Source organism: Chelon labrosus (genome assembly GCF_963514085.1).
Source record: "Chelon labrosus genome assembly, chromosome: 1".
NCBI classification, from domain to species: Eukaryota; Metazoa; Chordata; class Actinopteri; order Mugiliformes; family Mugilidae; genus Chelon; species Chelon labrosus.
The window spans coordinates 19,277,138-19,394,519 of NC_140337.1; the positions used below are offsets into that span (position 1 = coordinate 19,277,138).

Consider the following 117,382-nt stretch of genomic DNA (forward strand, 5'->3'; position numbering starts at 1 on the left):
ATAGACCATAGACATATATACAATATATATGGATATATATCTATTTCTATGCAGCTAACGGCTACCAAAATGGAATTTGCATACCACCGAAGCACTTCAACCCTACGGTACCGTCTAAGAGCTGTTTACGCTAGCAGTCCCGTTCCGAGTACGGACAAGACGTGTCGGCAGCCAAAACTTCTTCTTTTTTTTTACCATTTAAAGTCAATACTGTTCTGAAAAAAGTACTTAAAGTTAATGAAACTTTAATGAAAATTAAATGCTACTGAATGCGTCTTTATTATTATCGTTTTAAAAAATTAAAGTGACAGGTAAAATTAGATTATGACGGGATTTTTATGACCTTGTCAGTCAAAATGACCGACAACGAAAAAGTGTAGCGCAAATTCTGGGACGAACATGCATCTTTGGGGCCCCCTGGTGGCTTGGGGGCCTTAAGCATTCGCCTAGTTCGCCTATAGCAAGAAACAGCTCTGGTAGCGACACACTGCTGGAGCCCATCTGATGAGGCTGTTTACTCATCTCCTTCCAGTAAGTGCCACTCTGGTTGTAACCTTGGTGAAAGTTCACCTTTGTTTGCATATTTGTGTGTGAGTGAGCGCTGTCTCTACATTTTCCGGATGAATCCATGCACAGCTGAGAGATTACCCCCCCCCCCCCCCCCCGAAAAAAAACGTCCCCCCCCCCAGACATGTGGAGACTGATCTTGAAGATCAGCCCCTTCAGACCAACGGCAATGCGGCTGCTATATAAATGTCAGAGTTTCTCTTCTCCGGTAGAATCATTTGAACTCCTTGGAGTGAACGGACGAAAAAAATCTGCAACCATGTCCAGGATCATAGGTGCAACTCTCCTGCTCATCGTTCTGTTCAACATCTTCTGCGACTGCACAGGTACAAACAAAGACAAATTGTTTCTAACCTTTATTTTTTTTGCATGGATCCTATTCTGTCTTACTCACTAGTAAATATCCGAGTAAATAACTGACTTTGTAAAATATACACTGTTTGTATTTGACAGGAAATGTTACTGGTTCACATGACTGATTTGTTGCTTGTTGTCTTCTTTGATTGTGTACAGCTTATTCTGATGAAGTTTTCGTGAGTAAAATGGATCTCATCAAATGCAGATGCAGACGTGCGTGACAGATTTTCCATACTGTGCAATAATTTTTAATTTTTTTAACCAGAGTTTTACTGAGAAAATATCAATCACCACCTCTGTTTTCATTGCAGGTTTGGCAAATGGCAAAAAAAAGTGTCCCTCTCCACTGATGCCCACAGATGACAAGCCCAAAAAGGATCTGATCAAATGCCTCTGCGACACAAAACTAGCCAGTAAGTGAAAGGAAATTGTGCGCTGGTGTGAGCTCTTGTTTTGTGTTAATAGTCCATAAAGACGTTTAACGTTGTCATTCTTTTTTGTAGAGTATGCGAAATTTTGCAGACGCCGAGTGGGGCCACGCCCAGTGATGTGACATAAAACGAAGAAATAATACGGAGAGGCCAGGAGTGAAGGGCTTTGTGATGAATGTACAGTAGTTCCTGATGTGAAATCACCAAAGAGCACACCAAATCACTTGGTCACCAGTGTTTAAACGAGATGCCACATAAAATCAAATGTTCTATCATATTATTGTAATATGCTGTAAATATTGTTTTTGTTTGACATGATAAATAAAGTCATATTTTTTATTTAAAAAAGTTTTTGTCAGTGTTTTTAAGATTTCCTTAAAAAATAAATATTTTTAGAGCGACTAAATCATTCTGTTTAAAAGAAAACAATATGTGTTTAAGTATAGTTTTCTATCTTAAAACATAAAGGGACCATTTACCTTTACAATTTATTTTTTAGAAGATGTTCATAGCATTCACAGGGGAGTAACATAAATATATACTTTCAAACATGTTCTACTCTTCACTGACTTGATGAGAATTCAATGAGTGGATTCTAAAAGCCCAGACCAGAAGTTAGCTTAGCTTAGCTTAGCCAAAGACTGGGAACACAGAAGAGTAGCGAGCTTTGCTAAAATAATATCCATCCATCCAAGTTTTTGATTAATGTGTAAAGTGTATTTTAAACAGGGCCGTTAATAGCTTTGTGGGGGCGCTAAGCAAGATGCTGTTTGGGGGCGCCTAGGTTGCCCATCGGATGAGGCTGTTTAGCCATCTCCTTCCAGTAGGTGCCACTCTGGTTGTAACTTTAGTGAAAGTTCATCTTTGTTTGCACATTTGTGTGTGAGTGAGCGCTATCTCCACATTTTCGGGATGAATCCATGCACAGCTGAGACAGATTAACTCCCCCCTCACACACACAAAAAAAAAGCTTTCCCCCTTAGACATGTCAAGACTGATCTTGAAGATCAGCCCCTGCAGACCAACGGGGATGTGGCTGCTATATAAATGTCAGAGTTTCTCCACTCCGGTAGAATCATTTGAACTCCTTGGAGTGAACGGACGAAAAAAATCTGCAACCATGTCCAGGATCATAGGTGCCACTCTCCTGCTCACCGTTCTATTCAACATCTTCTGCGACTGCACAGGTGCAAACAAAGACAAATTGTTTCTAACTGTTTTTTTTTTTTGTTGCATGGATCCTATTCTGTCTTACTCACTAGCAAATATCCGAGTTAATAACTGACTTTGCAAGATATACACTGTGGCTCACCGTTTGTATTTGACAGGAAATGTGACTGGTTCACATGACTGATTTGTTGCTTGTTGTCTTCTTTGATTGTGTACAGCTTATTCTGATGACGTTTTCGTGAGTAAAATGGATCTCATCAAATGCAGATGCACACGTGAGTGACAGATTTTCTATACTGTGCAATAAATGTTTATTTATTTTTTTAACCAGAGTTTTACTGAGAAAATATCAATCACCACCTCTGTTTTCATTGCAGATTTGGCAAATGGCAAAAAAAAGTGTGCCTCTCCACTGATGCCCACGGACGACAACCTCAGAAAGGATCTGATCAATTGCCTTTGCAAAAGAAAACAACGCAGTAAGTGAAAGGAAATCATACGCTGGTGTGAGCTCTTGTTTTGTGTTAATAGCCAATAAAGACGATTAACGTTGTCATTCTTTTTTGTAGAGTATCCAAAGCTTGGGAAATTGTGCAGCCAACCACGCCCATGGATGCAACCAATCTCCTTGATGTGAAATAACACGGAGAGGCCAGGAGTGAAGGGCTTTGTGATAAATGTACAGTAGTTCCTGATGCCAAATCACCAAAGAGCACACCGAATCACTTGTTCACCAGTGTTTAAACGAGATGCCGCATAAAATCAAATGTTCTATCACAATATTGTAATATGCTGTAAATATTGTTTTTGTTTGACATTATAAATAAAGTCATATTTTTTATTTTAAAAAGTTTTTGTCAGTGTTATTTAAGATTTCCTTCGAGATTAAATATTTTTCAGAATGACTGAATGATTCTGTTTTCTGTCTTAAAACATAAAGGGACCATTTACCTTTACAATTTATTTGTCCTCCCTTTTTAGAAGATGTTCGTAGCATTCAGGTGGAGTAACATAAATATATACTTTCAAACATGTTCTACTCTTCACTGTCTTGATGAAAATTCAATGAGCGGATTCTAAAAGCCCAGACCAGTTAGCTTAGCTTAGCTTAGCCAAAGACTGGGAACACAGAAGGGTCGCGAGCTTTGCTAAACATCCACCCATCCAAGTTTTTGATTAATATATAAAGTGTATTTTAAATAAAAGCTATTTTTCCTTCAACATTTCCCTAAGTAAACAGCTGCTAGCTAGCTAATTCCAGCAACATACTTATAGCGCAGAAGAGAGAGATGTAACAGTTCCGTCATCTAGAGTCAGACAAGAGGTTAGATGTATCCAAAAAAGCGTTTCAAAGAAAAAAGTCAAGTGGACTTGAAGAGTTTTTAGAGAGGATGTTTCCAACTTGAGTAGCCTCTTCAGTTCTGAGAGGTTAGATGAAGAAAGCAAGTACTTCCAAAAATGTAAACTTCCACATTGAGCCATGTTGTGCAAGAAACCACAGCATTAGCTCTGTAGGCCATTGCGAAACAGTCTTAAAACATAAAACTCAATGCCTTTCTTTGTATTGACAATCCGTCCCTTTTCCAGGACATAAAGTACTTTCCCTCCCCCCATCTTTCCGCTATCTCCCCATCTTTGTCAGTATTACTTTCATTTGAGTGAATATAATACCGTACCTTTTCCTCCACCTTCCATGAATATCACGTTTGTTAATCTGCGCCATCATTTGTGTCAGCAGCTGCCCTGATGGAAGAGGAGACAGGGTTTGTTTGATATGGGCAGGATTCGGTGAACTGGGCTTTTCCTGATACCTGTTTCGCTCGCTTGTGCAAGGACAAAGAGAAATCAGATACCGCAGTAGAGGCATTGTTTGTGTTTGGAAATGCTTCGTTGGGAGTGATCTATGGAAGCCTTTGCATATGACGCAACTGGAGATAGTGAAATTCGAAATTACCAGTCTAGCTCTTGTGCATGTGAGACTTTCTGAATCAATATGGTGTTTTTTCTAGCAAGAATCTAGACTTCATGTTGTACTGGAGGCAATACTACAATGACATTGACTAGCTAATTTGAGCTCTCTATCCACCCTGTTAGACAATGACTCTCCCTGGATTCAAAATACTGCAAGTCAGCAGCAGCAAACATAAAAAGTCTACACATTCTTGTTAAAACAGCAGGTTATCGTGAAAATTGTAAAAATATCAAATAAAGCTAAATGTTTGTATTAAAAAGTCAATGCTGTGTAGATTTTTCATGTCAAGTCATGGGAACGTAACGACACGTCTGCCCATCTTGTTTAAGGGTTGCATATTTACACCAAAACACAGCAGTCAGACAAAGTGAGCAGAAGAGGGCAGAGAGAAAGAGAGTAAAAGTCAAACACGGTGGACAACAACACCCAGGGTCCCAGTCCTTGGCCTTCCAACGTTTTGGATAAGTAAACTTTTAGACGGGTAAGTCATCTTTTCCATCACGATAACGGGCAGTTAGAAATTATCTCTTTGAGTCATTGTTTTACAGTACAGCAGGTTGACTCATAACCGTGTCAAAAGTAAAAGGGAGCTCTCTGGTGGTTTGCTATGGAGCAGAGTTAAAGATCAACCACAGTCGGGACACAGCCGTGTTTAATATTCTCGAGGGAGGAGCAAGTAAACCGTGATTCCTGGAATTATGGGTCACAGATGTGTTTCCTAACTTCCACTAATGTTTAGAGATGTTAATCTCAATCTGATGTACAGGCTGGGGCAAGCAACAAACCGTGTATGCTGCTAATTTGAATTTCTAATTAAATTCTGGGAGATGCTTAATGGTCACTGCTTTCCCAAGTCATCTCTGACATTTTACTAAGACCATGATCTTTGTAACCTTGTCCAGCCACTTTGAGCGGTCTTCTGTAGATGATGTATTTGTTGCTGTAGTGATTTATTGGACCTTTAATTATTTCCTTTAAGGTTAGCTGATACCTTAAATGGGTCCATCAGCATCACCGTAAAAATATATGTATACATATTTTTAAGTACGTAAGCAACCTAAATTGAACACTTTCCAATTCGTTTTTACCAGAATGACACTTTTACAACACAACAGGATCTTTTTTTTATGTAAAGACACTCATTGGGAACACTCATAACGTCATACTAGATGGTTACATGTCAGGCATAAACTTATGACCACCTTCCTAATATTGTGTAGGTCTCCCTTGACCACCAAAACAGTTGTGACTCATCAGAGAATGGACATGGGCCTTGTGAGGGTGTCCTGTGGTGTCTGGCAACAGGATGTTTTTAGTGGGGGAGCTTTGAGGGGAGGGGCCTCTGTGGATCATCCCATAGATACTTGATCAGTTTGGGATCTAGTGAATTTGGAGGCCAGGTCAACACCTTGTGCTGTTCTTGATGTTTTTGTGTGTGTGTCTGCGTCAGGCTGCATCCTGCTGGGGATGGCTGCTGCCATCAAGGAGTGTCATTGCTATGGGGTGGAGGTGCCTGGTCTGGTTTAGGTGGGTGGTACAAGGGTAGGGTGGGTAAGTAACATCCAGGTCCAAAGGCTTCTCAGCAGAACATTGAATTGCCACAAGATGGTCAATGTTATTCACTTCTCCTCTCAGTGGTTTTAATGTTGTGGCTGATCAGACAGTTGCATGTACAGCTCACCAGCCTGTAATCAGAGGTGGCAAGTAACGAAGTACAAATACTTCGTTACTGTACTTAAGTAGATTTTTCAGGTATCTGTACTTTACTTGAGTATTTCTTTTTCTGACGACTTTTTACTTTTACTCCCTACATTTGTACACAAATATCTGTACTTTCTACTCCTTACATTTGAAAAACAGGCTCGTTACTTTTTTAACCTCCACGGATGACAAGACGTAAAAGACGTGACATGATCGGACATGACTAGAGCATCGGACTAGAGAAGGAAAGTCGAAGATGCGCTTCCTGTGTTCTTCTTCTACTGTTTTGAACAGGCAGCCTGTTGATTGGTTTGAGCTCTGCTGCCACCTAGTGACTGGAGGCTTGTTTATCGTTTAAGCATCAATAGAGACACTAATACTGAAAGTCCACCTGACCCCACTATTTGAGAGCTATTGGTATAATGTGAAAAAACAAATTCATGTATGGTGCGGTTTCTGTTGCTATCATTAGCTTTTTGGATTATGATTTTTTTGGAAGCTAGTTTACAACGTTAGCAATGCTATCGAAACACATCGTTTTGATAGTTTATAGCTAACACTAGCTAGCAGTTTAAAAACAACAACCCAATAACCCTCAGTTTATTATTAAAAATGATCCAGATGCTCATGCAGGACATCTGGTCAATTCAGTCTAGATTATTCTGCTAGAACGTTTTCATTTTGCAAAATTATCAACAGATGAATTGTTTCATTAATAGCAAAATAATTTTTACTTTTTACTTAAGTACATTTCAGAGCCTGTACTTTCTTACTTTTACTTGAGTAAAGGAGTTGAATCAGTACTTTTACTTTTACCAGAGTATTTTTTTACACAAGTATCCATACTTTTACTTAAGTACAGAATGTGAATACTTTTGACACCTCTGCCTGTAATGCTGTTAGGACACGAACCGATAATTTCAGTCGATGAGGTCATTCATCAAATTCAGAACAAAGGCAGTAGAGATAAATTCCACACTTCATCTGTCATCCCTTTCCCGAGGAGATGAAGGTCTGTTGCTCAAGACATGTGAACATGTACAATTTAAGATGTTTATTGTTTTTTGCACTAGTGCTAACCAATATAAAAATGATCCACATTCAAATGTTATGCTATGGAAAGTAGTTGAGAGCTGCAGAGTCAGACAGTCCCTTTCAGATGACCCATAGAGATTAGATCAACTGTTTCCAAAACAAACTGCATTAGTGCAGCTTTAACACGTTTCCCATTACAAAAAAAGAGAGTTTCCTGAAGAAGTATGTACAATCCCATGCATACAGTATAAAAAGAAATACACATGCTACTACAGAAGGTTTTTTTTTTAATTGTGAATCTTTGCAGAAATGATCCATTTTTAATGTGATGATAATTTTAATCTCACCATCTTTTGTGATGATGGATGTACGGCTCAGCTATGTCCCGACAGGTGTTCCAGCTTCAGCCGCAGAGCAGCAGCGTTCAGGAGGCAGGTCAGTGGAGCACAGGCCTGTGTGAGTGCTACAAAGACATAGGAGACTGTAAGTACATACTGTAATCAAAAAAATAATAATAATAATAATTGCTTTATATCTGATCCACTGTGACTGACTGAGAGCTTTACTATAAGCTGTGTTGCTGTGTGTGCTCGTGTGCAGGCTGCTTTGCCCTGTGCTGCCTCCCAGTGTTTACCTGTAAGGTGACCAGGGCCGTGGGCGCGTGTCCCTGCCTGCCTCTGCTGGACTGTATTGGCTGCGTACCGCCAGCCTCTTTGGCCATGAGGGCTTCGGTCAGGGAGCGATACGGCATACAGGTACTGAAAGACAGCACACAAAAACACATTCAATTCAAGATTCAATTTCAGCTGGATCTTAGTGAAGTCTTCAACTGACAGATATTGCAAAACTTAGTACTACTTGATAGACTTCTCCATAACACACTGGATTAAAATAAGCCCACTAAAGAGTCTTCATGTGTGTGGTACCCCACCGGATGGATGAACACCATAATTGTTCCAAAAGACCTGTCATTTAGTGTATTAATGTTTTTAATACATCAATTTTTAACCTAAAGTTGGTCACCCTGACTACTTTTAGAGACTCATTGTGAAGAGATTAAAAGGGAGATGTGATGTCCGATTAAATGCCAGTCAGGCACAATATCTGGCTGTTGGACAAAAGAACAGATTTGCTGGATTTTGTGGGATTTCAGCCAACTGTCTTGTTGCAATTTCCACAATCAGATTAAGCCACAACATTAAAACCATTGAGAGGAGAAGTGAATAACATTGACCATCTTGTAACAATTCAATGTTCTGCTGGGAAACTTTTGGACCTGACATTCATTCATGTGGCTGTTACTTAGACATGTAGCACCCACCTAGACCAGACCAGGCACCCTCACCCCATAGCAATGACACTCCTTGATGGCAGCAACCATCCCCAGAAGGATGCAGCCTGACACAGACACACACACAAAAACGCTTTCGGAACAACTCACAAAAGGTGTTGACCTGGCCTCCAAATTCACTAGATCCCAAACTGATCACGTATCTGTGGGGTGATCCACAGAGGCCCCTCCCCTCAAAGGCCCCCACTAACAACATTCTGTTGCCAGACACCACAGGACACCCTCAGAAGGCCCATGTCCATTTTCTGATGAGTCACAACTGCTTTGGAGGCACAAGGGAGACCTACACAATATTAGGAAGGTGGTCATAATGCTGTGGCTGATCGGTATAGTTTGTCTACTGTGCTGCGATATAAAAAACTGAACTTTTCTGTCCAATAGTTTTGATTGGTGCCCACAGAAGAAGTAAAGTGACTTTGAGTAAACGGTTTTCCTGAATGGATTTCTGTCTTGGGTTTGGAAGGGAAGAGTTAAATTACTCTAAGCCGCCAAGCAGAGTGGCCCCTGTCGTCGTGATGTCGAACAGTTCAGCTGATTGTCTCCGGCTCAATTACGCTGAGGCACACAGCTTTGAATAATTATGATTACTGCTGAGGAGATGGAGACATCTCAGTGATGAGACACAATAACAGCAGCCAGGGGAAATAGCTGCAAGCTCAGCAGGTGACACCTGTTATTACCTTAGCAAAGCGAACACTGGTTTGAGTCCGACATGTGATATTAGCTGAAGATGAAGTGAAAGCAGGACAGAAGAAGGGAATAAGTCCGAGCTGCAGCTATAAATAATCAAATGAATAAACAACTAACACTTAAACTGCTCAGGCTGCCCACCCACTGCCTCACTGCTGTGCTGTTTGTCCACACTGAGCACTCATCCACCTGCGTGCGTGACCACAGGTCCGATAGACATCAGCTCTCAGTCACGACCAGCGCTGGGGCTAATAAAAAAACAAAACAAAACAGATGTTTCACATGCGAACGGCGCATACCAGGGCCACGGTGTGAGTCTGATGTTGGATAAGTCCAACCGCTTGTTTCTGGGACAGTGAAGAGAAGGAGAGATAAGGCAGGAGGTGGGAGTGGTTGGAGGCCAGGCGGGCAGAGGCTGGAGCGCTGCCATCGGAGAGAAGGAGGTGGTTGGTAACGTTGCCTTCTCCGGAGGTGGAGTGGGCCGCGGATCGCTGTCAATACTGCGGAGCATGAGCAAGGAGGATGCCAGGAGATCTTATAATAATGATAAAAAAAAAAAAAAAAGCCTACATGTTCCAGCATGTAGGTTGTTTGTAAGACGAGGCAACGATTTCCTCAAAATTGAAAGCAGAAGCTGTAGCTTATTTATCATGAGAATAAAGCTGCAGAACAATTGAGGCAGTGTCATGTTAGTGGGGGCCTTTGGGTCCTATGGGTTGAGAGGGAGGGGCCTCATCATGTGGATCATAACACAGATACTTGATCAGTTTGGGATCCAGTGAATTTGGAGGCCAGGTCAACACCTTGTGCTGTTCTTCATGTTTTTTTGAGTTGCTCCTAAGGCTGCATCCTGCTGGGGATGGCTGCTGCCATCAAGGAGCGTCATTGCTATGGGGTGGGGGTGCCTGGTCTGGTCTAGGTGGGTGCTACATGTCTGAGTAACATCCACACCAATGAATGCCAGGTACAAAAGTTTCCCAGCAGAACAATGAATCACCACAAGATGGTCAATGTTATTCACTTCCCGTGGTGAATAATGTGGTTTTAATCCTGTGGCTGATCAGACAGCTGCATGTCAGGTACGGCTCACCAGCCTGTAACGCTGTTAGGACACGGCCCGATAATTTTAGTCAATGACGTCGTCAAATTCGGAAGAAAGGCAGTAGAGATAAATCGTCTTCGTCTGTAATCCGTTTCCAGAGAAAATGAAGGTCTGTTGATCAAGACAGGTGAATACTGTATGTACAGTTTAAAATGTTAGTGCAGTGTTTAAAAGACCAGAGAACTGGAGGGCTGCATTTAAATCACTCGGGCCTGTAAAGATGTTTGTGGGCGGAAAGGTTATTCTAGTTGTTTGTGTCACCTCCCACGTTCAATTCACAGCATGAGCTTACGTTACTGAATATATCTCTGTCGTATTCTATGACTGTGCAAGTTGGTAAAGTTCAACGCGGCACTACGGTGAAGGCAAAGTTGAGGTAACAGAGAGCCTTGACTGGGCTCTAAGCTGCCGTGAAGACTCAGTGTCATGGAGGAGAACTCTCAAGCTGCACTCATATCTGGTTTCTCTCAGACTCACCCGGTAACATTTCCATCTTCACATTACTGACAAGTCCTTCTTCTGTTGCTATGAGCCTGCACTTGGCTGCAAGAAACTCACTGTCCTACTTAGTTTCTTACAGTAAGAAAATGAAGCAATGATCTTCTGCTTTCTTACAGGGGAGTGTGTGCAGCGACTGCCTGTACGGATGCTGCTGCTACCCGCTATCTTGGCTCCAGATCTCCAGAGAGCTGAAAAGAAGAGCAGCATCCCACGCCGCCTCCTCCTCCTCCTCCTCCTCATCCTCATCCTCCTACACCGCCAGATACACCGCTCTGACCTCCCTGCAGGGGGCGCACTTGGTCTAGACGCATCCAGGACTTGCTTCTTTTTCTTTTGCATCCTCCAGAGCGCAGGAGTTGATTTAATCACACTTCCTCTGCTCTGCAGCCGCTCCCTGTGTTACCTCGGAGAATTCAGCAGGGACACAATGCGTCCCGCGGAGAGGAAAGTCCATTTTGTTCCGAGATGAAGAGAAAGAACCCAAAGATAAAATTCATTTCAATATTAGATATGGGTCTTTTTTTTTTTTTTTTTTGCATGCCGAGACACTAATTATTTTATCAGATGATGTCCATCCAGGGGTGACGTGTGACACAGCTCCGGCTCATTGAGTATCAGTCAATCTAATTTGACAAAAACAAACAGATGAAATCAAGCGTCGGAGCCATAATGACAGATTGTGTCACTCTCCCAGTCGTCAACATTTCAAACAGGTGAGCTGGGTTCTGCTCAAGGTTTCAAGAGTTTTCCTTGAGGTGTCAAGTTCTGTTTCTCCTAGTCCCAGTGTGCTACATCTATAAGCCCACGAGTCACAGACAATACCTGCAGCTACTATTACTGCAACTACTACCACACTACTTCCACTACAACATGCTACGATGCAGAAACACCCAAGGAATACATAAACAGAATATATACAGGGAGAACTTTATAGTAAATGTATAGTAAATACTATTTTATTGTTGTTGTTTTTTTAAATTTGTGGATAATGATCATTGTTATTGATATATACAACTATACAGGCTAAATGGAGGTACAAGACTTCATGTATACAGAGTATATATGCATGTACATTGACCATCTTGTGACAATACAATGCTCTGCTGGGAAACTTTTGGTTACTTAGACATGTAGCACCCACCTAGACCAGACCAGGCCACCCCTACCCCATAGCAATGACACTCCTTGATGGCAGCAGCCATTCCCAGCAGGGGTGTAGCACACACACAAAACCGCTTTACAAACAACTCAAAAAAACATGAAGAACAGTACAAGATGTTGACCTGGCCTCCAAAGAATTCACTAGATCCCCAAACTGATCAAGTATCTGTGGGATGCACCGGATGCAAACTGAGAAAAGTCAACCAGATTTATCTCGCGAATCCTCGGAGGAGACTAAACCATTGGATCAAACCTGCCAGCATGTGAAGCAGAAGAGCACAATTAGCTGACAATTTAAAAAGTTAAGTAGGACTTTGAACACAGGACTGTTTTATATTTTTTACATTGTTCACATTTTTAGTGAAGTGAACAATCTGAACTATTCCAGTATTGTGTTTGTTACAAGAGTGAAGATCCACCAGATAACATTTTTGCATTCCTGTGATCTTTATGCCCAAAAAAATAACATTAACCAAACAGAAGTAACCTTAACTTGCAATTTTACACTTTGCATCATATCAGGATTGTACGGGGGAAATCATGCATTCACAATAACTTCTAAGGTCTTTACTCATGCTACTGTTCGTGGTGTTTTTGTTCCTTGAAGTGATTAAATCATTTAATGAATGTGCGTTATGCATTAGGATTGAAAGACATCATCTAGAAGTCAATAAACTAGTTCTGTTCACACTTTGCATTTCATCTGCAGATCTTTTAATCTGACTCTTGTAAACTTCATGATTACTCACATTAAATATTTTCCATTTGCTATTGTTCCGTTTCCTTCCCCTGTCTGTTAAGCTGCTCCGGGATTTCGAGCGACACCCTGGTCCAAATATTTAATGCTGAACTGTTGGAATGAGTCCTTGTAACATATCAAATATTGCAATGCTAATGTGAAAACAAAAGGCAGACGTGAATGCAAGGATGCGGCGGAATGAACATTTTCTCGGTGGGTGTGATGAAGAGCCATGTTGGATGAAAACAAAGCCTCAGCGCCACGTGTCAGTGAAGAACAGGACATTCTTTTTTGTTCTTATCACATACCTTTCGAAGAAATGACTCGCACATTTTAAATATGAGGTCATTTTTGAGGCGCGATGACGCCCGAGATTCAGAAAGATGCCTGATTGTCAGATAGTCTGATGCCTGATGAGTGTCGGAGGTGTTAGTCAGACTGGACAGACCAGTCGGGGACATCCGTCCCCTGTGTGACACTGTCTCGTCTGCTGCCTTGGCGGCTCTATAAGACGCCACGCTGCCTCAGAAGTCCACCAGTCAGGCTTCACCAAACTCTGCTTCTTCGCAACAGAAAGGTAAGAGAGATAGACTTACAGCGTAGAGATATTGAGAGCATTCAGATCAGCTGTAGGCCAGAGAATTCAGATTCACTTATATATATATTTTTGTCAAATGAGCAACTGGGTATATTTCATGTTTTATGCAGAAGAACTGAACTCTTGAACTCTTCAACAAACAGGAGTACCTTTCCACTTGCTACCACATATTTGTTGGGGACTATGAGCACTTTACATAATAAGAGCGATAAACCAGTTTAGTAAATTCTTCTAAGTGAGCCTTGGATTTGTGGCGTCAACAGGATTTAAAATTCTGAATCTAACCATGGACTCGGTGGACTGAGGGTTAAAAAAAATATGGACCATTCCACTAGCATCTAATCTAATGCTTTCATCCCACTGAAATAAGAACACAGGCTCAAACAATCCTGGATTGATTCTTGTTTAACCCTCATAATAGCAACGGTAGTAGCTACATGCTAACCCTAACCCTAACCCTAACCCTAACATCTTCTGGAAGGTCACTTGAGCCCATCCCAGCCCTGTCATTGGGCGAGTGGCGGGGTACACCCTGGACAGGTCTCCAGTCTATCACAGGGCTAACACAGAGAGACAGACAACCATTCACACTTGCACCTACGACCAATTTAGAATCACCAGTTACCGTAAGAGCACGGTCTTTGCACGGTAGGAGAAACCAAAGAAAACCCACACAGACACATGTGGGAGAACATGCAAAGTCGGCCACGGTCAACTGCACACATCTTGTCACTTCAGTTTTCATCTACCCCTAAGCCTAACATCCAGTATTTCTATGTTTCCCTCCACGTGCAGCAACAGTTTCCAGCCGAAAACATGTCGGTTAAAGCGGTGGTCAACCAGCCCCGTCCCTTCGTCATGACCACTGCCTCCACTGAGTGGACCTCCGGCATCTGTGACTGCTTCCAGGACCTGCCGCAGTGTGAGTGCATCTCGTTGTTGTTAGAGCGGGTGAACACGTTCTTACAAAGCGCAGGATGAGGAGGGACTATACATGTAGGCACGCTTGTTGAGACAAGGCCTCTGCATTTAAATCCCCCTGAGAACACACTCATCGTTCAGACTGATCTGGGTTTGCCAACAGGTGGCATATATCAAATCTCAAACCTGAAACATTCAGACTCATTTCCACAGTACTCATATATTATAATACGATATGCTCCTTTAAGAGGATTAAAAGTTCAACAAGGGATGTGCAGACATGATCTGGATGACGGATGTTATGTAATGTCCCTTATTATGTGTCTTCTCTCAGGTTGCTTCGCTTTTTGGTGCTTTCCCTGCTTCGCCTGTAAGACGGCACACGACGCCGGGGAGTGTTTGTGCTTACCTCTGCTGGACTCCTTTGGAATCATCCCACCAATGACCGTAGCGCTCAGGGTGTCGATACGGCAGAGATACGGCATCGAGGTACAAACACCGAGCCAATGTGTCATTACTGAGGGCCTTCTGCGTAAATAAAATGCACCTCAACTGCGTCAGCAACTAGTTCACCAGCATGAAAGTCACTCTTGCCTTCAGTGTTTATCTGATCTCTGATCAGTCCCAAACCTGTTTGGCCTTTTGTCACAGTCTGTATTTACGTTCCCAGACGACATCCAGCAATTCATGCGGCATGGTCATTAAAGAGGGTTACGGTGCACTGTATTCCTTTGTTCCAGCTGATTTGTTTAGGCACATTCTGACAGTGATTAATGGCTGGAGCTGAACAATGTGGCTGTGCTAAAGGACCGCTAAGGCTGCAGTAGTTACAAATTGTTATTCTCCTTCTTTTAAATTTGGGTTTTTGGACACAATGTGAAGAGGAGAACAAGAGATATACAAGAAACAAGTGCAAAATTTAAGGGTTTATTCCAGTAATTAAATTGAACAAGGCTGCAGAATAGGCCCAAAGTGACTCCTTGCAATCATCTCCAAGCAAGACAGTCAAGCCCAAGAACCACCCGAAAACACTTGTGGTGCCATTTCACTTCAGGGCCCGTTGGGGTGCAGAGGGGCGTAACCATGACCATGACCATGACCTATTTGCAGGCACTAGATTTTCTATGCATTTTGCATGTTTTGCTCACTCCATCATTATGACAGCAGAGTGGTGCAGTGGAAGCGTGCTGGGCCCATAACCCAGAGGTCGATGCATCGCAACCATCCACTGCTAAATGTTTCGGGGGAGTAGTGGTTAGAGGTGCCCAGGTTCAGGTTGCGTGTCCATGGCTGGAGCAAGCATGAGCAACCATATAACCCCCAAAAATGCTCCCCGGGCGCGGCCCTTAGAGGCTGCAGCCTACTGCTACAACTGTACGCACTACTGTGTGACCAAATGGATGGGTCAAACAGCAGGGACTGCAATTTCCCCACTGCGGGACAATCAAGGGTTACATCATTTTTATTATTATCATGGAGGTTGCTGCACCGGGACCAAACTGCATGTATAGCATGTGCTTAATTTCTGTTGCAACAGCTTTGTCAAAGTTGCAGTTTAGAAAAATATTATTATTTACTCTATAATTTAGAGTTTTGATTAGTTGGTGGTTAAAAAGCCAAGCTTCACTCTGGCCTGTTAAAAGGCATCAGGAGACTCACTGTATATCTTATCGGTGGAGCCCTCTGTTGTTCATCTAGGCCTTACAGCCTTGCAGCTGTCACCCACAGATGTGATTAATTTGCGTACGTTCTTTTTGTTTGTTTTATTCGCGCCAACCGCCCCTCTAACTCCCTGCCTCCACAGGGAACACTCTGCAGGGACTGCGTGTACGGCTGCTGCTGCGGGCCCTGCAGCTGGTGTCAGATAGCGAGAGAGATGAAGACGAGGACGAATCCCATCACCTTCGTGGCGGCCTGAAGGGGAACAACAAGGGCCCAAACTCACCGACTGCACCGTCCCAATTAATACGCGCGTCATCGCCATCATCGGAGCTGCCACGCCACTTGGAACAGAACAGGGCCGTTGGGACTGATTTCTGATCTCTTTCAGGCACGTCTGCCTTTGAGGAATGTGACTGAGCGTCAGATAAGCTCATGAGGGTCTTTAATGTTGCATCACGTAATGACAGACGCCGCAGATAAACAAGCTCCTGGCCTCCTGTGAACTATTAGCAGATATTAATGAGAACTTATCAGTGAGGCATAGTGATTATTCCTCTGTTTGTTTATATCCACTTCTGCATTTTAACTGAATACGCTTTCCTTTTCCACGTACCTCTTAAATTTTCCTGTGGATTGCTTGGTCCGTAAGATTCGTTGCTATCCTTCAGACACGTGTATACATATGAGCATGATTTCACTTGTTTGTTTAGTTTATGTTTTTTTTATATAAAACACTTAAGATCCATACATACGGGGTTCTAGTGGTGTCAAAATAATGTGAACACGTGCATGTGCATTTTGATTAAAAACGTGACAAAACATACGTCTCTCCAACTTAGAACTGTGCTTCAGGTGTGATGCTTTGTGTGTTATGTGAACTTCTCACCCCGACTGATCTCCTCCCTGTTGACTGGTGAAGGCCACTCCCCGTGAAGCACTCGAGGAGGCCAGGAACGCTCCAGTGACAGGATTAAAAACACAATGACATAATCGTAATGAAGATCTAGCCCGCCACGTTCTTCCTCCTCCTTTCTTCTGCTGTGCATGCGAGGGCTCTTCCCGCCGCTCTGTTTCCTCACCTCTTCAGCTTTCCCACGCTGTCAAGATCTCCTCATTCTTTTGATTACTCCCGGTCCAATCATCTGTTCTCTGCGCACATCAATCCCTATGTCATCCTGCTTTCACGGCTTGCACATCTGCCGCGTAAACCCTCCTTCTCCCCGTCTCCACCTCTTTCTGGTCGTCTCCAGCCGCCTGCTGACTGCATCTGCTGCTCCACCACCACCACCACCACCACCTACACGTAGACTCCAGGAGGTCTTGTGCTTTACCTATTGTCTTTCATCGTCTGGGATTCAGAGAGACCAACACAGAGGGCAAGAAGATACACAGACAGAGGTGTCAAAAGTATTCACATTCTGTACTTAAGTAAAAGTATGGATACTTGTGTAAAAAAATACTCTGGTAAAAGTAAAAGTACTGATTCAACTCCTTTACTCAAGTAAAAGTAAGAAAGTACAGGCTCTGAAATGTACTTAAGTAAAAAGTAAAAATTATTTTGCTATTAATGAAACAATTCATCTGTTGATAATTTTGCAAAATGAAAACGTTCTAGCAGAATAATCTAGACTGAATTGACCAGATGTCCTGCATGAGCATCTGGATCATTTTTAATAATAAACTGAGGGTTATTGGGTTGTTGTTTTTAAACTGCTAGCTAGTGTTAGCTATAAACTATCAAAACGATGTGTTTCGATAGCATTGCTAACGTTGTAAACTAGCTTCCAAAAAAATCATAATCCAAAAAGCTAATGATAGCAACAGAAACCGCACCATACATGAATTTGTTTTTTCACATTATACCAATAGTTCTCAAATAGTGGGGTCAGGTGGACTTTCAGTATTAGTGTCTCTATTGATGCTTAAACGATAAACAAGCCTCCAATCACTAGGTGGCAGCAGAGCTCAAACCAATCAACAGGCTGCCTGTTCAAAACAGTAGAAGAAGAACACAGGAAGCGCATCTTCGACTTTCCTTCTCTAGTCCGATGCTCTAGTCATGTCCGATCATGTCACGTCTTTTACGTCTTGTCATCCGTGGAGGTTAAAAAAGTAACGAGCCTGTTTTTCAAATGTAAGGAGTAGAAAGTACAGATATTTGTGTACAAATGTAGGGAGTAAAGTAAAAAGTCGTCAGAAAAAGAAATACTCAAGTAAAGTACAGATACCTGAAAAATCTACTTAAGTACAGTAACGAAGTATTTGTACTTCGTTACTTGCCACCTCTGTACACAGATGCACAGTATGAAGTTTAATCGATGCACAAGTAAATTTTCAAGTGAAGCTGTCAAAATGGACAGTTTAAGTGAAGCCAGACAAATGTTTTGTCACGTGGTCAGCTGGCACTGAACATGCACATGTGGACATACATTTTTGGCACAAATGGAACCTCATATACACGGTAAATCCAAGTGTAGTCTCACACGTGCAGATCTGCCAAAGTTTAATCATAGCTTGATGTATTAAGAGCCAAGTTTTGCTATGTAGTGCATGGCAAGAGGTGGGGTACACCCTGTACAACCATTGCACACCTACGGCCAATTTAGAATCACCAATGAACCTAACCAGCATGTCTTTGGACGGTGGGAGGAAGCTGGAGTACCCGGAGCGAACCCATGCAGACACAGGGAGAACATGCAAACCCCTGCTGGTCCATGGATTCAAACCCGGAACCTTCTTGCTGTGAGACATCAGTCCTAACCACCACTCCACTGTGCCGCCCCGCTTCATTTTATTAATATATAAAATGTTTTAAAATGTATAAAACTAAATTGTCTGAGGTACTTTTGATGGAATTCCTGTTTACTACTTGTAAAGTGACATTACATGCTAGGACTTTGAATAAATGTTGTGAACACTGGCGTGTGGATTTAAATGAGGGAATCAGAACAATTGGAGGAAGGAGCCCTTTTCACGTGCTGGGGCTTGAGGTCGACTTTAAAAAAGGTGCAATGAATGCCGAAAAACTCTCTGGAGAGAAATAGTAATGGTTGTTTTCATTTGCAGGCCTTCCTTATTTGAGTGGGTCGCTGTGGCAACGAAAGGGTCCGGCCTCAGTCTTTTGCAGGCTTCTGTAGCTGCAGCGATGATTGTGTGAGTCTCCGCAGCACAGCGTGGGTCGTTTTTTATTAAGCCTCCAGTCTGTTTGCCCTTCACTGGTGCATGCGGCTGATAGCAAGTAGCATCTGAGTTTGGACTAACGCATCAGTTATATTAAACTAGGGCTGCAGCCAGGAGTGTCATGCAGTGAAATGCAGCTTTTGAAATGTAAACATACTCTGTAAAGATTACGTTTCAGTATGATTTATATTTTAGTTTCATGGACTTATTAGCAAGACTGAGGCAAGACAGAGTGGAAACAACTACACCTATGACTTTAGAAAGAATCTGTAGAAAGCAGAGTGAAAGAAAACTGAAAGTTGTTGGCATTTTCTTCTTTTGCATACAGACTAAACTCAACATTCCTTTTAGTAAATCTGAAATCTTTTACAAACTGCCTGGGCTATTTCAGGCGTTTTTCAAGGTAAGGTTCACTTAAGATAAGACCTGTTATCAGCCCTGAACCATTTGAACTCTGTTACAGGAAAAAAAAAACACACTGTAAAAGCCTGCAAAACACTTCTAAAGTTCAGGGAGTGTTTCTGTCGCCCCCTGCTGGACTAGCTGCGGTCTCCGGACTAGTGTTTGTCCTGTCCTTGTCGGTTTTCTACGTCCATGAGATTAGTTGTGTGTCACTGCTGTAGCAGCTTGGTGGACTTTAGAAGAGAGGAAGAACTAAGAAACATATCTCACTCCATGTCTTTGTCACGGCTGTTAATTCTTTCCGTTTTGTGTGGATCCACTCAGGGAGATATCGTCTGCATCTACCTCGCATTCTGTAACATCTGCTGCAAGGTGGCCAGATCAAAAGATGCAACCAATAACAACAAATACTGCATATTTTTACTTAAATATATAGCACCTAACTATGAAAATCAGTCCAGATGGTGATGCCTTAAGGGTCTCCTTTTAGACGTGGAAAAAAACAATTTTATCATCTAATCCAGGAATGTTATCCTCTCTCCTCCAGGATCTGAGGCACCTGACGGTTTGTCCAAACTTGTCATGAGTTAGAGCGTGACAACCCAAACACGAAAACATATTCCATCGTGTACTGAAACGTGACTGAAAGCTAAACTTTTGATGTGTAAGTTATACTTTATCAGTAATTACAAAGAATAGCAGCGCTATGGGCCTTTATATCTTTTGTATCCGGCTGTAAAGTGTTCATAACTCCATAACGGTGTCAAGCATTTCTGGCTGACATATCTTTTAGGTCTTTACACGTCTGAGTTCATATGCACGATGCCGTATCTGTCATTCATTTCAAACGATGCCTGGACGTGATTATTATGGGCCCTGCAGTTTGTTTTTGTCAGTCCTTAACGTGGCTGCATATGCTGTTTAATAACCTCATCACTTTGTGCTATTTGGGATCCCATTGAGAGAAAAATATACCCATTTAGCACATTTTAGCAAACTAAGCTGTAAAAGTTACTTCTTACATTTTTTATATACACTGCCTGGACAAAAAAAAAAAAAAAATTATTTGTCACCTGGATTTAACTAAGCAAACAGGTAGGGGCCTCGTATTGGATAATTACTGCACGGGTGATTATCTTTCAGCTGGCAACAAGTTATTTTACCCCAACTGATGCAATGAGTAGCTTCTCTTTTCTTAAACAACCATGTCTAAAGACCCATCCTGCGTTCGTGGAAAAGATGTTAGTGTGTTCTGAGAAGGGTCAAATCATTGGCATGCATCAAGCAGAGAAAACATCTAAGGAGATTGTAGAAACTACTAAAACTGGGTTAAGAACTGTCCAACGCATTATTAAAAACTGGAAGGATAGTGGGGAACCATCGTCTTTGAGGAAGAAATGAGGTCGGAAAAAAATCCTGATTGATCGTGATTGGCGAAACTTAAACGTTTGGTGAAATCAAATCGAAGAAAAACAACAGTAGAACTCAGGGCTATGTTTAATAGTGAAAGTAAGAACATTTCCACACGTACAATGTGAAGGGAACTCAAGGGAATGGGACTGAACAGCTGTGTAGCCTTAAGAAAACTACTAATCAGTGAGGCTAACTGGAAAAAAAAGGCTTCAATTTGCTTGGGAGTTTAAAGATTAGGTTCAAAATATCTTGCTGAGGCCTGATTTTTTTTAAATTTTTTATTTAATGTGTTTAATTCTTTTCTGGTAGATTATCATATTTTATGTGCCAACTGTTATCTCTTTCTCAGGATAATGATTTAATAATCCTTGAAAGTCTCTGAGCCTCATGTCTACATTTCTCTGGGCTGCCGTTACCTCGAGACAAACAAGCACAGGTTTATATGAGTCTACAGAGGCAGAGGAGAGGAGGGGAAGGCTGCAGGTCACTGATAGGGCTGTTGCGCAGTGACCCGTGCAGCTATTGTGCTCACCAGTGCTCACGTTATTTTCCCTCCACTGTGTGACCTTGCTGCTCCCTCCTCCCTTAGTTCCCCTGCCACTCCTGTCTCGCTCCCTCTGAAGTTTCCCCCATCAAAAGCACGGACGGACTGCATTTTTTATACCTCTGCTCTAAAATTCAGAAGCTCGTACATGAAACGGACCCAGCAGAAATCTATACAACGTGAATGCAGCGAAGACAGGGAAAATGATCGGCCATGTGGAGCTGAGCAGAAGATAGGTTGATGAGTAACTTGGAATTGAAACACACAGATGTTCCACTAAATCTGCAAAATTACACCAATCAGCCACAACATTAAAACCACTGACAGGAGAAGTAAATGACATTGATCATCTTGGGACAATTCAATGTTCTGCTGGGAAACTTTTGGACCTGACATTTGTGTTAATGTTACTTAGACATGTAGCACCCACCTAGACCAGACCAGGCACCCCCATCCCATAGCAATGACACATGAACAAAAACACACATGAAGAACAGCGCAAGGTGTTGACCTGGCCTCCTATGGGATGATTCACAGAGGCCCCTCCCCTCAACCCATAGGACCCAAAGGCCCCCACTAACAACATTCTGTTGCCAGACACCACAGGACACCCTCAGAAGACCCATGTCCATTCTCTGATGAATCACAACTGTTTTGGAGGAAACAAGGGAGACCTACACAATATTAGGAAGGTGGTCATAATGTTATGCCTGATCGGTGTATATGCTAGGAGAGAGGACACAGTCGGCGGGCCAACTGGCTTTGCATGTGGAAGCACAATGAGACAACACAGAAAATACAACACAGTTATGCCAAATACATGTAGTATACCTAAAAAGCAGGACAATTTAAAGCCTTTACTAATACCATGTCTGTTTTACTTCCTCTCTTTATTTCCCACCCTTTCAATTCTCCGCTCCACCCTCATTAAACTACCCCCATGTCATCCACCCTTTTGTTGAATTCATATAGTTTGGTGTCTCCTCTTCTTTGTCAGTCCGTTTGTGAAGGTTTCCCTTGTGTTCATCGCCAGCGTCAGCTCTCCACAGCTTGTACTTTATATAGATACTAATCACTGTTGTTTTATCTGCGTTCAGAGGCACGTTTTTGGGTTTTTCCACTTCACGTATATCTAGATACAACATCTGCTGCATGGTGGCCCACAGAGATCAAAAGATGCGACCATTACCAACGATACACCATATCTTTACCCACAGCCAACCATGAAAGTCAACCCTAACCTACGAGGTTATATCGAGGTTATATCAAAATGCAAGAAATGCATTGATATAAAAAGATTTCCATCAGCTTTCCTAATCTGGGAATGTCATCATCCCTTGTGCACGACATGGGGCTTCAGCAGGACTGTCTGCATCTTTCAGTGGTGAGGAGGTGATAAGTTAGAAGGAGGCTTTGTTTACGGCCTTTATTTGGAGGGAAGATGTCTTATTTTGGAAGACGTTGTCATCTGCAGGTTACTCGTTTTAGTCATTTTACCTCCCCAATCTCTTAGATGATCGGGAAGTCTAACAGACTGTGTGGAAAGTATTTTAAGTCACGTGGACCATGTTATTTGAAGATAAAACACTGTTCAAGTAACTGAATATGATTATGATGATCTTACTGTACCCACTGCCTTTTTTTTGTATTCACAGCATACGTACGTTAAACGCTGACAGAGGGATCTATGCGGCAAACCTACTCTAGATTAAATCTTTGAGTCATTACCTGCTGATATATGACTAAACATGTGATCACTTTGAAAGCGGCTCTTAAAGATTACTGCTGCCCTTTGCTGTTAGTAGGATTCACGCTCTTATCAGTGCGGTTAATTCTTAACTTTTGGCAAAGAGCAACCTTTGAGGTGGGCTGCCATTACCTCGAGATGAAGCGGCTCTAGTTTATGCAAGTCCACGGAGGCAGAGGAGAGGAGGGGAAGGCTGCAGGTCACTGATAGGACTGTTGAACAGCTACTCGTGCGGCTATTGTGCTCACCAGGGCTCACTTTATTTTCCCTCCACTGCGTGACCTTGCCGCTTCCTCCTTCCCTCGTTCCCCGCCACTCCCGTCTCACGTTCTCTGAAGTTTCCCCCATCAAAAGCATGGGACTGCATTTCAATAAAACATTCATCAAGTGCAACACCCGCTAAGCACCTTTTTGCCACGGTAACAATCAAGATACAATCTTTAATGTTTTTCTCTTCACAGGTTTTCTTTTAGTGTTGCTGGTGAAGAGCCAACAGTGTTATAGACACAGTACATAGCAGATATCTTCAGAGGAGGCCAACTTAAACACCTAAACACTATAAAATGCTCCATGTTTGTTCCAAAAATAGCTAAAGAACGGATCAACTCATGCACACACATGAATCTTGCATACCTTGCATCGTTGCCGAGATAACAGAACTGAATAATTCAGTCAGGACCGCTTCACTAAATAAAACGTATTTTTTGGCCTCATGGCTCCGTTCTGGGACCACCATGTTCTCACGCTGAAGCAGCGGCAAACGCCTCAGATACAGAACAGAGCAGGCATCAGAGACATTGATTAAGACAGGCACAGCATACAAGTAGGAGCTGGGCTGGAGGTGAGTGGCAAAGCTTTAAATAAAGCTGTCAGCTGATGAGGGGTAATCTTATGGATTAACTAATGTAGTCATCTAATGTTGCAGGGCTTGTGAGGTGAGCTTAACTGTGTGGCCTGCCTGAACCAACACAATGCTCAATATCTCTGAATAAGTTCAACGTAAGTAAACTGTTCCATGATTGATGATGCACAAAGCAAGATCAGATGCAACACATTTTAAATAAATCATGTCGATCAGGTGTAACATTTAAACCCTTGAGAGGAGAGGTAAATAACATTGACCGTCTTGTTACTTAGACATGTAGCACCCACCTAGACCAGACCAGGCACCCCCACCCTATAGCAATGACACTGATCACAGAGGCCCCTCCCCTCAACCCATAAGACCCAAAGGCCCCCACTAACAACATTCTTTAGCCAGACACCACAGGACACCCTCAGAAGGCCCATGTCCATTCTCTCATGAGTCACAACTATTTTGGAGGCACAAGGGAGACCTGCACAATATTAGGAAGGTGGTCATAATGTTATGCCTGATCAGTGTACATCAGAGCAAGACAGAGAGTGAATAAGTAGTCAGATTTAAACCTCCAATGTTGTGTGAGCCCAAGCTATCTCCAGCACTGCCTCACAAGATTCCTTTGCATACCTGTTCATCAGTTAACAAAGTATCATTGCCTTCAAACACTTGAACGTTGAAAAAGAGCCTCAGTCTCGTCTGTTTTACTGGGACAGCTTCGTTCTGTCCTGGTGAAATGAGCCTAAGTTCAGCGTAATTTAAACCGTCCTTGAGGTCTGTTTTCCTGTGCTGGTCTGTTTTTTAGTGTGTCAATAATCATTATTAGGCGATAGACTATGGGATTATTGGGATTAAGGTAAAATCTGACAGACTTCTCTACGTTCCATTTGAATGGATGGACTGGAAAGGGAGGGGTTATGAATGAGTGAGGATAAAGAAAGTCTTCCTGATTGAACTCTTCATTGAGCTTGTTGATTGCGGTGCTGGGAACTGCAAATAAATGCGAGGTTAAGCCACTTTAATCAAAAAGTGCTTCAGTAAAAGGAACCACTTCACACAGCTGAAGATGTTTCCGCATATTCTGGAAAAATATTTTGTGGTACCTTCACAGATCTGGGAAAAAAATAAATAAAAAAGCAGACGTGGTGATTCAGAAGACAGATAAGAACAAGAGTTCAGGAGGTTTGCACAATACCTATACAGTATGTTACATATTATTGTCAGTCTATAGACCCCTCTTTGAGAGCTTTGTCTTTTTCTGTGCCTCCACCTTTCTTACTCCAAAAGTGTTGACATAAACGCTCATGCTCTTTGGATTTTGACCTCGCAAGGCCTGTGTGTGCAAATGTTAAGCCGTGTGGAGACAGCTCTCACACGGTGCTGTGGCTCACACAATAACTGGCACTCGAGCTAAACTCCTGGATCTGGATCCAACAAAAACTAGGTGAGGTATTTGATTTAACTTTTAACAACACAACACACGTCTCAACTACATTAGTTACTAATTACATATTATACCAATGCCACTAGAATATGAAATATCCACTGTTTTCAGGATAACATACACAGGTATTTCACATTTTCTAATTTTTCTCTTCACTGGGTTTGTTTTTTTGCATTGTCAGTTACACATGAAGCTAGCCATCAGAGGAGGCCAGCTTAAAGAGTAAAGCAGTAGTAGGAAAGTATATAGAAATAAATATATGAAGATAACATTGGTTATATTTAAAAGTTTGGTGTCTGCTTTTCGCTTATTCGGGCACAAACAGACACAATTTACTTATAAGTTGAACATCTGTTTTTCTTCTGTTTTGTTTTTTTTTCAGGAAATGGCCACCATGCCCAGCCCTTTATTCCTGACCGTGCTCTACTTTCTGTCGCTCAGCTCCACTTACTGCAGTGGCAGCAGGATTCTAGTCGTGCCCGTTGACGGCAGCCACTGGATCAACATGAAGGTGATCCTCCAAGAGTTGCATGCCAGGGGCCACGAGATCACAGTGCTGCGCTCTGCAAAGAGCTGGTACATCCCTGCCAACTCTTCCATTTATACCTCTATTGATGTGCCCATGCTGGAGGATGAGTCAGACAAGGACTACTACAATAAAATGCTGCAAGATGTCATGGAATGTCGCAGGTGGCCTACTTTTATACGCACGTTCTGCCAACAATACTTGATAACAGCCATGCTGGCAGAGGGCCATGAGATCCTGGCCAGAGCAACTGTTACTATGTTAGATAACCCGGCGTTTATGAAAACCTTACAGGATACCAAGTTTGACATAATGCTAACGGACCCTGCATTGACCATAGGAGTTCTTCTGGGTGGTTACCTCAAGCTGCCAATGGTTTTCAATGTGCGTTGGATTAATAATGGCGAGGGCCATTTCACCATAGCTCCTTCTCCCATCTCCTATGTTCCTATTCCAGGAAGTGAACTTGGGGATGAGATGGATTTTCTGGAAAGGACCAAGAACATGTTACATTATCTCTATAGTGTTGTTGAACAGCACTATTTAATTAACCCTGCTTACTCAGATCTGTTAAAGCGGCACTTCCCTCCTGGAACTGACTTGATGTCTTTGCAGCTTGCAGGTGAAATCTGGCTGCTGAGGACGGACTTTGTCTTTGAGTTCCCTCGGCCCACCATGCCTAATGTGGTTTACATAGGGGGGTTCCAGTGCAAAGAGGCCCAGCCTCTTCCTGCTGAGCTTGAGGCATTCATGCAGAGTTCGGGGGAACACGGAGCGGTGTTCATGTCTCTGGGAACAATTGTTTCAGCCCTGCCTCGTGAAGTCACAGAGGCCATCGCCGGGGCTTTCGCTGAGCTCCCTCAGAAGGTGGTTTGGCGGTTCATGGGTGAAAAGCCTTCAAATCTGGGAAACAACACCCTGCTGGTGAACTGGCTACCTCAGACCGATCTCCTGGGACACCCCAAGACCCGTGCATTTGTAGCCCACGGAGGCACCAACGGCATGTATGAGGCCATCTACCATGGCGTTCCTGTTCTGGGCCTGCCCCTCCTCTTTGATCAGTTTGACAACCTACTCCGGCTGAAAGTGCGTGGCGCAGCTCGTGTTGTGGAGGCCACATCACTGACCAAAGAAGTATTTCTGGAAGCTCTAAAGGACATCCTTGAGAATCCCTCTTACCGCAATAACATACAGCATCTCTCCCAGCTACACCGCGACCAACCAATGTCCCCTATGGACACCGCCATCTTCTGGATTGAGTATGTTATCAGGAACAAAGCAGCAGCCCACATGCAGTCAGCAGGTTTTAGTCTCCCTTGGTACTCCTACTTCTGCCTGGACGTGGCTGCTTTTATTACGGCCCTAATTGGAACATTCATCTGGGCCGCAGTCCTTGTTTGTAGGGTTCTCTGCTGCCGGAGGTCCAGGAGAAAGACAAAAGCAGAGTAACTGATCCAAACATAACTCATTCTTAGCAACTACCCAATGTCCAATGGAAAAACTATTCTAATTACCACTTACAATAATTTCTACCTCATACCATAACCGTTTACTTCTGATATAAATTGCTGTGAAATCTTTATTTTAGACAATCGATTAGGTGATAGCAATGATTTTGCAAGAGATGGAGCAAAAATAGCGTAAAGTGAAGAAAACCCCAAAGAAAATATGTCAGTTTTGGGGAACATCTACTCTCGTAATTTAGTCCTACATTCTTCATACTTTGATATATCATTAAGGAAACAGCTTGTGAGTTGTAGAGCTATATTTATGTTGCAGAGATGCCACAGAGAGACTTCCACTGTGGAATGAGTTGCTAATTGTCATTAAAAACCACACTTCCAGTATACTGCATGCCTAAGCAGATGATAGTTGCCTTATCATGAGATTGTTGATTTCAGTTCTAGAAACTGCAAATAAATGAGAGATCAGTCCAATCAGTTGTCAGTTTCAAGAAGCTGTTGTTGTGAAATACTTATTTCTGACAGTCAGATAGTAGCAATGCGTCGGTCACAGATGCAAGAAAAATTGTTTACACCTTAGTCCAGCAAGCCCCCACAGAGGCCTTCAGCTGTAGTGTTGTAGTTTTCAGTATTTCCTCATGACTTCACGCCTGTTTCTCATGAAGCTTCCTGAAGCACAAGTACAACATGTACAAAAGCAGAACATACTTTATACTGAAATTAGTTCTGAAGTCTATGAATAGTACTGTTAGCTTTTAAAATTGTGATATAATGTTATGTAGTATCGTTGCATTTAAGGAATTAGGTACAATTCCAGTCGCTTTCCTGTGGTGAATCAGCCCAACTTTAAATGTGATCAAAATAGTCTGTCGTATGTTTGGTGTATTTTTTGATTGCTCGGAAGATGTGATAATAACGTGTCATGTATAATTTGCAGAACTCTTGCAACCTAGTAACTTCGACTGTAGCAGCCAACAGACAGCAGTGGCTCCATGCCAATCTTTCTATGTGCATACAATATGTACAACTCTCTGACCTGACAAGAATATATATATATATATATATATATATATATATATATATATATACACTATATTACCAAAAGTATTCGCTCACCCATTCAAATGATCAGAATCAGGTGTTCTAATCACTTGGCCTGGCCCCAGGTGTATAAATTCAAGCACTCAGGCATGCAGACTGTGAAACAAGACATTTGTGAAAGAATGGGCCGCTCTCAGGAGCTCAGTGAATTCCAGCGTGGAACTGTCATAGGATGCCACTTGTGCAACAAATCCAGTCGTGAAATTTCCTCGCTCCTAAATATTCCACAGTCAACTGTCAGCTCTATTATAACAAAATGGAAGCGTTTGGGAAAAACAGCAACTCAGCCACGAAGTGGTAGGCCACGTAAAGTGACGGAGAGGGGTCAGCGGATGCTGAAGCGCATAGTGCAAAGAGGTCGCCGACTTTCTGCACAGTCAATTGCTACAGAGCTACAAACTTCATGTGACCTTCAGATTAGCCCAAGTACAGTACGCAGAGAGCTTCATGGAATGGGTTTCCATGGCCGAGCAGCTGCAGCCAAGCCACACATCACCAAGTGCAATGCAAGGCGTCGGATGCAATGGTGTAAAGCACGCCGCCACTGGCCTCTAGAGCAGTGGAGACGCGTTCTCTGGAGTGATGAATCACGCTTTACCATCTGGCAATCTGATGGACGAGTCTGGGTTTGGAGGTTGCCAGGAGAACGGTACATTTCAGATTGCATTGTGCCAACTGTGAAATTTGGTGGAGGAGGAATTATGGTATGGGGTTGTTTTTCAGGAGCTGGGCTTGGCCCCTTAGTTCCAGTGAAAGGAACATTGAATGCTTCAGGATACCAAAACATTTTGGACAATTCCATGCTCCCAACCTTGTGGGAACAGTTTGGAGCGGGCCCCTTCCTCTTCCAACATGACTGTGCACCAGTGCACAAAGCAAGGTCCATAAAGACGTGGATGACAGAGTCTGGTGTGGATGAACTTGACTGGCCTGCACAGAGTCCTGACCTGAACCCGATAGAACACCTTTGGGATGAATTAGAGCGGAGACTGAGAGCCAGGCCTTCTCGACCAACATCAGTGTGTGACCTCACCAATGCGCTTTTGGAAGAATGGTCAAAAATTCCTATAAACACTCTCCTCAACCTTGTGGACAGTCTTCCCAGAAGAGTTGAAGCTGTAATAGCTGCAAAAGGTGGACCGACATCATATTGAATTCTATGAGTTAGGAATGGGATGGCACTTCAGTTCATAGAATGAGTAAAGGCAGGTGAGCGAATACTTTTGGTAATATAGTGTATATATATAATAGCAGAGAGATTCCTGTGGTATGTAGCAAGCCTTCTGCAGGAACAACCTATCATGAGGCCCCTGTGCCAAGAACTTTTCTTCTTGGAGCCAGCCTGCTGTCTAGGCACCATACAGCTGATCCCTGTCTCCTGAAGACCTCTATGCAGAGTTCTCGGGGTGCGTATGGTGGTAGTAAAGTCTCAGGGGACTTTCCGATTTATTAACCGTTAATCTTGGATACTTTAATAATTCAAAGATTTGTGACATTTTAAAGGAAACAAAGTGAATGATTAGACCCTCCTCCCTTTGAAACCCTGTCGTAAAAATACTGACTAACACCTATTGTTTCAATAAACCCATTCTTCACTCAAACAATTTCAATTGTGTATGATTTTTTATTTTTTTTCCCTCCCTGTGGTGCCTGAGAAAAGTTCCCCGCTGTTAAATTTAACTCATTCACCGTCTACAAAACTGTATTAAATGAATCAGTTTTTGGGTAGGAATGGTTTGGATTACATTTTAGTCTGCAGTACTGCAGTTTTAATCATCTGTCAACCAACTCTCAGTCGTTACACACACACACACATGCACACACACTCTGAACTCTGAACTGTATTCATTCATTCATCTTCCATACCCGTTTAGTCCTGTTAAGGGTCACGGGGGTCTGCTGGAGCCTATCCCAGCTGTCATCGGGCGAGAGGCAGGGGTACACCCTGGACAGGTCTCCAGTCTATCACAGGGCCAACACAGAGACAGACAACTATTCACACTCACATGCACACCTACGGCCAATTTAGAATCACCAATGAACCTAATGAGCATGTCTTTGGATGGTGGGAGGAAGCTGGAGTACCTGGAGAGAACCCACGCAGACACAGGGAGAACATGCAAACTCCACACAGAAAGGCCAGCCGGCCTATGGATTTGAACCGGTGACCCTCTTGCTGTGAGGCATCAGTGCTAACCACCACTCCACTGTGCCGCCCTGAACTGTATTTTGTTATGGAAAAATAAATGAATGCTACTAAATACAGCTCTAGCTCACTTACTTAAGAATAATGTGTTCAATATTACCATATCTTAGACATTAGCCAACTATCTAAAGGACCTGAGTGACACTCCACATCAGTTCCTCCCCTCCCAGACCCCCCCGTCCATCGTAATCATTGTGACTACTACTGGGATATGAAAGGGGGAGGCACAGAAAAAGAGCGAGTGTGTGTTTTTGTTCTGGGGCAGAAAGGCGTTCTCCTGCCTCAGGATGTTGCCTTTAAAGCTGAAGAAGTGGGTTTCCTGTGGAGGAAACGATCACAGAATAGACAAGGCTCGGTCGAGACACCGTGTTCCCAGCATTTCTCGAGCACAGGTCGCCTGGCTGCAGATCGGGCAGCACGCTTGCGTGGGAGTCGGTCGGCAAGCACTGAGAGGTGAGTGAAAAAGCGGCTTCGTTTGAATTATACGGATTCATTCTTCATGCACCTGCTGATGATAAACCTATGAGAGTGACCACGTCATCTGCTTTCCAGGTGTTTATTTCTGTTGATGGATCCCGGTTGCTTTGAACACTGGTTGACTGGCATAAGCATCAAACTGAGACTTTTCCTATGTCTTGAATGGATGGATGGGTGTTTCAAAAGCATCATTCTGTGAGCGTCAATCAGCGTCTCACTGAGGCCTCCTCTAGTTTCCCATGTCAGGTGCTTTACAAACAGAGACATGTCCAATGACACCTGCAACCTCCCCCTGAACACGGACACATTTGGCCTGACCTGTATCTATGGCCTCATCTTCTCTTTGGGTCTCCCAAGCAACCTGCTGTCTCTCTGGGGATTGTACCAACTGGGGCGCTCAGGTGGAGGAGGCTGCCAGCTGGTCTACATCCTCAACCTGCTACTGTCAGACCTCCTCCAGCTGCTCACCCTGCCGCTGTGGATACTTTACCTCCAAGGCTCGCACCGGTGGCCCTATGGCCAGCTGACCTGCGAGCTGGTCGGCTACGTGTTTTACGTTAACGTCTACGCCAGCGTCATGTTCCTGTGCCTGATAGCGATGGACCGCTGCCTGGCCATCGTGTACCCGCTGAGCAGCCGCGGGGTGCGGACCGTCAAGGTGGCGGCGGTGTCAGGCGTGGCGGTGTGGTCCCTGACGTTCCTGTTCTGCCTGAGTGGGCTGCTGCCGTCTGTGTTTGACTCTGACAGAATGCTGTGTCTGGAGCAGTACCCTGTCAGCCCCAGATATGCTCACTTTAAGATCACCACTGTGGTCCTGGGATTTCTGCTGCCGTGCACCATACTAGGGTGAGTTAACCCCAGGATCTCTGCATGTTTGTCTAATGTGTGTTTTTGTTCATGTACAGGGTTGGTGCATTATACCATTCTGTGTATTTGAGCAAACAGGCTCATTTCTAATCTTCAACTCTGTTTCCTCCCTCAGCTACACTTCGGCCCACATCGGTGTGACACTCCGACGGTCTCCTTCCCTCTCCGACCACGAGCGGCACAAAATCGTAGGAATCCTGGTCGTGATCACTGTCAATTTCATCGCCGTTTTCGGACCCTACCACCTCGTCGGCGGCTACAGGTTCGTGTCCCTGCTACTCACGGATGAGCCGTGCGGACTAGAGCGGTCCATTTTCCTCGTCTATCGCCTGTGCTACGGTCTGACCAGCCTCAACACCTTGCTGGATCCCCTCTTCTACATCTTCCTGTGCCCTGATGCTCGGCTAGAGCTGCAAAGGTCCCTGCCCTGTTTGGGAAGAGGGCAAAGCACGAGGAAGAGCATGACTCTCAGCATCAGAGCTTACAAAGACACCAAGAGGGATAGAGAAACTGGACATAACAATCTTCTGGCAGTATAATTTGAATCACTCACTTCTGACTGCTGGTGTTTAGGCGAAGCAATTGCGCCACCCAGTGGAGATGCATGTGTTCTGTCTGTGTCTTGTATGAGTGTCAGCTCTCACTGATAACATGAATATGACTCAGAATGTTTTCACCTATTCATCTAAAGAATTCTCACAGTGCAGGTTTGAGTTTCTCATAATGATCTAAATACTGATTAATCAGTTCACATGGGAATATTTTAATGCACGAATCCGAATGTGCACAGAGCTTGAACCGCTTACGTGAAAGCCATACCATATAGCCAGTCCTCTGATTCGCATTTCTCAAAATGACACATCCACGCCCACTGTGGCTTGATGAAAGAGATATACAGACAAATAGAGGAAATCCAGGAAATGATCTTATCATTAAAAGTCTGAACAGTGGCATTGATTCACTGCGGAGAATTCACACTCAAACTCTTTTACCGTTTACAGTTTTAAGTTGTACAATCAAATTGTGTGTTTTAATCACTTGTTTGCTGACGGCTACTTTAACAATAAAATTGGTGTGAATCGCTATGGACACTCATGCATGGCTGTGGGTTAAGGGCTGTAAGGTGTGAAATGAGTTGTGCTTCTTGTATCTCTTTATTAATGATTAGAAATGTCATTTGACACTGAAAAAAAAAAAAAAAAAACGATATGCAGAGCATCAAAATACATTTAAAAACATCAGTTGTGAGCCCTGAGCTAATTCATAACTATAGCCAAAAATATGCATGTCTCTGTGTGTGTCTATGCGTCTCTAAAATTAGCATGTGCCAGCACTGTGCAACTTCTGATAACAGCTTGCGGAAGACACCTCGCGCAACTGCAACATCCCTCTTACAAAGTGAAAAAAATGAAACAAAACTTATCAGACATAAGTCAAGAAGTCAAGTCAAGAACATTGCATGAAACACTGTACATTCTTTGCTGGCATAAGTGACGAGTACATAATGTACCACCGAGGGGTGCACTCAGCTTGCAGCTGTCATTGTAAATTTGAATAATGAGCATTTCCATTCTGCCAGTCAGACAAGCTCCTCTGAAAATGAGGAAGTCCAGTGAAATGTAAAACAACTTGCAAATGTTTCAAATTAAAAGCCTTGCAGGAACAGAACGGCTTGCTTCAAAGCTTTTAATTCGAAAAATTTCTGCAGAAGTTGTTCAATCTGTCATTAGTTTCACATTATCAGACTCAAAAAAAATTATAAAAAATGAAGAAAATTACGTCAGGAATAAACAGCATCAAGCTTAAATGAGAAAATAAAAGAGCTTCTTGCTAAAATATTGCATGCCTGATAGGAGGCAGAAAGGAGACATTTGGAAAAACGTGAAGTAAATACTCAAAATGCAGAATGCTGCAGAATTTACGCATCAGTTCTCATATGGGTTGGCGAGATCTTCATCCAGGTCCTGCTCCTCTGTTTTCGAGTTCAACGCTGGGGTAGAATTCCTGTTCTTCAACACGACGTCAGAGTGGCTGAGAGAGCTGCGAGCAGTGCTGCGGCGCCGGGCCAGCTCGGCCAGGTCCTCAGCCAGAACGGTCTCCATCACCGCACCCAGAGAATGTCTGATCTTTTTGCACAGGTCAGGGCAGCTGAAGACATACAGGATGGGGTTGAGGACACTGTTAAGGAAGCCGATCGTTGCTGACACTGGGAGGGCCTTAGTAGAAAATAATTGTGCAGCACTCCCATTGGGGGCCATGACCTCTATGATGATGAACAGGTGATAGGGAGCCCAGCAGAGTATGAAACTCACCACCACGGCCATCACAAGACGGACAAAACGGAAAGGCCTCCGGTAGCCTCTGCGGGCCAAGGAATAATTCACGGCAACATAACTGAGGATGATGAGTGCCAGAGGGATGAGGAAGGCAAAGAAGAGCTTCATGAATGCCAAGCCCTCCTTGCGCTGCTTACATAAAGAGTCCAGCCATGCCTTGTCATATTGCTCTTTATAAGGGAATCGAGCGTAATTGTAGTAACAGAGGATCTTACCGTTGGGTAGTTGAAGGGTGTCACGGAATATGTAAAAGGGGATGGTGAAAATCACAGCCACGGTCCAAATCACCCCACATATCCTCCCCACTAGTCTGTTGTTCCTGTAGTTCTGGGCCCAGACGGGTTTCATCACCACCAGGCAGCGGTCCATAGAAATGGCCGCCAGCAGGAAGCCGCTGACAAACATGTTGAGGAAGAAGATGGAGGAATGTATGCGGCAGAAGGTCGTACCCAGCGTCCAGGTGCTCCCGCGGGCCATGTAGAGGGTGAAGATGGGCAGAGAGGCGGTGGCCAGGAGGTCAGAGGCTGCTAGGTTGAGGATCCAGATGCTGATGACGGAGCGGCGGACTTGGAAGCCCACTACCCCGACGATGAGGAGGTTTTCCACAATGCCAATTGAGGAGAACAGGCCATGGAGGGTGATGGTAAAAATATTCAAAGAAGACAACTTTTCTGTTTGGTTCATTGGCCTGATGGCACTTGAGCTGTGGTTAAAAGGACAGACCAACATCTTGGAAGGCAAAGCTCTTGATGTCTTCCTGAGTGGTGGCAGTAGGGACGTTTGCTTCACACTGCAGAGATCTACAACAGAGATTATAACATGAAACAATCACAACGTACTGAACAGTATCATTTTGCAAAGCTATTTTAAAGCTAGAATACGTGCCTCAATAACTGTAGCTTTAATTAGCATAACTTCATATAGAGCAGAGGTGTAAGGAAGATGGGTGTTGTTTTCGCACCTTGGTCAGGCTTCAGCCATGCAAATTTTCCTGCGAATGTTTGTCCGATATATTTATTTAAAAATCCATTTTATCAATCAAATCACCAGAACATTTGAAAATCTACTTCACAGTATTGGACACAAGGGTTGATGCACAGTTAAAACTCATTGCGTAGACTTTGTAGGAAAAGCGCAGGTACTGCAGCATTCAGGCTGGAGGACGCCCTGCATTTCCCGGATAATGTCTAATAATGTCCAACAGTGCTTTCCCTACTGTGACGAAATTAAATTGACTTCTAAAAAGAATAATAAATAAAAGTAAAATCGCAACTGCGGTGCATTCACGGTATAATTTATCTGCGGGTTCTGCCAATTGCCGATGGGTGCTCTGGACACCCGCAGTTACACAACGCTTCCTTTCATTCTATGCACTTTCATAACACAATATTGTATAACAACTATATGAAAATGAAAGTGTTTTTTTTTTAATCTTTTTGTATGCTATCTTTTAGTTGAAGAACGCCTCAATTTAATCTTGGCATGTCTATTTCTGACACATGTCCCACATCCTCTAACGCTTGTCAAGTCGTCTTTTCACAAACCCATTTCATCTGGTAGTGTATCACAACTGTGTTAAAAATATTTCTACATGTTAAAGCAACACAGAAACTGTGAATTCGGATAAAAAACAAACAAACAATGCAATGCTGAAGACCTGTTGCAAAGTCACCGACAGTAAAAGACAAACACGATCCATGATTTACCTCATAGTACAAGATACTGAATGTGATACTGAAACTGGTTTATGTGCTAGCGTTAAAAACCCCTTTAACCCCTGATGCAACAACGCAGCCCACCTCTGGGCAAAACTATCGCTTACCGCTTTGTCCGTGGCAGGTCTGATGATCTGTGTGTCATGTTATGTTACTGCATGACAAGCTACACAGCATCGCCCTCATGGGTGTAAAATTATAGGAAGTCCAAACCTCAAAAGGAACCTAGAGTCGTGTCTGATGATGAAGTGCAGCTAGGCGTCAAACAAGACAAACTTAAGTCGTAAAGTCTGCTACTGGTTCCTGAAAAAAATGTCAAATTCATGCAGAAATGAGAAAAACTTCTAGTGCTGCAGGCTCTGTGGTGGCATCGGCCATCCTGTGTGGAGTGGTCTGCTGGAGCAGTGGCATCGCAGAGAGGGAAAGGAAGAAGCTGGATAAGATCATCAGGACGTCCCGCTCTGTCCTGGGCTGCCCCTTGGACTCGGTGGGGGAGGTGGCTGACGGGAGAGTTCTGGCTGAACTGTCCTCCATGCTGGACGATGGGTCCCGCCCCCCTCCACGGTGACCTGATGGAACTGAGGAGCAGCTTCAGTGACAGACTGCTTCCTTCCATGTGTGAAGGAAAGGATGCAGAGGGTCTTTCCTTCCTGCTGCTGTTAGGCTCCATGGCGAGCACTCCTAATATGTGCAATATTATTTCACCTTATGGTGTAATAACGCCAGTCTGTGCTATATGTCTATTATCTGTTCTATCTCTGTCATTTCTGCATGCTCAATGTTCAATGTATCTTACTGCTACTGGATGCTTGAATTTCTTTCGGGATCAATAAAGTATCTATCTATCTATCTATCTATCTGTCTATCTGTCTGTCTATCTGTCTATCTTTCTATCTATCTATCTATCTATCTATCTGTCTATCTATCTATCTATCTATCTATCTATCTATCTGTCTATCTATCTATCTATGCTGTTGCAAACTGCAATTTCCCCATTGTGAGACAAATAAAGGTTTTCTTATTTTTATTCTTATTACTGGATATGATCCTATATTCTCAATACAGAAATACATTTGTGGGTTATGTCTTTATAATTTATTTAATTCATTTCTTTCCCCGTTTTTTTTTTCTTTTTTTTTTTTTCAAAGGAGCTACTCGGATGAGTGGCAAAACGTCGTCTCAAAAAGATTCTACAAGTCCAGTTGCCTTTTTAAACGCTTTTTGGATAGCCACTGTAAGAACTTTATCAGGTTACCTCTGACCAAGATTGTCACCACTAAAATCAAGATAAGCTCTTGAGGTGTTTCCGTCTCATTTATTATTAAAACAAATGAAACCTAGTGCATGCTTAAGTTTTTGCCTTCTTACTTTGATCTGTTTGTCATGTGAAAATGTCAGCAGATTACACTTGCGTCCACGACTACTCGGTCTATGGAGTTAAATTAGCACTAGTAAAAGATTCTTTATGCACACTAGTGTATTGCCACAGCCACAGCCACTCATTACTCATTACGAGTTATAGGAAGTGATCTGATGGTTATCGCTGAAATTCTGAAGCATCGACACATCTGCGCTTTCAGGCCTCGCTGTTTTGAGTAGATGACACCCTAGTCAGCAACTTTGTTCGAATAACTGTTTCACAGGATATGTCAACTCTAAAAGATCCGCAACTCTGAAAATGCGTGTGAACTTGTTGTACTTACTGAACTATGCCTTTAAACTTCAGGGGAAAGAAAAATCAAGTTTACCACGAAGACTGTAGACTTTCTTAAAAATGAGGTGGTGGTTATGGTTTAGGGTCAAGAGTATGTTGTAGTTATACTTTGGGTAATTTCCAGGAACACCATTTCAACACAGTGCACTCTGAAGTGTCAGTTACATGATTGCGTATGTGAATGTGTGTGTATAACTATCCTTATGAGGACCAGTGACTTCAGTAACATGACATTTTAGCCGGTTCTCACAACGTTGTTTAGGGCTTAGTGCTTTGGCTTTGGGTCTTAGTTTACGGGTTAGGTTATGGTTATGCACAGAGTTTGTGTTTGTGTGTGTGTGTTTGTGTGTGAGTGTGCTTGTGTGCTTGCTTGTGTCTATGTGTGTAACAGAAAGAGAGATACTCATTTCACAACACTTCATTATCACATAGAGCCGTATTGTTGATGATAATCTACTGAGTACATCATCCCCACGGGCATATTTTCACTTTCATATGAAATCATTAGAACCGAAATAAGAAACTACGCTGCCATAATGGCGAAGCAAAGAAACTAAACAAGTAAAACATAAGATAGTGAAACATAAGAAGCCATTCTCGTGTGCTCAAATGTACAAATGAAATAAATGTTTATGCTTATGCCTTATCCAGTGTGAGGATGTAGTGTGCGCTAATGTACAGTCTTGTTGTGCTCTAGGTTAATACTGACACCTGCTGGTCTACCAGGACGCCGACATAAAGTATGAAGTATTCTCAGAATTTTCACTTCCTCTATGTAAGAGCCCATCAAAAACACACTTCTGTTTTTTGGCTTTGGGTGTGGGGTGAGAGGGCGTGCTGTGTCTCAACATCCTAGTTCAATACTGAAAGTGTAAATAAGGCCATGCCTGTTTTATTTTTGTGCTGTTGAAAGAAATTTTCTTACAGTAAATAAAATCTTTAAGCAAGACGACATCGCCTTTCTGCACATTCAGCTTCTCACCCTGCCATTTCCTTCTTCTTTGCAATGTTGCAAGATACTCTTGCTTTCGTTTCTTCCAGAAGCAATCTGGGAGACCTTGAACCTGTCTCCACTGGCTCTTACAGAGGTCTTTGAGCTCAAAATCTCCAGGTGGCACTGACAAAACACCGGCCTTTTGGGTCAGAAGCATTGCAGGTGGGAGAACTTAGGGTTTTCAGGGTCGGTTGAGACAGGAACCAGTGGTCTGGTATTCATTATAGCCATGACTTCAGCCATAAGAGTGGTCAATACCTCATGTGTGAGGCGAGTAGTTGAGGATTTCAGCAGCAGACCATCAAGGATGCGTCGCACAACACCAATCATATGTTCCCACACTCCGCCCATGTGAGATGAATGAGGTGTGTTAAAAGTCCATGTACAGCCTCGATCCCGAAAGTACCCTCTGACCTCTGGGTCACTGATCTTACCCAGTTTCTTCAGCTCCTTGCAGGCAGTGAAAGTTGTGCCTTGGTCTGACCAGAGGTGTTTCACTGGTCCTCTTGTTGACAAGAATCAACGCAAGGCATTGACAAAGCTGGAAGTCGACATTGACTCCACAACTACCAGATGCACTGCTCTGGTGCTCAGGCAAGTAAACATTACCACCCATCTTTTACTCTTAGCACTGTGGCCTCTTGTGCGATGGGATGTGATGTTCCACGGCCCAAACACATCCAGGCCAACATGTGTGAACAGTGGGTCTACGATGATTCTGTCTGCAGGCAAGCTAGTCATTTTTTGTACTTCCAGCCGCCCTTGAAGCTTTCTAGAGGTAACACACTTATGCACCACGCTTCGGTGAACTGACGACCTTGGTGAACTACTTGGTCATGGTAATGGCTGACTAGCAGAACAGCAACATGGTGACCGGGTGGGATTATCAGGGGATGTTCTCTGCTTCTGAGAGATCAGGTGACTGCAAACGACCTCCAACTCTCAGCAACCACCCTTGGTTAATAAAGGGGTCCAGTTTGTTAAGATCACTTTGTGAATGAACCTCTTTCTCCTTTGAGAGACTTTCAAGCTCTGCTTTATAGACTTCATGCTGTACACACTGAATGATCACTGTTTTGGCTTGTGAGAGTTCTGTAGAGTGCAGACCATTGCAGCGGTGCCAGCCTGTGCACTTTCCTTTGTGAGAAGTCTTAGAGAATGACTTTTCAATGTGAATGAGCATTTTCAGTGCTCTCACAAGGGATTTCCATCTTGAGAAACATTCAAATCTATGTGACCCTAACATATGTTCTGTTACCTTGGTGACAAGAGATACAACCTGAGGGCGAATCTCTGCATCGAACGATGGATCCACAAGTTCAAAGGACTCTGCCTGCTCACACACCTCTAAATCAGCCTGTTTTAGAAAGTCGGGGCCTGAAAGCCAAATGCTGTCCTGTAGGTGAGCTGCCGGAATGCACCTTGTTCCTTGATCCGCTGGATTCTGATCAGTGCTGACATGATGCCACTGGTCTGGTGTTGAGGACTTTCTAATCCTGGTTACTCTATTTGGCACACACACATAGAATCAGCGAGTGATGTTGTGAATGTATCCACGGACAATTCTACTATCCGTGTAGAATGTGACTCTGTGTAGGTCAATGTCACTCTCCTCTGTAATCAGTTCGGCCAGGTTGACGGCTAAGATGCTATATCTGCTATATCCATCGTAGATGCATCTGAAAATATACTTATCTCAGGCAGAGGTTCGTCCCATGCCTGCTGCTCCAAGGTAAATTCCCTGTATAATGATTTCCCTTGAATCAAGACAGGGGCAAGAAACCCAAGGGGGTCATACAGACTGTTGACAACAGAAAGAATTCCTCTTCGTGTGAAGGGATGCCATCTGGTGCCACTTGAAACGTGAAGCTGTCAGTCTGTAAGTTCCAACTCACCCCAAGACTTCTCTGAAGTGGCAGAGGATCAGCACTCAGGTCTTAGTTCTTGAGATCATTGGCTCTCTCCTCTGGTGGGAATGCATTCATTACCTGTGGGCAGTTGGAGGCTATTTTATGAAGCCTGATATTTGACTCCACCATCATGCTTCTGCTGTGTTTGCCCGGGGCAACCCCCGCTACATGGATATACGCTGATCTAATTATCTCCTGAACAAGTGCAAATGAAACAAAAGTGATATTGGTGAGTAAACAATGGTACTTTATGCTAGAAATAAGGTCCAGGTTGTAAAAAACAGTAGTTCCCCTTTAAGAGAGGAAAGGGAAAAAACAAGGAGACAAGGGAATAAACAAAATGCATCAGCAATGGAAGTTAAACACCGAAAGGGTTACTGACAAGGTGCTCTTGACAACATGTCTGCCACCACGTTGTCAGAGCCCTTAATGTACCGAATGTCTAACCAGTATGATTGTAACAACAAAGACCGCCGGATTAATCTCTGATTCGGACACTTCAGAGAATTGAGAAAGGTTAAAGGACTGTGGTCGGTGTAGACCACCAAAGGCACAACACCGGACCCCACATATACGTCAAAGTGTGTTAACCCCTTCAGACCCTGCGTCCATTTGAACGGACATGACATATTTGTGGCTCTAAACCAATAAAAACGCAGTGATTGAATCATGTGAGCATTGCTGGTTGAAGAAAGCGACTGAAGAAAGGGATGAGTGAGTGCCCATGTTCAATCAAAAATATGAATTTATGTTCGTGCTAGCCAAACAGCATAATCTTAACTGTTACAAGTGATAGTATTTCAAGTTATTTTGAATATAACTCATATTATTAATTAAGAGGATTTTTTTAAAGTTAGAAGTCCATGGCAATGGGAATGGACATCTAACTTGCCATGGACATGGACATCAGGAGTTGGGCGATTTTAGCCAACACTCATATGTTTAGTGTCAGTATGCAAAGAAACAAAATACCTGTAAGCTTTTCAAAGGTAAAGTATGATATCCCAGTCTATTTATTTATGTTTTTAAAATGTTAGATGTTAGAAAATTAAAATATAGTAGCGTAGTAGGCCTAAGTATTCATTAAAATTAAAAGTAAATTAAAAGTATATTTAATATTGTTGGCCACTGTAACATTACACACAGTTTGAACAGTAACACTGCTTAAATATAGAAAAAAAAAAAACTGTACATAAATAATGAATCAAATAAAATGTATTGCACATAAAAGTAAAGAAAGTAAAATAAACAAGCTATCAAATAATTTTTTTCTTGTCATCGGTTGATAAGATATTTTCATCTATTCTAATATGTTGGATAGTATTTCACGTTTTAAATTTATTTTATTTATATTTAATTAAGTGATTCTCTTGCGTACCACTAGATGGAGCCCGCGTACCACACTTTGAGAATCACTGTTGTAGAGTACAAAGTGGAAGACTTCCTTGAACTTCTTGTAAATGGAGTTATCTAACTTTACCTTGAATTCAGGAAATGAGACGGATGAGACTAGTAACACAGATGGTGCGTTTAGAAATTAAGAGTGGTTTTAATTCAAAGTATGAGGTTTTTCATCAATTTTATGTCTTATATGTAAGATCTAAGTTGCATGGAATGCATAAGAGAATACATAAAATCAGTTAAAAATGTGATTGCGTCGTAATAAGATTCACACAAGGACAGTGGAGAAGATCTATGCATGCCAGAAGAACTTGAGGTGGCAGCTGAGTTTGAGATAGAGGAGACAGACTGTGTAGTTACAGAGGATCAGGAGGAGATGACAGTAACCAGGAAGCAAGGGATCAAGTGGCGTCACAGGCCATTCACTTCAGTCATTAACACTTGCTATGAGAATCCTTCAATTCATGAGAGACATCCCATGAGACCCTATGAATACTTCAAACAGTATATACCAGATAAGATCTTCAATTTGATGGCTGACAACACAAACATTTGTGCCATGCAAAGTGGTACACTAGGTTTCAAAACAACTATTTCAGGAGAGATAAGAATCCTAGTCGACCTAGTTGACCTAACTAGATTCCAATTTGGCCCTAACCCTAACCAGATTCCAATTTGGCCCTAAACCAACCATATCCCAATTTGAGATCTAACCAGAGATACAGTATCTCTGGTTAGATCAAACCCTAGTTTGATCAGTTTATTAGCTTACTATAAAAAAATACAGTAATGTATTGGAAGTGATAGTTTACTGAAGACAGAACTGATTTCTTAAATTTTTCTTATCTACACTCATACATCCATCAAGTTCAGACATCCAGTTGTTTAGGTCATACCTGATAAATTACTATTTAGAAAAACTTTTCAATAAAACTATTTTTTATTTATTTATTTTTTAAGTTTTATAACATTTTACACCCATCTAGTCCATTGCAATGGACATGAAAAAATACTAATAAAAACATGAGTTGGCAAAAAAAAAATCCCTTTGTTTCTATGTTAGAGAGGAATTAATATGTTGGACAAAAAAAATTTTACCTAGCAGAAAAAATGCGGGCGTGATGGGGTTTTAAACGCGCACAACACACCTAGCTGTTTTAGTGCACAACAGGTATGCAGCTGGATAACGAGTAGTTTGACACATCACAGTGAGAAGGTAAACTGCACCAGACCAAGAAGGAGGCAACAGACACACAATCAGTGATAAAGTGTTCAAATGGTTGGCTGACAGCTGGAATAGGAAATAGAGGCGCAGCCGTTATCCTCTTCAACCTTCATGTCTTCCAGCAAATCGTTGTTGTTTAACTCGCCTTCGTGAACAGCATCGGCCCGCAGCGTTCGCTCGCAGCATGGCACGCATTATCGCACATGTAGTAAAGACCTCTGGGAAGTTCACTTCACTATCGTCTGGCCGGTTCCTGACTAACGGGACAGAAGAAACCACTGGAGGTGGTAGTGGACCATCAGCCCCAACCCGGCCTCCAGCCACGCCATTTCCCAAAGTGAACGTGATGCCCTCAATCGGCAGTGCCGGCCATGCGCCAACAGCCCCTTGACCCTGAACCCGATCGGAGTACAGAATGATGTTATGCAGCGGGACCTGCAAATCCTCATGTTCACACCCAACACAGGAGTGACGCTCTCCTTTGAAAAGGGCATCACCGAAGCCTGGATAAAGGAGTCAAACGCAGCAGTATCATGTAGTATCTTAAATGGTACTTTCTTCTCACTTCCCAAAGAGACAAAGCCATCTGACAACATATTCTACAGAAATGTTTTAAAAAAGGTGAAACACGAAGGTCATAAAATAGATGCTGCTTGATACAACCAGACCAACAGAAAAGTTTGAAATGTAACAATGAACAGTATTTTTTTCTGTAAATTGCCAATAAAAAAAACAATAAAACTATAATAGTATTCAAACTGACAACAGTTATTGCATATGGTATCACGTGCACTAACAACGGAAGGAAGAATCTTCATGCACACAAGTCTGTTGCACTTTGTACATCGGAAACACATCTAAACCACAAGAGTTCAAATAAATTTAAGTGTATGCACAAACTTGGTGATGTGTTTCTTTTAAACTTTCTATCAGGCCTGCCTCTGTTCAGTAGCTGTGTGCAGTTAACGTGCTGGTCAGCAGGGGGCAGCAGCCCACCACCAGTAGATCTTGCGTACTGCAAGCGCGACACCATGATGCTGAAGTTCAGCGGCCTATTCATTCCGCTCAAGTGATCACACAACACTTAGATGTGGTCGTCAGTACGGGGTAGCTAAGTTTGGAGCGATACTTTATTTAAAGCAGAGACACAGAGAGAAAGAAGTGTATCTCAATATTTCAAGGCGAGACGCTTGTGGGGCGTGCCCTGATTGTTCATAAAACGTAGGCTTCCACCCACAAAGTGAAGTGTTCAGATGATATTGCTTTGGTCAGGTGACATAAAAAGCTTCATTCTGCTTTTTGTTCGAGACCCCAAAGCAAAATGAGGACCACGATTGGAACTTTTAAGGTTTTTTAGCAAATGACTTTGGCCTTGTTGTTACAGTGAGATGATCCACAGCAACACTGGAAAGTAAAAGTTGATATTTACAACAATTGTGTGAAAGGTTTTGTAACTTCTAAAGTGTTGCTTCTCAAGGACAGTGTTTCAGGGTGCTGTAGCCGGGTTACTAAGATGAAAGAAAAAACAAACAAACAAACACACAGAAAAACATTTCTCGCTTCTTAGTTCCCGCTCTGGTCAAGCCAGCTCACAACAAGTTTAGCCCCAGTGGTTTTCTCACCCTCCACCCCCTCACTGCCGCTTCTCGCATCTGACAGGATGTCTGTGTGGCTGATGCTGTTTGTTCCAGTCACTTCACAATAACGCCTTTTCTCTCTTACCCGTCACTCTCACGTATAAGTTCACGACTTTTACATGTCACAAAAAGACAAGACACACTTTGAAACAGGAGTGGACTAATGAAAGGGCATTTGCATCACTGCTGCAGGTGACCTGAAGAGGAGGAGCATTATGGCAGCGATAATGTGGGCCTGGCTTAACTTTCTTTTCTCTGCATCTTTCTGTTCTAACTAAGCGCTGCACAGACAAAGACATTTCGTTTGGAAATAGGACAATGCTGTTAAAATGAGCCACATGTGAGGTATTTGTTCTCTGTGTTCGAGAAAGCAGAGGTACAGAGAAAGTTTATTTGCCCTTAACTAACCTCAGTACGCTTCACACTTAATACCACAAGCACAGTGGAAACAAACAAAAAAAAAAAATTGTGTTACCACAAGATTCGTGTGCTGCTCTCAGTGGTGGTCTGGCAGCCAGCTCGCTGGGTTTTTTGACCTGTTTTTCAACAGAGAAAAAATGACTAGGGGAAACAAATGACAACTCTCATGCAAGACACTCACTGATAGTCTTTGATAGCTTTGAAACATTTTGGTGGCAAACTACTATCAAGTAGTAAGAATAGGAGAATGAGTATGACATATGCACTGATCAGGCATAACATTATGGCCTAATGTTGTGTAGGTCTCTCTTGTGCCTCCAAAACGGTTGTGACTCATCAGAGAATGGACATGGGCCTTTCCGACAGTGTCCTGTGGTGTCTGAGTGGGGGGCCTTTGCGTCCTATGGGCAGAGGAGAGTGGCTTCTGTGGATCATCCCACACATAGTTGATTAGTTTGGGATCTAGTGAATTTGGAGGCTGTTCTTCATGTTGTTTTCAGTTGTGTGCCTGTGTCAGGCTGCATCCTGCTGCTATCAAGGAGTGTCATTGCTATGGGGTGGGGGTGCTGCCTGATCAGGTGTAGGTGGGGTGGTACATGTCCACATGAACGGCAGCTCCAAAGGTTTCCCAGCACAACATTGCATTGTCACAAGATGGTCTATGTTATTCACTTCAGTGGTCATAATGTTATGCCTGATCAGTGTATGTTGTGCTTTTCTTGTATTATCTTAAAGCAAAAGCTTTTTTTTTTTTTATGTACGTATCAAGGTTCCAACCCTGTTTGCAGCAGCTCCTAGTGGCTCAAACTTTACCAATATACGATCCAAGTAAAAAGAGGCCTCCACCCATTTATTTGTGGGAGGTGCAACAGCGCATCATAGCAGCAATGAGCACTTATTTCCAAATGACACTAAAGTCACCCTGGAGACACAACAGAGCCTGACAAGCAGCGCAACAGCAAGCCAACGTGTCAAAACCACAGTAAACAATTCTTCTCGAGTGCTGTACCTCGTTGTTTGCTTTTGTCCTCCATACCAAAACCTATTTATAAGTTCTAGCTTTTAACACACGGCCCTGCTTCTTCTTCTTTTCACTGTTTGACACGTGGCCTGACGAGATGAATTTTCCATTTTAGCTTCGACTCGTTTGATAAACAATACATTGTTGAGACACGTTCGACCGTCCTGCTGTCGTTCTGAACGACTCAGGAAGCGTGGGTCGGTCAGTTGACTCTACCACGTCAACAGTCGTAGAAGTTTTACCGCAGTTTTGCTCAGACCACAAAGTACAGAAGACATATGTGAGGCACAGGAAGTTGTTTGCTTGGTGAAAATCTACTGCTGCTAAATGTGCTTAGGCTTGCTGCACAAACATGCTACAAGTATGCTACATTTTTGTAAAACATGGGAACAGATGGTAATGCCCAAACAGAAACTCAAGCTCCTACACATTTCTACACGTAATACCTAAACACAGAAATCATTCAACCACATGGCACAGACTCGCACCATGAGCCCTTTATATTACGAGGCAAATCTTAACCTATTCACTGTTGAAAGGTTAGCACTTCTGTTTTTTTTTTTTTTTTTTATGTTTTAGGTCTCGGACTGCCAATAGTGCGTACATTCATAGGTCACCATAACCCAATAAAGGATGTTGCTCAGATTTCCTTATCATCATTTTTCCGCACTCTTAGAACTTCAAGTTAATTTTAGCCCCTAGAAATGTGAAGTGAAACTAACAACTGTCAGCACAGGGGTCAAAGCATTTGCCAGTTGTGAAGAAAGTGTTAGGCTTCAGGAAATGGTTCCAAAAGTTACTGTATATGCTATTTGTTGTTAGCAGGACATGTAGTAGGCATGAAACATTTAAATACAATGAAATATTAGTTTTTCGTGTGTAGTTAAACAACAGCCTAAATCACTTATGGTGATCTGAGCATGAACACATATCTTCATGCTGCTGCTGTGCTACTAACAAGAGTCATGCTATGCCTCCTCTTTAGAAACCGTAGAATGGTACTAGCCTGGAGGCCGGCCCAAACCTTTTTCTCAGTAGCGGTTGGTACATGCCCATAATGAACTCCAAATCGTGTGTTGCCAGACTCGTACTGTGGTAAGACCTGTGTGTAGCGATGCCAGGCTAGGATAGTACCTAACCGAGTCTATGTGCACCTCTGTACAGAAATGTCTCGTACCAACACTCATCAGTTATACAACGCTATGAAGTGCTCCAGCAAGTAGAGTACCTCCGCTGTTGTCCTGTCAACATCAGCTCATAAAGACAACCAATGGGATTGAATGCCATAATACTGGGATGGTGAAGGTACATAGTAGTTTTTTTCACTTTTTTCCCTTATGTGACACATGATTCCCATCAAGCACAACATTCTTATAAACCTTTATGCCGATGATCATCAACTGTGCGTACTATTGAAACTTGACAATCCCACAAGCACAGCCAGACATAGAAACACGGATTTATCAATCTATGCTTTGCCCCGTCCTCAAGAATAATGTTGAATAGAAGCCTCATAAAAACATTGCTACACGATATCACTAAATCAGTGATTTGTTTCCATGCAACAAGCAGTTCCAAAAACTCCTGGAACTCCTTTGAACCGTTGTGCCTGAGAGAGGCACCTGTGCAATCAAGCCAACTTCGGTTTCTCCCAACAGTTCTCACAGGTCCATGGAGGCAGGCAGAGTTACTTCCTCACAAAAACTTTCTTAGCCATAGCAATAAGGCTAACTACTAAGTAAAATGCTGTCAGAACAGCAGCATTTGCAGATGTAGTCTGATCTCCGTTTTTTATTAGTTTTTTGTTGGAACAGAGAAGAGGCTCTTCAGAGAACTGAAAAATACTACTGTGCTCTCCAAGACTGGTGAAAGAGAAGGCTGCGGTGAGTCAAATGTACCCCACGCACAAGTATAAAAGTGAAACACTGCTGAACAATGAGCAATGTCTGAAGCACAATGGCGGATGTAGCTGTCTTTTGTTGAGTATTTAGCAATTAGAAGAACTGCTGTGGTTTCAGGTAAGAATGGTGCAGTACCACTCAGATATCAACTATGTTTACTGCACAAGTGTCCTGTCTTACTACATGGTTCAGCAAAGGTCACTGGTTAGGAAAAGTTACATCTTAAAGCTGAGACACTTGGACTTAAAATCCCTTGAAACATAATAACCACATTAATGTTTTAGTTCATATCCATTCATTCATGTCCTGTGAAGAGTTGCTGTCCTGTCTATCCCAGCTATTGGGCGAGAGGCAGGGTACACCCTGGACAGGTGGCCAGTCTATCGCAGGGCTAACACAGAGAGACAGACAACCATAACCATTCACATTCACATGCACTCCTATGGCCAATTTAGAATCGCCAATTAACCCAACGAGTATGTCTTTGGATGGTGGGAGGAAGCCGGAGTACCTGGAGAGAACCCACGCAGACACAGGGAGAACATGCAAACTCCACACAGAAAGGCCCAGTTGTTCATATTACTTTACATAAAAATGAGAATTCAGATTTCTGTTAAACTTTTTGTTGGCGTTTTTTATCGCCCCATGTGCCCTACTGGCAGAAGCTAATGGCGAGCCAATCGCACAGTGTCATGTTAAATAGAGTATGGGCTTTAAGATGTTGTAAGAGGTCATCTTCCATTCTTACCTTCATTTTGAAGATTCAGCCTAAAAACAAAGATTTTTTTTAACTCTGTCACTGAGAGCTCAACATAATACCTAATGAATAATAAATGGAAATATTAGAGGGCAGTTACAAAGACAATTTGGCATGAAAACAGTAAAAGCACCGGCTATGGGACAGCTTTCATATGTAGCTTCCCATCAACGAGAAGTATTGGAAGACACCCGACCTAATTATTATCACTGTTTGTATTAGGGTTTATGCCTAAACCCATCCTAAGATAACCTAAGACAGGATCTAAATGACGTGACTTGAAATTTGCGTCTCCGTCACGCACTTTAACCTCGCTTATTCCACTCAACAGCTTAAATACATACGCCGCTGTGCAATCGTATGCAACTGACAGAATGACAAATTTGTACAGTGGGTGAAAAAAAAATCTCAACACATTGCATATTTTGAGGAGAAACAACTTCTGCACCTCCATTCAAAACTTTCCTTTCCATAGCATACATGTTGTTACACCTACGGTCCCTCCCTATTCAACAGCAACGATGCAACCAAAAGGATTCGACCCCAATTACACCTCCTGTCACCTGATCAGGGGGATCTTTTCGACAAGAACAAATCGTGAGTCTGACAAATCTAAGGCTGTGTGTGACTTAGCCAATCACGCGCAGCCTTCGCGTCCTATAAGAGTTCGTCCGTCAACACACAGGACACAGACTGCAGAGCTTCAGAGACGATGTCACTTTTCATCTTTCTTGCGCTTCTTCATAAAATCTGTGAGTATTTTCCTTTGCATTCTTTCCACTGCTTCTGCGTGCATGGATATCAATTTGAGTGAGAGTGCTGACATTTAAAAACTCTAACTGAAAAGAAAATGTGTGTGTGCGTTTCTCTGCAGGTCAGGTACTAGCTGTTCACAAGGACTCAGGTGTTATTCAGGACAGTGGGCTCAAGACAGCTAAGGTTGGGGAGACGGTGACTTTACGGTGCGCTTGTCAAGATGATGCCGTAACTTTCCTTTCATGGTACCAGCAAAGCCTGGATAGCAAACCTCGAATCATATCGACTCGGATGAGGCACAACACAGTAGCTGACATCTCCCCTGCGTACAAAGAAAGGTTTAATATTAATGCAACTGAGGATGGCACCAATAATCTCATCATCAAAGACCTTCATTTACTGGATTCAGCAACATACTATTGCGGGATTTTGGTATTCAATGCTATCGAATTTGGACAAGGAGTTTTCCTCCACGTTAAAGCGCCACGGCCCGACGTTCGAGCTGTTGTCAATCAGTCAGCACTGGAGCCACTTCGACTGGGAGACCCTGCTGATTTAAACTGTACAGTGCACGCGGAATCATGTGCAGGAGAGCTCAGCCTCTACTGGTTCAGACAAGGTGCGTCTCTGCCTGCAGTCGTGCTACCCAGCGGTGGACAGTGCACAAACCTCTCAGACGAAAACCCTTCCAGGAAATACTGCACTTTAAACCTGGCAATAAAATCTGTGGCCGCAACGGATGCCGGGATCTACTACTGTGCCCTGGCCTCTTGTGGGGAAATTGTTTTTGGAAGAGGAACGAAGTTAAAGATCGTAGGTGGGTGATAATGGCAGATGCTGATATTACCGTTGAGTCCAACCTGTGAAGCAGTCATTAAAATTGCGTTTTCAGTTAAAATGATTAATACAAATGTATAAAAGTGATATTTCCTCCTGCGTGTTAGGTCCTGAGAAAGCCCGGCCTCTATTGGTGTACTGCCTGAGTGTGGCATTGGCGGTTTCCATTATTGTGCTCCTTGTCCTGGCTTTCATCATGTTCAAGCTGAAAAAGAAGCTGAGCTCTGTCTGCGAAGGTGAGGTTTCCAGAATCAATATAAACACGCTTCGTTAAACTGACTGACTGACTGGCGTGCTCAATAAAACACTGCTCCATTTGCAGGAGGTGTTTCTCACCCGACGTCTGACTCCGCAGCGACAGATACTACGGTGAGTGAAAGTGCATACGTATAAAATACCTGCTATGATATGACTGTTTCCTCGTTTATGTTTTCATCTCTTCCTTTCAAATGATCTCTCCGTTTTTCATTTGTTATCATCAGAGGTCGGACAGAGACAGTCTCCATTACGCAGCTCTGAGCCTGAAGAAGAACAGCGGACGGCATCATCAAGAGGACAACACAGACAGTGTTTGTGTGTACTCCAGAATAAAAAGCGCAAAAGAGTGAGGGGCTGCGTTCCTGTCCAGCAACGATTCACATGATTCACGTACTTGTAAATGAAAGTGGCAATGTAAAATGCTAAATGACGCCGAAAGAAAATAAAAAAGATTTTTTCTGCATTTTATTTTTGTGTTTTTGTCGTTCACATGCGACGCACAAGGTCACAGCATCTCTGTGTATAAAGCGCCACGCTGGATACAGACACAGACCGAGAAGTCTCACGAAAACCCCCCCCTATGATCTATTAATACCTCCGCAAGCGCAGGTGGCACCTTTCAATCTATAGTCGCATCAGGCCGTTTACCTTTCACTCCTGTGGTGAAGGTGGTGTAAGCAACAGAGAATAAGTTTCCATTGGTGGAAACACAGGTCCTCGCAGAGCTTAAACACAGGAAGACTAGCCTGCAGCCTTCAGGCCACGTGGTCTTTCACCTACACAAGCCCACTTACGCACTGCTCTCTGTGCACACAATAATAATAAAAAAAAAAAAAAGTAACACAAGCAGACAGCGGACAGTGGAATTATGATAAAGATAGTGTTATTGTTTTACATACCTTTAGCTTCAGTGCCGTGGGGTTTTTCTCAACTCGCGACACGTTGCTTCTGCTCGAAGCTCTCATTTAAATACGCTTGATAAAACAGCTTAGTCAACAATAACTGTTAAACGGTTTCAGTTCCCTAATACAAATTCTCCCAAGCTTGATACAAAACCGTGCTTTTCAGGAAACCTTTCAGAAAGATTTTTTATTTTTATTTCTTTCTAGGTGAAAGGAAAATGACATGTAAAGTGAGTCCACATGACATTTTGGTGGTTGAAGATGTCGACCACGCATCAGAACACATCCACTGGTCTAGACAAAGACTAATTACGGTCGTTACCGGAATACATTACTGCTATAAGGGGGACAACATGACTGCCAAAAATATAGGACCGCCACAAAAATGAATAAACAAAAAGCACCAGAGTGAACCATGTTGAGCAGAAGTAATAATACTATCTTCAGTGTGATTTAAATATGCCTCAGTCTCTTCGTGTTTGCATAACCATACAGGCTGTCAGCATCAGGCACACATCAGCATGTTGTGTTATTTCATCCATAAGAGCACTAGAAGAAGGTCAGAGGTCAACGCTAAATGTTTTATTGTAACTGATGGATACAGACTTCAGAAAAACACATAATAAGGGTGTATTCCAAACAGTGTAGGGTGTAGTCAGTCTGACTTCCTTCCACCTCCTCCTGCTCCTCCTCACAACATGTTCCATACAAAGCTAGCTCTGTCCAGTGCGTCTCGCCTTCATAATTTAGTGCATTCAACAAAGGTAAAGTGTACACGGGCCCTTTATTTCTACATCAGATGATTGAGAAGCACCCTCATATTCACAGCAGCAAATTGCACAAACACACCTTGCAATAATTCGGATTTTGCACAGTTTGTTCTGTGTTCCATAGTAATGTAATTCTATGCATGCTCTGTTAAAAACCCTGTTTCCAGTTCTGCTCTCACATCTTTCCGTGCAAACCTTCTCATAGACCAAAATAAACACCATAGGGGGCACTGAACATGTGACCACTCAGTCGTTTCTGATTGGCCCATCGAGCCCAATCTGGTCTCTGAAAACTAGAGAACGCAAAGAGATTCTCTCAATTGACCACAGCAATTTCAGCATAATGACACCCCCAATGTTTGCTTTCTACGTGACATGCCTGCTTTTGGGGACAATCGGTAAGTTGGCCGTATCTTTCCTGGCTTTTGTGATGCATTTTGTGAGCTTCGATATGCTACCACTAGGGATATTGTGTTAACTGTGCATTTTCTTGTCTCAACTTCCTCCATAGCTCATTTGACAACTCAGCAATCGCCACCATCTTTAGATTTTCTGTCACTTAATGTTGGTCAAGACTTGACTTTGGAGTGTTTTTATGAAGACAATGTTGCAGTTATGTTATACTGGTATAAGCAAACTCTGGGACAGCAACCACAGTGGCTGTCGCAATTCTACAAGCACCAATCTAATGGCAGTTTCAATGATGAATTTAAGAACAATCCACGCTTCAAACTGGAAACTGGCAGTGGTAAAAATCATCTGAAGATCTCGAACGTGCAAACGTCAGACTCTGCTATTTACTACTGTATTAGTGCCTTTTCGTATTCGTATAAATTTTTGGAGGGCACTATGATAAACGTGAAGGGCTCGGGGTTCAACGTCCAAGCTTCAGTCCATCAGCAATCATCTGTCGAGCCAGGAGGGTCCGTGTCACTGAACTGTATAGTACACACTGAACTTGGGACCTGCGATGGAGAACACAGTGTTTACTGGTTCAAAGACTCTGAGGAATCTTTTCCAACGATGATTTACACCCATGGAGGGAGGAATGAACACTGCAATAAGAATCTCACCATGCAGTCCCACACCTGTAGATACAACTTGCCGATAAGGAGCTTGGATTATTCTCATGATGGGACCTACTACTGCGCTGTTGCCTTATGTGGACGCATACTGTTTGGAAATGGGACCAAGCTGGACTTTGAGGGTAAGTAAAATTCAAGCAAAGATGCATTTTTAAAATAGTGGTGGATCGCCTTGGACCAACCATCTGGCTCTCAGCAGATGAGGTGGGGTCTCGTCTCGTGCTGTATGTCTTGAGCGGAGCGTTGGCGTTCACCACGATCCTGCTGGTTTGCTTGGCTTACACGTTGTATGCAATGTGCAAGACAAAGAACTGCAAATGTACAGGTAGGATAAAGTCTTATTCTTTCAATTTCATAGTACGTACTCAACTTATGTGACATTGAAGGGCGCCAACAAACTAAATGAGCTACTGTCGACAGTCACCATAGTCTACTGTGGTGACTGGCAACTGGTTTCTTAGTAAAATCTGTGTGACCCAAGTGGTTTCCCTTTTGTTGTGAAAGGGCCTCCTTTAACCCTAACCATGACCTATGACGGAACATATCACCTACTGAATAATCCAAAAAGAGAATAATAAGTTAACTATTTCAAAAAGTTGTGGTCCAACACTGAGTCCTACAATTGACTCACACCACCATCTACACCCTCCCCCTGTGAAAGCAGACACGGTCGCTGTTCATACTACATCACCTGCCCTCAGATTTGTGAGCAGTCGCGTGTGTTGTTTTGGTATCATTTGGCAATTTGTCATTCATCTAAGTCGACGTGTTGTCTCTAGCCATGGTTCTGTGCCACTGAGTAATAGGTAACAAGTTCCTTACTTTTAGTCCAAATGATTCCACTAAGTTAAAATAATCATCCTTACATGTGACATGTGTCGCTCTTTCTTTCATGACCAACCTCAAGGGAGATCTTCAGCTGACTCGACTTCAAATGCCGTAAGTGTGATGTTACAGTGTTGCACATCGCAGAAGAGCAATGCCTACACAATATATGCATTCCACTCAAATGCAACTGAAGATCATAATGTCGTTGGCCCTTTTGCTGTACACTGTGTCACAGTAATTGTTGGGGTGTTGAGTGGGTATAATAGCTATGAGACCAAAGAGGTCAATAACTCTTCTATATTTCATAACCAGGGTCTCCAAGATGAAGATAGTCTCCATTACGCTGCTTTACGAGAGAACAGGGTCACCAGACCAAGAAGTCAGAGGGACAACACCATGACTGAATGTGTGTACTCTGGTGTACGGAAGTAGAGCTGGACTTGTTTCTATGTGAGCACACATTTGTCTGAGATTACTCCTCCGTATGCTGAACGCAACCAATTAAACACTCTCCTGTAGCTGCAGTCAGAACAGGCTCCTTTGATGTTGTCCGTGTTGTCTACTGTGAGGTGCTATTTTTCCACTCTTGCTGTACCCGTCATTTGCAATGCACGAACACACAACCACATATAACTGAACCTTGTGGTGCTTGTGGTAGTGAAAATACAGTCAGGACCCTCCTACCTACGTGTATCCGCCTTTCACTGCTGTGGCGCTAAAATCATCGACACCATTTTAACTAATCAGAAAAGAATCTTTACTGCTAAATGTCTGTGCACACATTGCCTTAAACAACCCCTGCAACAACACACATTATTTGGTTCCTGCGTGGTCACTAATTCAAAAGTTCTCTGGAACACTTGACAGAGGGGCACAAAAGACATGGTGTTGCAAACATGATGCATACAGAAACTACGCCTTCCGGATGTGCTCAGACAGAGGCAGCCATCTCACGACACGGTGACAACACATCCTGACAGCACTGATGTTTGTATAAAGTCCACATGTGGCACAAACAGATCCGTCAGGTCACGAGCACCTGCCCTCTTTGTACGTTGATAATGCTGTTGTTGTTTACTGGAAATATCTCAATTGCACGCCACAAGCCAAGAGATGTGCGATATACTCCTATCATGTTCCTCTCAGAGACCCTCTGTGCTCTTTGTGGTCTCAAACAGGAAGTCTCTGCAGTGTTTTTATGCACCGCAGCCACACAGTATAATGCCCAGAGCTCTAAAAGACTATATATTATATGGGCAACAGGTTATAGAAATATTTTTTTTTCTTACTGTCGATTTGTCCTGATCAAATAATAAGTAGTAACTCTATGACATTGTGAGGTTTTGTGTAATACAACTAAACATTACCAGAACCCCTAAAGAACAACACTGCTGGGGGAGCTTGAGTTTTCCATCCACAGAAGTCATGCCAGACAAACAATTGCGCAAACACACAAGTAAAATACCTACCCGTGTATTAACCAACGAGTATCTATGGTGTGTTTGTCTGTGGCATGGCAGGTGAAGCAATAAACATCCCTGTTTGCGGCGCTCCACTTTTCTGATGTTACTTCACAGCAACACGTCAACATCAGTGTCCTTGCGCTTACTCTGGACACAGTCTCACAGTACAGAATAACAGCAACTGGGTATTGTGGAGGTGCTGATTCCACTGCTAACACATGCAAGTTTGAAAAGTAACCAAAATGACTACTTTAATGGCTAAATCGGATTCCTCACAAAACATCTCTTAAGATTAGAGACACCATTAAGGGGAAAACTATAAATAATAGATGGATAATCTGAAAATACTTGACGTGTCATTCAGTGAAATGGAATATAACATTGTCGTTCATACCACGTGAACAACAAAGGGAGGATACTGTAAGTTATCCATCCCAGTACATGTTAAATGGAACATCAGCTCACCCTTAATGCTCTCAGGCGTTACCTCTCGTCAGCCAATCAAAAAAGAGTCATCTCTCTGATGAGTAGAGAACGCACTGAGATTCAGTTCATTCAGCGATTGGGACACGATGACCCCTCTCACACTTGCTCTGTGTCTCCTTTGGCTGAACTTGGGGAGTTCAGGTAAGTTGTCTACAACAAATATCTTTTTTTTTGCGATGTCTGCACATTTTTATGATGACATGCTCTCATTTTTCAAGTAAATCTGATTTCTTTTCAGCTCAGAGAACTGATCAAAAACCACACAGGTATGTGCGTCAAGAGGGTGGTTTTCATTCAGCTGATGTTGGCGGCACCGTGACTTTGCAATGTTTCTTCGAAGGTGATGCAGTGATGTTTTACTGGTATAAACAAACTCTGGGACAGAAACCGAGGATAATCTCCACCTTCTATAAACACGAACAAAAGGGCAAATTTCGTAATGAATTCAAGGACACTTCACGTTTGGCACTAGATCCAGGAAAGGGCAAAAATCACCTAATAATCTCTGACTTACGTCCTTCAGACTCGGCTACTTACTACTGCATCGGCGTCTTTTTGAACGATTTTGAATTTGGAGAGGGCGCTACAGTCAGTGTAAAGGGTTCAGGTTTGAACCTCCAAGCTTTAGTCCATCATTCAGCCCCTGAGACCGTCCAGCCAGGAGGCTCCGAGACTCTGACCTGTACAGTCCACACCAGGAGCTGTTATGAAGAGCACAGTGTTTACTGGTTCAAAAAAGAAAACGAACCTCATCCAGGAATCATCTACACCAGTGGAGGTGGGAATGATCAGTGTGAGAGAACAACCAACACGCAAACACACAGCTGTATCTACAACATGGCAATGAATCAATCTCAGCCCGAGACCCACTCTTGTGCCGTTGCCTCATGCGGACACATACTATTCGGAAACAAGGAAAAGCACAATGAACAGCGTAAGTAAGAACATAGCAAATGATTCATATGTTCTCCAGTTGTGATTTTGACCTACTCCATTCTGTCTGCTGGTGTCTGGATTTGCAGAAAAGGCTGATCCTCTTACCTTGGTGTATTTCTTGAGTGGGGGTTTGGCATTTAACATCATCCTGATAGTCTTGCTGGCATGTGCAGCATATAAAACCAGAAAAAGCTGCCAATGTGAAGGTAGGCTGCACTTTCATTGTTTCGTTTGATAGGCTGTGTTGGCGTAGTTAATGTTGGAGTTGAATTGGCTTAGACTCTATATGAGCAATGAAGTCAAAGAAAGTCTGAAAACGACATATTTCACAATTACTTCTGTTGTACAACTCATCAACAGTGGAAGCTGAGGAGTCACAGATTGTTCTGGTATCAGTTTAAGGAAAACCAAGGCTGTCAGCACCAATATAAACCAAAAAGGCGTAATATTTACACTGTTAAATAGTGATAGCCTTACAGTAAGAAGTGGTTTTAGTCTTCGTCTGCAGTGATTTAGTCATTCTGATAAGCTACATTGTACTGTGTTTTTTTTTTTTCTATCACTCCAAAAATCAAGATAAGTTAAAAAAAATAAATAAATCTGTCTCTCTGACCTTAATTCACACAACAGGCTCCAAAGCCACATCAACAGCTGTCGGGACTCCAAATGCAGAAGTGAGTACTACTATACAATCACACAGAAAACACTTTGGGTGGCAATCACAAAATCCCCTGTTTAAATGTGTTTGCATTTCACAACCTCTGGAATACATTTTGCAACTAGTAGTGGTTGGACTTTACTGGCTTTGTCTGGCCATGTCTTTATCATCGTCAGCATATCCAATCGTATTTGTGCACATACTTATATATGGTGCACTTATGACATGGTTTAATACAGAAAATGGCCAAATGCAATCCTTTGGTTGCCTAACCCCAAACCAAAAGACAGCTCTACGCTTTAGATACTCAGCATCCACCCCCACTACCTGCTGCATAAACATCGCAGTTGCAGTCATATAGGACACTAATGTTAGAGTCAGGCTTGTTTTCACTGAGTGTGTGCATCAGACAAGTGGTAAATGCTAAAATGATCTGTTATTACCAGGGTTACCAAGATTCAGACAACCTCCATTATGCTGCTTTGAGCGAACACAGGGTCAAGAGACCTGCAAGACAAAGAGACAACACCGTAAGCGAATGCATCTACTCCGGCGTGAAGCAGTAAAGCGGGACTTTTCATTTTTACTATGTTTTTGTGTAATAAACGTATCCACTGTAGATCAATACACTTCTTCTGAAGCAAAGCTGTCATATTTCACTTAATAAAAATGTTATTTCAGCCATATGGGTCGTCTTGAGATGTTGCATTGATCCATATATTTGTACTCTAGTTTAAATCATCGACTTACATCCACACAGAATTCATAATCAGTGTGTGGCGTCAAATACCACTTCCTGCACCATTATATCTGACATTAAAAAGTGAGAATATGAAAATCAAGCTTCTAGTGAGCACATGATATAAACTCTGAAGTGTAAAATGATCATAATCAAGCCCATGCAAACACCAAGCATGGCTTATAGAGATGTGACGGCTTCCGGACACAACTACGTTCTCAGAAACAGAGGGGGACGGCCTCCTCATAGCAGGCAGCAAGGCCGAGCAACACATCAGTTATGTTGAACATGGCGGGAAGCAACCTGTGTCTGTGTTCGCCTTAAGTGCGCTGACAAATCTCTCTTCAGAATGCTTTTGCAAGTTGTTTATTGCTACACTGGGCTGATTCTATGTGTCAAACCAGATACTTGAGAATCTTTTTTTAGCCTGCATGTGGTTGACAGTATAAAGCTTTCACAATACTTTGGTAGTGTCTTTCTCAGCGACCCTTTGTTCTCTTTGTGGTTTCAAACAGGATGTCTCTGCAGTGTTTTCATGCACTGCCGCCCCACAGTAATGGCGATGCCTTGGCTGATTATATCAATAAATCAGGATTATAATACTAAAACAGGGTGTGAAGAAATGATCTATACGTAACAACTCTGCAACATTACGTATATGCAGTCAATCATTGCGTTGTTTTGGACTAAATTGTTTCGAGTTAGCCGTTTAGCTCAAAACCCAGCATCTTCTAAGCGTCTTGTTATGTACACCTGCAAAGCACAGAATGGCAACATCAAGTAGTCTGAAAGTCCTCTACTTTCAGTTAGACTCAGATATCTAAACAGTTACTGGACCTTCAGCTCCCATGAGACATTTCTGCTTGAGTGTTGCATAACATGAAATTTTGTGCAGACATGCATGGTCCCTAGATGATGGGTGGTAACCAAACACTTTCTCCCCTCTAAGTGTGAGATTTCTACAACTTTGCCAATGCCTAGAAAAGTCAGCTTTACTTGTGCTATGTCGTCGCATGGTAATGCAGGAAGCAGAGGGTGGAGCTAGCAGAGGAAACACTAATGAGCATGTGCTCTGGGCCACACAAAATGAAAAACAAAACACCAAAGCTGGAAAATCACTGGACCATGTGCCAGTGAAGCAGCTGTGTTGCTAAGAGCCTTATGATTGAAATACTTACATACATACACAGTCACTCTGAATTGTAAAACCTTTGAAGAGCCCCTGGTCTTTTGCACCATCATCAAGTAGAATTGCTTATTTGTTCAATACTTTTATGACCAAAAGACATCTATAGGCTGTAAAACTAATGGCCATGGCTGCAGAGTTGCAGGCTGTTTTCCAAATGGTTTACTAGTATCATACTGATTCTGACAAAAAACTGGGATGTGGTAAATAATGACAAACTTGAACACTTCCGGTATGGCAAAGACACCTGGTTGACATGCTACATTGGCCAAGACTTGGTAAGAACACTATTCAGTTTCAATTTAGGTAAACCCTGCCAACAGGCAAATGTTGATCTATCTAAAAATAGTATACTGTTGCCATTGGAAACATTCAGATAAGTTAGCTAGGTGGTAACCAACACCGCAACCAACTACAAAACGATTTTACACCTTACGTAAAACATAACATTCATGAACATTGTTGTCAGCTGTCAGGTAAGTGCTCCCATGGTGGTCTTAACATACTGTATTTATGCTTTCCCAGCGAAGAAAGCAACAGGCTATAAGTCAATCATGTCATTGATATGAATCAACAAACTGACGTTTGCCACTTCAGTGATGAATCAAAGCTGAGCTACCTCTCACAACAACATCTTTCACAACAAATATGAAGGTGAGATTTATCTATAATATGGACACGTCACACCTATGACTGGCATGTGGAAGGTTAAGAACATGTTCCTTTGATACCACTTTAAAGTGAATCACCTCAACAAAACCACAACTGATTCTGTCAAACAACCAGAAAGACACCAACAGGTATGTCGCATACTGAATCTTTACAGAGGTCTGGTCTTGTTTCAGTCTCGCTAACTTTCAGATCTCATCTTTTTCCACTCCTGTAGCAAAGGTGATAATACTGCTAACTGGTTTTCCATCGGTGGAAACTTCATAGTTGAACATGAACACAGGAAGACTGACCTCTGGCCTGAAATGTGTGATATACTTGACATGAAAGAAATGTTTTTCTTCATAGCATAGGTAGTCTGTTGGGGGCAGGTCAAGGAGCAGAATGTACCACCTCCTGGTTCAGCTATACTGAATATACAGTATTCAGTGGAGCTGAACTTTTTCTCAGATAACCCTGAACAGAAACCTCGGCCAACATTACTTGATTCAAGTAAAGTTTCACTTAACTAAAGTTTCTCATTTTAGGCAAATAATGAGCATGTTACAGTACATAATCAAAAAAACAATTGGGACATCTTCACACACGATAAAGAGTTCCCAGTCAGCGTTCGTGCCAAGCTGAGGGGTTTCCTTTCTCTTTTCTTCTTTTCATTTTAATCCAAAACTTTCCAATTTTTATAGTCATATTACAGGAAATGTAATAAGCACAAAAATCTAGTTGAGCGTCACTATTCTCATATTACCAAGGCTAATCTTATGGACTTTAAAAATTGGTAGTATTACAGCTCTGGCATGTCAGTCCACAAGCCCTCTTCTCTTGAGAACCAAAGCTGGTAATGGAGGGGGTACTGAACATGTGTTCACTGTTTCCAAAATAGGACATTCAGTGTCACTCCTTGTTAGCCAATCAAATGCCGTCCTCTCTGTAAAAGCAGTCAACGTACAGTGGTCCTCTACATTCATCGAGGCATGTTGATCACAATGACATCTCTGAATTTTGCTTTTTTTTTGACTGGTCTGTTCGTGTTGAGATTAGGTAAGTGGTGGAGATTTTTTTTTACGGCAAGGATTGCTTATTAGAGTTATGTAATGGTATTACCTGCAATTTTTCCTTTTTTTCCTTCAGCTTTGACCAGTAACCCAAAGGACCATGTACATCTGAATCAAGAAGGTGGTCTTATATCCGCTAATGAGGGTGAAAACGTGACTTTGCGATGCTTCTATAAAAGTGATATTGCAGCTATGTTTTACTGGTATAAGCAAAGCGTTGGACAGAAACCCAAGCTCGTCTCTGCCTTCTATAAACATGATACACAGGGCACTTTTGATGGTGAATTCAAAAACAATCCAAGATTCTCGTTGGAAATTCAAAAGGGTAATAACCACTTGACAATACAAAACTTACAAATTTCAGATTCAGCTACTTATTACTGCGTAAGCTGCTATGCATACAAGTTTGAATTTGGCAAGGGCGCTACAGTCAGTGTAAAGGGTTCAGGTTTGAACCTTAACGCTTCGGTTCATCAGTCTTCATCTGAGATCGTCCAGCCAGGAGACTCTGTGACTCTGAACTGTACAGTACTCACTAGGAGCTGTGATGAACAACACAGAGTTTACTGGTTCAAAGACTCTGAAGACTCTTATCCAGGACTCATTTACACTCATGGAGACAGGAACAATCAGTGTGAGAGGAATCCTGACACTCAAACAAAAACTTGTGTCTACAACTTGGCAATAAAGAGCCCGGACCGTTCTCACAATGGAATCTACTACTGCGCTGTTGCCTCTTGTGGATATGTACTATTTGGAAATGGGACCCAATTGGATTTAGCAGGTAAATATGGTCAAATTATAGCAATGAAATGATCACAACTATCGGAATTTACGTAAAAACACAAAGATAGCGGCTCAAATGTCTATAGTGTCTTCTAACATTCGGCTCTCTGCAGATGAGGTGACCTCCCCTGACTTTCTTGTGCATTTCTTAAGTGGAGTTTTGGCATTCACCGTCACCCTGAGTGTTGTAATGGCTTTCTTAATATGCAAGATGAAGACAAGATACCACTGCCAGTGCACAGGTAACTCATACTGCTGTGTTAAACTGCTCGGATTCATGAACATGACTAAATTAAATAACTTCTTCTCTCTTACACCAGAATCTCAAGAGAGATTTTCAGATTCCTCTGCCGCCAATGGAGAGGTAAATATTATATTTACAACTGAAGGTTTTTAATCCAGATATGATTTAGAGAACATGTCTAAATTGCATTTGCCCAATCGTGATCCATTATATTTTTGTATCAGGGTTACCAGGATGCAGACAACCTCCATTATGCTGCTTTAAGGAAACAAAATTTCAACCGATCAAGAAGACAGATGGATGATACCATGAATCAATGCGTGTACTCTACTGTAAGGCAGTAGAGGGGTTTTATCTGTACTCTGTGGGAGTATAGATGAAAGTATGGATGGAGTATATGGGACTCTATGGGAGACGTAGTTTCTCAAACACCTTTTTCAAGACCCACTGTGAATTATGATGGTCTTTACTTGTCTTTACTTGTACTGAAATAAACTACTTTAACAGATTTGTAAAGTGTCACATTTCCATTGTCATATAGCATGTACTCATTGCATTTGTCTCTCAGTGCTACAGTTACACAGTACATTTCACAGTGTAATGCAAGTCCAAGCATCACAGAAAACAGACGCTTCTCTTTTTTTGCAGTGCCTCTGCACGGCAAAATGTTCGTCATGTGTACATGATTTCTAAGGCCGTAGGTTGATACAAAGCCTGTGATGTCAGAATCTTTTTATAGCGTCCCTTGCGGTCTGTTGTAACAGATCATATCTCTGTACGCGTTGCTAAGAGTCGGACAAATGCTTATCTACAAACCTCTGCTCTGTTTGTGTTTGTGTCTGTGTGGTTTCAAGCAGGAAGTCTTCGCAGTGGCACTTCATCTCTTACCACAGCAGTTATGCATTGATAATCTTTTGATTCTTGTCATACATGAGACAAATTATTTTTATCCATTAAGCCATTATGTCTAAAATGAAATGTTCATGAAAATGAAAGTAAAGACTGGAATAGAAATACATTCTGAACAGCTTTGTGATTCATCATGTTTCCGACCAAACACAGCACTGTCTATCTGCAATGCTCAATTCGTTTTGATCCAGTTATGTTATGAATGCACTCTCATAAGCACATTATTGATATGATATGACGCATACAGCCTCTAGAAGCATCGTCTCAAAGTGGGAGATGTGTTGGGGCACCATTGGCTTGATGGTAGGTCAAATGAAACGGCATGTCATGAACTCCACACTGGGGACACAAGTTAAACAATAAATAGAAAAGAAGCTACATCCAAACTTGCAAATAGACACACTTAGGCATAGAAGTCAAGATACTCTGGTTTATCAAGAAGTTAACAGAAACTGCTGTCTTGAATCTTTTTTTTTTGCCAACAGTGAACATTCATTCATTCATTTTCTGTAACCACTTGTCCTGTGAAGGGTCACAGATGGGCTGAAGCCTATCCCAGCTTTCATCAGGCGAGAGGCGGAGTACACCCAGGCCGGGTCTCCAGTCTATCTCAGGGCTAACACAGAGAGACAGACAACCATTAACACCCACACCTACGGCCGGTTTAGAATCGCCAACGAACTTAATGAGCATGTCTTTGGATGGTGGGAGGAAGCTGGAGTACCCGGAGAGAACCAACGCAGACACAGGGAGAACATGCAGACTCCATATAGAAAGGCCCAGTCGGCCCATGGATTCAAACCCGGAACCTTCTTGCTGTGAGGCACCAGTGCTAACCACCACCCCACTGTGCCACCCCAACAGTGAACAATACACTAAATATGACTCACGTGACTACCTGGTCTCAATAAAGCCAAATATTGTTTCAATGAGACCTGTTGCACTTGCAGGCACTTCTGTATTTGATTCTTGTATGTGCATTTCAGCAGGCTGTAGAGGTATACAGACACTTAGTCCATGTAAGTACATTAAAACCACATGGGGGGTTGCATATGTGGGTGCATATTGTATAGGTAGTCTGACTCATGACATGTAGACGGTTGGGATATACCCTGCCATTGGTGGCATCCTCCTCACCATCCACTGTCTGGGTTTCATGGTTTACAAAACATGCTTGGTACAGGAAACACCTACAACTCTGGTAATGGTTCTAATTGTCCGATACGGCAGGCTGCCTTGGAGCTTAAGGTGAACACTCAAGAATAACAAAAGAATAAACTGACAACATTTACTGTCTAAAGGAACATTTGTGCATTTATCAAATCTGCCGCAACTCTACCAGTGTCATGCTACACTGACTTGAGTAGTGCACTAATCCACTCCAGTTCACATGAGCATCTGTGATACTAGAGCCACATACTCCTAGCAAATGGTCTGTGTTTTTAGTGAGTCCAGTGGACTTCTGACTGTGGGCTGAATGACCATCTTTTATGTGTGACCAAACACTGTTAAGCCTCTGTAGCTGACTGTATGACTAGCTAGTTAAGGTTGAAGACGGATCAATAGAAGCATCAAGTGTTGAACCTCAAAACACAAAACATCTTTTTTTATATAGTTCAACATAGGGGCCCCACTGGTGTCCTCAATGATTGGTGGAACTCATGTCTTTTTGCCGGAACCCAACTGCTTTGACATCCTCTCTGCACTGACAGACTGGGCTGCATTATTTCACAGGAATACATTGTGCGTTTACTTGAATACACTGTAAGCCAAAAAACACTTAAATGTATTGAATACAGTGCTTATTCAATCAGGAATAACATTATGATCACCTTTCTAATATTGTGTAGGTCTCTCTTGTGCCTCCAAAACAGTTTTGACTTATTACAGAATGGACATCTGAGGGTGTCCTGTGGTGTCTGGCAACAGAATGTCATTAGTGGGGGCCTCGTATGGGATGAGGGGAGGGCCCTCTATGGATCAGGCTTGTTCCAATGCATCCTATCATCAGTTTTGATCACTTTGGGATCTAGGGATTTTGGAGGCCAGCTCAACACCTTGTGCTGTTCTTCATGTTTTTTGAGTTGTTCCTGTTGTGTGTGTGCCTGTCAGGCTGCATCCTGCTGGGGATGGCTGAATCAAGGAGAGTCATTGCTCTGGAGGGGGGGCGGAGACTGCATATGATTATGTGATTTGCGTGTCCTATAAGTTTATTCATATCAGCACATATCGTTACCATTCTGTATGATTGTGTTGTATTTTTACATAGTAACGTCCACTACCACAATATGTTTAAGCAAAACTTAACTGTACTACATCTTCATAATAGCTTGCATGTACGAAGGTCACTCATTTGTCAGTGAGTTTAGGGGTGTGCTTCAGATAGCTCTCCACGTGTGATTCTTTATAAGGAACAGCCGTAGGTGGGAGCCAACTTGTCCTCTTGTTCACTTATTGGCCAATCAGCAAACCCTGTCTCTGAGGAGTGTAGATTGCATCGAAGTGCTTTTCATTTACCAAAGCGATTTCAACAGAATGACATCTCTGATGTTTGTTTTCTGCCTGACATGTCTGTTCTTGTGGGAAATGGGTGAGTTGTGTTTCTACAAAAGCTGTTAATGTGTTTAATGTGTAGTCTGTCTGAATATACATTTTCTGGTTATGTTATAATTCAGCCAGGACAAATTAATTGTGCTTTGTTTTCTATTTCACTTCAGCTGAGATGAATAATTCAAAAGAGCGAACAACAGTGCACCAACACCAGCGCTTTATATCGGCTAATGTGGGAGATAACTTAACTTTGCAGTGTATTTATGAGGATGACGCTGCAAAGTATTACTGGTATAAGCAAACACTGGAGCAGAAGCTGCAGCTTATCTCTGTTGCCTACAAGTTTGACAAAAAGGGCACTTTTCATGATGATTTCAAGGACAATCCACGGTTCTCACAGGAAACTGAACCCGGGAAAAGCCACTTAATCATTTCAAATTTACTACCTTCAGACACAGGTACTTACTTCTGTGCAAGTGGCCTTTCATTTGTGTTTGAATTTGGGGATGGCACCAAAGTCAGTGTAAAGGGTTCAGGTTCAAACATCAACGCTTCAGTTCATCAGTCTTCATCTGAGACCGTGCAGCCAGGAGGCTCTGTGACTCTGAACTGCACAGTACACACTGGAAGCTGTGACAAAGAACACAGTGTTTACTGGTTCAAAGACTCTGAAGAGTCTGATCGAAAAATCATTTACACCCATGGAGGTGGGAATGATCAGTGTGAGAGGAATCCCAACAATCAAACAAACACCTGCGTCTACAACCTGCTGATGAAGAGCCTGAATCAATCTCATGCTGGGATCTACTACTGCGCTGTTGCCTCATGTGGACACATACTGTTTGGAAATGGGACCAGGCTAGACTTTCGAAGTAAGTAAAAAAAATTTGTCAGTAACTCTCTCATTTGATGACCAGTCATTTGTTTTTATATTACAATCACATGTTGTTAAATCTGAGAAAAAGATCTGAAAGATCTGTTTCTAATGTCTGGATTTTCAGGTGAGGTGAAATCTCATCTTTTGGTGCATGTCTTGAGTGGAACTTTGGCATTCACCATCGCCCTCTGTGTTTCACTGTCTTTCTTACTGTATAAGATCAACAAGGACAGCCACTCTGCAGGTAACTGGTACTTTTTATAACCCAACTAAGAGCTTCAATGTTTAACTGTAGTCATTTCAAGTTGGCTTAACAGAAAACTTTCTGTTTCACGACTAGAGTGTCAAGGAAAATTTTCAGCTCCCTCCACAACAAATGCAGAGGTGAATATTACACTGTGCAATAGTTTAATGTTATAAACATATAAATATTTGCCCTGTAAACAGAAATCACATCTTTATCTACTAATATGTGTTTTGTCACCAGAGTCACCACGATGCAGACCACCTCCATTATGCTGCCTTAAATGTCAACCTGCCCAACAGATCTGGAAGAAAGAGGGACAACACCAAGACTGAATGTGTTTACTCCAGCGTAAAACAATAGACGAGACATGCTTCATTTGGACATTCCTTGAAAAAAATAAGCCATTTCTTAAGAGACAAGCTAATGGACAATGTGTCGAACACTAGAGGTGATAAGATTTGGGAAGCTCTGTTGGAAAGGGTCAATGTCTTAACTTGTCTTCAGAAAAAATCCTAGAAATGACAAGAGAATGAGTTGCTCATCGCCAAATTACAAACAGGCTACGTGTTGAAAAAAATGCACTGCAAGATCGCAGCATAAATTGTCTGGTGTCTTTCATTACGACTTCTGCAAAGTTCCACTGAGACGCCACACATACCCTAAAGCACCTTAAGTACAGTCTCCAACCAAAAGGACAATCTCCTGTTGTTTGCTCCCTAATTCTCTACAAGTTAAGACGTGACTGTCGCTCTTTAGCTGATTTATCTGTGTGCAATGTGTGTAATCAGAAGCCTCTGCCTTATTTACCTTATTTAGAGTTTCATGATTGATATCCGCACAGTGTCCATTTGTACAAGGGACTAACATGATTCAAAGTCAACTCTTATCTTTTATCGTCATAATATCATTTTTATCTGCATATTGATGAAATAAACTGAATCAAATTATGAAACGACTCAAAATGTGTGCGTGTGTGAGCGCAGGTATTCAAACCATATAGATGTCTGGTGTTGTGCACAAAGCATGAGATGGTCCTCACTCACTCCAGGTCAACACTAGCATTAACAGTGATTTGGTGACTTCAGCAACGACCATATTCCTTTTTTTGTGTCAATGCATTGCATCATCTTTTCATGTGATTTATGCAACTAAGGTTACAGGTTATGGAAAAACCATGAGGGTGAAGATATTTGTTCCTAGCATTGGCAATTTACAATTTTAGTGGTGTAGTTTGAGACAGTCGTCCTACGATCATATGAGGAAGTGTCTCTAAAGAAACACACCATTCCTTTGAAGAAACCAAGCTCTCCTGCTTTTAATCTTTGGATAGGTGTCATGATGTACCACAATAGTTATGTCTAGCGAAATGTTTCCTTTTTCAGTTACAGTCTCCTTCAATGACACTTAAGTATCTTGCCTTTAATTAACTACAGATGTGCCTATTTGAGCCCCAACTCCCCACCAGTCCTTCAGAACTGTGAAGCTACTTGGATGAATGGCAAAACATCTTCAACAAACTCCAGAAGTCCAGTTGTCTTTCTTTAGCTTTTTTTTTTTTTTTTTTTGATATGCCATGACCTGGATGACTGAGAAATTTCAAATACATGTTCCATTTTTATATTGCCTTTTTTATGAAGTCTATGTGAGGTAATGTTGAGATAGAACAAAGAAGTCTACTTTTAGAGGAGGTCAGAGTGGATGGATGGGTCAACAGAACACCAGGCTGTAGAGGTATACAGACACTTAGTTCATCTAAGTCCATTAAAACCACATGGGGGGTAGCATTTGTGGGCACATATTGTTTAGGTAATCTGACTCATTACATGTAGACAGCTGGGATATACTCTGCGATTGGTGCGCCCTCCTCCCCATCCACTGTCTGGGTGTCATGGTTTTCAAAATATACTTGGCTACAGGAAAAACCTACAACTCTGGTAATGGTTCTAATTGTCCAATAGGGCAAACCACCTTGGTTCTTCAGGTGAACACTGATGAATAACTGCAAAGAATACACTGACAACATTTACTGTCTAAAAGTACCATTCGTGCATTCATCACATCTGCTGCAACTCTACCAGTGTCATGCAACACTGACTTGAGTAGTGTACTAATCCATTCCAGTTCACATGAGCATCTGTGATACTAGAGCCACATACTGCTAGCAAATGGTCTGTGTTTTTAGTGAGTCCAGTGGACTTGTGACTGTGGGCTGAGTGACCATCTTTTAATTCTTGACCCAAACACTGTTAAGCCTCTGTAGCTGACTGTATGGCTAGCTAGTTAAGGCTGAAGACTGATCAATAGAAGCATCAAGTGCTGAACCTCAAAACACAAAACATCTTTTTTTATACAGTTCAACTCAGGGGGCCCACTGGTGTTCTCACTGATTGGTGGAACCCATGTCTTTTTGCTGGAACCCAACTGGTTTGCCATCCTCTCTGCACCAACAGACTGGGCAGCATTATTTCACAGGACTACATTGTGCGTTTACTTGAATGCACTGTAAGCAAATAAACGCTTAAATGTATTGAACACAGTGCTTATTCAATCAGGAATAACATTATGATCACCTTTCTAATATTGTGTAGGTCTCCCTTGTGCCTACAAAACAGTTGTGACTCATCAGAGAATGGACATCTGAGGGTGTGTTGTGGTGTCTGGCAACAGAATGTTAGTGTTAGTTAATGTCATTAGTGGGGGCCTTTGGATCCTATGGGTTGAGGGGAGGGCCCTCTATGGATCAGGCTTGTTCCAATGCATCCTATAGATACTTGATCAGTTTGGGATCTAGTGAATTTGGAGGCCAAGTCAACACCTTGTGCTGTTCTGTAGTTGTTCCTAAAGCATTTTTTGTGTGTGTGCCTGTGTCAGGCTGCATCCGGCTGGGTATGGCTGCTGCCATCAAGGAGTGTCATTGCTATGGGCTGGGGGTGCCTGGTCTGGTCTAGGTGGATGCTACATGTTTAAGTAACATCCACATGAATACCAGGTCCAAAAGTTTCCAAGCAAAACATTGGATTGTCACAAGATGGTCAATGTTATTCACTTCACCCCTCAGTGGTTTTAATGTTGTTGTGGCTGATCGGTGTGCATTACAATGGAACAACAAAAAGAGTTGCCTGACATATTCTATTGTCCACTGTACTGATGTGGCATGAAGAATATAGAGAAAAAAAGCACATTTCACAACTTCATATGATTATATGACTTGTGTGTCCTATTAGTTTCTTCATATCAGCACATACTGCCACCATTCTGTATGATTGTCTTGTACATTTACATAGTAACGTCCACTACCACAATCCATTTAAGCAATAGTAAACTGTAATACATCTTCATAATAGCTTGTATGTACGAAGGTCACTCATTTGTTAGTGAGTTTAGGGGTGTGCTTCAGATAGCTCTCCACGTGTGATTCTTTATAAGGAACAGCTGTAGGTGGCAGCTAACTTGTCCTCTTGTTCACTTATTGGCCAATCAGCACAGTCCTGTCTCTGAGGAGTGTAGACTGCATCGAAGTGCTTTTCATTTACCAAAGCAATTTCAACAGGATGACATCTCCGATGTTTGTTTTCTGCCTGACATGTCTGTTCTTGTGGGAAATGGGTGAGTTGTGTTTCTAAAAGCTGTTAATGTGTTTAATGTGGAGTCAGTCTGAATATATATTTTCTGGTTATGTTATAATTCAGCCAGGACAAATTAATTGTGCTTTGTTTTCTATTTCACTTCAGCTGAGATGAATAATTCAAAAGAGAGAACAACAGTGCACCAACACCAGCGCTTTATATCGGCTAATGTGGGAGATAACATAACTTTGCAGTGTATTTATGAGGATAATGCTGCAAAGTATTACTGGTATAAGCAAACACTGGAGCAGAAGCTGCAGCTTATCTCTGTTGCCTACAAGTTTGACAAAAAGGGCACTTTTCATGATGATTTCAAGAACAATCCACGGTTCTCACAGGAAACTGAACCCGGGAAAACCGACTTAATCATTTCAAATTTACTACCTTCAGACACAGGTACTTACTTCTGTGCAAGTGGCCTTTCATTTGCGTTTGAATTTGGGGATGGCACCAGAGTAAGTGTAAAGGGTTCAGGTTCAAACATCAACACTTCAGTTCATCAGTCTTCATCTGAGACCGTGCAGCCAGGAGGCTCTGTGACTCTGAACTGCACAGTACACACTGGAAGCTGTGACAAAGAACACAGTGTTTACTGGTTCAAAGACTCTGAAGAGTCTGATCGAAAAATCATTTACACCCATGGAGGTGGGAATGATCAGTGTGAGAGGAATCCCAACAATCAAACAAACACCTGCGTCTACAACCTGCTGATGAAGAGCCTGACTCAATCTCATGCTGGGATCTACTACTGTGCTGTTGCCTCATGTGGACACATACTGTTTGGAAATGGGACCAGGCTGGACCTTCGAAGTGAGTAAAATCTTTTGTCAGGAACTCTATCATTTGATGACCAGTCATTTGTTTTTATATTACAATCAAACTTTGTTAAATCTGAGAAAAAGATCTGAAAGATCTGTTTCTAATGTCTGGATTTTCAGGTGAGGGAAAATCTCATCTTTTGGTGCATGTCTTGAGTGGAACTTTGGCATTCACCATCGCCCTCTGTGTTTCACTGTCTTTCTTACTGTATAAGATTAACAAGGACAGCCACTCTGCAGGTAACTGGTACTATTATAACCCAACTAAGAGCTTTAATGTTTAATTGTAGTAATTTCAAGTTGGGTTAACCGAAAACTTTCTGTTTCACGACTAGAGTGTCAAGGAAGATTTTCAGCTCCCTCCACAACAAATGCAGAGGTGAATAGTACACTGTGTAGTAGTGTAATGGAATAAACATATAAATATTTGCCCTGTAAACAGAAATCATATCTTAATCTACTAATATGTATTTTGTCACCAGAGTCACCACGATGCAGACCACCTCCATTATGCTGCTTTAAATGTCAACCTGCCCAACAGATCCGGAAGAAAGAGGGACAACACCAAGACTGAATGTGTTTACTCCAGCATAAAACAATAGACGGGACATGCTTCATTTGGACATTCCTTGAAAAAAAAGAAGCCATTTCTTAAGAGACAAGCTAATGGACAATGTGTCTAACTCTGGAGGTGATAAGATTTGGGAAGGTCTGTTGGAAAGGGCCAATGTTTTAACTTGTCATCAGACAAATCCTAGAAATGACAAGAGACTGGGTTGCTCATAGCCAAATTACAAATAGGCGATGTGTTGAAAAAAATGCACTGCAAGATCTCAGCATAAAGTGTCTTGTGTCTTTCATTACGACTTCTGCACAGTTCCACTGAGACGCTGCACATATCCAAAACCACCTTAAGTACAGTCTCCAACCAAAACGACAATCTCCTGTTGTTTGCTCCCTAATTCTCCACAAATTAAGACGTGACTGTCGCTCTTCAGCTGATTTATCAGAGTGTAATGTGGGTAACCAGAACCCTCTGCCTTATTTACCTTATTTAGAGTTTTATGATTGATATCCGCACTGTGTCCATTTGTACAAGGGACTAACATGATTCAAAGTCAACTCTTATCTTTTACTGTCATAATATCCTTTTTATCTGCATATTGATGAAATAAACTGAATCTATTTATGAAACAACTCAAAATGTGTGTGTGTGTGAGTGCAGTTATTCAAACCATTTAGATGTCTGGTGTTGTGCACAAAGCATGAGATGGTCCTCACTCACTCCAGGTCAACACTAGCATTAACAGAGATTTGGTGACTCCAGCAACGACTATATTCCTTTTTTTGTGTCAATGCATTGCATCATCTTTTCATGTGATGTATGCAACTAAGGTTACAGGTTATGGAAAAACCATGAGGGTGAAGATATTTGTTCCTAGCATTGGCAATTTACAATTTTAGTGGTGTAGTTCGAGACAGTCGTCCTACGATCATATGAGGAAGTGTCTCTAAAGAAACACACCATTCCTTTGAAGAGACAAAGCTCTCCCACTTTTCATCTTTGGATAGGTTTCATGATGTACCACAATAGTTATGTCTTGCAAAATGTTTCCTTTTTCAGTTATAGTCTCCTTCAATGACACTTAAGCATCTAGCCTTTAACTGGTCCTTAGTCATATAAGATTCTCATAGGTAACACCCACAGATGTGCCTATTTGATCCCCAACTCCCCACCAGTCCTTCAGAACTGAAGAAGCTACTTGGATGAATGGCAAAACATCTTCAACAAACTCCAGAAGTCCAGTTGTCTTTCTTTAGCTTTTTTTTGGATATGCCATGACCTGGATGACTGAGAACCTTCAAATACATGTTCCATTTTTATATTGCCTTTATTATGATGTCTATGTGAGGTAATGTTGAGATAGAACAAAGAAGTCTACATCTAGAGGAGGTCAGAGTGGATGGATGGGTCAACAGAACATCAGGCTGTAGAGGTATACAGACAATCCATACAAGTCCATTAAAACCACACGGGGGGTAGCATTTGTGGGCGCATATTGTTTAGGTAGTCTGACTCATGACATGTAGACAGTTGGGATATACCCTGTCATTGGTGGCATCCTCCTCCCCATCCACTGTCTGGGTGTCATGGTTTACAAAACATGCTTGACTACAGGAAACACCGACAACTCTGGTCACGGTTCTAATTGTCTAATAAGGCAGACCACCTTGGTTCTTAAGCTGAACACTTATGAAAAACTACAAAGAACACACTGAGAACAGTTATCGTCTAAAAGGAACATCGATACATTTATCACATCTGACGCAACTCTAGCACTGTCATGCTACACTGACTTGAGTAGTGTACTAATGCACTCCAGTTCACATGAGCATCTATGATACTAGAGCCACATACTGCCAGCAAATGATCTGTGTTTTTAGTGAGTCCAGTGGGCTTGTGACTGTGGGTCGAGTGACCATCTTTTAATTCTTGACCCAAACACTGTTAAGCCTCTGTAGCTGACTGTATGGCTAGCTAGTTAAGGTTGAAGACGGATCAATAGAAGCATCAAGTGTTGAACCTCAAAACAGAAAACATAATCTCTTTATATATATATATATATATATATAGTTCAACTTAGGGTGACTACTAGGGGTGGGCGATATATATCGTCTGCGATAATATCGTGATTGTTGTGTTAACGATGTGCAAATTCACATTATCGAGTATTTAAATTAGTCCGAAAAAAACACTCCATAACACGCATTAAAACTCCACAAATTCAGAGGTGCGTGCAGCAGAAGCCCTTGGCTGCAGCAGGGCGTCACGTGATTGCTGTAGTGGGCCTACACGTCATCATCGCTCTCACAGGCATCGTTACCGCGAATGTGAGTGAGGGGAGTGGAGCGGCAGGGCGCACCGCTGTCTCCCGACCGCTTTTTGTCAGCTGAGCTGTTTGCATCCCGAGGCCCGGCCGTTATCACAGGCCTCTCCCGCATACGCTAGATAATCCGTTGTCTCGGCATTGATGTGGGCGAACATACAAACTGATCGCTCCATGTTGTGTCAGCTAGCGCTAGCTTGGAAGCTAACGGGCGTTAGCTAGCGTGCAGCCGCTACTTTAAAGTGAACGAGGTTATCCACGGTCATGACGGAAATTAAACTTCAAAATAAATGATAGACGTTGATTTTACTCTCTTTAATTACTATAAGGTCTCATAAAAGTCATGTTTACTCAGAGGTCAGTGTTCTTACACTAGTTCAATTGGTATTTTGTATTTTGTCTGAATTGTTTTTACTTGAATACTTACATGTTAAAGAAAATAAATAAGAACTGTTTTCATTCAACATTGTGCCCATTATTATTATCAGTGATTAAGTAACTCAGACTTTTAAAAACACATTTTTAATGGATATCGTCTAATTATCGTTATCGTTAAAATCGCCAAAAATATCGAGATATTATTTTTTGTCCATATCGCCCACCCCTAGTGACTACTGCTGTTCTCATTGACTTGTGGAAACCAAAACCATATCTTTTTGCCGGAACCCAACTGCTTTGCCATCCTCTCTGCACCAACAGACTGGGCTGCATTATTTCACAGGAATACATTATATGTTTACTTGAATGCACTGTAAGCAAAAGACCACATAAACTTATTGAACTCAAAGGTTATCCAATCAGGCATAACATTATGACCACCTTTCTAATATTGTGTAGGTCTCCCTTGTGCCTACAAAACAGTTTTGACTCATCAGAGAATGGACACGGGCCTTCTGAGGGTGTTCTGAGGTGTCTGGCAACAGAATGTTGTTAGTGGGGTCCTTTGGATCTTATGTGTTGAGGGGAGGGCCCTCTGTGGATTAGACCAATGCATCCTATAGTTAGTTGATCAGTTTGGGATCTAGGGAATTTGGAGTCCAGGTCAACACCTTGTGCTGTTCTTCATGTGCTTTTTGAGTTGTTCCTAAAGCATTTTTCAGTTTTTGCCTGTGTCAGGCTGCATCCTACTGGGGATGGCTGCTGCCATCAAGGAGAGTCATTGCTATGGGGCGGGGGTGCCTGGTCTGGTCTAGGTGGGTGCTACATGTCTAAGTAACATCCACATGAATACCAGGTCCAAAAGTTTCCAAGCAAAACATTGGATTGTCACAAAATGGCCAATGTTATTCACTTCACCTCTCAGTGGTTTTAATGTTGTGGCTGATCAGTGTACATTACAATGGAACAAAAAAATGTTGCCAGACACATTCTATTGTCCACTATACTGATGTGGCATGAACAATAAATCAAAAAAAGCACATTTAATTTAATTTATGTGATTATGTGATTTGTGTATAATATTAGTTTCTTCATATCAGCACATATCGCTACAATTCTGAATGATTGTGCTGTATTTGGCAAGTTACAAATACATACTTATGTACACCACCACAATCCATTTAAGCAAAACTAAAGAGTACTACATCTTCATAATAACTTGCATGTACGATGGTCACTCATTTGTCAGTGAGTTTAGGGGTGTGCTTCAGATAGCTCTCCAAGTGTGATTCTTTATAAGGAACTGCTGTAGGTGGTAGCCAACTTGTCCTCTTGTTCACTTATTGGCCAATCAGCAAACCTGTCTCTGAGGAGTGTAGATTGCATCGAAGTGCTTTTCATTTACCAAAGCGATTTCAACAGAATGACATCTCTGATGTTTGTTTTCTGCCTGACATGTCTGTTCTTGTGGGAAATGGGTGAGTTGTGTTTCTACAAAAGCTGTTAATGTGTTAAATGTGTAGTCTGTCTGAATATATATTTTCTGGTTATGTTATAATTCAGCCAGGACAAATTAATTGTGCTTTGTTTTCTATTTCACTTCAGCTGAGATGAATAATTCAAAAGAGCGAACAACAGTGCACCAAGACCAGCGCTTTATATCGGCTAATGTGGGAGATAACTTAACTTTGAAGTGTATTTATAAGGGTGTTGCTGCAAAGTATTACTGGTATAAGCAAACACTGGAGCAGAAGCTGCAGCTTATCTCTGTTGCCTATGAGGGTGAAAAAAGGGGCACTTTTCATGATGACTTCAAGGACAATCCACGGTTCTCACAGGAAAATGAACCCGGGAAAAGCCACTTAATCATTTCAAATTTACAACCTTCAGACACAGGTACTTACTTCTGTGCAAGTGGCCTTTCATTTGTGTTTGAATTTGGGGATGGCACCAGAGTCAGTGTAAAGGGTTCAGGTACAAACGTCAACGCTTCAGTTCATCAGTCTTCATCTGAGACCGTGCAGCCAGGAGGCTCTGTGACTCTGAACTGCACAGTACACACTGGAAGCTGTGACAAAGAACACAGTGTTTACTGGTTCAAAGACTCTGAAGAGTCTGATCGAAAAATCATTTACACCCATGGAGGTGGGAATGATCAGTGTGAGAGGAATCCCAACACTCAAACAAACACCTGTGTCTACAACCTGCTGATGAAGAACCTGTCTCAATCTCATAATGGGATCTACTACTGCGCTGTTGCCTCATGTGGACACATACTGTTTGGAAATGGGACCAGGCTGGACCTTCAAGGTGAGTAAAAGTTTTTGTCAGGAACTCTCTCATTTGATGACCAGTCATTTGTTTTTTATATTACAATCAAACTTTGTTAAATCTGAGAAAAAGATCTGAAAGATCTGTTTCTAATGTCTGGATTTTCAGGTGAGGTGAAATCTCATCTTTTGGTGCATGTCTTGAGTGGAACTTTGGCATTCACCATCGCCCTCTGTGTTTCACTGTCTTTCTTACTGTATAAGATCAACAAGGACAGCCACTCTGCAGGTAACTGGTACTTTTTATAACCCAGCTAAAAGCTTTAATGTTTAATTGTAGTCATTTCAAATTGGGTTAACGGAAAACTTTCTGTTTCACGACTAGAGTGTCAAGGAAGATTTTCAGCTCCCTCCACAACAAATGCAGAGGTGAATATTACACTGTGCAGTAGTTTAATGGCATAAACATAAATAACTGCCCTGTAAACCAAAATCATATCTGAATCTACTAATATGTATTTTGTCACCAGAGTCACCACGATGCAGACCACCTCCATTATGCTGCTTTAAATGTCAACCTGCCCATCAGATCCGGAAGAAAGAGGGACAACGGCAAGACTGAATGTGTTTACTCTAGCGTAAAAGAATAGATGGGACATGCTTCATTTGGACATTCCTTGAAAAAGAAAGAAGCCATTTCTTAAGAGGCAAGCTAATGGACAATGTGTCTAACTCTGGAGGTGAGAAGAATTGGGAAGCTCTGTTGGAAAGCCAATGTCTTAACTTGTCATCAGAGAAATCGTAGAAATGACAAGAGAAACAAGATATGTGTTGAATAAAATGCACTGCAAGATCGCAGCATAAATTGTCTTGTGTCTTTCGTCACGACTTCTGCACAGTTCCACTGAGGAGCCACACATACCCTAAACCACCTTAAGTACAGTCTCCAACCAAATGGACAATCTCCTGTTGATGCTCCCTAATTCTCCACAAATTAAGATGTGACTCTCGCTCTTTAGTTGATTTATTATGCAGATTTTTAAGAAAAACATATCAGTGTGTAATGTGTGTAATCCGAAGCCTCTGCCTTATTTATCGTTTTGTGTAGAGTTTCATGATTGATATCCGCACAGTGTCCATTTGTACAGGGACATGATTCAGAGTCAGCTCTTATCTTTTACTGTCATAATATCCTTTTTATCTTCACATTGATGAAATAAACTGAATCAAATTATGAAACAACTCAAAATGTGTGTGTGCGTGTGAGTGCACTTATTCAAACCATTCAGATGTCTGGTGTTGTGAACAAAGTATTAATGGGCTTCACTCAATCCAGGTCAACACTAGCATTAACAGTGATTTTGTGACTCCAGCAATGACCATATTCCTTTTTTTATGTTAATGCGTTGCATCATCATTTTATGTGATCCGTGTAACTAAGGTTGCAGGTTATGGAAAAACCATAAGTGTGAAGATATTTGTTCCTAGAGTTTGCCAATTTACAATTTTAGCGGTGTAGTACGAGACAGTCGTCCTACGAATCATATGAGGAAGTGTCTTTAAAGAAACACACCATTCCACTGAAGAGACAAAGCTCTCCTGCTTTTCATCTTTGGATAAGTGTCATGATGTACCACAATAATTATGTCGAGCAAAATCTTTCCATTTTTAGTTACAGTCTCCTCAAATGACACTTAAGTATCTAGCCTTTAACTAGTCCCTAGTCATATAAGATTCTCATAGGTAACACCCCCCCGTGACCCTTAACGGGACTAAACGGGTATAGAAGATGTACAGTATGAATGAATGAATAGGTAACATCCACAGATGTGCCTATTTGAACCCCGACTCCCCACCAGCCCTTCAGAACTGAAGAAGCTACTTGGATGAATGGCAAAACATCTTCAAGAGACTCTAGAAGTCCAGTTGTCTTTCTTTAGCTTTTTTTTGGGATATGCCATGACCTGGATGACTGACGACCTTCAAATACATGTTCCATTTTTATATTGCCTTTGTTATGATGTCTATGTGAGGTAATGTTGAGATAGAACCACGAAATCTACTTTTAGAGGAGGTCAGAGTGGATGGATGGGTCAAAGAACACCAGGCTGTAGAGGTATACAGACACGTAGTTCATCTAAGTCCATTAAAACCACATGGGGGGTAACATTTGTGGGCACATATTGTTTAGGTAGTCTGACTCATTACATGTAGACAGTTGAGATCTACCCTGCGATTGGTGCATCCTCCTCCCCATCCACTGTCTGTGTGTCACGGTTTTTTAAAATATACTTGGCTACAGGAAACACCTACAACTCTGGTAATGGTTCTAATTGTCCTGTCGGGCAGACAACCTTGGTTCTTCAGGTGAACACTTATGAATAACTGCAAAGAATACACTGACAACATTTACTGTCTAAAGGAACAGTCGTGCATTCATCATATCTGCCGCAACTCCAGCAGTGTCATGCTACACTGACTTGAGTAGTGTACTAATCCATTCCAGTTCACATGAGTGTCTGTGATACTAGAGCCACATACTGCTAGCAAATGGTCTGTGTTTTTAGTGAGTCCAGTGGTCTCGTGACTGTGGGTCGAGTGACCATCTTGTAATTCTTGACCCAAACACTGTTAAGCCTCTGTAGCTGACTGTATGGCTAGCTAGCTAAGGCTGAAGACTGATCAATAGAAGCATCAAGTGTCGAACTTTGAAACACAAAAACATAATCTTTTTTTTTTTATATAGTTCAACTCAGGGGGCCCACTGGTGATCTCACTGACTTGCGGAACCCCTGTCTTTTTGCCAGAACCCAACTGCTTTGCCATCCTTTCTGCACCGAGAGACTGGGCTGCATTATTTCACAGTAATACATAGTTTTACTTGAATGCACTGTAAGCATTCATTCATTCATCTTCTATACCTGGTTATTCCTGTTAAGGGTCGCGGGGGTCTCCTGGAGAATATCCCAGCTGTCATCGGGCGAGAGGCAGGGGTACACCCTGGACAGGTCGCCAGTCCATCGCAGGGCTGACACAGAAACAGACAACCATTCACACTCACACCCACACCTACGGCCAATTTAGAATCACCGATTAACCTAACAAGCATGTCTGTGGATGGTGGGAGGAAGCCGGAGTACCGGGAGAGAACCCACACAGACACAGGGAGAACATGCAAACTCCACACAGAAAGGCCAGCCGGCCCATGGATTCGAACCGGTGACCTTCTTGCTGTGAGGCATCAGTGCTAACCACCTCCCCACTGTGCCGCCCGCACTGTAAGCAAAAGACCACTAAAACGTGTTGAACACAGTGCTTATCCAATCATGCATAACATTATGACCACCTTCCTAATATTGTGTAGGTCTCCCTTGTGCCTCCAAAACACTTGTGACTCATCAGAGAATGGACATGGGCCTTCTGAGGGTGTCTTGTGGTGTCTGGCAACAGTGGATTAGACCAGTGCATCCTATAGATACTTGATCAGTTTGGGATCTAGGGAATTTGGAGTCCAGGTCAACACCTTGTGCTGTTCTTTATGTTTTGTTTTAGTTGTTCCTAAAGCATTTTTCATTTTTTACCTGTGTCGGGCTGCATCCTGATGGGGATTACTGCCATCAAGGAGAGTCATTGCTATGGGGCGGGGGTGCCTGGTCTGGTCTCGGTGGGTGGTACATGTCTAAGTAACATCCACATGAATACCAGGTGCAAAAGTTTCCATGCAGAACATTGGATTGTCACAAGATGGTCAATGCTATTTACTTCACCTCTCAGTGGTTTTAATGTTGTGCCTGATCAGTGTACATTACAATAGAACAACAAAAAAAGTTGCCTGACATATTCTATTGTCCACTGTACTGATGTGGCATGAAACATATATAGAAAAAAAGCACATTTAATTTAATTTATATGATTATGTGATTTGTGTGTCATATTAGTTACAAATACATAGTTATGTACACTACCACAATCCATATAAGCAAAACTAAAGTGTACTACATCTTCATAATAGCTTGTATGTACGAAGGCCACTCATTTGTCAGTGAGTTTAGGGGTGTGCTTCAGATAGCTCTCCACGTGTGATTCTTTATAAGGAAAAGCTGTAGGTGGTAGCCAACTTGTCCTCTTGTTCACTTATTGGCCAATCAGCAAACCCTGTCTCTAAGGAGTGTAGATTGCATCGAAGTGCTTTTCATTTACCAAAGCGATTTCGACAGGATGACATCTCTGATGTTTGTTTTCTGCCTGACATGTCTGTTCTTGTGGGAAATGGGTGAGTTGTGTTTCTACAAAAGGTGTTAATGTGTTTAATGTGTAGTCTGTCTGAATATACATTTTCTGGTTGTGTTATAATTCAGCCAGGACAAATTAATTGTGCTTTGTTTTCTATTTCACTTCAGCTGAGATGAATAATTCAAAAGAGCGAACAACAGTGCACCAAGACCAGCGCTTTATATCGGCTAATGTGGGAGATAACTTAACTTTGCTGTGTATTTATGAGGATGATGCTGCAAAGTATTACTGGTATAAGCAAACACTGGAGCAGAAGCTGCAGCTTATCTCTGTTGCCTATAAGGTTGAAAAAAGGGGCACTTTTCATGATGATTTCAAGGACAATCCACGGTTCTCACAGGAAAATGAACCCAGGAAAAGCCACTTAATCATTTCAAATTTACAACCTTCAGACACAGGTACTTACTTCTGTGCTAGTGGCCTTTCATTTGTGTTTGAATTTGGGGATGGCACCAAAGTCAGTGTAAAGGGTTCAAGTTCAAACATCAACGCTTCAGTTCATCAGTCTTCATCTGAGACCGTGCAGCCAGGAGGCTCTGTGACTCTGAACTGCACAGTACACACTGGAAGCTGTGACAAAGAACACAGTGTTTACTGGTTCAAAGACTCTGAAGAGTCTCATCGAAAAATCATTTACAGCCATGGAGGTGGGAATGATCAGTGTGAGAGGAATCCCAACACTCAAACAAACACCTGTGTCTACAACCTGCTGATGAAGAGCCTAAATCAATCTCATGCTGGGATCTACTACTGTGTTGTTGCCTCATGTGGACACATACTGTTTGGAAATGGGACCAGGCTGGACCTTCGAAGTGAGTAAAATCTTTTGTCAGGAACTCTATCATTTGATGACCAGTCATTTGTTTTTTATATTACAATAAAACTTTGTTAAATCTGAGAAAAAGATCTGAAAGATCTGTTTCTAATGTCTGGATTTTCAGGTGAGGGAAAATCTCATCTTTTGGTGCATGTCTTGAGTGGAACTTTGGCATTCACCATCGCCCTCTGTGTTTCACTGTCTTTCTTACTGTATAAGATTAACAAGGACAGCCACTCTGCAGGTAACTGGTACTAATTATAACCAAACTAAGAGCTTTAATGTTTAATTGTAGTCATTTCAAGTTGGGTTAACCGAAAACTTTCTGTTTCACGACTAGAGTGTCAAGGAAGATTTTCAGCTCCCTCCACAACAAATGCAGAGGTGAATATTACACTGTGCAGTAGTTTAATGGAATAAACATATAATTGCCCTGTAACCAGAAATCATATCTTAATCTACTAATATGTATTTTGTCACCAGAGTCACCACGATGCAGACCACCTCCATTATGCTGCTTTAAATGTCAACCTACCCAACAGATCCGGAAGAAAGAGGGAAACCACCAAGACTGAATGTGTTTACTCCAGTGTAAAACAATAGACAAGACATGCTTCATTTGGAAATTCCTTGAAAAAAAGAAGCCATTTCTTAAGAGGCAAGCTAATAGACAATGTCTTTAACTCTGGAAGTGAGAAGAATTGGGAAGCTCTGCTGCAAAGGGCCAATGTCTTAACTTGTCATCAGAAAAATTGTAGAAATGACAAGTGAAACAAGCTACGTGTTGAATAAAATGCACTGCAAGACCACAGTATGAATTGTCTTGTGTCTTTCGTCACGACTTCTGCACAGTTCCACTGAGGAGCCACACATACCCTAAACCACCTTAAGTACAGTCTCCAACCAAAAGGACAATCTCCTGTTGATGCTCCCTAATTCTCCACAAATTAAGATGTGACTGTCGCTCTTTAGTTGATTTATTATGCAGATTTTTAAGAAAAACATATCAGTGTGTAATGTGTGTAATCAGAAGCCTCTGCCTTATTTATCGTTTTGTGTAGAGTTTCATGATTGATATCCGCACAGTGTCCATTTGTACAGGGACTTACATGATTCAAAGTCAACTCTTATCTTTTACTGTCATAATATCCTTTTTATCTTCATATTGATGAAATAAACTGAATCAAATTATGAAACAACTCAAAATGTGTGCGTGCGTGTGAGTGCACTTATTTAAACCATTTGGATGTCTGGTGTTGTGCACAAAGCATTAATGGGCTTCACTCACTCCAGGTCAACACTAGCATTAACAGTGATTTGGTGACTCCAGCAATGACCATATTCCTTTTTTTATGTTAATGCGTTGCATCATCATTTTATGTGATCGGTGTAACTAAGGTTGCAGGTTATGGAAAAACCATAAAGGTGAAGATATTTGTTACTAGAGTTGGCCAATTTACAATTTTAGCGGTGTAGTTCCAGACAGTCGTCCTATGAATCATTTGAGGAAGTGTCTTTAAAGAAACACACCATTCCTTTGAAGAGACAAAGCTCCCCTGCTTTTCATCTTTGGATAGGTTTCATGATGTACCACAATAGTTATGTCTAGCAAAATGTTTCCTTTTTCTGTTACAGTCTCCTTCAATGACACTTAAGCATCTAGCCTTTAACTAGTCCCTAGTCATATGACATTGTCACAGGTAACACCCACAGATGTGCCTAATTGATCCCCAACTCCCCACCAGTCCTTCAGAACTGAAGAAGCTACTTGGCTGAATGGCAAAACATCTTCAACAAACTCTGGAAGTCCAGTTGTCTTTCTTTAGCTTTTTTTGGATTTGCCATGACCTGGATGACTGAGGACCTTCAAATACATGTTCCATTTTTATATTGTCTTTATTATGATGTCTGTGTGAAGTAATGTTGAGATAGAACAAAGAAGTCTACTTTTAGAGGAGGTCAGAGTGGATGGATGGGTCAACAGAACACCAGGCTGTAGAGGTATACAGACACTTAGTCCATGTAAGTACATTAAAACCACACAGGGGGTAGCATTTGTGGGTGCATATTGTTTAGGTGGTCTGACTCATGACATGTAGACAGCTGGGATCTACGCTGCCCTTGGTGCATCCTCCTCTCCATCCACTGTCTGGGTGTCATGGTTTTCAAAATATACTTGGCTACAGGAAACACCTACAACCCTGGTAATGGTTCTAATTGTCCAATACGGCAGACCACCTTGGTTCTTAAGGTGAATAACTACAAAGAACACATTGATAACATTTACGATCTAAAAGAAACATTTGTGCATTCATCACATCTGCTGCAACTCTACCAGTGTCATGCAACACTGACTTGAGTAGTGTACTAATCCATTCCAGTTCACATGAGCGTCTGTAATACTAGAGCCACATACTGCTAGCAAATGGTCTGTGTTTTTAATGAGTCCAGTGGACTTGTGACTGTGGGTGAAGTGACCATCTTGTAATTCTTGACCCAAACACTGTTAAGCCTCTGTAGCTGACTGTATGGCTAGTTAGCTAAGGTTGAAGACTGATCAATAGAAGCATCAAGTGTTGAACCTCGAAACACAAACACATGATCTTTTTTTCATATAGTTCAACTTAGGTGTCCCGCTGGTGATCTCACTGACTTGCGGAAACCATGTCTTTTTGCCAGAACCCAACTGCTTTGTCATCCTTTCTGCACCAACAGACTGGGCTGCATTATTTCACAGGACTACATTGTGCGTTTACTTGAATGCACTGTAAGTAAAAGAACACATAATCTCATTGAACTCAAAGCTTATCCAATCAGGCATAACATTATGACCACATTTCTAATATTGTGTAGGTCTCCCTTATGCCTCCAAAACAGTTGTAACTCATCAGAGAATGGACATGGGCCTTCGGATGGTGTCCTGTGGTGTCTGGCAACAGAAAGTTGTTAGTGGGGGCCTTTGGATCCTATGTGTTGAGGGGAGGGCCCTCTGTGGATCAGGCTTGTTCCAGTGCATCCTATAGATACTTGATCAGTTATGGATCTAGGGAATTTGGAGGCCAGGTTTTTTGATGTGTGTGCCTGTGTCAGGCTGCATCCTCCTGGGGATGGCTGCTGCCATCAAGGAGTGACATTGCTATGGGGTGGGGGTGCCTGGTCTGGTCTAGGTGGGTACTACATGTTTAAGTAACATCCACATGAATACAAGGTCCAGATGTTTCCAAGCAAAACATTGAACTGTCACAAGATGGTCAATGTTATTCACTTCACCTCTCAGTGGTTGTAATGTTGTTGTGGCTGATCAGCGTACATTACAATAGAACAACAAAAAGAGTTGCCTCACATATTCTATTATCCACTGTACTGATGTGGCATGAAAAATATATAGAAAAAAGCACATTTAAGAACTTTATATGATTATGTGATTTGTATAAGTGTCATATTGGTTTCTTCAAATCAGCACAAATTATAATATTGTTTTCTCTGTCACATACCTGTATCTTCAACCATGGATGAACTCGTAAAAACCTAGGACCATCATTGTTTCTTACAAACCGCTGCCATTCTGTATGATTGTGCTGTATTTGGAAAGTTATAATTACATAACGTCCACTACCACAATCCATTTAAGCAAAACTAAAGTGTACCACAGCTTCATGATAGCTTGCATGTACGAAGGTCACTCATTTGTCAGTGAGTTTAGGGGTGTGCTTCAGATAGCTCTCCACATGTGATTCTTTATAAGGAACTGCTGTAGGTGGCAGCTAACTTGTCCTCTTGTTCACTTATTGGCCAATCAGCACAGTCCTGTCTCTGAGGAGTGTAGATTGCATCGAAGTGCTTTTCATTTACCAAAGCGATTTCAACAGGATGACATCTCCGATGTTTGTTTTCTGCCTGACATGTCTGTTCTTGTGGGAAATGGGTGAGTTGTGTTTCTATAAAAGCTGTTAATGTGTTTAATGTGTAGTCTGTCTGAATAAACATTTTCTGGTTATGTTATAATTCAGCCAGGACAAATTAATTGTGTGTTGTTTTCTATTTCACTTCAGCTGAGATGAGTAATTCAAAAGAGCGAACAACAGTGCACCAAGACCAGCGCTTTATATCGGCTAATGTGGGAGATAACTTAACTTTGAAGTGTATTTATGAGGATGACGTTGCAAAGTATTACTGGTATAAGCAAACACTGGAGCAGAAGCTACAGCTTATCTCTGTTGCCTACAAATTTGACAAAAAGGGCACTTTTCATGATGACTTCAAGGACAATCCACGGTTCTCACAGGAAACTGAACTCGGGAAAAGCCATTTAATCATTTCAAATTTACTACCTTCAGACACAGGTACTTACTTCTGTGCTAGTGGCCGTTCATTCGTGTTTGAATTTGGGGATGGCACCAAAGTCAGTGTAAAGGGTTCAGGTTCAAACATCAACGCTTCAGTTCATCAGTCTTCATCTGAGACCGTACAGCCAGGAGGCTCTGTGACTCTGAACTGCATAGTACACACTGGAAGCTGTGACAAAGAACACAGTGTTTACTGGTTCAAAGACTCTGAAGAGTCTGATCAAAAAATAATTTACACCCATGGAGGTGGGAAAGATCAGTGTGAGAGGAATCCCAACAATCAAACAAACACCTGTGTATACAACCTGCTGATGAAGAGCCTGAATCAATCTCATGCTGGGATCTACTACTGCGCTGTTGCCTCATGTGGACACATACTGTTTGGAAATGGGACCAGGCTGGACCTTCGAAGTGAGTAAAATCTTTTGTCAGGAACTCTCTGATTTGATGACCAGTCATTTGTTTTTATATTGCAATCAAACTTTGTTAAATCTGAGAAAAAGATCTGAAAGATCTGTTTCTAATGTCTGGATTTTCAGGTGAGGTGAAATCTCATCTTTTGGTGCATGTCTTGAGTGGAACTTTGGCATTCACCATCGCCCTCTGTGTTTCACTGTCTTTCTTACTGTATAAGATTAACAAGGACAGATACTCTGCAGGTAACTGGTACTTTCTTATATCCCAACTAAAAGCTTTAATGTTTAATTGTACTAGTTTCAAGTTGGCTTAACAAAAACCTTTCTATTTCATGGCTAGAGTGTCAAGGAAGATTTTCAGCTCCCTCCACAACAAATGCAGAGGTGAATATTACACTGTGTAGTAGTTGAATGGCATAAACATATAAATAATTGTCTTGTAAAGTAAAATCAAATCTTAATCTACTAATATGTATTTTGTCACCAGAGTCACCACGATGCAGACCACCTCCATTATGCTGCTTTAAATGTCAACCAACCCAACAGATCTGGAAGAAGGAGGGACAATGCCAAGACTGAATGTGTTTACTCCAGCGTAAAACAATAGACGGGACATGCTTCAGTTAGACATTCCTTGAAAAAGAAGAAGCCATTTCTTAGCCTGTGTTTTGTCTTAGCCTGTGTTTTGTCTTTGCTCGCCTGTGTTTTGTCTTTGCTGATTTTAGCCTCTGTGAGGCACTTTGTATTGCTTTTAGTATGAAAAGTGCCATACAAATAAAATTTGATTTGATTTGACTTAAGAGACGAGCTAATGGACAATGTGTCTAACTCTGGAGGTGATAAGATTTGGGAAGGTGTGTTGGAAAGGGCCAATGTCTTAACTAATCTTCAGACAAATCGTAGAAATGACAAGAGACTGGGTTGCTCATAGCCAAATTACAAAGAGGTTACGTGTTGAAAAAAATGCACTGCAAGATCGCAGCATGAATTATTTTGTGTCTTTCATTACGACTTCTGCACAGTTCCACTGAGACGCCACACATACCCTAAATCACCTTAAGTACAGTCTCCAACCAAAACGACAATCTCCTATCTCCTAGCATTAACAGTGATTTGGTGACTCCAGCAACGACCATATTCCTTTTTTTTGTGTCAACGCCTTACATCACCATTTTATGTGATCTATGTAACTAAGGTTGCAGGTTATGGAAAAACCATGAGGGTGAAGATATTTGTTCCTAGCATTGGCCAATTTACAATTTTAGTCTTGTAGTTCGAGACAGTCTTCCTAAGAATCATTTGAGGAAATGTCTTTAAAGAAACACAAAATTACTTCGAAGAGACAAAGCTCTCTTGCTTTTCATCTTTGGATAGGTTTCATGATGTACCACAACAGTTATGTCTTGCAAAATGCTTCCGTTTTCAGTTACAGTCTCCTCCAACGACACTTAGGCCCGGTTTCACAGACAAGGCTTATATCAAGTCAGGAGTAGGCCTAAGTCAGACTAGTAAAGCTAGTTCATTTAAGCGGCTTGCATGAACGTGGCTTACATTTGTCTTAGTTAGTCCCAGACTGTGGAGTCCTGGAGTAAGCTTAAACGAGAACACCTGGGTCAAGCCTCATTAGCCTAAGTGGGAGCACAGCCTGTTAGCCTATTGGTGCTCATAAAAACCTGGAATGGAATTGAGGACAGCGTTGCTGGAGGGAATTCTGACACCAAACATGGCTGGAGGTAAAAGAAAACGCTCTAAGAACTATACTGAATATGAAAAAACTCTACTTAAACAGATTGTGGGAACTCATGCTGTTATTGAAAGTAAAGGCCACAGTGCTGCTATTGAACAAAGGAAGAGGAGTGCTTGGGCTGCCATTTGTAGTGAATTCAATGCAAATGAAAATGTAACCACAAGAGCGGTACAGCAACTGCAGGTGAGACATGTCAATTATGATCTGTATATCACAGATGTCATATAGTTTTGTGACATTGTCTATATTGAATGATATCTGCATTCATAGACTCTGTGGAAGAACATCAAATTAGATTTGAAAAAAAGGAATGCAGAGGCCAGAAGAGAGAGATTTACTACTGGTGGTGGACCCCCACCTAGTAAAGACAAGACTGATGAATTGGCGGACTTGTTGACTGGGATAATAGAGGACCAGCAACCTCTGGATGGTATACCAGATGATGACCATTTGGACAGTGGACATGAAGAACTGAGCACAAATGGTAAATATATGATAGAAAGCAAATTAGTTACCTCATTCTGTACATACAGATTATTCCACTGTCTGTGTTTATTTTATTTCATTTCATGTGAGTTTTTGTATCTAACAGTGATCTTTTCACAGAGGAAACCATTCTAACCCTGGTGGAAGAGCCAGTGCACAGTGACTGTTCACCCTCCACATCTGGTACGGCATCCCAGAGAAAAGATACTGTCACCACCTTCCAGCAGAGACCAAAAAGGATGTCCATGCATGAAAAGTTAGCCTTAGAATTTCATGAGCTGAAAATGAAATATCTGAAAGAAGAGCATGACATGAAAATGAGAATTTTACAGGTCGAATTAGATATGAAATTAGAAGAGAGAGCTGTTCAAAGAAAGATGCATGAGACAGCTATATAGTGTAATGAAATATCTTGTGAAAATAAATTGTGAGTGATTGTGAAATTGTGAGAGTGTGAATAACGTAAACACCACTACCTACATTTTAGAACAGCCTTGGTTAAGTTTCCCATTTAATTTTTCTGCACACTATTTATATATGTTGTACACAACAAACAAAACAAGCAAGGCAAAAGGCAAGGCAAAAACAAGCCGTAATCAATGCATTCCATGGTTAAATGTATTTTTTTTTCTAACTGAAGTGCTGCAATGTGAAAGCAGCTCTGAGCGCAAGTCCTCCTTGGTTATTTTCTGCCACGGGCATGGGCACATTTGGATCAATCTGGTCTTCCATTGGAGGGTCAGGACAATTATGCTGCTTCAGGTAGTTGTGCAGCACAGCTGTAGCAATGATCACCTTGCAGCATCTTCTTGGCTCAAAGCGAAGTGTATTGCGTAAAGCCTGGAATCGATTCTTCCACACTCCAAACATACGCTCGACCATCCCTCTAGTGCGAATATGAGCTCTGTTGTATCTTTGCTGCTCAGTTGTTGTGGGATGTGGCCAAGGTGTGAATAAATAGGAACTCTGAGCATATCCACTGTCACCAAGTAGTAGTCCACTATGTTGCCCTCTCTCAAACTGAGCACACAATGAAGAGTTGTGAAAAATCCTTGAATCATGTGTTGCTCCTTTCCAACGGGCAACAATGTTTGAAAACTCTAAATTGGGAGTGCATACAGCCTGGACATTGATGGAAAACCAGTTCTTACGGTTCCTGTACTCCTCAGCATCAGGAGTTGATGGACACTTGATTTCAACATGACATCCATCTATACAGCCAATCACTCCCGGGAAGTTCCCATATTCATAGAAACGTATTTTATAGTTGGCTTGCTCAGCAGCATCAGGGAACATAATGTACAGATTTCTCAGTTCACAAATGGCACTGCAGACATTGTGAACTATTCTACAGACTGTTGCTTCACTGACACCACACAAATCACCAGTCTCACGATGAAAGGTTCCAGATGCCAAGAATCTCAAAGTGATCAGAACTTGGAAAGAACTTGGTACAGGCCTTCCTCTTTGAGACATGGAGGAAAGTCTAGGCTCAAGCAATGTAATGATCTCCAATGCATCTTCTTTGTACATACGGAAGCGGTCTCGGAAAGTTATTTCATCGTACTGATTCAATGGATTGCTCCTGTCCACAGGTATTTGTCTGGCTGGCCTCTGTAGTGAATATTGGTCTTCATTTAGATATTCCAAATACTCCATGCTCCCAAACCATCTGTGCTCCCTTTCACAAACACTACCAAGCTGAAGTTAAACCTGCCTCTTTGCAGGATTAATATAAACTACAATTTAGTCCTAGAGTAGCTCTAATCTACCCTCTTGCAATTGGCTTTGTTTAATCCAGAACAGACAAAATCTATGACTAATTTAAGATAGGTCTCTGCAAGTGACTTAAAGTTAAGCAAGCTCAAACAGCATTTTAGTCTGGGATTAGGCTTAAGCCTTGTCTGTGAAACCGGGCCTTAAGTATGTAGCCTTGAACTAGTCCCTAGTCATGTGAGATTTTCATAGGTAACACCCACAGATGTGCCTATTTGAACCCCAACTCCCCTCCAGGCCTTCAGAACTGAATAAGCTACTTGGATGAATGGTAAAACATCTTCAAGAGACTCCAGAAGTCCAGTTGTCTTTCTTTAGCTTTTCTTTGGATATGCCATGACCTGGATGACTGAGAACCTTCAAATACATGTTCCATTTTTGTATTGCCTTTATTGTGATGTCTATGTGAGGTAATGTTGAGATAGAACAAAGAAGTCTGCTTTTAGAGGAGGTCAGAGTGGATGGATGGGTCAACAGAACACCAGGCTGTAGAGGTATACAGACACTTAGTCCATCTAAGTCCATTAAATCCACACGGGGGGTAGCAGTTGGGATATACCCTGCCATTGGTGCATCCTCCTCACCATCCACTGCCTGTGTGTCATGGTTTTCAAAACATGCTTGGCTACATGAAACACCTACAACTCTGCTAATGGTTCTAATTGTCCAATAAGGCAGACCGCCTTGGTTCTTCAGGTGAACACTTATGAATAACTACCAAGAACACACTGACAACATTTACTGTCCAAAGGAACATTCGTGCATGTATCACATCTGACGCAACTCTAGCAGTGTCATGCAACACTGACTTGAGTAGTGTACTAATCCACTCCAGTTCACATGAGCATCTGTGATACTCAAGCCACATACTGCTAGCAAATGGTCTGAGTTTTTAGTGAGTCCAGTGGGCTCGTGACTGTGGGTTAAGTGACCATCTTGTAATTCTTGACCCAAACACTGTTAAGCCTCTGTAGCTGACTGTATGGCTAGCTAGTTAAGGTTGAAGACTAATCAATAGAAGCATCAAGTGTCGACCTCAAAATACAAAACATAATCTTTATATATATATATATATATATATACACACACACACATATACATATATATATATATATACACACACACACATATATATATATATATATATATGTATATACACACACACATATACATATATATATATATACACACACACACATATACATACATATATATATATATATATATATATTTATGGGAAGAGGAGCAGATCACCTGGAGGGACAAGCCCCTACACGGCATGTACCACCGCCAAATTGAAGAAGTGGCTGATATCGAGAAGACCTACCAATGGCTAGAAAAGGCTGGACTCAGAGACAGCACAGAGGCACTGATCATGGCAGCACAAGAACAGGCCCTAGGTACAAGAGCCATAGAGGCCAAGATCTACAAGAGCAGATCAGATCCAAGGTGCAGACTATGCAAAGATGCCCCTGAAACAGTCCAGCACATAATAGCAGAGTGTAAGATGCTAGCCGGGTCAGCATACATGGAGAGACACAACCAAGTGTCTGGAATAGTGTACAGGAACATCTGTACCCAGTATGGAATAGAAGTACCCAAATCCCAATGGGCCGCACCACAGAAGGTGGCTGAGAACAACAGGGCCAAGGTGCTGTGGGACTTCAGCTTCCAGACTGACAAACAGGTCCTGGCTAACCAACCAGACATAGTGGTGGTAGACAAAGAGAAGAAGAAGGCGGTGGTGATAGATGTGGCGATACCAGCAGACGCCAACATCAGAAAGAAGGAACACGAGAAAGTTGAGAAGTACCAAAGGTTGAAAGAAAGGCTGGAGCAGATGTGGAAGGTCAAGGCGAGCGTGATCCCCGTAGTAGTAGGAGCACTCGGGGCAGTGACCCCCAAACTGGGGGAGTGGCTCCAACAGATCCCAGGAACAACATCAGAAGCCTAAGGCCAGAAGAGCGCAGTCCTAGGAACAGCTAAGATACTGCGCAGAACCCTCAAACTCCTAGGCCTCTGGTAGAGGACTCGAGCTTGAGGATGACACAGATACCACCCGAGGAGGGTGAGAGGGACGTTTTTTTTTTTTTTAATATATATATATATATATATATATATATATATTTCAACTTAGAGAGCCTACTGGTGTTCTTATTGACTTGCGGAAACCACATCTTTTTGCCAGAACCCAACTGCTTTGCCATCCTTTCTGCACCGACAGACTGGGCTGCATTATTTCACAGGAATACATTATCGGTTTACTTGAATGCACTGGAAGCGAAAGATCACTTAAACTTATTGAACACAGTGCTTATCCAGTCAGGCATAACATTATGAACACCTTTCTAATATTGTGTAGGTCTCCCTTACGCTTCCAAAACAGTTGTAACTCATCAGAGAATGGACATGGGCCTTCGGAGGGTGTCCTGTGGTGTCTGGCAACAGAATGTTGTTAGTGGGGGCCTTTGGATCCTATGTGTTGAGGGGAGGGCGCTTTGTGGATCAGGCTTGTTACAGTGGATCCTATAGATACTTGATCAGTTTGTGATCTAGGGAATTTAGAGGCCAGGATTTTTTGGTGTGTGTGCCTGTGTTAGGCTGCATTCTGCTGGGGATGGCTGCTGCTATCAAGGAGTGACATTGCTATGGGGTGGGGGTGCCTGGTCTGGTCTAGGTGGGTGGTACATGTTTAAGTAACATCCACATGAATACCAGGTCCAGACGTTTCCAAGCAAAACTTTGAACTGTCACAAGATGGTCAATGTTATTCACTTCACCTCTCAGTGGTTGTAATGTTGTTGTGGCTGATGGGTGTACATTACAATCGAACAACAAAAAGAGTTGCCTGATATATTCTATTGTCCACTGTACTGATGTGGCATGAAAAATATATAGAAAAAAGCACATTTCAGAACTTTACACGATTATGTGATTTATATAAGTGTCATGTTGGTTTCTTCAAATCAGCACAAATTACAATATTGTTTTTCTCTGTCACATACCTGTATCTTCAACCATGGATAAACTCATAAAAACCTGGGATCATCATTGTTTCTTACAAACCACTGCGATTCTGTATGATTGTGCTGTATTTGCAAAGTTATAATAACATAGTAACGTCCACTACCACAATCCATTTAAGCAAAACTAAAGTGTACCACAGCTTCATAATAGCTTGCATGTACGAAGGTCACTCATTTGTCAGTGAGTTTAGGGGTGTGCTTCAGATAGCTCTCCACATGTAATTCTTTATAAGGAACTGCTGTAGGTGGCAGCTAACTTGTCCTCTTGTTCACTTATTGGCCAATCAGCACAGTCCTGTCTCTGGGGAGTGTAGATTGCATCGAAGTGCTTTTCATTTACCAAAGCGATTTCAACAGAATGACATCTCTGATGTTTGTTTTCTACCTGACATGTCTGTTCTTGTGGGAAATGGGTGAGTTGTGTTTCTATAAAAGCTGTTAATGTGTTTAATGTGTAGTCTGTCTGGGTATACTTTTTTTCTGGTTGTGTTATAATTCAGCAAGGACAAATTAATTGTGCTTTGTTTTCTATTTCACTGCAGCTGAGATGAATAATTCAAAAGAGCGAACAACAGTGCACCAAGACCAGCGCTTTATATCGGCTAATGTGGGAGATGACTTAACTTTGCAGTGTATTTATGAGGATGACGCTGCAAAGTATTACTGGTATAAGCAAACACTGGAGCAGAAGCTGCAGCTTATCTCTGTTGCCTACAAATTTGACAAAAAGGGCACTTTTCATGATGATTTCAAGGACAATCCACGGTTCTCACAGGAAACTGAACCCGGGAAAACCCACTTAATCATTTCAAATTTACAACCTTCAGACACAGGTACTTACTTCTGTGCAAGTGGCCGTTCATACGAGTTTGAATTTGGGGATGGCACCAAAGTCAGTGTAAAGGGTTCAGGTTCAAACGTCAACGCTTCAGTTCATCAGTCTTCATCTGAGACCGTGCAGCCAGGAGGCTCTGTGACTCTGAACTGCACAGTACACACTGGAAGCTGTGACAAAGAACACAGTGTTTACTGGTTCAAAGACTCTGAAGAGTCTCATCAAAAAATAATTTACACCCATGGAGGTGGGAATGATCAGTGTGAGAGGAATCCCAACAATCAAACAAACACCTGTGTCTACAACCTGCTGATGAAGAGCCTGAATCAATCTCATGCTGGGATCTACTACTGCGCTGTTGCCTCATGTGGACACATACTATTTGGAAATGGGACCAGGCTGGACCTTCGAAGTGAGTAAAATTTTTTGTCAGGAACTCTATCATTTGATGACCAGTCATTTGTTTTTATATTACAATCAAACTTTGTTAAATCTGAGAAAAAGATCTGAAAGATCTGTTTCTCATGTCTGGATTTTCAGGTGAGGTGAAATCTCATCTTTTGGTGCATGTCTTGAGTGGAACTTTGGCATTCACCATCGCCCTCTGTGTTTCACTGTCTTTCTTACTGTATAAGATTAACAAGGACAGCCACTCTGCAGGTAACTGGTACTTTCTTATATCCCAACTAAAAGTTTTAATGTTTAATTGTAGTAATTTTAAGTTGGCTTAACAAAAAACTTTCTATTTCATGGCTAGAGTGTCAAGGAAGATTTTCAGCTCCCTCCACAACAAATGCAGAGGTGAATATTACACTGTGTAGTAGTTGAATGGCATAAACATATAAATAATTGCCCTGTAAACCAAAATCAAATCTTAATCTACTAATATGTATTTTGTCACCAGAGTCACCACGATGCAGACCACCTCCATTATGCTGCTTTAAATGTCAACCTGCCCAACAGATCTGGAAGAAAGAGGGACAACGCCAAGACTGAATGTGTTTACTCCAGCGTAAAACAATAGACGGGACATGCTTCAGTTAGACATTCCTTGAAAAAGAAGAAGCCATTTCTTAGCCTGTGTTTTGTCTTAGCCTGTGTTTTGTCTTTGCTCGCCTGTGTTTTGTCTTTGCTGATTTTAGCCTCTGTGAGGCACTTTGTATTGCTTTTAGTATGAAAAGTGCCATACAAATAAAATTTGATTTGATTTGACTTAAGAGACGAGCTAATGGACAATGTGTCTAACTCTGGAGGTGATAAGATTTGGGAAGGCATGTTGGAAAGGGCCAATGTCTTAACTTATCTTCAGAGAAATCGTAGAAATGACAAGAGACTGGGTTGCCCATAGCCAAATTACAAAGAGGTTACGTGTTGAAAAAAATGCACTGCAAGATCGCAGCATGAATTATTTTGTGTCTTTCGTTACGACTTCTGCACAGTTCCACTGAGATGCCACACATACCCTAAATCACCGTAAGTACAGTCTCCAACCAAAACGACAATCTCCTGTTGTTTGCTCCTTAATTCTCCACAAATTAAGACGTGACTGTCACTCTTCAGCTGATTTATCAGTGTGTAATGTGTGTAATCCGAAGCCTCTGCCTTATTTACCATATTTAGAGTTTCATGATGGATATCCGCACAGTGTCCATTTGTACAAGGGACTTACATGATTCAAAGTCAACTCCTGTCTTTTACTGTCATAATATCATTTTTAACTGCATATTGATTGAAATAAACTGAATCAAATTATGAAACAACTCAAAATGTGTGTGTGTGTGAGTGCAGTTATTCAAACCATTTGGATGTCTGGTGTTGTGCACAAAGCATTAATGGTCCTCACTCAGTCCAGGTCAATACTAGCATTAACAGTGATTTGGTGACTCCAGCAACAACCATATTGCTTTTTTTGTGTCAACGCCTTACATCATCATTTTATGTGATCGATGTAACTAAGGTTGCAGGTTATGGAAAAACCATGAGGGTGAAGATATTTGTTCCTAGCATTGGCCAATTTACAATTTTAGTCGTGTAGTTCGAGACAGTCTTCCGAAGAATCATTTGAGGAAATGTCTTTAAAGAAACACACAATTACTTCGAAGAGACAAAACTCTCCTTCTTTTCATCTTTGGATAGGTTTCATGATGTACCACAACAGTTATGTCTTGCAAAATGCTTCCATTTTCAGTTACAGTCTCCTCCAACGACACTTAGTATGTAGCCTTGAACTAGTCCCCAGTCATATGAGATTCTCATAGGTAACACCCACACATGTGCCCATTTGATCCCCAACTCCCCACCAGTCCTTCAGAACTGAAGAAGCTACTTGGATGAATGACAAAACATCTTCAAGAAACTCTCGAAGTCCAGTTGTCTTTCTTTAGCTTTTTTTGGATTTGCCATGACCTGGATGACTGAGAAACTTCAAATACATGTTCCATTTTTTTATTGATTTTTTTATGATGTCTATGTGAGGTAATGTTGAGATAAAACATCAAAGTCTACATTTAGAGGAGGTCGGAGTGGATGGATGGGTCAACAGAACACCAGGCTGTAGAGGTATACAGACACTTAGTCCATCTAAGTCCATTAAAACCACACAGGGGTTGCATTTGTGGGTGCATATTGTTTAGGTAGTCTGACTCATTACATGTAGACAGTTGGGATATACCCTGTCATTGGTGCATCCTCCTCCCCATCCACTGTCTGGGTGTCATGGTTTTGAAAATATACTTGGCTACAGGAAACACCTACAACTCTGGGAATGGTTCTAATTGTCCAATAAGGCAGACCACCTTGGTTCTTAAGGTGAACACTTATGAATAACTACAAAGAACACACTGACAACATTTACTGTCTAAAAGGAACATTCGTGCATATATCACATCTGACGCAACTCTAGCACTGTCATGCAACACTGACTTGAGTAGTGTACTAATCCACTCCATTTCAAATGAGCGTCTGTGATACTAGAGCCACATACTGCTAGCAAATGGTCTGTATTTTTAGTCAGTCCAGTGGGCTCGTGACTGTGGGTGAAGTGAGCATCTTGTAATTCTTGACCCAAACACTGTTAAGCCTCTGTAGCTGACTGTATGGCTAGCTAGTTAAGGTTGAAGACTGATCAATAGAAGCATCAAGTGTTGAACCACAAAATAAAAAACGTAATCTTTATATATATATATATATATATATATAAAGTTAACTTAGGGAGTCTACTGATGTTCTTATTGACTTGCAGAAACCATATCTTTTTTCCAGAACCCAACTGCTTTGCCATCCTTTCTACACCAACAGACTGGGCAGCATTATTTCACAGGAATACATTGTGGGTTTACTTGAATGCACTGCAAGCAAAAGATCACTTAAACGTATTTAACTCAGTGCTTATACAATCAGGCATAACATTATGAACACCTTTCTAATATTGTGTAGGTCTCCCTTATGCCTCCAAAACAGTTGTGACTAATCAGACAATGGACATGGGCCTTCTGAGGGTGTCCTGTGGTGTCTGGCAACAGAATGTTGTTAGTGGGGTCCTCTGGATCCGATGTGTTAAGGGGAGGGCCCTCTGTGGATCAGGTTTGTTCCAGTGCATCCTATAGATCAGGGGTATTCAACTAAAATCTGAAAAGGTCCAGTCAGATAAAATCTCCTCAAGCAAAGGTCCAGAACATCATAATGTCTAACTTGCGTTATGATTGTGATATATACAGAAGTGGCCTAGTAGTTGTATCAACGTCTGTAATCAACAATGGACTCTCAAATCACAGAAAATACAAGTGAAAAACATTTTAACAAAATTTGTTGTTAACATTGAAACATATATAATACACTACTTTAGATATAGCGTTATAGCCTATGAACAATCTTCTATTATCGTTTTATTATCATTATCAAGTTAAAGAAGGGCTGCATTTTAAAATGATATTCATATTGTGCATCTTAAAATAAAGTGCTTAATTTCATAAAATAAATAAAGTGTAGCAGCAGCTTGAGTCTCCCCTTTTCTGTAATTTTCACATCTCAATTATAGTCTCAACCAATTTTACAACATATAGTGTATTTTTCATATTGGGCTCTGAGACTGCTAATTTTCTGGGACCTCAGTTCAGACTTTGATGTGTACGATTGTTCAAAAGCTTTGTGCTTTGTCTCATAGTGGCGTTTCACATTGCCACTTTTAATTAGTGCCACGGTCTCTGAACATATGACACACTGCTTTTGTGCTATCTGCGGGAAGAATGAACAGGTATGCGTCGGTCAATTCCGTATTGAATGCTCGGTATTCGCTGTCTACTTTTCTTCTCTTAGAAAGCGCCGTAATTATTTGACTTCTCCAGACTCCCACTCACTTGTCCGTCCGTCTTCTCTACCTGTACCGTTATAAACTCCTCGCCTCTTACTCACCTCTTCCAACTGTCTGCATGAGTCGCGAATAGCAATGTGACGTGCCTTGAATGTAAACATTTTATTGGCTGAGTAGCATCACCCGGGTGGCTTAACTCGCACGCGGGTTGGTTTGTAAATTTCCTGGTCAACTAATCCAGTACCGTAAACCTCGGCGTAAAGCCAGGTAAAGCCTATAAAAGCTGTGCCGCTTAAAATACAAGCGCCCCGTCAAAATTAAAAATAATTTAATAATTTGTTGACTATAGGTTCGGTCCGTATGGCATGGCGTCTGGGTCCGTACTCGGACCCCGGTCCGCCTGTAAGTGACCCCTGCTATAGATACTTGATCAGTTATGGATCTGGGAAATTTGGAGGCCAGGTGTTTTGGTGTGTCTGCCTGTGTCAGGCTGCATCCTGCTGGGGATGGCTGCTGCCATCAAGGAGTGACATTGCTATGGGGTGGGGGTGCCTGGTCTGGTCTAGGTGGGTGCTACATGTCTAAGTAACATCCACATGAATACCAGGTCCAGACGTTTCCAAGCAAAACATTGAACTTTCACAAGATGGTCAATGTTATTCACTTCACCTCTCAGTGGTTTTAATGTTGTTGTGGCTGATCGGCGTACATTACAATAGAACAACAAAAAGAGTTGCCTGACATATTCTATTGTCCACTGTACTGATGTGGCATGAAAAATATACAGAAAAATACACATTTCAGAACTTTATATGATTATGTGATTTGTATAAGTGTCATATTGGTTTCTTCAAATCAGCACAAATTATAATATTGTTTTTCTCTGTCACATACCTGTATCCTCAACCATGGATAAACTCATAAAAACCTGGGACCATCATTGTTTCTTACACACCGCTGCCATTCTGGATGATTGTGCAGTATTTGGAAAGTTATAATAACATAGTAACGTCCACTACCACAATCCATTTAAGTAAAACTAAAGTGTACTACATCTTCATAATAGCTTGTATGTACGAAGGACACTCATTTGTCAGTGAGTTTAGGGGTGTGCTTCAGATAGCTCTCCACATGTGATTCTTTATAAGGAACTGCTGTAGGTGGCAGCTAACTTGTCCTCTTGTTCACTTATTGGCCAATCAGCACAGTCCTGTCTCTGAGGAGTGTAGATTGCATCGAAGTGCTTTTCATTTACCAAAGCGATTTCAACAGAATGACATCTCCGATGTTTGTTTTCTGCCTGACATGTCTGTTCTTGTGGGAAATGGGTGAGTTGTGTTTCTATAAAAGCTGTTAATGTGTTTAATGTGTAGTCTGTTTGAATATATATTTTCTGGTTATGTTATAATTCAGCCAGGACAAATTAATTGTGTTTTGTTTTCTATTTCACTTCAGCTGAGATGAATAATTCAAAAGAGCAAACAACAGTGCACCAACACCAGCGCTTTATATCGGCTAATGTGGGAGATAAGTTAACTTTGAAGTGTATTTATGAGGATGACGTTGCAAAGTATTACTGGTATAAGCAAACGCTGGAGCAGAAGCTGCAGCTTATCTCTGTTGCTTATAAGTTTGAGAAAAGGGGCACTTTTCGTGATGAGTTCAAGGACAATCCACGGTTCTCACAGGAAAATGAACCTGGGAAAAGCCACTTAATCATTTCAGATTTACTACCTTCAGACACAGGTACTTACTTCTGTGCAAGTGGCCTTTCATATGTGTTTGAATTTGGGGATGGCACCAAAGTCAGTGTAAAGGGTTCAGGTTCAAATGTCAAAGCTTCAGTTCATCAGTCTTCATCTGAGACCGTGCAGCCAGGAGGCTCTGTGACTCTGAACTGCACAGTACACACTGGAAGCTGTGACAAAGAACACAGTGTTTACTGGTTCAAAGACTCTGAAGAGTCTGATCGAAAAATCATTTACACCCATGGAGGTGGGAATGATCAGTGTGAGAGGAATCCCAACAATCAAACAAACACCTGTGTCTACAACCTGCTGATGAAGAACCTGTCTCAATCTCATGCTGGGATCTACTACTGTGCTGTTGCCTCATGTGGACACATACTGTTTGGAAATGGGACCAGGCTGGACCTTCGAAGTGAGTAAAAGTTTTTGTCAGGAACTCTCTCATTTGATGACCAGTCATTTGTTTTTTTATATTATAATCAAACTTTGTTAAATCTGAGAAAAAGATCTGAAAGATCTGTTTCTAATGTCTGGATTTTCAGGTGAGGTGAAATCTCATCTTTTGGTGCATGTCTTGAGTGGAACTTTGGCATTCACCATCGCCCTCTGTGTTTCACTGTCTTTCTTACTGTATAAGATCAACAAGGACAGCCACTCTGCAGGTAACTGGTACTATTTATAACCCAGCTAAAAGCTTTAATGTTTAATTGTAGTCATTTCAAATTGGGTTAACGGAAAACTTTCTGTTTCACGACTAGAGTGTCAAGGAAGATTTTCAGCTCCCTCCACAACAAATGCAGAGGTGAATATTACACTGTGCAGTAGTTTAATGGCATAAACATAAATAACTGCCCTGTAAACCAAAATCATATCTGAATCTACTAATGTGTATTTTGTCACCAGAGTCACCACGATGCAGACCACCTCCATTATGCTGCTTTAAATGTCAACCTGCCCAACAGATCCAGAAGAAAGAGGGACAACGCCAAGACAGAATGTGTTTACTCCAGCGTAAAACAATAGACAAGACATGCTTCATTTGGACATTCCTTGAAAAAGAAAGAAGCCATTTCTTAAGAGGCAAGCTAATGGACAATGTGTTTAACTCTTGAAGTGAGAATAATTGCGAAGCTCTGTTGGAAAGGGCCAATGTCTCAACTATTCATCAGACAAATCGTAGAAATGACAAGTGAAACAAGCTACGCGCTGAATAAAATGCACTGCAAGACCGCAGCATAAATTGTCTTGTGTCTTTCGTCACGACTTCTGCACAGTTCCACTGAGGAGCCACACATACCCTAAACCACCTTAAGTACAGTCTCCAATCAAAAGGACAATCTCTTGTTGATGCTCCCTAATTCTCCACAAATTAAGACGTGACTGTTGCTCTTTAGTTGATTTATTAAGCAATTTTTTAAGAAAAACATATCAGTGTGTAATGTGTGTAATCAGAAGCCTCTGCCTTATTTATCGTTTTGTGTAGAGTTTCATGATGATACCTGCACAGTGTCCATTTGTACAGGGACTTACATGATTCAAAGTCAACTCTTATCTTTTACCGTCATAATATCCTTTTAATCTTCATACTGATGAAATAAACTGAATCAAATTATTAAACAACTCAAAAGGTGTGTGTGTGTGTGTGTGTGTGTGTGTGTGTGTGAGTGCACCTATTCAAGCCATTTAGATGTCTGGTGTTGTGCACAAAGCATTAATGGGCTTCACTCACTCCAGGTCAACACTAGCATTAACAGTGTTTTGGTGACTTCACCAATTACCATATTCCTTTTTTTGTGTCAATGCCTTACATCATCATTTTATGTGATTGGTGTAACTAAGCTTGCAGGTTATGGAAAAACCATAAGGGTGAAGATATTTGTTCCTTGAGTTGGCCAGTTTACAATTTTAGTGGTGCAGTTCGAGACAGTCTTCCTACGAATCATTTGAGGAAGTGTCTTTAAAGAAACACACCATTCAACTGAAGAGACAAATCTCCCCTGTTTTTCATCTTTGGATAGGTTTCATGATGTACCACAATAGTTATGTCTTGCAAAATGTTTCCTTTTTCAGTTACGGTCTCCTTCAATGACACTTAAGCATCTAGCCTTTAACTAGTCCCCAGTCATATGAGATTCTCATAGGTAACACCCACATATGTGCCTATTTGAACCCCAACTCCCCACCAGCCCTTCAGAACTGAAGAAGCTACTTGGATGAATGGCAAAACATCTTCAAGAAACTCTAGAAGTCCAGTTGTCTTTCTTTAGCTTTTTTCTTTTGGATTTGCCATGACCTGGATGACTTAGGACCTTCAAATGCATGTTCCATTTTTATATTGCCTTTATTGTGATGTCTATGTGAGGTAATGTTGAGATCGAATAACAAAGTCTACACTTAGTTTCCATTAAGTTTGGTGTTCTGTTGACCCATCCATCCACTCTGATCTCCTCTATCACAGAAAACCGTGTTGCTTCCTGTTTCCAACCAGCAGTCACCTTATAGCACGAAAAAGATTGTTAAAGAAGTGGTCATTTTAACAGAATCCATACTGTTTTGTGAGTTAAGATGACTGTCAGAAAAGTCTTCTATAGGACATCCTGTAGGATATGGACAACCAATTGATTGTGTTGTAAAATTTGGTAGACTTATCATGTAGCATGGGAGGAGGTGCTACCTTAAAAGCTGTCAGAAAAGTCATAGAACTAAAGTGCCTGTGCGTGTTTACCCAGGGATTACCCAACAGACTAGCAGGGTTGCCTGCTGCTTGTTCAGGCAAGCTCTGTACAGATATAGTTTATGTGATATAAAGTAGACCCCCCTGCTTAGAAGTTAGTATACACTTTACCTGTGTGCACATACCACGATATATCTGAAAGGGCATGAACAGACTACTGACTAGTCTGATCTTTGATGTATAACACTTACTGACATATTTACAGAAGAGCAAAATGAAATTAACATGCTTCACTTTGTAGGATAGCTTTCATAATGAATCACAGTAGTTTTGACAATGTTTCTGCAATGAATGTTGAGAAGAAAATGAGGCAGTAACTGCACTGCAACACTCATGGTTTTGCTTTCAGTCTCTGTCACTGTAGCAGTTACTACAGTGTATGTACTCCTTTTAGAGGAGGTCAGAGTGGATGGATGGGTCAACAGAACACCAGGCTGTAGAGGTATACAGACACTTAGTCCATGTAAGTACATTAAAACCACACGGGCGTTGCATTTGTGGGTGCACATTGTTTAGGTTGTCTGACTCATGACATGTAGACAGCTGGGATATACCCTGTCATTGGTGGCATCCTCCTCCCCAACCACTGTCTGGGTGTCATGGTTTACAAAACATGCTTGGCTACAGGAAACACCTACAACTCTGGTAATGGTTGTAATTGTCCAATAAGGCAGACAGCCTTGGTTCTTAAGGTGAATAACTACAAAGAATACACTGACAACATTTACTGTCTAAAAGGAACATTAGTGTATTCATCACATCTGCCGCAACTCTAGCAGTGTCATACTACTGACTTGAGTAGTGCACTAATCCATTCCAGTTCACATGAGCATCTGTGATACTACAGCCACATACTGCTAGCAATTGGTCTGTGTTTTTAGTGAGTCCAGTGGTCTCGTGACTGTGGGCTAAGTGACCATCTTGTAATTACTGACCCAAACACTGTTAAGCCTCTGTAGCTGACTGTATGACTAGCTAGCTGAGGTTGAAAACTAATCAACAGAAGCATCAAGTGTCGAACCTCAAAACACAAAAACATAATCTTTTTTTTTTTATATATAGCTCAACTTAGGTGTCCCGCTGGTGATCTCACTGACTTGTGGAAACCATGTCTTTTTGCCGGAACCCAACTGCTTTGCCATCCTTTCTGCACCGACAGACTGGGCTGCATTATTTCACAGGAATACCTTGTGCATTTACTTAAATGCACTGTAAGCAAAAGACCACTTAAACTTATTGAACACAGTGCTTATCCGAGCAGGCATAACATTATGAACACCTTTCTAATGTTATGTAGGTCTCCCTAATGCCTCCAAAACAGTTGTGACTCATCAGAGAATGGACATGGGCCTTCAGAGTGTGTCCTGTGGTGTCTGGCAACAGAATGTTGTCAGTGGGGTCCTCTGGATCCTATGTGTTCAGGGTGGCTCCTCTGTGGATCAGGCTTGTTCCAGTGCATCCTATAGATACTTGATCAGTTTGGGATCTAGGGAATTTGGAGGCCAGGTCAACACCTGTAGCTCCTAAAGCGTTTTTTGTGTGTGTGCCTGCGTCAGGCTGCATCCTACTGGGGATGGCTGCTGCCATCAAGGAGTGACATTGCTATGGGGTGGGGGTGCCTGGTCTGGTCTGGTCTAGGTGGGTGGTACATGTCTAAGTAACATCCACATGAATACCAGGTCCAAAAGTTTCCAAGCAAAACATTGAACTGTCACAAGATGGTCGATTTTATTCACTTCACCTCTCAGTGGTTTTAATGTTGTGGCTGATCGGTGTACATTACAATCAAACAACAAAAAGAGTTGCCTGACATATTCTATTGTCCACTGTACTGATGTGGCATGAAAAATATATAGAAAAAAGCACATTTCAGAACTTTATATGATTATGTGACTTGTATAAGTGTCATATTGGTTTCTTCAAATTGGCACAAAATACAATATTGTTTTTCTCTGTCACATACCTGTATCCTCAACCATGGATAAACTCATAAAAACCTGGGATCATCATTGTTTCTCATTGATTAAAACATGGTATCGTACAAAGTGCTGCCATTCTGTATGATTGTGCTGTATTTGGCAAGTAAAACTAAAGTGTACTACATCTTCATAAAAGCTTGTATGTACGAAGGTCACTCATTTGTTAGTGAGTTTAGGGGTGTGCTTCAGATAGCTCTCCACATGTGATTCTTTATAAGGAACTGCTGTAGGTGGCAGCTAACTTGTCCTCTTGTTCACTTATTGGCCAATCAGCACAGTCCTGTCTCTGAAGAGTGTAGATTGCATCGAAGTGCTTTTCATTTACCAAAGCGATTTCAACAGGATGACATCTCCGATGTTTGTTTTCTGCCTGACATGTCTGTTCTTGTGGGAAATGGGTGAGTTGTGTTTCTATAAAAGCTGCTAATGTGTTTAATGTGGAGTCAGTCTGAATATATATTTTCTGGTTATGTTATAATTCAGCCAGGACAAACTAATTGTGCTTTATTTTCTATTTCACTTCAGCTGAGATGAATAATTCAACAGTGCACCAAGACCAGCGCTTTATATCGGCTAATGTGGGAGATAAGTTAACTTTGAAGTGTATTTATGAGGATGACATTGCAAAGTATTACTGGTATAAGCAAACACTGGAGCAGAAGCTGCAGCTTATCTCTGTTGCCTACAAGTTTGACAAAAAGGGCACTTTTCGTGATGAGTTCAAGGACAATCCACGGTTCTCACAGGAAAATGAACCTGGGAAAAGCCACTTAATCATTTCAAATTTACGACCTTCAGACACAGGTACTTACTTCTGTGCCTTTCTGGGCTTTTCATTTGCATTTGAATTTGGGGATGGCACCAAAGTCAGTGTAAAGGATTCAGGCTCAAACATCAACGCTTCAGTTCATCAGTCTTCATCTGAGACCGTGCAGCCAGGAGGCTCTGTGACTCTGAACTGCACAGTACACACTGGAAGCTGTGACAAAGAACACAGTGTTTACTGGTTCAAAGACTCTGAAGAGTCTGATCGAAAAATCATTTACACCCATGGAGGTAGGAATGATCAGTGTGAGAGGAATCCCAACAATCAAACAAACACCTGTGTCTACAACCTGCTGATGAAGAGCCTGAATAAATCTCATGCTGGGATCTACTACTGTGCTGTTGCCTCATGTGGACACATACTGTTTGGAAATGGGACCAGGCTGGACCTTCGAAGTGAGTAAAATCTTTTGTCAGGAACTCTCTCATTTGATGACCAGTCATTTGTTTTTATATTACAATCAAACATTGTTAAATCTGAGAAAAACATCTGAAAGATCTGTTTCTAATGTCTGGATTTTCAGGTGAGGTGAAATCTCATCTTTTGGTGCATGTCTTGAGTGGAACTTTGGCATTCACCATCGCCCTCTGTGTTTCACTGTCTTTCTTACTGTATAAGATTAACAAGGACAGACACTCTGCAGGTAACTGGTACTTTCTTATATCCCAGCTAAAAGCTTTAATGTTTAATTGTAGTCACTTCAAGTTGGCTTAACAGAAAACTTTCTGTTTCACGACTAGAGTGTCAAGGAAGATTTTCAGCTCCCTCCACAAGAAATGCAGAGGTGAATATTACACTGTGCAGTAGTTTAATGGCATAAACATATAAATATCTGCCCTGTAAACAGAAATCATGTCTTAATCTACTAATATGTATTTTGTCACCAGAGTCACCACGATGCAGACCACCTCCATTATGCTGCTTTAAATGTCAACCTGCCCAACAGATCTGGAAGAAAGAGGGACAACGCCAAGACTGAATGTGTTTACTCCAGCGTAAAACAACAGACGGCACATTTGGACATTTCTTGAAAAAAAAGAAGCCATTTCTTAAGAGACGAGCTAATGGACAATGTGTCTAACTCTAGAGGTGATAAGATTTGGGAAGGTGTGTTGGAAAGGGCCAATGTCTTAACTTGTCTTCAGACAAATCCTAGAAATGACAAGGGACTGGGTTGCTCATAGCCAAATTACAAACAGGCTACGTGTTGAAAAAAAATGCACTGCAAGATCGCAGCATAAATTGTCTTGTTTTTTTTGTTACGACTTCTGCACAGTTCCACTGAGACGCCGCACATACCCTTAACCACCTTAAGTTTTGTACAAGGGACTAACATGATTCAAAGTCAACTCTTATCTTTTACTGTCATAATATCCTTTTAATCTTCATATTGATGAAATAAACTGAATCTAATTAATGTGTGCGTGTGTGAGTGCAGTTATTCAAACCATTTAGTGTTGTGCACAAAGCATGAGATGGTCCTCATTCACTCCATGTCGACACTAGCATTAACAGTGATTTGGTGACTCCAGCAACGACTATATTCCTTTTTTAGTGTTAATGCCTTGCATCATCCTTTTATGTGATGTATGCAACTAAGGTTGCAGGTTATGGAAAAACCATGATGATGAAGATATTTGTTCCTAGAGTTGGCCAATTTACAATTTTAGTGGTGTAGTTTGAGACAGTCCTTTCTACGAATCATATGAGGAAGTGTCTTTAAAGAAAGACACCATTCCTTCGAAGATACAAAACTCTCCTGCTTTTCATCTTTGGATAAGTGTCATGATGTACCACTATAGTCATGTCTAGCAAAATGTTTCCGTTTTCAGTTACAGTCTCCTCCAACGACACTTAAATATCTAGCCTTTAACTAGTCCCTAGTCATATGAGATTCTGGTCGGTAACACCCACAGATGTGCCTATTTGAACCCCAACTCCCCACCAGTCATTCAGAACTGAAGAAGAATGAATAGCAAAACATCTCCAAGAAACTCCAGAAGTCCAGTTATCGTTCTTTGGCTTTTTTTTGGATATGCCATGACCTGGATGACTGAGAACCTTCAAATACATGTTCCATTTTTATATTGCCTTTATTATGATGTCTATGTGAGGTAATGTTGAGATAGAACAACAAAGTCTACACTGAGAGGAGATCAGAGTGGATGGATGGGTTAAGAGAACACCAGACTTAATGGAAACTATCACAGAAAACCTTGTTGCTTATTGTTTCCAACCAGCAGTCGCCTTATAGCACGAAAAAAATTGTTAAGGAAGTGGTCATTTTAACAGAATCCATACTGTTTTGTGAGTTAAGATGGTTGTCAGAAAAGTCTTCTATAGGTCATCCTGACGTGGATGGACAAGCAATTGATTGTGTTGTCATATTTGGTAGACTTGTTATGTAGCATGGGAGGAGGTGCTATCTTAAAAGCTGTCAGAAAAGTCATAGAACTAAAGACCCTGTGCGTGTTTACCCAGAGATTACACAAAAGACTAGCAGGGTTGCCTGCTGCTTGTTCAGGCAAGCTCTGTACAGATATAGTTTATTTCATAGAAAGTACACCCCCCTACTTAGAAGTCAGTATATGCACTTTACCTGTGTGCACATACCACAATATATCTGGAAGGGCATGAACAGAGTGCTGACTCGTCTGATCTTTGATGTATAATGCTTACTGACATGTTTACACAAGACCAAAATGAAGTTAACATGCTTCACTTTGTAGGATAGCTTTCATAATGAATCACAGTAGTTTTGACAATGTTTCTACTCTGAATGTTGAGAAGAAAATGAGGCAGTAACTGCACTGCGACACTCATGGTTTTGCTTTCAGTCTCTGTCACTGTAGCAGTTACTACAGTTTATGTGCTCCTGCATATAGACACCTTGAACCAAGACCACATTAATAAAATATTTATCTTGAGGTGATCACGTCTACTTCAATCACTGTTAAGTCTTTACTGTAACACTCACAGTAATGGACTGTCCTAGCATATAACCACTTTGTGTTCACATATTTATACAAAGTCTCCTCAAATTTAGTTGGAGAAATTAACATTACCATGAATAAAATGTTCATTTTTAAGTATTGTTGAAAGTACTTTGCAGGCTGTGACTGCCTGGAGTCTGGAACCCATGGACATCACCAAAAGCTCCGTTTTTCTCTTTTGTGATGCTTTGCCAGGCCTTTACTTCAGCTATGTTCAGTCGTTGCCTGTTTGTGGGTCTTTCTGTGTTAAGTTTTGTCTTAAGCAAGTGAAATGCATGCTCGATCTGGTTGAGATTTGGTGATAGACTCGGCCAATGAAGAATATTCCACTTCTTTGCCATAAAAAAACTCCTGGGTTGCTTTTGCAGTACATTTTGGGTCACTGTCCATCTGTACTGTGAAGCCCCGTCCAATAGACTTTGTTGCATTTGGCTGAATTTGAGCATAAAGCATATGCCTATGCACTTCAGAAATCATCTGGCTGCTTCTGTCTGCTGTCACATCATCAAGAAACATTAGTGGTCCAGTCCCATTGGAAGCCATGCATGACCATGCCATGACACTGAATCCACCATGTTTTACAGAAGGTGTGGAGTGCAGTGATTAATGAGCTGCATTATGTGGGTTCACAGCAACAGCGTCCAAATGCAAATGCCACACCTAGAATCAACTCCAGGCCCTTTACCTGCTTAAATGATGAAGGATTAATGAGGGAATAGCCCTTGCAGCCCATGAAATCGCTCGAGTCTACTTGAAAAAGAGGTGGCTACATATTAAAGAGTTTTAATGCCTAAAGCATTCCTCCACTTTGGATGTAAATTCCCTCAAATTACAGCTGAGAGTCTACACTTTAAGCTCATATTGATTATATAACTGTATCTTGAACATGTTTTGGTAAACTGCTAAAATAACTAAACTCGTGTCAGTGTCTAAACATATATGGACCTAACTGTATGTTACAAAACTGCATGTGCTCCATTGCAGTAGATGGAGATAAGACTCCACTTAAAGCTGTTGCTAGTGTGTAAACTATATAAATGTAATAAATGTTATCATAGTTTTAATATAATGGCAAGATAAAAGCCTTTAGGTTGTTCATACAGTATATATGTCACCACCAAACTTGTCACCATAGGTTGGAGAGAACATGTGATTCTGTTTCCTAAGTAGGACGTACTGTACAGTGTCACTTCAGACTAGCCAATCAAGCTCAGGCTTTTCTCTTAAGAGTAGAGATAGGATCAAGTTTTGTTTTATTCAACAAGAGAAATGAACATGATGACACCTACGAAGTTAGTCTTCTATCTAACATGTTTGTTCTTGGGGAATATGGGTGAGTTGTATTTCTGTTTGTATTTTTTGCATCTTTGGTTTCTAGGAACTCTCTTTAGGACTAAATTAGCCAAAATTACGTTATATAATGGTTAATGTGGATTCAGTGAGAATTAATTGCGCATTTACTTTTATTCTTTAATTTTATTTCAGCTCAAAAAACTGCTGTGAAATCTTCCTCATCTGTTCGTCAAGAGAGTCGTTTTATTACAGCTAATGTTGGTGAGAATGTGACTTTGCGATGTTTCCATGAAGGTGGTGAATCAGCATGGCTCTTGTGGTACAAACAAACTATCGGACAGAAACCAAGGCTCATCTCCATCTTCTACGTGTTTGACACAAGAATCAGCTTTCACAATGAATTCCAGAACAGCTCACGCTTCAAAGTGGATACAAAAAAAAGAACATATCACTTGACGATCACAAACGTTCAAATTTCAGATTCAGGTACCTACTACTGTGCAACTAGCTATACATTTTTTGTCTTGAATTTTGCAGGGGGGACTATTGTCAATGTAAGAGGTTTGAGTTTGAACATTAAACCTTCAGTGCATCAGTCAAAATTCGAGACCCTCCAGCCAGGAAGATCTGTGACTCTGAACTGTACAGTACACACTGGGAGCTGTGGCGGAGAACACAGTGTTTACTGGTACAAAAAAGAAGAGGAATCTCACCCAGAAATCATTTATACCACTGGAGGCAGGAATGAGCAGTGTGAGAGGAATCCCAACAATCAAACACACACCTGTGTCTACAACCTGCCAATGAAGAACTTCAATCTGTCTCATGCTGGGATCTACTATTGCGCTGTTGCCTCATGTGGACACATATTGTTTGGAGAGGGGACCAGGCTGGACTTTCAAGGTGAGTAAAATTTGTGTCTGGAATAATCTCACTTGATGACCAGACATTTGTGTTTATATTTCAATCAAACTTTGTTAAATCTGAGAAAAAGATCTGAAAAATCTGTTTCTAATGTCTGGATTTTCAGGTGAGGTGAAATCTCATCTTTTGGTGCATGTCTTGAGTGGAACTTTGGCATTCACCGTCGCCCTCTGTGTTTCACTGTCTTTCTTACTGTATAAGATTAACAAGGACAGCCACTCTGCAGGTAACTGGTACTTTTTATAACCCAACTAAGAGCTTTAATGCTTATTTGTATTAATGTCAAGTTGGGTTAACAGAAAACTTTCTATTTCATGGCTAGAGTGTCAAGGAAGATTTTCAGCTCCCTCCACAACAAATGCAGAGGTGAATATTATACCATGTTGCAGTTTAATGGCATAAACATATAAATAATTGTCCAGTAAACAGAAATCACATCTTAATCTACTAATATGTATTTTGTCACCAGTGTCACCACGATGCAGACCACCTCCATTATGCTGCTTTAAATGTCAACCTGCCCAACAGATCTGGAAGAAAGAGGGACAACGCCAAGACTGAATGTGTTTACTCCAGTGTAAAACAATAGACGAGACATGCTTCATTTGGACATTCATTGAAAAAAAGAAGCCATTTCTTAAGAGACAAGCTAATGGACAATGTGTCTAATTCTAGAGGTGATAAGATTTGGGAAGCTCGGTTGGAAAGGGCCAATGTCTTAACTTGTCATCAGACATTTTAAGTATTAAGTATTTCCAGTTGTGAGACGGCATCTTAAATGGAGAATCTCCTGTTGTGCGCTCCCTAATTTTCCACAACTTAAAATGTGGCTGTCTTTACTTGATTTAGTATGTGCATTTTTAAGAAAACATTATTATTGTGTAACGTGTAAACAGAACCTTCTTCGTTTTGTTTAGAGTTTCATGATGGATATCCGTACAGTGTCCATTTGTACAAGGGACTTACATGACTCAAAATCAGCTCGTTTGTTACTGTCATAATATCATTTTCATGTGCATATTGATGAAATAAACTGAATCTAATTATGAAACACCTCAAAATGTGTGCATGAGTCAGTGCATTTATTCAAACCATTTGGATGTCTGGTGTTGTGCACAAAGCATGAGATGGTCCTCACTCAACCCAGGCAAACACTAGCATTAAGAGTGACTTGGTGACTCCTGCAAAACTAAAAGTGAGGCAAGTCTAATTTAATAATTTTGGGGTGAATTTAATAGTCATAAGATATGTACATTTCAGATCCTGCACATGGTGTTCTACACTGCATCTATTTTGTGATTACAGCTTTTGTTACTATTGAAAAATAGTATTTCTACATTCAGGATCTGATTTCTTTCTTATGCCTTGCATAATTTTTTAATATGCAACTAAGGTTGCAGGTCATGGAAAAACCATAAGGATGAAGATATTTGCTCCTAGAGTTCCAAGGAGCAGTGTTGAAGTGGTCTACTTCAAGACAGTCTTCCTAAGAACAGTCATTTGAGCAAGTGCCCTTAAAGAAACGCACCGTTCCATTAAAGAGACAACACTCTCTTGCTTTTCTTCTTTGGATACGTTTCATGGATGTACTACAGTAGCTATGTCTAGCGAAATGCTCCATTTTGATATCCAAAAAAGGCTAAAGAAAGGCAACTAGACTGTTTCTTGGACATTTTGCCACTCATCAAAGTAGCTTGGCTGAATTTTAGTCAGAAAAGACAGATGGTTTGAAAGAGGAGTAAAGGAAGCCGTTTATCAAATTGGAACATCTTTCTCTGAACAAGGTAGGTCAACTGAGATACAATCTGCTGTCAATCTACAATACAGTCTTAACATCTGTCCCCGAGAAGTTTCCCACCTTGAGACTGGAGCCTCTGACTAACAGTGGGTCGTATGAGGACCATTCATTGGAAAAAGAGGACAGGGTCAAACAGTCTCCTCCAATGCCTGGTAAGTATCTAGCCTTTAACTAGTCACTAGTCATATGAGATTCTCATAGGTAACACCCACAGATGTGCCTATTTAACCCCAACTCCCCACCAGTCCTTCAGAACTGAAGAAACTACAAATCTACAAAAGTCTACAGTGAGAGGAGGTCAGAGTGGATGGATGGGTCAACAGAACACCGGACTTAATGGAAACTATCAAAGAAAACCTTGTTGCTTCCTGTTTCCAACCAGTAGTCAACTTACAGCACGAAAAAGATTGTTAAGCAAGTGGTCATTTTAACAGAACCCATACCGTTTTGTGAGTTAAGATGGTTGTCAGAAAATACTTCTGTAGGTCATCCTGAAGGGCATGGACAACCACTTGATTCTGTTGTCAAATCTGGTAGACTTGATATGTAGCATGGGAGGAGGTGCTACCTTAAAAGCTGTCAAAGAAGTTATAGAACTAAAGTGCCTGTGCATGTTTACCCAGAGATTACACAAAAGACTAGCAGGGTTGGGTGCTGCTTGTTTAGCCAAGCTCTGTACAGATATATATATAGAAGGTTCCGGGCTCAAATCCATGGGCCAACTGGGCCTTTCTGTGTGGAGTTTGCATGTTCTCCCTCTGCCATCCAAAGCCATCTCATTAAGTTAGTTGGTGATTCTAAATTGACTGTTGCTGTGCATGTGATTGTGAATGGTTTGTCTCTCTCTGTGTTAGCCCTATCCAGGGTGTATCCCGCTTGCTACACCCTGGAAGAAAAATTAAGATAAAAAGAAGTTTGTATATACACTTAACCTGTGTGCACATACCACAATATACCACACACCACAATATATAGGGTGGTGTGGTGGTGCAGAGTGCTGACTTGTCTGATCTTTGATTTATAATGCTTACTGATATATTTACAAGAATGAAGTTAACATGTTTCACTTTGTAGGATAGCTTTCATAATGAATCACAGTAGTTTTGACAATGTTCCTGCTCTGAATCTTGAAAGAAAAGGAGGCAGTAACTGCACAGGGACCCTCATGGTTTTGCTTTCAGACTCTGTCATTGGAGCAGTTACTACAGTTCATGTACTCCTGCATATATGTACCTTGAACCAAGACCACTATAATAAAATATTTATCTTCAGGTGATCACATTAACTTCGACCACTGTTAAGTTTTGTTGTAACACTCACAGTAACAGAGTTAAAAGTCAAGATTGGTGTTGTATTTGGCCACCACCCACTTCACAGTTGCTGACTGCATTTTTTTTTTTTTTCCGCTGCTCAAAGCAAAGCAAGGACCTCATGAGCAACACATGTTTCCAGACACAATTGTCCACTGATATCATTTCAAATGACATTAGTCTGGAAAGGGACTGGACTAGAGAGACTCGTGTACTGAAAAGTCTAAATAACTGCATAGGATTTATTGTTTATTTGAAACGTATTTGGTAAAATATCAAACATAGATGTTACTAAACTGCATGTGCTCCATTGCTAAAGATGGAGCACATGTAATCTTATCTTAACATTAGATGGAGATAAGACTCCACCTAAATCTGTTGCTATGTGTAAACTACATAAATGTGTTTTACGTTCCCACAGTGTTAATATAATGTCAAGGTAAAAAGCCTTTAGGTTGTTCATGCAGTGTATATATGTCAACATGCTAATCTTCAAAAACCAAACTTGTCACCATAGGTTGGAGAGAGCATGTGATTCTGTTTCCTAAGTAGGACGTACTGTACAGTGTCACCTCAGAGTAGCCAATCAAGCTCAGGCTTTTCTCTTAAGAGTAGAAATAGGGTCGAGTTGTTTTTTTCTTTCACAAGGGAATTGAACACGATGACACCTACGAAGTTAGTCTTTTATCTGACATGTTTGTTCTTGGGGAATATGGGTGAGTTGTGCTTCTGTTTGTACACTTTAGTTTTTTAGGTACTTTTCAGACAAATTGAGCAAAACTGATCTTATTTAATGTTTAATGTGGATCCTGTCAGACTTTTACTTTTGGATAATTGTGCTTTTATCCTTTAATTTTATTTCAGCTCAAAATACTGACCCGCAATCTTCCTCATCCGTTCGCCAAGAGAGTCGTTTTATTTCAGCTAATGTTGGGGAGAAAGTGACTTTGCGATGTTTCCATGAAGGTGATGAATCAGCATGGCTCTTCTGGTACAAGCAAACGGTCGGACAGAAACCAAGGCTCATCTCCACCTTCTACGTGTTTGATACGAGAATCACCTTTCACAATGAATTCCAGAACAACTCACGCTTCAAATTGGATACAAAAAAAAGCACATATCACTTGACGATCACAGACGTGGAAATTTCAGATTCAGGTACCTACTACTGTGCAACTAGCTATACGTTTGTCTTACATTTTGCAGAGGGGACTATTGTCAGTGTAAGAGGTTCGGGTTCGAACGCTAAAGCTTCAGTTCATCAGTCAGAATCTATGACCGTGCAGCAAGGAGGATCTGTGACTCTGAACTGTACGGTACACAGTGGGAGCTGCGATGGAGAACACAGTGTTTACTGGTACAAAAAAGAAGAGGAATCTCATCCGGAAATCATTTACACACATGGAGTCAGGAATGATCAGTGTGAGAAGAAAAACAACACACAAACACACACCTGTGTCTACAACTTGCTGATGAGGTATCTGAATCAATCTCATGCTGGGACCTACTACTGCGCTGTTGCTGCATGTGGACAGATAGTATTTGGAGAGGGAACCAAGCTGGATTTTTCTTGTGAGTGACAATACATATATCAATATAGTTTAAGGTAATTATAAATCAAAATGTGCATGAAGAGAAATGTAAGTTGTGTTTCTGGTAACTGGTTCACAGCAGATGAAATGGAGTCTCTTGACTTGGTCTATTACTTAAGTGGAGCCTTGATATTCAGCACCATCTCAGTTGTTTTACTGGCTTTCTCAGTATACAAGACGTCCAAGAGAAACAACAGCCGGTGTGAAGGTAAGTGATACTCTTTGTACCAAGTTAAATTTTCTAAGCATAACTTCTGAGCAAGAGCTTATTCTGTGTTTCATCGCCAGAGCCTCAAACAAGACTATCAGCTCCCTCCACAACAAATCTAGAGGTGAAACATGGCTTAATTACCTACAATAAATTACATCCATCCATAAATAATACATCTACAATTGAGGCCAAATGTTCTCCTGTCAGGACTGATATACTAATCCTTCATTTTTTTTTTTTTTTTTTTTTTTAGAAGGATTTTCGAGATGCAGACAGCCTGCATTACGCTACTGTAAATGTTAACCAGCCCTACAGATCAAGAAGGCAGAGGGACGTAGGCAGGGCTGAATGTGTGTACTCCAGCATAAAACAATAAAGATTAGCATGCTACGTTTGTGTTTTAGGAATAAAATTGGATTTTGTAGTAATTTAATGTCATTTTGATGTATACTTGTGTGTCTTCATCGTGCGGTGTGGTGGACAATGG

General features: G+C 41.6%; 13 protein-coding genes and 1 long non-coding RNA gene across 14 annotated transcripts; 12 read left to right on the forward strand and 2 right to left on the reverse strand.

The window, feature by feature from the left end:
- The first annotated feature begins 2,442 nt into the window (after positions 1 to 2,442).
- Positions 2,443 to 3,314, forward strand: LOC311498296. Its single transcript, XR_014699400.1, has 4 exons — positions 2,443 to 2,542; positions 2,744 to 2,800; positions 2,903 to 3,004; positions 3,095 to 3,314. It is a non-coding gene; the product is annotated as an uncharacterized lncRNA (long non-coding RNA).
- A 3,776-nt stretch (positions 3,315 to 7,090) lies between these two features.
- On the forward strand, positions 7,091 to 11,182 carry LOC311486751 (cornifelin homolog B-like; the record flags this gene model as incomplete). The annotated part of the gene is made up of 3 exons (XM_084542739.1): positions 7,091 to 7,716; positions 7,834 to 7,988; positions 10,994 to 11,182. Exons 1-3 carry the CDS (start codon positions 7,599 to 7,601, stop codon positions 11,180 to 11,182), a joined length of 462 nt encoding a protein of 153 aa, XP_084398865.1. The 5' UTR covers positions 7,091 to 7,598.
- A 2,907-nt stretch (positions 11,183 to 14,089) lies between these two features.
- Positions 14,090 to 16,214, forward strand: ponzr4 (plac8 onzin related protein 4; the record flags this gene model as incomplete). Its single annotated transcript, XM_084543483.1, has 3 exons — positions 14,090 to 14,297; positions 14,631 to 14,785; positions 16,101 to 16,214. The coding sequence occupies exons 1-3, from the start codon at positions 14,192 to 14,194 to the stop codon at positions 16,212 to 16,214; spliced, it is 375 nt and encodes a 124-aa protein (XP_084399609.1). The 5' UTR covers positions 14,090 to 14,191.
- Positions 16,215 to 25,932: 9,718 nt separating this feature from the next.
- Positions 25,933 to 27,522, forward strand: ugt5g1 (UDP glucuronosyltransferase 5 family, polypeptide G1; the record flags this gene model as incomplete). The annotated part of the gene is made up of 1 exon (XM_084549559.1): positions 25,933 to 27,522. One exon carries the CDS (start codon positions 25,933 to 25,935, stop codon positions 27,520 to 27,522), a length of 1,590 nt encoding a protein of 529 aa, XP_084405685.1.
- A 3,659-nt stretch (positions 27,523 to 31,181) lies between these two features.
- LOC311510053 (putative G-protein coupled receptor 132) lies at positions 31,182 to 33,270 on the forward strand. Its single transcript, XM_084574983.1, has 3 exons — positions 31,182 to 31,296; positions 31,396 to 32,166; positions 32,303 to 33,270. The coding sequence occupies exons 2-3, from the start codon at positions 31,586 to 31,588 to the stop codon at positions 32,724 to 32,726; spliced, it is 1,005 nt and encodes a 334-aa protein (XP_084431109.1). The 5' UTR covers positions 31,182 to 31,296; positions 31,396 to 31,585; the 3' UTR covers positions 32,727 to 33,270.
- Positions 33,271 to 33,382: 112 nt separating this feature from the next.
- On the reverse strand, positions 33,383 to 35,439 carry LOC311510044 (prostaglandin D2 receptor 2-like). Its single transcript, XM_084574972.1, has one exon. It carries the CDS (start codon positions 35,250 to 35,252, stop codon positions 34,113 to 34,115), a length of 1,140 nt encoding a protein of 379 aa, XP_084431098.1. The 5' UTR covers positions 35,253 to 35,439; the 3' UTR covers positions 33,383 to 34,112.
- Positions 35,440 to 49,739: 14,300 nt separating this feature from the next.
- Positions 49,740 to 51,836, forward strand: LOC311491599 (uncharacterized protein; the record flags this gene model as incomplete). Its single annotated transcript, XM_084549571.1, has 5 exons — positions 49,740 to 49,815; positions 50,093 to 50,791; positions 50,919 to 51,047; positions 51,134 to 51,180; positions 51,294 to 51,836. 5 exons carry the CDS (start codon positions 49,740 to 49,742, stop codon positions 51,417 to 51,419), a joined length of 1,077 nt encoding a protein of 358 aa, XP_084405697.1. The 3' UTR covers positions 51,420 to 51,836.
- Positions 51,837 to 66,105: 14,269 nt separating this feature from the next.
- On the forward strand, positions 66,106 to 67,891 carry LOC311493208 (uncharacterized protein). Its single transcript, XM_084551768.1, has 5 exons — positions 66,106 to 66,372; positions 66,500 to 67,204; positions 67,334 to 67,453; positions 67,550 to 67,593; positions 67,697 to 67,891. The coding sequence occupies exons 1-5, from the start codon at positions 66,318 to 66,320 to the stop codon at positions 67,814 to 67,816; spliced, it is 1,044 nt and encodes a 347-aa protein (XP_084407894.1). The 5' UTR covers positions 66,106 to 66,317; the 3' UTR covers positions 67,817 to 67,891.
- A 2,841-nt stretch (positions 67,892 to 70,732) lies between these two features.
- On the forward strand, positions 70,733 to 73,147 carry LOC311491088 (uncharacterized protein). Its single transcript, XM_084548955.1, has 5 exons — positions 70,733 to 71,062; positions 71,188 to 71,892; positions 72,021 to 72,140; positions 72,236 to 72,279; positions 72,383 to 73,147. Exons 1-5 carry the CDS (start codon positions 71,008 to 71,010, stop codon positions 72,500 to 72,502), a joined length of 1,044 nt encoding a protein of 347 aa, XP_084405081.1. The 5' UTR covers positions 70,733 to 71,007; the 3' UTR covers positions 72,503 to 73,147.
- Positions 73,148 to 81,442: 8,295 nt separating this feature from the next.
- Positions 81,443 to 83,188, forward strand: LOC311498521 (V-set and immunoglobulin domain-containing protein 1-like). The gene is made up of 5 exons (XM_084559150.1): positions 81,443 to 81,709; positions 81,837 to 82,541; positions 82,671 to 82,790; positions 82,887 to 82,930; positions 83,030 to 83,188. Exons 1-5 carry the CDS (start codon positions 81,655 to 81,657, stop codon positions 83,147 to 83,149), a joined length of 1,044 nt encoding a protein of 347 aa, XP_084415276.1. The 5' UTR covers positions 81,443 to 81,654; the 3' UTR covers positions 83,150 to 83,188.
- Positions 83,189 to 88,834: 5,646 nt separating this feature from the next.
- LOC311494294 (putative nuclease HARBI1) lies at positions 88,835 to 91,464 on the reverse strand. Its single transcript, XM_084553271.1, has one exon. The coding sequence runs from the start codon at positions 91,198 to 91,200 to the stop codon at positions 90,172 to 90,174; it is 1,029 nt and encodes a 342-aa protein (XP_084409397.1). The 5' UTR covers positions 91,201 to 91,464; the 3' UTR covers positions 88,835 to 90,171.
- A 3,237-nt stretch (positions 91,465 to 94,701) lies between these two features.
- Positions 94,702 to 96,425, forward strand: LOC311489494 (immunoglobulin kappa light chain-like; the record flags this gene model as incomplete). The annotated part of the gene is made up of 5 exons (XM_084546600.1): positions 94,702 to 94,756; positions 94,886 to 95,590; positions 95,719 to 95,838; positions 95,936 to 95,979; positions 96,083 to 96,425. The coding sequence occupies 5 exons, from the start codon at positions 94,702 to 94,704 to the stop codon at positions 96,200 to 96,202; spliced, it is 1,044 nt and encodes a 347-aa protein (XP_084402726.1). The 3' UTR covers positions 96,203 to 96,425.
- A 3,866-nt stretch (positions 96,426 to 100,291) lies between these two features.
- On the forward strand, positions 100,292 to 102,807 carry LOC311486668 (uncharacterized protein). The gene is made up of 5 exons (XM_084542614.1): positions 100,292 to 100,815; positions 100,943 to 101,647; positions 101,778 to 101,897; positions 101,994 to 102,037; positions 102,139 to 102,807. Exons 1-5 carry the CDS (start codon positions 100,761 to 100,763, stop codon positions 102,256 to 102,258), a joined length of 1,044 nt encoding a protein of 347 aa, XP_084398740.1. The 5' UTR covers positions 100,292 to 100,760; the 3' UTR covers positions 102,259 to 102,807.
- Positions 102,808 to 105,418: 2,611 nt separating this feature from the next.
- On the forward strand, positions 105,419 to 108,010 carry LOC311485578 (uncharacterized protein). The gene is made up of 5 exons (XM_084541098.1): positions 105,419 to 106,346; positions 106,474 to 107,169; positions 107,298 to 107,417; positions 107,515 to 107,558; positions 107,662 to 108,010. Exons 1-5 carry the CDS (start codon positions 106,292 to 106,294, stop codon positions 107,803 to 107,805), a joined length of 1,059 nt encoding a protein of 352 aa, XP_084397224.1. The 5' UTR covers positions 105,419 to 106,291; the 3' UTR covers positions 107,806 to 108,010.
- The last annotated feature ends 9,372 nt before the right edge of the window (positions 108,011 to 117,382 follow it).

What these genes read in the sequence shown, in the direction of transcription:
- LOC311510053 (XM_084574983.1), top strand. Translation starts at nt 31,586, where the DNA reads ATGTCCAATGACACCTGCAACCTCCCCCTGAACACGGACACATTTGGC. An exon ending in CTGCCGTGCACCATACTAGG is followed by an intron (nt 32,167 to 32,302) that starts GTGAGTTAACCC and finishes TTCCTCCCTCAG; the next exon opens with CTACACTTCGGCCCACATCG.
- LOC311510044 (XM_084574972.1), bottom strand. Translation starts at nt 35,252, where the DNA reads ATGTTGGTCTGTCCTTTTAACCACAGCTCAAGTGCCATCAGGCCAATG.
- LOC311493208 (XM_084551768.1), top strand. Translation starts at nt 66,318, where the DNA reads ATGACATCTCTGATGTTTGTTTTCTGCCTGACATGTCTGTTCTTGTGG. An exon ending in GACCAGGCTAGACTTTCGAA is followed by an intron (nt 67,205 to 67,333) that starts GTAAGTAAAAAA and finishes CTGGATTTTCAG; the next exon opens with GTGAGGTGAAATCTCATCTT. An exon ending in CCTCCACAACAAATGCAGAG is followed by an intron (nt 67,594 to 67,696) that starts GTGAATATTACA and finishes TTTTGTCACCAG; the next exon opens with AGTCACCACGATGCAGACCA.
- LOC311491088 (XM_084548955.1), top strand. Translation starts at nt 71,008, where the DNA reads ATGACATCTCCGATGTTTGTTTTCTGCCTGACATGTCTGTTCTTGTGG. An exon ending in TCTGTTCTTGTGGGAAATGG is followed by an intron (nt 71,063 to 71,187) that starts GTGAGTTGTGTT and finishes ATTTCACTTCAG; the next exon opens with CTGAGATGAATAATTCAAAA. An exon ending in GACCAGGCTGGACCTTCGAA is followed by an intron (nt 71,893 to 72,020) that starts GTGAGTAAAATC and finishes CTGGATTTTCAG; the next exon opens with GTGAGGGAAAATCTCATCTT.
- LOC311498521 (XM_084559150.1), top strand. Translation starts at nt 81,655, where the DNA reads ATGACATCTCTGATGTTTGTTTTCTGCCTGACATGTCTGTTCTTGTGG. An exon ending in CAAGGACAGCCACTCTGCAG is followed by an intron (nt 82,791 to 82,886) that starts GTAACTGGTACT and finishes TTTCACGACTAG; the next exon opens with AGTGTCAAGGAAGATTTTCA. An exon ending in CCTCCACAACAAATGCAGAG is followed by an intron (nt 82,931 to 83,029) that starts GTGAATATTACA and finishes TTTTGTCACCAG; the next exon opens with AGTCACCACGATGCAGACCA.
- LOC311494294 (XM_084553271.1), bottom strand. Translation starts at nt 91,200, where the DNA reads ATGGAGTATTTGGAATATCTAAATGAAGACCAATATTCACTACAGAGG.
- LOC311486668 (XM_084542614.1), top strand. Translation starts at nt 100,761, where the DNA reads ATGACATCTCCGATGTTTGTTTTCTGCCTGACATGTCTGTTCTTGTGG. An exon ending in TCTGTTCTTGTGGGAAATGG is followed by an intron (nt 100,816 to 100,942) that starts GTGAGTTGTGTT and finishes ATTTCACTTCAG; the next exon opens with CTGAGATGAATAATTCAAAA. An exon ending in CCTCCACAACAAATGCAGAG is followed by an intron (nt 102,038 to 102,138) that starts GTGAATATTACA and finishes TTTTGTCACCAG; the next exon opens with AGTCACCACGATGCAGACCA.
- LOC311485578 (XM_084541098.1), top strand. Translation starts at nt 106,292, where the DNA reads ATGACATCTCCGATGTTTGTTTTCTGCCTGACATGTCTGTTCTTGTGG. An exon ending in TCTGTTCTTGTGGGAAATGG is followed by an intron (nt 106,347 to 106,473) that starts GTGAGTTGTGTT and finishes ATTTCACTTCAG; the next exon opens with CTGAGATGAATAATTCAACA. An exon ending in CAAGGACAGACACTCTGCAG is followed by an intron (nt 107,418 to 107,514) that starts GTAACTGGTACT and finishes TTTCACGACTAG; the next exon opens with AGTGTCAAGGAAGATTTTCA.